Below are 128,314 nucleotides of genomic sequence, written 5' to 3'. Positions count from 1 at the left end.
TTCTTAAAAAGCACAACCTCGATCCAGAGGTTTTAGCCAACTATAGACCTATTTCTAATCTTCCGTTTCCTCTCAAAAATTCTTGAGAAAGCGGCCGCAAAACAGTTGTGTGATTACTTAAAAAACAATGATTTATTTGAATGATTTTCAGTCTGGCTTTAGAACACATCATAGCACAGAGACAAGCTCTGGTTGAAGTCACAAATGACATTCTAATAGCCTCAGACAAGGGACTTGTCTCTATTCTTGTTTTGCTCGATCTCAGTGCTGCATTTGATACTATCGACCATGATATCCTTATTGCAAAGACTAGAGCACTTAGTTGGCATACAGGGAACTGCTTTAGGCTGGTTTAGGTCCTATCTATCTGAACGCTCTCCAGTTTGTACGTGTCAACGATGAATCTTCCACGCAAACCAACGTTAGCCTTGGAGTGCCACAGGGCTCAGTGCTCGGACCTATTTTGTTCACATTATATATGCTTCCGTTAGGCAATATTATAAGGAATCATTCTGTAAATGTTCATTGTTATGCGGATGATACTCAACTATAATTATCAATCAAGCCTGATGAAATTAATCATCTAAATAAAATTCAAGACTGCCTCAAGGACTTAAAAACGTGGATGACCTTAAACTTTTTGATGTTAAACACGACCAAAACTGAAGTTATTGTACCCGAATAATCTACGAAACAAATTATCTAAAGATATACAAACTATGGATGGCATTAATTTGGCCTCCAGTGAGACTGTAAGGAATCTTGGTGTTATATTTGATGAGGATTTATCATTTAACGCCCACATAAAATCAATTTCAAGGACCCGCCTACTTCCATCTACGTAACATTGCAAAAATCAGGCATATCTTGCCTCAAACGATGCAGAGACACTAGTCCATGCATTTGTTACTTCAAGTCTGGATTATTGTAACTCCTTATTATCAGGGTGTACCAAGAAGTCAGTCAAGTCGCTTCAGCTGATTCAAAATGCTGCAGCTCGTGTACTAACCAGAGTTAGGAAAAGGGACCACATTACTCCTGTTCTGGCTGCCTTACACTGGCTCCCTATAGAACACAGGATAGAATTTAAAATTCTTCTTCTCGCCTACAAAGCCCTTAATGGGCAGGCGCCATCTTACCTTAAATAACTCATTATACCCTACTGTCCTACTAGGGAATTGCGTTCCAAGAATGCAGTGTTGTTGGTTGTTCATAGAGTCTCTAAAAGTACAATGGGAGGCAGAGCCTTTTCTTATCAAGCTCCACATTTGTGGAATCAGCTTCCAGTTTGTGTTCGGGCGGCAGACACCCTATCCGTTTTTAAGAGTGCGCTTAAGACCTTCCTTTTTGATAAAGCTTATAGTTAGGGCTGATTAGATTCAGCCCCTAGTTTTGCTGATATAGGCTTAGTTTGTCGGGGGACATCTTACTTCTTCCTTCTCTCTGTCTATACCTGTGTACTCTCATGTTCCGATTAACCCAGCTTCCCCTAATTTCTTTATTTGTGGTGTCTATATACGCCGGGATCCAGAGTCATGAATGATCCCGTTGCTGCGATCCTGTGTCCTGGATCGTGAGCTCTGGATCTTGAATCGTGGCTGTGGTCCTGGATCATAAGTCCTGGATGGATATCCTCGTGGATTCATCTGCCTGAGAAGTGTAGTGACCTTGCCTTCTTACAGTGCAGACGCTTTTCTGCTTGCTCTTGCCTCTGCTTACTTTTTATGCTCTTTTTCTATTTTTCTTTTCTGAAAACTTCGAGCGGCGGCTCCTGGACATTAACCTATCACTGGGACAGTTATTCTTCGTAAATAGACGGAGGGTTTCAGCCATATTTCAATATTTTTACGACGACCTCAGTCTTACAGTAGTGTGGCCTAGCAACAGCTAAAGCCTGGTACTGCATGCTATTTAGCTTAAGCTAGTTAGCAGCAAAATGCCTCCGTTCTCTACAGATGACTTCCACAAACTTCTACAGAAGATGGCCGTGTTGGAAATGAAAATGCAACGGTTGGAAGTTAATGTGGAAGTGAATGGACTAGGTTGGAATGACACCACTTTACCAGTGTTGCAAAAGAATGGACAAAGGCATGCTAACTCAAAGCTAGTTAGCAGCTACAAGGATTCCAAGGAAAAGGAGGGCTGTGTACCGGTGGTAGTCCTCCCTCGAACTCTCTGGGTGCAAGGCCGAAGAGTAAATCATTTCCATGAGATTTGGGAGGACGAACAACAGGCAGAGCCCAGCCCTCTGAAATCTGTGATGCGACCGGCTGGCCTGCATTGTTATCACCCAGGAAGAGCGCCTCTTCAACCCCTGTTCCTACTAGGAAACAGCCGTGGACAGCTGCTAAAGGGAGAACTACAAAAAAATCCTCCTAAACCACAGAGTGTGCCAATCCAGAACAGATACGCTCCGCTGACCGAGAACCGGAGATCTCTTTCTGATTACCCTGGATAACCCATCCTCTTCACATAGCAGGTGGTAAGACCAATAGCTACTCCAAAAGTAAAAGGCTAGAGGGAAAGCTAACGACTGGGCCTGAAACTCTGATGTGGGTGACTCTGCTGTAAGAGATGTAAAAAGTCTGTGTAGTAAGAACAACACCAAAGTACTCTGTTTTCCCAAGGATAACAGACTTGGCTGAGAAGATCCTGCATATTGGGGGCTTGACACATCCGACTGTGAGGAATGTGGTTACTGCACATTGGAACAATGATGTGTGAAACAACAGTCAGAAGTGCTGAATATAGACTTTAAAATGTCTGTTGGAAACTGTCAGCTCTCTAAATGCAGAGGTATTCATCAGTGGCCCTCTACCGCCCAGTCAGAAGAGGAGTGGAGAGATTTCAGCAGATTGTTTGCACTGAACACCTGGCTTTCAACTGTCTGTACTGACCATTCTGTCAATTTATTGACAACTTTAACTTTTCTGGGGCCGCAGACATTTTTTAAGGCAAATGGAGTTTGTCTGAACAAATCAGGAGTGAAATTGTGTATCTCTAACGTATTCAACTGCCTCCGTCATCAATCTGTTCCCCTTTGCCAAGGACAAGCAACAAGAGGAATCAAACAAGAGAAAGACACAACACATCACTCAGAAAACCTTGAAAATCTATCACTGCACCGCCTGAGGAATGTCTTGATTATGGGAGACAAATGGAAGAGTCTCCACCGCCCTTCACCCCCCCTATCACCTCTGAGGATACTCTTCCTTCACTCCACAGCTCTCTCTACTCTCCGTTCACCCTTTCACCCTCACCCACCCTCCTGGAGATCACTGAACACACAAAGGAGATACAGAGGGTTGGCACCGATTCCTTCCTGGAGTTCAAAGACCAAACTAAGGCGATACGCAGGGTTGGCAGCATGTCCTTTACCCCCGCTCCTCAACGACGCCCACCAAAATCACTGCAGAGACGCCGCACCATCTCCCCCGTCTTCATCACCGTGCCTACGTCAACCACCTCCCCCACCTGGCAGCATGTCCTTTACCCCCGCACCATCTCCCCCGTCTCCATCACCGTGCCTACGTCAACCACCTCCCCTCCCTTCAAGAAAGCATCTGCAGTCTCCGAAGCCTAATAAGGATGGTGTGTGTGTACGAAACGCAACAAACTCTTACTGATATGTGTGGGGTCCAGGCTCAATGGCGTATGGCACTCTCAACTCTCTCCAGGACATGCCGGGGGCCCTGCCTGCCTGTAGCTTTGCCGATATCTGTGTTGATAGGTAATAGATTAAGAGCGGTGAATCAGCTTAGAAACAGAAAGTGCTCAAACGTTCGTGTGAGTTTATCAAATTTAGCAGTGATTCCATGTCAGCCACAGCTTGTCACAAAACATCTTACTGATAGTGTATCTAACAAACTTAAACTAGCTTTATTAAATGTCAGGTCTTTGGCAGGAAAAACATTTTTAATCAATGATTTTATCACTGAGCACAATCTTGATTTGATGTTTTAACGGAAACATTGGATTGAACAAAAATAACAGTGCAGCTGTTCTTATCGAATCAACCCCTCCCAACTTTAGTTTTATGAGTCAGGAAAGAATGCATAAGAAAGGGGGTGGAGATGCTATTTTGTTCAATGATTCCATTCAATGCAGGAAGACATCTTATGGGAACTTTGCTTCTTTTGAATATGTGGCCCTTCAGCTGAAACGCTCCTCTCGAGCTCTGTTCCTAAATATCTATAGACCACCCAAATACTGTGCAAGCTTTTTTGATGATTTACTGAACTGCTGTCTATAGTGTGTATTGACTTTGACCGTCTAGTCATTGTTGGTGATTTTAACATCCATGTTGACAACCCCCAGGACAGAGGGGCTAAAGTACTGTTTTGTGTTCTTGATAACTATGGACTGACTCAGCATGTGACGGAGCCCACGCACAATAAGGGGCACACTCTGGACTTAATTATCTCAAAGGGTCTGAATATCTCTAAGGTTGTGGTGACTGATGTTGCACTCTCTGATCATTCCTGTGTTTTCTTTGAGAGCTCTATTTCTGTTCAAAAAAATGTTCAAAAAGAGGTAACCACAAAGCGATATTTAACTGAAAATACTCGGGAAATGTTTACTGAGAATTTTTCTTCCACACTTGCCCCTGCTAACATCTCAGTAAATGAGCTAGTAGATCATTTTAATTCAAAAATGAAAAATGTTATAGATGCCATTGCTCCAACTAAGGTAAAGGAAGTGACTGGGAAGAAAATATCTCAATGGAGAAAGGCCATGACCGTGAGAGCAGAAAAAAGAGAGTGTCGAAAAGCTGAACATAGGTGGCGAAAAACAAATCTCCAGGTTCACTTTGAAATCTATAAAGAGAGACTTGGCCTTTATAATTTGGAATTGAAAAACGCACGACAGTCTTTCTTCTCTGACATCATTACCAAAAACAAAAACAATGCACATGCCTTGTTTGCTACCGTCGACAGACTAGCTAACCCCCCAGTGTCAGTAGCCTCTGAATTTCTATCCACCAGGGCATGCAATGATTTTGCCTCCTTCTTCACTGACAAAATTCAGAAAATCAGACAAGCAGTCAGTGCCTCTGCATCAGGTACAGCAAATGTGTTGTCCCTATGTCCACCTAATATCAATTCAAACACCATGACACAATTCCATCAGATTAATGATAAAAACCTAGAGGACATTATTCAACTTCTGAAATCCTCCTCCTGCTGCCTTGATATTATTCCAACAGGATTTTTTCAAAGATGTTCTTCGTTGCATGGCCTCAGATCTACTTCATATAGTAAACAAATCTCTTCACTCAGGTATTTTTCCACAGGCCCTGAAAACTGCAGTCATTAAACCGCTATTCAAAAAGAATAATCTAGATGCTTCAGTAATGAACAATTACAGGCCCATATCAAACCTGCCATTTCTAGGTAAAATCATTGAAAAAGTTGTTTTTCAACAGTTGAGTAATTTCTTGCATTTAAATAGTTGTTTCGATGTGTTCCAGTCAGGCTTACGTCCAAACCACAGCACTGAGACTGCTCTTGTAAAGGTCTTCAATGACATCCACTTAAACACATACAGTGGCAGAACTTGTATTATTAGTATTATTAGATCTCAGTGCTGCGTTTGACACTGTTGACCACAACATATTACTCGACCGTCTAGAAAACTGGGTGGGACTTTCGAAAACAGTTCTAAATTGGTTTGAATCCTACTTAAAGGACAGAAACCACTTTGTTTCTATTGGTAAATACTAGGGCTGTCAGTCGATTAAAATATTTAATCGCGATTAATCGCATGATTGTCCATAGTTAATCGCGATTAATCGCAAATTTTTGATCTGTTCTAAATGTACCTTAGATAATACAAAGTGTGTGTTTGTGTGTGTGTGTGTGTGTGTGTGTGTGTGGTGTGTGTGTGTGTGTGTGTGTGTGTGTGTGTGTGTGTGTGTGTGTGTGTGTGTGTGTGTGTGTGTGTGTGTGTGTGTGTGTGTGTGTGTGTGTGTGTGTGTGTGTGTGTGAGTGATGGATCGTTCATTGGAGCTATGTGCAACTCAAGACATATGCTCGAACGGGAGCTGCCTGGACGCTGCAATCATGTTGCGCGCACTATCCGTGCTGAGTGTGCTGACTTTCGTACAATGTCCCACTGTCTGGCTTCCTGCATAAAGTCAAGTGCTCGGCGCAGTTGTGGCGTATAAAAGTTAGCTCTGAGCTTCAGTGTGCAATGTTCAAAACAACAGATAAAGCCAGAAATCTAGGTGTAGTCATGGACTCTGACCTGAGTTTCAACAGTCACATTAAAACAGTTACTAAATCAGCCTACTATCACCTAAAGAACATATCTAGGATTAAAAGACTAATGTCACAGCAGGATTTGGAAAAACTTGTCCATGCCTTTATCTTCAGTAGACTGGACTACTGCAATGGTGTCTTCACAGGTCTCGCTAAAAAATCTATTAGAAAGCTGCAGCTAATTCAGAATGTTGCTGCTCGAGTCCTCACTAACACTAAGAAAGTGGATCACATCACTCCTGTTCTGAAGTCTTTACACTGGCTTCCTGTGTGTCAAAGAATAGATATCAAAATACTGCTGCTGGTTTATAAAGCTTTGAATGGTTTAGGCCCAAAATACATTTCTGACCTACTGCTAATGTATGAACCATCCAGATTTCTCAGGTCTTCAGGGACTGGTCAGCTTTCTGTCCCCAGAGTCAGAACTAAACATGGAGAAGCAGGGTTCAGTTATTATGCTCCAAACATCTGGAACAAACTCCCAGAAACCTGCAGGTCCGCTGCAACTCTGACTACTTTTAAATCCAGACTAAAGACTTTTCTTTTTGTCGCTGCTTTTAATTGAACTATTCACATCTTAAACTGCACTGTAACTTTTATCCATGTATTTTTTCTTTTAATGTTTATTTTTATTATCTTTTCTTTTTAATGACTGATTTTAAATGCCATTTTCTTAATGTCTTTCGTTTTTTGTAAAGCACTTGTGTTGAAAGGTGCTATATAAATAAACTTGCATTGCCTTGCCTTGCCTCGCCTCGCCTCGCCTTCCTATTATACACACATGCATTTCCAAACATTTGGACTACCTATGTTGCAAATGTATTATCTCTTCGATTTACACACGGCATCTATTGCACGTCTGTCCGTCCTGGGAGAGGGATCCCTCCTCTGTTGCTCTCCCTGAGGTTTCTCCCATTTTCCCCTTTAAACTGTGGGTTTTCTCCGGAAGTTTTTCTTTGTACGATGTGAGGGTCAAAGGGCAGAGGGTGTCGTATTGTCATACTGATATTCTGTACAAACTGTGAAGACCACTGAGACAAATGTAACATTTGTGATATTGGGCTATATAAATAAACATTGATTGATAATGGATTTATCTGTAAATGGTCATTATCATTAAAATTCATTTCCGGGTCACTACCGGAGGACAGAGGAGTCGAGGAGTCGAGGAGGGGGATTTGATGAAATGAGAAAGGGCCCTAGTATTACAAAGTTGACCCAGCAACTTTACACCAGTGGGAGAGGCAGAACTGCTCTTTCTTTTCAACACAACTTAAGTTACACATGATTTATTCCAAGTGGTTTGGCTTGTTAAAAACATCTTGCATTATGATACAGGAATTTGCTGGCTTTGTGTTTACAGAAGTACCTGACTATGCCGGACTTTTGTGCAGCCTACGGATGCTCTAATCACCGCAGTCTGTCTGTCTGCAGTCTATATGAAGATCTCATGTCAAAAATAATTGTGATAAATTAGACAGAACTGGCCTGTCTGTGAGCACATTTTATGTTTGTTTGGTTCTTCTGATAAAGGTGTGAATATCTAAATAATATACCAACATATGCTATTGTCATTAGTTGTGTCCCTGTTCTTAAAGCTAAGGCATTGCTAAATTAACAACTATTGGCTTACAGAGTGGTAACATGAGACCGATTTTTATATATAAAATATAAATGTATTTTAATTTTATAATTTATTTTAAATATTAACAATATAATAAAATAAATGGAAATATATACACCGGCAAATATTTAATATAAATACCTTGTGTGTGTGTATAGCTATTGCTTTATCTGATTAATGTTATTTTCATATGAAAGTCCATGATTATAAGTATGCAGTATCATAACTACATCTTTGATGTTTATAAAAAACCAAACCGTTTGAAAATCGGTTGAAAATTGAGCAAGCTATGGTTATTTAAATAGTAAACCATAATGTTATGAATGAGAGAACTCCCTGTAGCAAGATGGCGGCCAAGTGGCAACGTCGGTCTCCATTGGCCAGCAGCGCGGGTGAGTCATCTAGTGTTTATATATATCTATGGCCGCCCCCCCCCTCTGTCGACTTTCCTGAAGTACTCCCCCGTTGATAGAAATCAACACGTACAGTAATGAATTAAGACCCCACGGTTTGATGATTGATAGGTGTGTGTGTGGGTTGTCTTTCATTTTGACACGCAGACAAATGTTATGATAAACATAGATAGGCCTACTGTATGTTAAATGGATATATCCGCCTTCTTTCATTTATCTTTCCATTCCCACAACAATATACATAAATAAATGACATATTTTGGACATAGTTCGAATGGTGATTAATCACGATTAATTAATTATTAAGCTGTGATTAATCTGATTAAAATTTGTAATCGTTTGACAGCCCTAACTTATAGGTAATGCATTCTAATACGCAGGCCTTTCAATTATTCAATGCAGTGTATCTGAATAACTGTTATTATGAACATATTAAAGCTGGAAACGCTCTACTTTATTGTCATTTTAAAGGCTGTAGTTTGTGGTAAAGTTGAATTGTGTCATACCAAGGGGGGGGTCTAATATTTAGTCAACTTTCTTATATAAATAGAATGGACACATTCAATCAAAGAATTCTCAATGTCATGATGCACTGTTTCTTATTATAATAAAAAATACAATTATCCAGTTTATTATTTGTAAAGATATGGCCAATAATTAAATAATTCAAGGATAATTTGTTGTCATTGCGTAAAAAGGTGGCATGGCTTTGACATAGATGTTTCAACATATTATACTACATATTTTTCTCTGATATTTTGGAATTACTATACCATGTTGACTTTTCATCAAAGCTACAGTCATTTTTTCTCATATTTTAAACATATTAAACTTTCCTGTGCTGTCCCACCACGCTAAACAAAAAAGAAACATTACCAATAAAAAAAATACAGTTGTTGTAAAGTTGCCACACTTTGTCCACACTTTGCATTGAATACAAAAATATCCACCAACACAGGTGAATATAATATTTTCCCAGCTCTCTGTTGTGAATACTAATAAAATACCATGACCTGTGCAGACAGGTAAACACAAGGCCACTGACACGTTCACTTTATTAGATGGGGTTACAGACTAACCTTGGCAGCAATGAATGTAATCAATGTGGTAAATTGAATTGAGCACAGTTTCTCGGTCTCCAGTCGGCCTCAGTTGCCACAGGCAGGACCTCCTTGTGTTCCAATCAGAGGCACTTATTGAAATCCCAGACCACTGATTTCGAGATAACCGGTCAAATCCATCGGGCAAAAGGACATAATCCAGCAGGGGAAATATGAAATGAAAGCTAAAATAAGAATAGACTTTCCGAAAGAAAATGTGTCGCTAACGTAATCTGATTTTGAGTTATAACTCCGACCCGAATCCAGCAGAAAAGCACACAGAGCCTTAACCAAACATTATTACTTGGAAATATGTATCCGCCTGACTTCTTTTAGGGCTGCAGGGGCATTTTGTCTAGACTCAAGGCAGGTTTTAATAGGTAATCATTTCACTGCTGTCCATCACTTTACACTGGAGGGAGCTGCAACCCCATTTAACTTTAAACTGGTGCTTGAAAGGCCAGTAGGCAGTAACAGGGATGGATTTGTTGACAGCACAAGTCAACATCCTGCATGCTTTCAACTTGAAAGGCAGTGATTTAGGCGCTCAGTGTTGTGTGGATTACAATGTGGTCTTGTTTGTCTGCCTGGGGTTTTCTTATCTGGGGCTTTGATGGTGGCAGCTCACAATTCAGAGGAAACTAAATTAACTTAGGTGGCGACACAAGATGGAAAACGTAATGTTTGTGTGCTGAGGTGAGGAAGGAATTTCAGACGATCAGCAAAAGCATAAAACATCAAGAAGTCGTACTTATGTGTAAGTACGACTGGCAGAGTTGAGCAAAGAAATGTGTACCATGGCATATGTTGCAGCTAATAAGGAAATTACAATGTGTATCAGCATCTGAGCTGCGTCCATTTGTGAAGCCTAGTGTTTTATCAGCTTAACGTTCTTTTTATGGCTGATCAATTTCCCCAGGGTCCACTCGGGCGCTCATTCCTCTCCCAGTAGTAAAGGGATCAATGGTGGGATTTGTTAACCCAGATTAAATGACTGGGGAAGGTAATCAGAGAGGCAGTAAACCTATACTTGCGACCAAGAACGCTCGGATAACATATACATTACATACGTAGGAGGACCCATGAGACACAACCAATGCAATAACAAAGAACACAACATTGCAGTCTAAAGCAGTCATTGTACACATGGTGTGTGCTTTTAAAAGCATTGATCCAAACTCACTTGTCTGTATGAACTGTATATAAAGCTCAACTCCTGACAGACAATTATGAAGAAACCAGCCTGTCCTCCTACAAAAAACGACCATATAGGCCGATTGTTCATGCCCTTATTACGACCCAGAGACACGTTTTAAAGTGTATGTTGTTTATTACACTACCACTAGAGGTGCTCTAGGTGTAAGACACAACATGTTCCCGGTCCGTTCATTGCAAACGCTCCGGAGGGACGTTTAGTCACAAATAACCCTCTCTGCAAAATCCTAAATTGTGGAATAGTTTGGCCATTAAAATGCTTTTTTATTCGATTTCTGGAGAGAAGTGTATATTATACTCTTAGACTCCACGTCCAGTCGATGTGTAGGATCTATAGTTTGATAGATATTACGAAGATGATTCCAGTTTTGGAAAGTCTGCCGTGGTTCCATTCCATTTCATAGATCTGTTTGATGCTCAGCATAACCTTGTCAACTTAGTTTGGCCATTAAAATGTTTTTTGATTCGATTTCTGGCGAGAAGTGTATATTGTACTCTTAGAATCCACGTCCAGTCGATGTGTAGGATCTATAGTTTGATAGATATTACGAAGATGATTTGAGGTCTCGCCAGGATAACGTGTATGCAGCTTCCATGTAAAGTTAGCGTGGGTGAAAACAGTTTTTCCGGTCTCGAAGTTTTCATAATAAAACCGGATATATTCCCCTCACTGTCAAATGATTACACAGTGATATCTGCATTACTCATCCACTAAAAAACATCAGTTTATCCTTGTTAATTACACAATATTGATTGGTTTAAATTGTGTACAATGCTTTTGTGTTTTTAACCTTCGATTCAGAGAAACAAATCGTTTTTTCGGAGTTTAGACACTACACTACCCAGAATCCCCAGCTATCGTTTGGGACTACAACATCCGCCTTGCTTTACAAACCCCGTGATTAGTCATCAAGCCCTGTGATTGGATGTTGGAGTGGCAGTGCGACAAGGTTGACCAACTCTGGTAATTAACCACCAACAAGTGTACCTAATTTGTAAACAGCCAGTGTAAAACACATTTTTTTGGTTAGCATCATAGAGAACCGCAGTGGCGCGTCCTAAAACCCGGAAGTAAACTTCTTCCGGTTCCTTCGTAAAAAACTAATGCAATTTCTCCATAGGATTTTGGAAAATTACTCATAAGGTCTGTGGTTGAGACACATTTAAGAGAGGGATCACGTTTTGTTCAGCCGGATAATCTCCACATGTCACCCCTACTTTTATAATTTTTGAATCATAAATCTAGTCACCAAAAGCAAAATGCTAACGTTATGCTATAAACGAACTACAAGCCAGTCCAGCAGCAGGGTCGCACGACTTCAACGTCACGCCAACTTAAGATCGTTTCAACTGACTTGCACTGAAACTGCACTTTGAACACTTTAAATATATTATTAACATTTTAAACTGTATACCCCGGTTATCTAGGCCCTTTTTTTGTTTGTTTAATGTATACCACGTTTATCTAGGCCCTTTTTGTTTTGTTTTATGTATACATGTCACACTGTGAGAAACGATATTTCTGGATGTATAACACATGTAGAATTTTTGACAATAAAGCTGATTTTGACTTTCGCACGCTTGTATATTTTAACAAAGCTTTTCATTTTAGCCACACTGAATTTAACTAGAAGTCATGGCTGTCAATGACCAGTCTGATATCGTTTTACAAAGATGACAAGAAGAGTGTAGATAGAGGAGAGAACCACTACAAGTCAGGATACGTAAACAGTGCAGCCTAGATGAAGGTGTGCTTACCGGTGTTGTCAGGGCTAGCATGAGGGACAAGGTTTATAGTGTCGGTGAGTAGTGATAGCAAGAGTACCGTTAACCTAGAGTTAATGTATTCACATTAGTGACATTAATTCCCATCAACAAATCCATTTTATGTGTCACATGAAATCTTTATTACAAATATTACACACCAGAAAACATATACATATCCATGAAATAAACATACAGTAGGCTATAAACAATTAAAGGGATAATTGGGAAGGCATTACAAATGTAAATATATTTTAAATAATAAAACAATCCCACCACCACAGGTATCTACAGGAGAAGAGGGAATTCTCTCCACAAAATGTGAATGCCCATGTGGAGAATGGAAATGCAGTCATGCGGCTGCATTAGCCATCTTTGCCATCCACACTTTCAGCTGCACTGACATCCCCTGTCAGTGGAAGAAGCCAAAGGCAGCTAAACGTACGCATTCAGTGGAGGAGCTATTTCCTCCAACCAATAACTCATTCAACCCGCTGACAAGAGAGCCCACCTCCGAAGATCGTGACTGGCTGAGGGACAGACTCGGGGGCAGGTTCTCAGGAATGTCTTGGCTTCTCTCCCCCGAGCCAGAAGAGGAACACTACAGCTTGGAAACACTTACTGTTCCTGAAATTATCAAATCTGTTGGGCATCAGGGACCTGAGGCAATTGTGGCAAGCATGGCATAGTCTGAGGAGCAACAGAGGGCAATTCAGGTGGCTACCACTGGTCAGCGAACCAACCCAAACTGGCATTTGTTCAGGAAAGGAAGGTTGACTGCCAGCAACTTTGGAGCTGTCCTGAGGTCAAAGCGTGTGACTGCTTCCCTTAGTGCCAGGGTGCTAGGGCAACAACAAGCCCTTAATGGTGTTTTGTCTGTACAGTGGGGGACTATGAATGAATGTGAGAGGGCGTCAGGGCCTTCACCACTGCAACCCAGATGCAGGTCCATGAGTCAGGTTTGTGGCTCTCCCAATCAGGAGTGTTGGGGGCATCTCCAGATGGTCTGGTAGGGTCTCCCGCTGTGCTGGAGGTAAAGTGTCCCTACGGAGCCAGGGAAATGACAATTAGTGAAGCATTGCAAGGTCAGCTTCACCTCACTGCAAGAAAGAAGAAGAAATTAAGAAATTGTGAATCGTTTTTAATTTACATTTACTCGCCTTTGCAATGTTGTGGTTGTTAGAGTGTTAGGTTTCCTGTCAGCTCGTCTGTTGGGAAGATATAAAATATTAGTTTCATGGAAACACCGTCACATATAAGAGCATTAAGACTTTCAGTACATAGAATAAAACAAAAACATCTAAAGATATAACCTTGCACTTTGATAAGTCTCGTGAACATTTTCACTATTTTGCCATTTTTATAGATCAAAATTGAACTAAAGAAATACATGGTAGATTAATCCATATTGAAAATAGGTGTCAGATGCTACACTAATTATAATAGTTATATTTCTTAATTAATTAAGATAAGATATTATTGTATTGATCCCAATTTGGGAAATGTTTGTGTTGCAGCAGCATAACAAGAAAAACGAAATATAAGTTATTATATTAGTAAGGGCATTTTATCAGATATTTGACCGATCTGCAAACTAAATCCTTACCAATCAATTTCTTCACTAATGTCTTTGTAAAGGTGTGTAGTAAGATCTATTAAAAAGTTGAAGTTCAAATCCTTTATGTTTTTTCGTAACAACTGCTCAAAGTTGAGGTACCGAATACCGATTTTCGAAAAATCTAAAATGTTTAGTTTGGCCTTGGGTAACTTGTGAGGGGTCAAACTATGGGTTTTTTATGATTCTGAGTTGATTGCAATCATTTATTTTTCACTAAAATCATTCCTTTGTGGAAAAACGGCCACGCTCACCTTTCCCGCTCGCTTGTATCGAGGCAACTACCATGATGTATTACACACCTCAAACTGAATCTTATGATCATTTTATTTTCTTGAATGCTAGCTGTCTGGCCCATTAGGTTACAGTGGTGTATTGTCTCTGACAGGATCTTTTGTGTTTAACGTTACTGTGAAGCAGATCTTCTATTTTCCTTTGCAATAATATCTATTACAATGTTAATCATCTACTGTACATGAGATTGTCTTTAATGTCACAAAATAATGATATTATGACTGAATAATACAATGTTTATTCTACTTTGTAGGACATATTAGTCTAGCAGTATGGATGAAGACTCGACTCCACCTTTGCTAAATTGTTTCATCTGTGAAAGCCCGGAGACACCAGCTCAGAGGCTGATACAGCCAACTCCTAAAGGCTACCCTACTTTTTTGGAACAAGCACAAGTAGTTGAAAATGCTAAGATTTTGGAGCGTTTGAAGGAGGCTCAGAACATAGGTACCACAAAAAGTGTAAAGATGATTTATACAACAGGTTTCTTGAAGTCACCAAGAACTCAGGCCAAACATTAAAGGCAGAGAAAGAGGCAGCTAAGAAGAAGAGAAGACGCACTTGCTCTGACTTCAGTGCAGTTTCTGCATGCAGTTCTACAAGTTCACGGTCCGTTCAGCTTCTGTACAATAATGTATGCATTCTTTGCAACCAACCTGCACAGATCTACAAAACTCGTCCAGAGGAAGCTAGAAAGAGATACAGAGTGCCAGATCATTTGACTGCAGATAGACTGAAGGCAAGCTTGCGGAAGACAGCACAGAGTCGCGGGGATGACTGGGGCACTGAAGTTGTTGGACGTCTGGAAGGGATCAATGACCTTGCGGCAGAAGAAACCCTGTACCATTTGCGCTGCAAAACTCTTTTTGAGACAGGTGGCCATTACTCCAAGACTGAAGATAGAGGACAAAGGAAGAGAGGACAAAAGAAAATTGATGAGGAACGAGAGGCTGTTTTTGTTGAATTCTGTGATTGGTTAGACTCAGAACTCGAGCATGGGGTGATGACTCTTGACCAAGTCCACAAAAAGCTACAGCAGTTTGATCCGTCACCAGATAAGAGCCTCTCTTATTCAAAGTATTGGCTAAAGAAGAAACTCCAAGATAAATTCCATGACACATTGTATTTCACATCACAGGAGAGAAGGGCAGATGTGCTCTGCCTCAAAGATGACACAGACAACATTCTGCGAGAGCATCATGCTAATCTTGAGCATGGAGATGAGAAGACTCAGATCATAAAGACTGCACTAAAGTTCGTATGCAACGACATCGCCATAGTCGATCTAGACCCAAAGTCATACCCCACAGCACACAGTATGACTGACATCCAGAGTCAGCTGGCTCTTGTTCCTGAGAGTCTTCAGATGTTCCTGAGGCCAATAGTGAAGACCGACGAAAGAGTAGCCATTTGGGGGCAGAACTTCATAAAGGCCTCGATCAGCCATACCAGATGGGGCTTGCCATACAGCTTGATCATAGATTTGGGTCAAAATGGATGCTGAACAAGTTACACCAGCTTGGATACACAGTCATATTCCGAGACACAAAACTACAAATACTGCTTCCTTAATGACAGGAATGGAGATGGCATCCAAGATACTTCTGATACTCTTTATACCATTGTGGAAGAAACTGATGAGCAGATCGATGATGAGGTTGCGGTTGACTCTGCACTTGAGGATCTATCATTTATGACAGCCAGTGGAAGTGAAACTAGCCATGACAATCGGGTGGTCATGGAGGCCATGGAGGTCGGGGAAACAACCAATGTATTCACTCAGTTTGTCGGAGACAATATAGATTTAAACATGTTCTCTATTCAGGGAAACACTCCTTTCCATTCAATGGGTTGGATCAAAGTCACCTCTCCGGCACCATCTTTGCCAGATCCCCAGACGACAGTAGCTGTCCACAGAGTGAAGTTGAAGGCACTTGACAAAGCTAAGATCCTCAGAGGAGCTGAAGTGAAGATTCTTCCATTCACCAACAGAACAAGGACAGGGATAAACACCATCACATTTCTTCCCATTACTGAGCTTGCCTCTTCTGTGACACAAGACCAGCTACTCCTCACTCCGGGCAATACACTCTGGGCAGCAGGGTGTGTGATCAACGCCCAGGATCCTGAGTTCCCACACTCCAACTGGAATGGCTGGATGAAGAGTATCCATGCAGATGATGTCAAGCAGTGCACACAGATCGACTTCCTCCCAATCATTGAAGGTGACCCTAATGACCTCAACACCATCTTAACCACTCTCAAAGAGTGCACGCGGCTCTCTGCAGACAGAGTCACTATAGTGACATTCGATCTTCCGATCTGGCTGAAGGCTGTGGACATCATAAAACAGACAAATCTACCTATCATTCCGAGGTTGGGTGGATTTCACCTGCTGAAGTCCTACCTTGGATCCATTGGAAACATCATGGAGGATTCTGGACTACTGGAGCTGATCCAGCTGATCTATCCAGGGAGTACGACAGCCAACCACATCCTGGATGGAGGATGTTTTGACAAGGCAATCCGTGCTCACCTCCTCATCGATGCAGCCATCTATCAGCACATCATGAAACATGCCTTCACCGAGGAAGAACTCGGTGAAATGAGGACTTTCATGGAGAAGGTAGCTGATGGGAAGATGGGAGCCAGACACACAGATCCAGTAGTGGCACTGTTTGAACAGCGGTTTGAAGAAACCTTCAAAAGACTTGCTGAAGGAGGAAGAACGCCTGCTCTCTGGGTGCAGTACCACTACATGGTAGATGTGATCAAGGTCTTCATCAGACCTGAGCGGCTTGCAGATCACAACGGCCACCTGTGCTGAATTGTTAGCAGGATGCTGGACATCTTTGCGGCTGCAGGGCATCATCAATATGCCAAGGGTGCACGGCTGTACTGCCAACTCATGAAGCAACTTGAAACTTTGCCTGCTTACAAGGAGACATTCGAAAGTTTCACTGCCCATGGAAACCATGTCGTCCGTTACTCCAGCCATGATTGGTCCGGCACCTGGTGTGACATCTGTATCGAGCAGACATTGATGAAGTCAGCCAAGTCAGAAGGTGGACTGAGCAGAGGGAGGATGAGACACAGTGATTCTGGTCACAAGTGCTGGGTGCTCACCCTTAATCACTTCTCCAATGTCAACCAGCGCATGGAGGAAAGTGTCAAGAAACATTCTCCGCTCCACAGAGACCTTGGCAAAACACAGATGAAGAGAGATGCTGAAGCAATTGACCTTGCCCTCCAATGGTTTGAGGAGAACAACCCATTCGACCCCGATCGAGACAAGGAGTTGCTTGTGTCTTTCTCAACAGGATTCAGGAGCACAGGAGATGACCCAGTCAATGCTGAGAGAGCAGCAGAAATAGGGAGAGAGATGCAGATCAAGCTGGATGGACAGTCAGTGACATCGACCATGGAAGTGAAGTCAAAGGTACAAGCCCTGTCGTCACTCAGAAAGATTCCCAAGATCAACGAGAAGAAGATACACCTTGACTCACTCAAGTTGTTCAACCGACTGATAATTTTTGCCCAACGGGATATGACAGTTGAGACAAGCTTGGTGTATGAGCTGACTCCCTTCCCATTGTCCCTCTTCAGCAATAAAGATCAGAAAATGAACAAGGCGAACAAGGCAGGCTTTTCCAAGACTAGCCGGAAGGAGTTAACTGATCCGCTTGACCTCACTAACCAATCCTGCTCCACTCTTGTAGTTGATGGTGAATGGCTTCTCTACATGGTAAAGTGGGAACAAGGTCAGACTTGGCAGGAGATTGTCAACAGTTACTTGAGCTATGTACAGTGTATTGGCCACCGCTCTCAGAAGACCATTGTGGTCTTTGATGGCTACAGCCGATCACCAAAAGATCATGACCACATCCGGCGCACTAAGAAGTCATGCTGTGATCTCCAGATTCGACCGGATATGATACACTGGACACCAAGAGCAAAGTTCCTGGACAACACCAATAACAAGAGTGAGCTAATCCACCTCCTCTCTTCAACATTCAGAAAACATAACATCACAGTGGGCGGTACAGTACAGGGTGCGTCAGAGAGGAATGGGAGACATCCCTCAAATAAAATTGAATAAATGAACAGGGGGAAGACCAAGATGCAGCAGTGCAAATATCTTCCACTGACATTCCTCCATGCAACGCCGTGGAGGAGGAAATTCCTCTGGTGGAGTGCGCCTTGATATTCTCCGGGGGCTCCACCCGAGAGGAGACATATGCCTGTGATACAGCCTCACACAGCCAGTGTGACAGCCGTTGTGCAGACAGAGGCTGCCCGATCGAGCGCTCTCTATAGTGCACAAACAGGCGCTGAGAACGGCGCAAGGCAGCCGTGCGCGCCACATAGCAGGACAGCGCACGCACAGGACAGAGGAGATGAGACGTGGCTTCTTCCTCCGACCTGTGAGGAGGGGGAAAGAAGCCAGCCAGGGTGATCACTCTTGACCTAAAAGAGCTTGTGATGACTTTTGGCAAAAAAGCCGGGTTAGGGCGTAAAACAGCTGAACTGCCATCTCCTTGGATCCGGAGACATGACGGAGCCACAGAGAGAGCAGACACATCACTCACCCTTTCCTCTGATAGAGCCAAAAGCAGTACTACTTTGGCTGATAACAGTTTAAGGGGAACCTGATCAGGTTCAAATGGGGCTTTGCTTAGTGCGCGTAACACCAAAGCCAAATCCCACTGAGGCGCCAGTGCGCGTGACACAGGTCTGAGTCTCCGTACTCCTCGCATAACACGGCTGCTGCGTTCTGCGAGCCCCTCGGTTCAATTCGCCGGGAATATACATTGCTCTGATGGAGAGCAACGTGTGTGCGCGCCCAGAACAGCAGCCGCCTGGCTGCATTCAGAAGCTGCGCAGATCGTACTCCTCCCTTTCCTGTGCTTCAGTACTGTGCTGGTTGCTGAAGGAAAGAGGGAGCAGATTGCCGGGCCCCCTTCCTATTTATACCGGAAGGAGGCCCGAGGGTGGGGCCCACCTAGCGGACTACAGTGTTTCAGTGCTGCGAGGGGGTGCAGGGGGATAACCCAATAGCGATAGCCTTAGAGGGCGAAGCCATATACGAAATAGAACACAACGCAGACAGAAAACCAAAGACAGATCTAAACAAGACAAGACAAAACACAACACAGACAGATCGCGACACATTCGTTCCTCTCAGTAGAAAACTGTAAAAAAAAAAACTTGATTTTTTTTTTTTAATTATATACTAACTTCAAAACACCCTACCGTGACAATTAGCATATGGTGCATTGTGTTTACAGTTCGTATATATCAAAGAATTGGAACGCACTATCATCCTAGTAGGCTTAAAACAATAGGAAAAACCCTCTGAGATGCATTTCAAAGAGTGATCCCTCCCTTGGAGAGTTGGTGCACAATACATTAAAATAAACAGAGAGTTGTAACAGAAGAAAATGAGGAAATTATGTGAGACTTTAGTCAATAATACTTCACTATATGCATGCAATAAAAAGCTTGGAAACATATTGTGTTGTCCACAATGGACAGTGGATTATCCATCATTGAGGCCACTATACTGCCCTATTAGGACTCCAGCTACATTAATGCTACTTTAGTGGAAAAAGCATGGATGTCCATCAAAATATGGTTTCTCTCCAGCACCAGCAAGAGTGCACAAACTACATATTTAATGAGTGTCCTTGGAAGGAAGCCCTAACCACAACACAAGTGTAGTGTTATACTAAGCTCTGTTGGCCTTCGTTTTAATAGATAAAGTATTCATTCACGATAAAAATGTTTACATAATTTTCTTTTATTAACCTTATTGAGGTATAGAAACAATTAATTTTGGTATAATATAAAATAAACAGGCTTTGTGGGTAACGGATTACCTGTAGCTGGATAACGTAATTAGGATTAAAAAAAACTGTATTCCCTTATCACATACAAAATCTTAATCAGATTATATATATATATATATATTGATACTATGATTAGGTAACTGATTATAATGTTTTTTTGTGAAACCCGTTTTGGAATACATTATTCCAGTAACCTTCCTGCTAACTACATATATAATATGAGTCTTCAGAAGGAAGCCCTCACCTGAAAACAAGTGTAATGTTATACTTTGTTGGCCTTCATTTAAATAGATAAATATAAGTATTTATTCAAACTAACAGACATTTATTATACTTAAGTACATCATTTCTTTAGTCTATCAAGATATACAGTAGAGCCTATTTTAAACCATGTTTTCCACGTTTCTGATCAAATATCCTTGTGCTTTCCAGTGAGTTACAGGCACAAGTGTTTGTCGACATCCTCATTTGTCTGTTGCTGCCTTTGTACACTTGGCTTGCACTCACCCAACTGCTGCAGCCTCCAACAATTCAACGCCCACCTCGGAGACACTTGTCACTTCTTTGTGGTTGTTATCTCTCAGTAATCCTCCAAACAAGTGCATGATTTGTGCGTGTGAGTGGATGAAGGATTGTGTTGTGTGAATTTAATGCGCAGAATTGACTTTTTCGTTTAACTGCTGCTCTGAGGGTTCAAACAGTACCGAATTCTGCCTTGAGTTACATAACTTCAGCTGAAATGACACGATTTTAGGAGCTTAACTCAGGATAATGAACATTTAAAGTCATTACAAACACTGTTGCAATAGGGAAGCAATTCTTAACAAGGGTTCTATTTTATTTTATGTTAGTATCTTGTTGTTCTATAAACACATTTCCACTGAGCAAGCAAAGCATTAAAAGCGTTACATTTGACACTTATCTTCAAAATGATAACAACACGCTGCATATTTTATTCACATTAGGCTCAGCCTGTTCTCATGTCATTCCAATTATGACCTGTTTATAGCTGTGTGGTCTTGAATCCTCATCCTCTGATCACTGCCTGCGTGTTCTCATTTACCAGATACTGGTGGTACAATGAATTCATTACACGTCTTGATCACCCAGCGGCTTGTTATTACAGGCAGACACCGGGTTTTGCTGCTCTCTCCTGACCAATTTCGCCTCCCACAACACAGGAAAAGATTGCAATATTCCTTGCAGGTGTGGTTAGGTCACGGGCGCTGAACCAATGATAAAGTGTTTAATACCATGCATCTCTTTCCCTATGGGCCAAGTATTAAATTGTGCAGTTGGTCTAAAATAATACAAAGAGCTAAACAGAAATACTTAATGGTTGAGTTATTGCAAATTCTCCTATTAATAAAAAAGTTTAATGTTTGCGCTTTTGTATTGTGGAGGTTGAGAAGATTCTGAAAATAAGTCCCTATGGTATTTTGTACAAAGACACACATACATATGTTGTATCCATATATATATATATATATATATATATATATCAGGTGGTTAGCTTAGCATAAATCAAGAAGAATCAGCTAGCCTGGCTCTGTCCAACCTGAGTATATCTCTTCCTATCTAATGAGGACCAGTGACAACCCGGAGTCACGGCTGGTTGCCTAGCAATCTCACGGTCTAACCTTACCTGCTGGCTCCTGCATCATATTTATTGTTCAGACATCAGAGTGCTGTCCGTGTTCGAAATCCATTGCTCTGCAAGAAAATTATCAAACTATTCTCTTAATAACACCTTAACCCCAATTGATTCCAGAAAGCATTTATCATTTTTTCATCAGTTATAAGATAATAAATTACATATGACAAAAAAAAGGGTGATTAGAAGGAGAAGTCACAACCTTGTGTATTTACCAAATGTGAGTACTTCTTTGGTCATATTGGTTACCCAATTCGTATACCCCTTAACCATTTTCATGTATATAGAGTGGTGCAGTGATGACATTTTGTTGTAGACCCTCCCTCAATAAAAAGCAATGGTATTTTTCCAGCTGGATGTTGCGATATTGCAGCAAACGAGCTCTGTGGCCAACACACGTTTTTGATAGTTAACATAGTTTGTTTAGCATGATTATCTCCACATAGTAATACACCTCTCTGATTTTGGAAGCGTTAATGCATTGCCCATAGTAAAAAGCTAACATTTAGCTAAAGGTGGACTTGTGTTAGGGGTGTCACGATTCTCATGTTATGTCACGTTTTTAGGTTTGGGTTTATTTCGCTGTTCGGTTCTGGTCAGTGTATGTTTTGGTCATTGGATTTTCTTTTCACAAATGGATATTCAAAAACAAAAAACGACTGGATATTTGATTTTCGTTTTCAAATTGAAAAACCAAAATTGAAATAAAAGGTGTTTTCTTTATCATGGTCAAAACGGGATTTACTAAACTTAAAAAACGGGATGATTTTTATTTTCTACTTCTCAAAAAAAAAAAAATCACTAGAAAACAGAAACAAAAAAAAAACCCGTTTTTTCATATTCTGCTACCGGAAGTTGTCTTTCAAAATAAGAGCGCATATGAGGACGGTCAATCCGTGTATCTACGGTCCATTTGTTTTCACAACGAAAACAGCCAAGACACATATTGAGCCCAGGAAATGAATGTTATTGAGGGCTGGTACTATAATAGGCCTGTGTCTAAAATGGACAACATTGTTAGGAGATTTCAACTATACAGCCATTCTGCACTGCGGTCACTCAGCCGTCTCTCGAGTTTGTTATTATTTTTTCTGCCAATAGTTATTCGTGAGATCGATCCTGTTGGACTCAGTAGCCTACTAGTGAAACTACTCCCACAACAAGTACTATGAAGTACTTACTGTGTACTTTTTGAGTAATCCTCTGTCAATGTCCCCTCCTGAGAACTGTTATGCTGTGTTCGTTATTCTCGCGTCCAGTTAAGAAGCTTAAAAAAGCAGACTAAATGGAGTCTCTGAGAAGGTTCAAAATCGGTACTTTAATTAATAAAAAGTGCGGTAATGTTACAAACAGGATATTGTTCAGTCTGGAGAGAAAGTCTGCAGCTTCCTCTCCCCGGTGCTGGCCGTGCAGAAGATAGTTTACAAGAGAGGCTTCTCAATTCTTAAATGTCCCCTCCTCGACTCCCCTCCTCGAGACTTAGTCCCGCCCACAGGAGATGCGAGCGGAGGACCGAGGAGGGGAACCGAGGAGAGAGGAGGGGAAGCAGCAGACGTTTAAAGAAATGAGAACTCCTCTCCTCTGAGCGGTCATTTTAAATCCGTTCATTATTATGTGGCAACAGCTGCATCAGCTGGCGAGTGTTTTGTCATATTTTATAATCTCTGTTAGATCAGCTGAACATTGTTCCCCCACATATCTACTTTGAATTCATTGAGAGTGCGGTATAATGAGACAATACCAGGCTACAGATGCGGACACACACACACAAATATATTTATATAAATATATGCAATTTAAAGTATGAGAGCACTCTCATAATAACGTAACACAATCAGAGACTGGATATATCCCCCCCTCTCTCTGTTCGCTGAAATGGGGAATTGAAATTACGGGCCAAACGTTGTATTTGCAAGTATTAAAAGTAAGCAGAGGACACCAAACCAACTGAGACCTGTCTGTCCGCCGCATCTGCGCACTGCACAACACACACCTACACACTGTACCACACACACACCTACGCACCGTACCACACACACACCTACACACTGTACTACACACACACCTAGACACTGTACCACACTCACACCTACACACTGTACAACACACACCTACACACTGTACAACACGCACCGACACTGTACCACACACACCTACAGCTCCTAAAGCATAATCAGGCTACAGCCGTTGTGTATTTTATTATGTGAAGCACTAAATGGTTTTAGAAAAATATCGACTCTTTGTTTGTAGATATCTACTAAACTAAAGCAAATAAAGAGAGTATGCCTGTTATACTGAGTGATATATATTGTACACACTGCTCTGCTTTCTGCAGGACCTCACAGCTGTTCTCACTGTAAACATCGCGTTGCGATGAGAGCAGGTTCTAAAATAATATCCAGGGGATGCATGCAGAGCTGTCATTGGCTGAGATAAGTCCGGCCGTGCGTCACGCCTCCACCGTTCCCGGAAATGCATCCGCGGAGGAGCCATGGAGGAACCATCAGTGCATCCTTGGTTATAGCTCCTCCTGAGAGCCTCCTCGACGCCCGATCCTCGGTCCTCGGTGTGCATTTAGAGAAATGAGACGTCCTTCAAAATGGCGCGCTGAAATTCATTTCCGGGTCACTACCGGAGGACCGAGGAGTCGAGGAGTTGAGGAGGGGAAATTTGAGTATTGAGAAGCCTCTAAGCATTCGTCCTTCCCGCTTGCTGGCTGTTCGCTCCTCCTCTCTGGGAGCTGTGGTGACGTAGGGGACTTCCCCCCTCGTTCTCCTGTGTCCGATATCGCGTTAAACAGAGGATTTCGACATTTTACATTCATTGCTTACTTCCACATGCCTTTTCTCCTCCTTATCTCTTTCATAACTTTATATGTAATACATGTTAACGGCGTCAATAGCCACTTTAATGATACTAATGGGCGGTAGTCCCGGATGTCGTAATGAAGGATTTTCAGAATAAAAGCTTGGTATTGAGAACTTCCGGTTTTTTCCAGAATAAAATAGCATTTAAACTGACGGTATGTTTAAGGTACATTATGCCATAAAACATTGATTTTAATTTCTAACAGAACAAGAATGTATGTTTCTCTGCTATTTTGAATCAGCGTTAAAACAACTTTCTTCCTGAGACTGATATTGCTGGACAGAGTATATTAAGAGGATGGACATGATAACAGCAATACCTCCAGTCAGTAGTCCGGCAGCAGCATTTTTACTCCTTGGACAGTCTTGCCCGCTATTTAAATTGACTTTGATTGAAGTTAATAACAATATTGATATTATATAGATATATCGATAGCATATTTGATGCAGTCTTTCTGAACACTTTTAAAATAAAATACTGCAAATTAAGAATATTTGTTATAGTGCCTTATCCCTCGATGGCATGACTTTTTATTTTGGGAGGAAAAACAATGTTTCACCATGTGTTTTAGGAGCTTAGGGGTCAATGATATTATATCAATTATAAAATGTGACCCCCCCCCCACACCCCTCAACCAGGGGTTGGTTTGTTGCCTCAGGGCAACAATGATATAATACGAGGGTATTGAAACACCAAGGATTTCTACAATTCAGAAGAAATAGAAAAAACAACTCTATATGAATTCAAAAGGTTTTCTTTGTGTGCGTGTGTGTGTGTGTGTGTGTGTGTGTGTGTGTGTGTGCGTGCGTGCGTGCGTGTGTGTGTGTGTGTGTGTGTGTGTGTTTGTGTGTGTGTGTGTGTGTGTGTGTGTGTGTGTGTGTGTGTGTGTGTGTGTGTGTGTGTGTGTGTGTGTGTGTGTGTGTGTGTGTGTGTGTGTGTGTTTGTGTCTGTGTCTGTGTCTGTGTTTCTGTACTTCCTCTAAGAAGAAAGGACAGTAACGGAAGATCTCTGAGGCTTGATCGCCGTTCAAATGACAGCGTTGGTTTCCCCAAAAGTGGGCGGGGCTGTAAAGTGACGTAGATTTTACTCTCATCTCTTATTCAAAACCATTCTATTTATTCTAACGTAAATTACATGCCAGTGTTTTATCTTTTTATTTATTTGTTTGTATTTTAAATCGTATAATGTCGGACTTTTTTTGCCGTCTGTGAGGAAAAGAAATGGGGCTTAGAGCCTCAAAATACTGAAATCTGTATTTTTGAAAATCTTTTTTTCCTTCTAATTTGTTATTCTTTTCTAAATAACACACTGTTATTTACTCAACAATAACACACAATTATCCTTGTTTTTATTTATTAGTTTAATTCTATAATCTTGGGCTTTTTAGCATGCGTTTTAGCCGTAAATAAAGTCACCGGAAACAGACGTATGGCCTATAAGGGACATTTCGAGCGATACACACCACAAACCCACTAAGCAGATTAAGATCCTCAGCTTGAAGCTCATTGATTGGATGTTTTAGCCACAATGCATGTTGGGATATGATGTTAATGCGATATGATATCCGAAAACATTTAAAAATAAAAATAAATACTTTATTCCGAGTGTTCTTGCTTTTCTCTTTGAAAGTCATCACATAACGGCATTGTAATACACGGTTCGGCTGCATTACATATTACACATCTGCTGTAGTTCTTTATTTATAGAGCCCTGACGAGAAGACTTCTAGACAAACTGGAAGAACTGCTGCTGAAACTGAATATGTGACTTCGATCATAAATATATCAACAATTAAACAACATCTTGCATTTCTTTTCACACAATACGTCTCCTTGCAGTATCAATAGTAATTCGGCTGACTTTTATATTTGATCCAATCGGTAGATGGGTTATATTTACACCATAACGGTGCACAGCTGATAGAAAATGACTTGTAATTTTTAAAGATATTACTGAAATTTCTTTGAATATAAGAATGTAAATACTGAGTTGAGCGAATAGTCAGGGGTTTTGGGTGATGGGAGACACATCTATGGAATCAGAATTTCAATAACTTACCATTAAATGACGGATATACCTTTCTGTCTGTGATGTTTTACAAATCAGATATTAATGTGTAGAAGTAAAACATGAGAAATAGTATAGCAATATCCTGTAAAATGATGTAAAAACATGAATAAAACTACACATCTTCAGATGTTATACATACATAAGTGTCCTACACTAATAATACAAAGTTATTATTATGGCTGTGTGTACCTTGCGTGCACCGCCTAGTGGTTAAAGCACGTTATTTAATTATTTTTGTTGAATAATGTTATTTTTGTTGAATAATGTTATTTGATGAAAACAATATTAAGAGTACATACTTTCATAGGGGGAAAGTAGAAGGTCAATGATAGAAATATAGAATATAAAAAGAAAGAAGATACTGTAAGTGATCTCTACAATAAAATAGTGTAGTGCTGGATGTACAAAGATATTAATAGGAGGATGTGTAAAACAGACAAACTAATTAACCTTTATTAACACATTAAAGAATACTTTAGGTTAAGGTCTTCTTTCAAATAAGAAAAAAGCTACAGATAAATATTAAGCCTGACAAAGTGCTTAACGTCTAATATATTGCTTTCCTGCAATGTTAACTATGTTGAAGCACTTATTTTAACTGATATTATACGCATTAATTATACTCTAATGTGTGTAGATAGTATAAGAAATGTGCAGAATATGACAGTTTAATGGTGGAGGTATACACACATATTGATAGATGTCTTGTAATGCACTGTTGAGGAACCTGCGACCCAAGTTTTTCATTCATTGCATAACTACACCGTAGTTGTGTTTATGATATGTCAATAAACCTTAGAAAATCTTGAAATCTTGAAAGGGATGTGCAAAATAGTCATTATATACAGTCTTTAATTAACTATTAGTAGAGAATAACGAGTAATTAATATACTTTATAGAGATCTGCAGAAAAATGTTTAGTCTTCTCAAGCACCAACTATCAAATATCTCTCCTGATTGTTGGCACTTGATAATCACCTTACCTGAATTTTACTCAGGTGTAACTCAAGTCTGATTTAAGGGTTGTTTATATTTCACATCATTAATCAGAATCTGCAAAGTAACTAAAATAAATGTAGTGGAGTAAAAATACCAGGTTAACCTCTGAATTGTAGTAGAATTACAAAGTAACAATGAGCTGTCATGTGGGTATATATTAATGCTGCCCATTATGGACACAAGCGATTTTTACCCATTTAGTAATTATATGTTTTAAATGTGTACACACCAATGTGTTTCCTATCGCCTAAACCTCCAGGGATGTACACAGTTTAATACTGTCAGTGTCAACTTCAAATGTTGGGAAAAAAGAAAACGTTTAAAACCACAATTCCCAGTAGAGACGTGCCATAGAGAACATGTTGCGAAACACAATGGCCAGTATGTCTAGTTCTGGGCCGCTCTGGTAGAGGCGCACCGGCTGGCTATGGAGAAACCAGGCTTGGTGAAATTCTTACCTGGCTGGATTTTGAACTTCCTACAAACGTCTCGGTGTGTTCCGTCCGGAGCAGAGGTTGCGCAAGACTTTTTCGCTGCCCGTCATTTTGACGGACAGGATCGTAAAACTTCTGTCAAAATCCAGAATTACCCGTCGGCCTTTACACAACTCTGACTGGGGGGGGGGCATGTTAGTGAACTGTCAACGGGGGGGGGGGGGGGGGGCTGACAGTTCACATGCGCCGTGTTATGCATGGTTGCTGCACCTCGTGGGAGCGTGCACAGCATAAAGCCAAAACTCACAGACATTTCAATGATTTGTACGGCACAGTTAGGTTTGGAAAGGTATGATTTCCTTTTTGGATGGCATGCATAACACGGCATAACACCGGAGCCTCGCTGCGGGGAAACTTTGGCGCTGTTCCAAGTTTGTTCTAATCTGTCAAAATGACGGACTGCTTTCAGATTTGTCCGTCATTGTTAAAAAAAATCCGTCATAGACGGAAAATATTCGGTTAACGCGACCTCTGGTCCGGAGTCAAGCCCTGTTTCTTCTCATCTGGCTTTCGGAGGTCCACTTAGCCTCCAAAAGGCTCCTAAGAGAAGGAGTCGCAAGTCCAGGCGAGCAGCCCGAGCCCCAAGAGCCATGGTTCCAGCCCCAGCGGCCATGGTTCCGGCCCCAGCACCCATGGTTCCATGCTCCAGTGCCGGCCCACACAGCCATGGTACCGTGCTCCAGTACCATCCCACAAAGCCATGGATCCATATTCCGGTTCCTTGCCCAGCAGCCATGGTTCCGGCTCCAGTGCCGGCCCCAGCAGCCATGGTCCCTGCTCCAGAACCGGACCTTACAGCCATGTTTCCGGCTCCAAAACCGGCCCACACAGCCATGATCCAGGCTTCAGTTCCGGTTCCCACAGCCATGGTTCCGGCTCCACTTCCAGCCATGGTTCCGGCTCAAGTACCTGGCCCAGCAGCCATGGTCCCGACCCCGGATCCTCGTCGCCTGTTGGCTCTGCGACCGACGCCAGCTCCCCGTGTCCTGTCGGCGTACCGGCCGACTCAAGCACCTCGTCTCCTGTCGGCGTACCGGCCAACGCCAGCTCCCCGAGGCCTGTCGGCGTACCGGCTCTTCTTCTCTCTTCTCGAGTCTCTTCTCGAGTCTCTTCTCGAGTCCCCTCTCGAGTTCCCTCTCGAGTCCCCTCTCGAGTCCCCTCTCGAGTTGCCTCTCGAGCCCTCTCTCTCTCGAGTCCCCTCTCAAGTCCCCTCTCGAGTCCCCTCTCAAGTCCCCTCTCGAGTCACCTTTTGTTCCGTTGGAGGTCCCGCCACCACCTGCCTCACCGGGGGTTCTGCCAACTCCTGGTCCTCTTCCGTGGGGGATCCTGCCGAAGCCTGTCCCACCGGCTCCGGTTCCTGCCCGTCCTCCGGAGTTGTTCCGTCGCCGCCTGCTTCACCCTCGAGCCCGGCCCCCTGAGAGCCGTGGTCTTCGCCTTCGAGCCCGGCCCCCTGAGTGCTGCGGTCTTCGGCCTCAAGCCCAGCCCCCTGAGAGCCGCGGTCTTCGCCCTCGAGCCCGGCCCCCTGAGTGCTGCGGTCTTCGCCCTCATGCTCGGCCCCCTGAGAGCCGCGGTCTTCGACCTCGAGCCCGGCCCCCTGACTCTTCCTGCCGCTGCCTTCGCCCTCATGCTCGGCCCCCTGAGTTTTCCCGCTGTGGTCTTCGCCCCTCCATGGACTCTGCCTTGCCCCCGGGTCGTCCGCCCGAGACCCCCACCATGGACTCTGCTTTGCCCCCGGGCCGTCCGCCCGAGTCCCCCTTCTCGGCTTCTGCCTTGCCCCCGGGCCGTCCGCCCGAGATCCCTTCCGGGCCCTCCGCTGTGCTCCTGGGCCGTCAGCCCAAAACCCGTCCTCCAGACCCCCTCCACCCACCCTGGTGGCCCTAGTTTTGACTTTTTGCCAAGGAGTAAGCCAGACGTTTCTGTGTTGTGTATTTGCTGTGCAGCGTGACCTTTAAGCAGATTTCTGACTGCTCGCAGTGTGGATGAACAACCTGATTTAACCCCTCATATATAAGCACAGCATGTCACAAACGAGCTGAGGACCAAAATGCAGAACACGGGAAACCAGGGATAGTCGGTAACCAGCTTTATTGAAGGCAATAGGCTGGTAGGAGACAACACGGCAGATAGTAGGCAAAGGGCTGGTCGGGGACAGGCGAGGGTTCCAGGAGAAAGCAGGACGGGAGTCGCAGGTACAGAACGGGTCAGGGAGCAGGCGAGGCAGGCTGGTCAGGGACAGGCAGGGTCGAAACCGGGAGAGCAATCTGAAGGGTAATGCGGGAAAGACTGGCATGCTGCAAAGTACGATCTGGCACTGAGGTGAAAGTGAAGTGGGCCTAAATACTAATGGAGCCGATGGGTGTAACAGAGTGAGAGAGAGACAGGGTGTGACTACCAGGTGACTAAGGAATGTTAATGCAGAAAATAAGTGAGTGAGAAAGCAGACTGTGGCAGACCCTTAATGGACGGTTCCTGACTTCTAAGAAAATTCTAGGAGAGAGAGAAAAAGAAAAAAAAAAGAATTAAAGAAGAATCAACAAAAACCCTACAGACACAGGGTGGAAGGTGGAGGTATGGGGAAAGGTTAGTACTCATCTGAGAATGCTCTCTCGGCCTCTCCCTCCTGGAAATCCTCGTCCTCCTCGACTGATGACGCTTCCCCCTCCCCCTCGACGAAGCCTCTGGTCTGTAGCGGACGAGTGCCCCCTGGCTTAACGCCTGGTTGAGCGTGGGTCCTAGAAGGCTGCTCCGGGTAACGCAGGTGGAAGTCTCGGATGAGTTGAGGGTTGAGGATATGACCAGCAGGAATCCACTGCCTTTCCTCAGGACCATAGCCCTCCCAGTCCACCAAATATTGAACCCCTCTTCCTCTGCGACAGGAACGGAGTAGACGACGAAGGGTGTAGGTAGGACCCCCATCAATCATCCTAGGGGGTGGTGGTGGAGGGGCGGCGGGAATCATAGGACTCTCCCGGACAGGTTTAATCCTAGAAATGTGGAAGGTGAGATGGATCTTCATGTTCCGGGGCAAACTCAGTCGAACTGCTGCGGGGTTAATGACCTTGACAATCTTGAAGGGTCCAATAAACCTGGGCGCTAACTTCTTAGACTCCACCCGAAAGGGAATGTTCTGAGTGGAAAGCCACACCCTCTGGCCTACCTGGTACACAGGTGCCTTGGTGCGTCGGCGGTTCGCTGATGTGGCGTACCGGTTAGCAGACTGAAGCAGAGTTGTTCGAGCCTGCCTCCAAGTCCTCCGACAACGTCTGATGAAAGCCTGGACAGACGGACAGGTAACCTCCTTCTCCAATGCAGAGAACAATGGGGGTTGAAAACCGTATGCACACTGAAAAGGGGAAAGACCAGTAGCGGAACTGATGAGGGTGTTGTGGGCATACTCCACCCACAGGAGTTGTTTTGACCAGGTCGTGGGATGATCGGAAGCCATGCAGCGGAGAGTGGTCTCCATCTCCTGATTCTTCCGTTCGGTCTGGCCATTGGCCTGTGGGTGGAAACCGGAGGTGAGACTGACCGTCGCCAGGTTAGCTAAGGTAGCTATCGTGACCTCCTGTCTTTGGATGGCATCCTCAACCCTCTCAAAGCGGTCTCTAGGAGACTCGGTGTTTGCTTGGTCCATTACTGTGGCCAGATCGTTCTGTCACAAACGAGCTGAGGACCAAAATGCAGAACACGGGAAACCAGGGATAGTCGGTAACCAGCTTTATTGAAGGCAATAGGCTGGTAGGAGACAAAACAGCAGATAGTAGGCAAAGGGCTGGTCGGGGACAGGAGAGCGTTCCAGGAGAAAGCAGGACGGGAGTCGCAGGTACAGAACGGGTCAGGGAGCAGGCGAGGCAGGTTGGTCAGGGACAGGCAGGGTCGAAACCGGGAGAGCAATCTGAAGGGTAATGCGGGAAAGACTGGCATGCTGCAAAGTACGATCTGGCACTGAGGTGAAAGTGAAGTGGGCCTAAATACTAATGGAGCCGATGGGTGTAACAGAGTGAGAGAGAGACAGGGTGTGACTACCAGGTGACTAAGGAATGTTAATGCAGAAAATAGGTCAGTGAGAAAGCAGACTGTGACACAGCAAGAGGAATTCATTTATAAAATGGTGGCAAATTAACCATTAAAAAAACTATTATAACATTAAACATTTAAAATAGTTATTTTTTTGTTTTCCAATGTCGTTTAGAATTATCTTGAATACTTAATAAATCATTTACATATTACTTTGATTAAAATGTCTTGATCATTTAAATCAAATGTGATCTTTATTTAAGTAAATTACTAGTTGAATTGCCTTTCAAGTTATTTTTCATACAACTTGATAGGAACTTTCTTATTTCAATCCCTTACTTTTTTCCAAAAGGGCTATATACAAACAGGAATGTATAATTATTGATATATACACTGTAAAATAAATGAGTTTGTAAAATAGTGGCTAATATAAAACTATTTTTTTTTTAAATTACTTTTTCCACCAGGACTACATAGAGATAGGAAATACAATAGCAATATAACAACAAATATGTGCAGTACATCAGAATCTAAAAGTGGAAAAGCTGTGCAGTTTAGAAAGAGTTAGCATTGAGCAGAAATGTGCAGCGTATACAGGGAGGCTCACATTCTGTATGCATGTAGGCCTACTGAGTACACCATCATGACACAAACACTGTACATCCAGCGGCGTCCCAGGGCTCACTCCAGTCACAGAAGACCTTTGGGAACATGAACGCAGGATGACATGATTGTTTTCTCAGAGGCCTTGGAGGTGAAACCAAATGTTGAGCCTTCTGTCTCTGTTGCTTCTGCTGCCGGTCTGCACAACCTCTGCGTGAGTACAGGCGACATTTACGATGTAAGCCAGATGCCTATGATCCTGAGGCTCCACGCCACCAGGCTCTGGGACAGTGGTAGGGAGTTTCGTTGAGAGGAGGGACATACCTGCTGCCTGTCACTTTGTCCCTTTGGATATTTTTTTTTAATTAGGTTTATTTTACGTTTAGGTTACACAAAAAGAAGTTCAAACACTTATTACACAAGAATAAGTTCAACACTCATTCGATTTATTGTAAATATGATAATAAATCTTAGTTTATTTTTTCGTTTTACATTCTTCCCTTTATTTGTTCTCACTGAAGAGCGCCGGGTGTTGAAGCAAATGTTCATAGTGGCCAAACGGTTGTACTACACGTTTTAGTCCGTGTCGTCATTTTACACCCAAAAATACTTTCCTAGAGACATTTCCTTACATTAGGAAGGAGATAGCTGTATACCACGATTATATTTTTGGAGCTATATCAACTACCCACTACAATCACTTGAATAGCCTTTATTTAAATCATTAGGGTCTAAAAGTTGTCAAATGTTCCTTCTCTTTTCATTTGACTATAGCAAACAGCAGAAAATTGGAGGCAGGGTCAAATCCAGTTCTCTTAAAACATCCATGTTCCTGTTCCTATTTTTTAATAGTTTCCTGTTTTATTTTCAAAGTTTTCTCCTCCTGTTTCACGTCTATTTCCTGTCTTTGTGTGTTTCCCGCCTTTATTGATTGTCCTGGCTTTATTAACTTCACTTGTTCCCAATTAGCCCTGCAACCACCTGCACCTTATCCCCTCATTTGTTCTGCTTGTATTTAACTCCCCATTTTTCAGTCAGAAATCCTCTACAACTTGTACAGCTTTAAAACAGCTAACAGACAGTTAAGATAAAGAAAAAAGGGGGAGACTTACATTAAATAAAAAGGCAAAAACACGTTAATAAAGCAAAACGTGAAGTTACGTTAAGTTTGGTCCAGTTCTCTTTGCCTTGCATTTATCAGGCTATATGTCTTTATTTGAGACAAATCAGTTTTTTTTAATATCCGGCAAACCCCAGCTCCGCTTTCCGTGACACCCTTACTAATTTCCCGGATAACCCGTCTTGGAAATAGTGAATAAAACAAACTGATATTAAATATCACTCATAATAATTCAAGACAAATTTGATGATTTCTAAAGTGACTTTCACTTCATAAGACATAATTACTCTCATCCAGACCTGGCAGTGAGCACTCATTTTTTACGAGAGCACAGTCAGTATCAAATTAGGTTTACCGTCTCCTCATCCGACCTTTTGAGTTAGATTATAAAAAATTAAATTGAAATGTCATGTACCCTATGTTTTAATCACTCGGGATATTAACACAGTGAAATAATATGTCCTACTTATCAGTCTGAAATGTCAAAATGAAAGTTGCTTATATTTATAGCTTTGCCTCCATCATTATTTGCTGTCAGTCAATACATGATTATCTCACATTTGGCAGGAGTCTCAAACTGTGCAGACATGAGGAGAATACTAAGTATAATATTTGATTATTTATTGACTTACATTCTTTGTTTCACTACTGTATTCATCTCGATAGTTATCAGGTTCCTGCTGTATCTTTATTCAGGGTTTGATTTCCATTTTGTACAGCAGGTAATTACAGAGTAGACAATGTTAACTCTTACCTTCCACTAAATCCGATTTGTTTTAATAAGGTGAAGAAAGATTGACATGGCTATTAACATCGAAAAACACTTGTGTTATCTGGTGGCTGGCTATTGGTTGCGCAATCCTTATGAAAAGTAGTACTTTCATTTGCATTTGCAAAGGACGGGCATTTTAAAATGAAGTACAAGTACATATCATGTTGTATTATTGCTTTTCATTTGTTGTTTATGTGTTGCTATCCGTCTAAGATTTTCATCGTCATAACTACAATGTAGCTATGTACACATGACCAATAAAAAGCCTTGAACTTACCTGCAAACTTGAGGGCGTAGGTTTTAACGAATATAATACCATAAGGTTATAAGCTGTGAGTGGGTTATTTAAACATATTGACATTGAAAAATATTACTGAGATCATATGTTCTCCTTAGAATGTGATATTAAAGGGGTATTAAGCTAGGGGATGTAGATACCCTATCAACCAAGCTAGCAGCTCGGACAGGCATTACTTAAAGACTAACATCAACTTGCTAACGTGCTCACAATGAGAATGTTAATCAATCAGTCAAAAATACATTTTGACTGAAAAGAAACCATGGATAAGTGACAGTTTCACCATATTAGAATACAAATAAATAACACACTATTATTAGCAGGTATAATAGTTATCATGTTAACTCACCTTCGTTTAGCGTGTTAGAATTCCGTCATTTGCTAATTAACACTTAAAAACAGGCAGAACAGATTGGAATGCCCTTTGTTTTGTTAGCTTTCGGGGTAGCTATGGCTCAGGAGGTAAAGTGGCCATCTTGATATACTGTATATATTGGATTGATATGTAACCAAGGTGGTTCACCGATCAATGGACAGCGGCTGTGACCGAGTAAACATCCTGCCAAAAAACGAAAATGTCACTGCAGGTAGTAGGACGTGTTGGGAGGGAAAAAGCTTAACCGTGAAATATTACTGCCTTACAAGATTCAAACTAAGTATTTTGCAAAGTTGGCAGTAAAAAATACAAGAGCCACTCTTGAATGTCAGTTTTATGAATGCAGATATGTTTCAATACATAAGAAAAATGTTGCTACCAAAACCAAAACAATTGAGAAAAAACATCCTGTGATTTAAATTCCTGGACTCGGAAGTATTGCCTCAAGCAACAAATAAGCCAAATGAAGGGATAAATTCCTCTCATTTAACCTGATAGTTTTGTTTTTCCTTTTTTCTAGTGAGCTGTTTCATGTTCAATCCATCAAATGTTATATTTTACAGAGCCTCAATTTGGTGTAATTAAAATGGCTTTACAGCGTAAAAGCTGAGATGAGGACATACATCAAACCGGAGAGAAAATATTTGATGTTAACATTATGAGTAATTGGGAGTGTAATGAATTATGAAGCAATAACATGTGTGAACACATTTGAGGCTTTATATCTTCCTCTGCATGGTTGCCATAGATGCCAGAGCTGTGTTCCTCTTTGGTCTCTGGTTCTGTCTTTACTGCTTCTATTTTGGTCTCTCTCTCAGTCCAAAGTGTCAAGGGGTGCAGTTGGGGAGTGGCGAGCCAGTCTCTCACCACAGGGACAGCAGCGGTGGAAGGTTGTCTAGCCAGAACCCCATAGAGACATTAGCCCCATAGGTACATGCTAATGAAGAGAGTGGAATCAATATTCCTGCCATCCTCCCCCCAGACACACACACGTTTGTATTTATGCACCTGTGAGGACCACCAAGGACTAATTGTAGTTCTCAGTCCCAAAACTAAAATGCAAAGCACAACCGTGACTCTTAAATAATGAATTAATTGTATTTATTTATATTTTCAGGGAACTCACTTTGCTTTTAACTGCCTTTAACACTTCATATTATTACCCTTTTTTAGATGTTTGTTAACACGTATGTTAAGAGTGTAAGGGAAACTTCTGTTGCAATGGAAAGGACTCAGAGAGACACGGGAGGAGCAGGAGTTCTGAATGTCAAACACTGGGATTTATTGAGAGACCAAACAGCCGGAGGGTTCACAAGGCATATTCACATCTCTACAGATGACCTGCCCCGCGAACTCTGAAGACAAAAGGGCCCAGCGCAGAACTATACATTAAGAAAGGAGTGGCCTATATTCCCGCCGCTGGTAATCAATACCAGACCCTGGAACAAAAACTGTTTGTATGGCAACTTCTCATGTGCCCATACCCCTCCCCCCACAGGAAAGGCAAAGGACCTTTTGACCTGTGTCTTCCTGAGAAATTCCTTGCAGGAGACATGTGGAGCATATCTTGTAATCCAACAGTTTCTAAGAAAGACTGAGAATCTTAAAACACAAAGAGATATCCTTAAAATATTCTCTAAGAGGTTATTCATGTTTGGAATTTGTTCAACATTTTCTGAATACTCTCAGTTTATTTCTTGCCAATTGTTATGTCTTGTCTGTTAGCTTAGATTAAAGGAATGGTTTATATGATTTAGTGGCAACTAGTGGTAAGGTTGTAGATTCCAACACATCGAACACCCTTCCGCTCGCCCCTATCATCTATTGTGGCCTTCAGGTAACGTGAACATGTTAAATGCCCTCTTTTTGGTCATTGTTGCATTGGACAGTTGTAGGCTACTGTAAACACAGAGGCCGACTATGATTTGTTGTTCTGTTTGGTGGTGTTTTTCTTGTGTAGCATAAATGGAATAAGTTAACACCACATTTCTTTGTGCAGGCCTGTGTTGCATCATGAAAATAAATTATCCTTGAAAGAACACTTGCTCTTATTTGTAAATACAGCTCATTTTCAGTTTAAGAAAACAAGATGATTCATAATTGCAGGTGATTATACACTAATGAAAACACAATAAAAAAAACAAGTATTTGTTTTTAATTATTACTAATATTTCACCCAAATCCTACACACTGGTCTTTTTGAAGTCTTGAAGTAGAGGAAAAGGCCAGCTTGGCTCACTCCAAGGTAAAAAGAAAATCATCCAACTGGCATCTCTCAAGCTTGCCAATTAACACCATATCTTGTTAATCTCCCCACGAAGCCAGACATTTCAGCGATTTTTCGCGTTCACAGATTTCACAGGTATATTTCTTGTTAGTCTTTATGCCAAGCTCATATAACGTCTCCGGAAACCACATTTAAATCCTTTCCACAGAGCAGGACCTGTATAATGACCTATTGCCTCTATGGAGAAATGTCTTATTTGTTAATGTCTTTGTGAGGAAATGTGGTCCTCATTAGTATAGAAATGTAAGAAAACACGCTGACACACACCTCATATCATCATGCCACATGCGAGTCGGGGCTCCCCTGTGAGTCATAGTGTGAGGGAATGTCATAGAAGATTAAAATATGGGAAAGATGAATGGGTAGTGTGGTGTGTATGGAGAACAAGGATAGGGAAGGAGTGTGTTAAAGCTGATCTCAGAATAAAAGTTGCATAAAGCAGATTGAGAGAGAGAGAAGAAATAATAACAAGTGAAGTGAAAGTAGAAATAAAAGAGATCCCACATGCGCTCCTTTCTTTTCATGGCGTCATGCTGTGAGCTGCTGTTCACTGGTAATAGCAGACTGATTAACTCTGAAGACTGGATTCCAACCATCTCATTGGCAAGCTACCCAGGATATGTAGCAGGACTTCCTTTGAAAACCTTCAAAATAAAACACGAGGGATTTTTACAAAATCATTCCAGAGATTTAGAAATAAATCAATTTATTCACAGGTATATATACACATCTTGTTTTTAGATGTTTGTCTCGACACTATATATAGACACTCAATTAAATTGTGCACAGGAAACAGTGATTGAGTGAAATGTGAGCCAGGTATTGATCTGTTTTAAAATCCAGAGTTAATCTTGAAGTCAGCATTGTCCACCTCTGATGTAATGATTTATCTGTTTCAACACAACTTGATTGGAGAACTCATCACCGCTGAGTGTCTATGAGAAGCCTTTCAGGTGATGCTAATGTGACATTTGATCTAAATCCACTGTTCCCCTCTTTGTTGTCTTCTTGTGCTTTTCGTTTTTCTAAATTTGGGATTAACACGAGACATACCTGTCTTCCTAAAAACCTACGTAACCAGTCAAAAACAACTGCATTCTCTATTATGATTTGTAAAATGAAGAAGCAAATCTTTTTTAACACTTTTTTTTTTTTTGTTCGGTATGAACAAGGTAAGCTCATGTCTTAGGTCAAATCAGCACTTTGGCAAAAATGCAGTGAGCGTTACATTTAAGTAACAGGCTTATGTTTTAAATGTTATATTTCATTCCAAACACAAACAGCGGTCTCTGGGGTGAAGATCCCGTGTCCTTCCTTATGCAGGCGTCAGCAGACTGACCACGAACATGAATCTGTGAATCACGAAAAGTGTATTTATGAAACTGAAAATATGTTTGGTTTCAATGGAACGTAGTTCGTGGAACAGGCAGAACGTTCTAGTAAATTATATTTTTAAAGTGGCCATACAGTGTAAAGCTCTTTGGTCAAATGACCTGCTGGACAGAAGAACAATTATGACTTGAACACAAATAAATGAAAAGGTTAATGGTGATGTTGGCAGTAGGTAACTTGCCACCATAACAATAGAGTGTTAGGGCTGTACAAGGGCGTGGAACCAAATGCATGATGCAGAGAGAAACAAAGTATCAAAATAAAGTGTTTTAATGTAGACAGGTCATAACACACTGAATACATAAAGCAACAAAACAAAAACTACTAATACACTAATCTAACTCTATGGACGATAACTCTATGGACAATGACAAAAGGATCTTATGCTGGAAGGCTTGGAACACACAAGACAATCTGGCAACGAGACAGGGGAAGACGAGAACTATATGTACTAGACAGACAACACCAGGTGAAGACAATTAGACAATCACAACCGTGGGAAAACAGACAAGGCAGGAAACATACTTTAGACACATGAGGGCAGACGAGACTATCAAAATAAAACAGGAACCTATCTAAACACATAACATGAAACCTAAACTAGGGAACAATCTTAGCAGAGCTGTCTAGGCACAACAGTACCCTCCCCTCTAGGGACGACACCTGACGGCCCTGGGACCTCCGGATGACACCTGTAGTAGTCCTCGATTAAGTCTTTGCCCACGATAAAACTGGACGGGACCCAGGACCGTTCTTCAGGACCATAGCCCTCCCAATCAACCAGAAATTGACGACCTCGGCCTCGATTTCTCACTGACAGGAGACGTTTCACAGAGTACACCGGACCACCATCAACAACACGGGGGGGGGGGGGGGAGGTTTGGAGGGTGGAACCAGGGGACTGTCCAGAACCGGCTTGATTCGGCTGACGTGGAACGTTGGATGAACCCGTAGTGACCTGGGCAGACGGAGACGGACAGATACAGGATTGATTATTTTAGTGACAGAAAATGGACCCACAAACCTTGGAGCGAGCTTCTTTGACAAGACCCTGAGTGGCAGATCCTTTGTGGACAACCACACCCGCTGCCCCGGTCTGTATGTAGGTGCCGCCCGCCGCCGTTGATCCGCCACCGTCTTCATCCGAGCCGAATTCCTCAGGAGGACCCGACGAGCTGCAGCCCAGACACAGAGGCATCTTCTGACTAAGGCGTGAGCAGATGGCACCACCACCTCCTTCTCAGTTTCTGAGAATAGAGGAGGCTGATAGCCAAAGACACAGTGAAAGGGAGACAGACCGGTAGCAGAGGTGGGCAAAGAGTTGCGTGCATACTCCACCCATGTCAGATGCTCGCTCCAGGTTGCAGGGTTCTGAGAAACCAGGCAGCGCAGGCACATCTCCAGCTCCTGATTCAGCCGTTCCGTCTGTCCGTTGGACTGGGGATGATAACCTGAGGTGAGGCTGACGGACGCTCCCAGGAGGGTGCAAAACTCCTTCCAGAACCTGGAGGAAAACTGAGGACCTCGATCCGCCACAATGTCTCTGGGAATACCATGAATACGGACAACATGAGTCAATAACGCCTGAACAGTCTCTTTAGCTGACGGCAACTTTGGCATGGCAATAAAATGGACCATCTTAGAGAACCTGTCCACTACAGTGAGGACAGTGGTGTTACCCTTGGATGGAGGAAGACCCGTGACAAAATCCAACGAAATGTCAGACCAGGGCCTGCTGGGAACGGGGAGAGGCTGCAGCAGTCCCATCTGTGATTGTGATGACGTCTTGTTCCTGGCACAAACTACACAGGCAGCCACATATTCGGAGAGATCCTTAACCAAGGAAGGCCACCAAAACCTCTGTCGAACGACGAATACGGTCCGCTTGACCCCTGGATGAAAAGTGAGCAGTAATGTGTGAGACCAATGAATAACCTGTGACCGCATGGATTCAGGCACGAATAGCCTGTCCAATGGACAGCCACTAGGTTTCGGCCCCTCACCATTGACACGCTTCACCTGATCTACTATAGGCCATGTCACCACCCCAACCACACGGGAGAGTGGAAGGATTGGCTCTGGATCCTTGGCCATGGGCTCTGGGTCATGGAGGCGTGAGAGGACGTCAGGTTTGCCATTCTTGGACCCAGGTCTGAAAGACAATGTAAAGTCAAAACGGTTAAAAAAAAGTTGCCACCGGGCCTGGCGTGAGTTCAACCTCTTAGCTTTGCGGATGTATTGAAGGTTCTTGTGGTCGGTCCAAACCAAGAACAGCTGTGGCGCCCCCTCAAGCCAGTGCCTCCACTCCTCCAGAGCCATCTTGACTGCCAACAGCTCTCGGTTTCTGACGTCGTAGTTTCTCTCTCGTCGTAGTTTGCGAGACAAAAAGGCACAAGGATGCATCTTATGATCCCCAGCCGCTCTCTATGAGAGAATGGCACCCACCCCATCATTGGAGGCATCCACCTCCACAACAAACTGTCGTTGAGGATCAGGAACAGTCAGTATGGGAGCTGTGGTAAACCTTCTTTTTAACTCATTAAAAGCTTCCTCGGCCCTGAGGCCCCACACAAAGTTAACCCCTGGTGAGGTCAGTGCATGAAGGGGAGCAGCAACAGAGCTAAAGTTCCTAATAAATCGTCTGTAGAAGTTAGCAAACCCCAAAAACTGCTGTACCTTCTTCCTATTGGTGGGGGTGGCCCAGTCTGCCACGGCACTGACCTTTGCCGGGTCCATCAGGATTTGTCCAGGAGAAATGATGAACCCCCGGAATGAGACAGTTGATGCATGGAACTCACACTTCTCTGCTTTTACGAACAGGTGATTATCCAGTAGGCGCTGTAGTACTTGGTGGACATGTTGCACATGAGTCTCCTTACCAGGAGAGAAGATTAAAATGTCATCCAAATACACAAAGACAAACACGTTCAAAAACTCCCTGAGTACATCATTGACCAGCGCCTGAAAACTGCTGGGGCGTTAGTTAACCCGAAAGGCATTACGAGGTACTCGTAATGTCCTGTTGGGGTATTAAATCCAGTTTTCCGCTCATCCCCCTCCCTTATTCTTACCAGATGATAAGCGTTGCGTAAATCCAGTTTTGTGAACACTTTAGCATCCTGCAATAGGTCAAAAGCAGAGTCAATGAGAGGGAGGGGGTATCTGTTTTTTACCGTGATGTCATTCAGTGGTCTGTAATCGATGCAGGGACGGAGAGAACCATATTTTTTCTTCACAAAGAAGAAGCCCGCTCCGGCAGGAGAGGAAGCCGGTCGGACGAGTCCTGCCTTGAGTGAGGTGTCGATGTAATCCTTCATGGACCCCTTTTCTGGAGCTGACAGGGAGTACAGACAGCCCTTGGGAATCGTGGATCCTGGCAACAAGTCTATAGCACAAAGGCTGATGGGGTGGTAGTGCACTCGCCCTAGCTTTACTAAAGACTTCCTTTAGATCATGATAACATGTGGGGACCTTTGATAAATCAGGGTAATCAGAAAAATAGTCAGAAAGAGGTTCGTTGTGACAGTCCGGTTTAGAAGTGGAGATCTTCCTCAGTATCAACTTACTCTGATCGTGTAAACACTTCTGTTTACACAACATTCCCCACTCTTGTACTTTCCCTGACCGCCAATCAATGACAGGATTGTGCAAAAGTAACCAAGGGTAACCTAAAATGATCGGGTGTTGAGCTGATTTAAACACATGAAAAACTATGTTCTCAACATGAGTGTCATTGATTGTCTTTTTTACAGGTGTGGTGCAATGAGTCACTGTGAATAGTAGGCGCCCATCTAACGCGTTCGCTTTTAACGGCGAAGGTAATGGCGTCAACGTCAGGTTAAGCCTAAGAGCTAGCTCTTTATCCAAAAAACTCTCATCGGCTCCAGAATCTACAAGTGCCCCCTGTTCAATAACCTGATTACCTTCACATAGCATAACTTGAGTTAATGTGTGTGGAGGGAAGTAAAAAAAGTCAGATTGGCTCACCAGTGTCTTCTCTTTCACCGGCGAGCCTGTTCTTTTACTGGACACATGGCTTGTTGATGCCCCTGTTGACCGCAGTAGAAACATCTTGCCTCCACTAGGCGGCGACGTCGTTCCTCCGGTGAGATTCTGGCCCTGTCGAGCTGCATCGGCTCCTCCGAGTCAATGGGGGGCGCTGTGGCCTCTGAAGCAGGTGACGAGCCGAATGATGTCCTCCGGACAGGATGAACAGCTGTTGAGAACCCTCTGGTTCCGCTGGACGAAACGGCAGTCTTCTTTCTTTCTCTATCTCTCTCACAGATGCGATTGTCAATCTTAATAGCAGCCGCTACCATACTTTCTAAGTCTGTGGGAGGATCCATAAGCAATAAATTATCTTTAATTGTCTCTGATAGTCCGTTCCGAAATATGGCCCTTAACGCTGAATCATTCCAATCGCAATCAATAGCCATAGTGCGGAACTCAATTGCATAATCCGCCACTCGGCGTTGATTTTGCTGAATGTATGTCAAATTCTGTGTGCTCTCTACAGCTGGTGTGTGATGTGCAAACACTCTTAAAAACGAGTGGATTAACTGAGAGACAGATTTGCAAGTTGCAGAATTTTTCTCCCACTCCACCGTAGCCCATGCAGCCGCACGGCCGGACAGATGAGAAATGATAAATGCAATCTGAGCATAATCAGAGCTATATGTAGGGCATTAACTTAAAGTGTAGATGACACTGAGTGAGAAAGGATCTACAGTCATTGGAATCTCTGGAAAACTTATCTGGAGGGGCCAAGCGAGGCAACGGGACAGCATGAGATCCAGGAAGTGGCGCCGCTGTAGTAGGAGGGGCTGCCAGCTGTTGAGGATGAGCCGCAGCATCAGGTAATGCCGGAGCAGTGGCACCGACATCCAGGCGTGCCAGCACACGATGCACCGCCTCCGCCATGTCGCTGATTTGGGTGTTGACCGAGGCTTGGAGTCCATGTTGCTGCTCCGCCAGGTCCCTCACTGCCTGGTGTATGACAGAGAACTTCTCCTCATGATGGTGTAGACGTTCGGCCTGAAGGCGTATCGCTGTTTTAACTGGTTCTGCATCTGCTAATTCCATGTTTTGGCCAGATTGTACTGTTAGGGCTGTACAAGGGCGTGGAACCAAATGCACGATGCAGAGACAAACAAAGTATCAAAATAAAGTGTTTTAATGTAGACAGGTCATAACACACTGAATACATAAAGCAACAACACAAAAACTACTAATACACTAATCTAACTCTATGGACGATAACTCTATGGACAATGACAAAATGATCTTACGCTGGAAGGCTTGGAACACACAAGACAATCTGGCAAGGAGACAGGGGAAGACGAGAACTATATGTACTAGACAGACAACACCAGGTGAAGACAATTAGACAATCACAACCGTGGGAAAACAGACAAGGCAGGAAACGTACTTTAGACACATGAGGGTAGACAAGACTATCAAAATAAAACAGGAACCTATCTAAACACATAACATGAAACCTAAACTAGGGAACAATCTTAGCACAACAGTACCCTCCCCTCTAGGGACGACACCTGACGGCCCTGGGACCTCCGGATGACACCTGTAGTAGTCCTCGATTAAGTCTTTGCCCACGATAAAACTGGACGGGACCCAGGACCGTTCTTCAGGACCGTAGCCCTCCCAATCAACCAGAAATTGACGACCTCGGCCTCGATTTCTCACTGACAGGAGGGTAGACAAGACTATCAAAATAAAACAGGAACCTATCTAAACACATAACATGAAACCTAAACTAGGGAACAATCTTAGCAGAGCCGTCTACGCACAACATAGAGTGGTGCAGTAATCACGTATTTTTGTAGGCGAAACCAGAAGTCAGCATCACAAGGGCTCCCTACTCAAAATGTCCACATTGGATTTCAGTATATTGCAGAAACTAAACTTTGAGGCAAACACTTTTTTATGATACCTGACACATTTTGTTAAGCAGGATAATCTCCACATATAAAAACCACTTGCAAATGCAATTGGAAGAAATAAGAAAGCTACGGTTATGCTAAACTAACTGCATCACTGTGTCATGGCTGCGCGTTATCGCCGCTAAGATAGAGGCGGACTCTTGTCGGCGCGATGACGGATAGTTGTTTATTTAGTCAATGATAGCAACTGCCGTTTCTATGAAAAACAGAAGGTTTGGCCATTCACCAGTGGAGTGTTTACTGACATAGAAAAAAATGGGAAAATCGATTCAGCTTGTGTTAACCAAATACCTTATTTAATCTGGAAATGTATCTCCCAAAATGACTAGGAAAAAAATAAAAGTAAATAACAGTTGTCATACCTTGTTATTAAAGATGATAGGGATTTGACTTTGATGAGGAAACACATGACACATAGCAACTAAAAGAGACTGATTGGATTTGACCAAATATAGTTTGAACCCAGCTGGATTACTAAGAACTAATAAACACGAATGTTGTTGTCACTTAATTTCTTGCCATTCTTTCTTTTTTTTGTGTCACCTATTGCCAGCTGGTGTTCACTATTTACCAGCCATGACTCACCAGTAGCCTATTCCTCTTTCCCAGCACCTTCAACTGTGCAATAGAACCCCCTCTCTGGTGACCTTCATCTGTTCATCTCTGGTCTCTCCGCTAATTTACTATTAATGACTTCCTTAATCAATCCTCTGTTCTTCTTGTGTCTGCATTCTATAGAAATAGGCAGAACATTGTATAGTGACTGTGGTTGTCACTTTAAAATCTCACGTTTCAGAAGCCCACTTTAGCTTTTTTGAATTTTACCTTGAGATTCTTAATTCTTGATTTATAATTGACTGGATTCGAATTATCTAAGGAATTAGTGTTTCATCTAAAATAAGACACATGGAGTATTGAGTCTTTGAGTATTTGGTTCAACTTTGGTTTTCACAATGTCTCTAACCAATTCATTCATTTATTCAGTTGATCCATTCATTCCTCCACATGACAGCATCAGGAGCGAGCCTGACTTGCAGCCATAAAGGATCAGTGGATGAGCAGAGTCCTGCAGGCTTTTTTTTCTTTATGATCCCCTATGCTAACATTTGCAGTGCATACAAATGACGTCAACCCTGGTGTCTTTCGTTATTTAATGTTTTCATCTGTATTGAGGGGGCTTATCTTTTATTCTATTGCATGCTTTTACTCTGAAGGCAGATGCAGCCCAGTCTCACAGCTGTTGCCTTGACTACACCCCCCCCTGTTCTGTCTCTCCCTCTCTCTCCGTGCTGATGCCTCTTTAAACCTGGAGCTGCCACCAGGAAGGATGCTCTGCTTGCTTACTGGAGAGAAAACATAAATAGAAGAAGAATAGATATTTTTTCACAAGGAGGTAGTTTTCGTGGAAGCAAGAGACCAAGTCAGTGAGAGAAAGTGTGGGAGTGTGTGTCAGTTAGACCCTCGGACTCCCCACTCAGTGATGTAAAACGTGAAGGTGGATTTTGGCATGTGGAGGAGCAGGTAACAAGGTAAGCCTCATGACACTTCACTGATCACTCACAGCACTTACAAGCTGTTTCCTCGCACGACTCAATATTAACTGTTAAAAAAGAAAAGATATTGACACTTGGTTTCATCAGCAGACAGGCGTAATCGTGAGGTGTGAAGATTTGGGTATAAATAAATGAACAAATAAATAAAGTTCCCCATTTGTTTTATGATGAATGAGAACGGATTTGCTGTAGGTGTTGAAAATGTGATGCATTCACAGTGAGAGTTTGGGTGGATGACGACACTTCCCTCCCCCAACATTGTGGGATGAAAATGTAATCAATGAAGTGATTACAAAAGTGGCATTACGGGATGAACGGTTTGGTGAAGCCCGTGGATGTGACTCGTTTTTTTGAAGCCGTAACGAGATTGCATGTGTACCCGGGCCGAAAAGATGACAGCAACACACTTCACAAGGTGGATAAGACTCTCCCCGAGAAGCTCAGCGGGGGTGACACATGCACTGTGTGAAGTTGGCGGCTGGTGTGCGGCTGTGAGTGGCCCTGCAGCAGAGCACCACCGTCCTTTTACTGTACCCCCCAGAGTAGCCCTCTAAAAGCCTGTGGGTGGGGGGAATAGTGTAGATATACTCTTTCATGTGGATGAGTGCTTGCTAAAAAAAAACTTCTATCCTGGCCTTAACTATGAGAAACAGAACTGAATTATAAATGAGTTAAGCTCCAGAGAAAGGGACTCAGCTACTGACTTGGGCGGGCATTAATGGAGTATGGCATTGGCTCCGAAAATTGCGTGCAAATTAAATATCTTCGTTGTAATGGAGAGTAGAGTTCAGGGAAAAAAATTGTCAGGAATGCATTTGTAAGCCGGATCTAAAAATAAAAAAGGGGCGTTCAGGAATAACAGTTCGAGGTGCGTCAAATCTCGTGTCGGTGAATATCAAACTAAGTTTTCTTCGTGATAAATGCGCGTCGTTTTTCTTCTTCTCTTTTTGTGTGTCTGTAAGCAAGAGGGATGCTAATGGAGGAGAGATAGGATACAGGCGTCACCGCTGCAAGATAGAGAGAGCGTGTCTGCGAGAGAGTGTGTGAGGTGTTTCCATGGCAACCTGTCCGGGGTGTGTTTGGTCCCCGGAGACGGTGAGGAAAGGAGGGGAGAAGAGAGATGAGAAAACTATCCCTCGTTAAGGGTGAGAGGGGGATGGGAAAGGAGATAATAGAGGGAAGAGGGAAAGGTGGGATTGTCTCCCCTGCCCCCCCCCCCCCACCTTACATTACCCCTCCTATTGTTTTCTCCTTTCCCGGATTCCTTCCCTTCTCTCACGCCACCTCCTCTGTTCACTTGAAAGTAACTGTCGTCGGTGTCATACGCGAGGCGTTCACTGTGATCATCAAGTGCATCAAAGTGTTTGAACTCGTCGTAATTCGTGATCATTCTTTGTCGGCTTTGGTTGACACTTTTTTTTCATACTTCCTTGAGGTGTCTTTAGTGAGTCATACTGACCGTGACCAGAGTCTCTACATCCACAGTTCAGACCTCTTCATTTATCACTTGTCCTCAAGAGACTTAACATGCAACCATGTGGCTGGCTGCGCATCAGCCAGCTGGGCACTTTAATTTCCTTTTACATGGAGCCATTAATGTAGGGAAGCGATGCCAGTCTTTGGACTTAATCTGATTAGTTTTTTTAGTGCTGATTAGAGCTGATCTCTTATATTGGCGTTGTTTGGACCTCTATGATCTGTGGCTATTAGCTTCAACCCAACACATCCATACCACACCCATAGCCAAATATAAAGACCCCGATATTAATATACAAGGAAAACGCAATGTAAAAATGAAGGCAGGAACACTAAAGCTCTAATAAAAACGACGTTAACATTATTGTTAAAGGACAATTGCCATCTGTTTCAGCAACAAGTGTCCCTTTTTTTATATAAAATATAAAAGTCAGTATTCTGATACTTGGTTCTTTGCCAAAATGGCATAAAAGCTAAAGACAATCTCATCAATTCAAAAGGTTTTTAAATGATGCCTATATCTACTACTTGCACAGAAGTTAAGCAAATAATGCCTTGGTGAATTAAAATAATAATATGATAAAGAGCAGGGGCCTCATTTATAAAGCCTTGCGTAGGATTGACTTGAAGGTTGCTTACGTAGGACAAAGCAAACAAATACGCACAGACATTTTCCGATTCATAAAAGACTGCGTACCGGCGCAGGACTTGCGTACGGCACATCCTACGCCGGGTTCCCTTTATAAATCACAATCAACACGTAACGCCCATATTTGCCTATAAATAGTCAAATAAACGCCCATTCATTCATTTTGACTGACGGCATGAAGAAGATCGCAGGACATGACGACAGAACAGCTAAAAAATCTCACACCGTGTCAGATTTTGGTTATTTTGGGGAGGTGGGGATAAATCATATTGTTTGGTGGATGCAGTTTGAACCAGAGTAGCAGCATGGAGGTCGGATCGTCACCAAAATAAATAAATAAGTGGTCCGAAAAAGGTTAATGACAAAAAAAATACACATAGCCTTCCTCAGGCAGTAGGCTTGTTTGAGACGAGTTCTTCTTCTTCTTCTTCTTCTTCTTCTTCTTCTTCTTCTTCTTCTTCTTCTTCTTCTTCTTCTTCTTCTTCTTCTTCTTCTTCTCTCGTTTTTTTGGCGGATTGCAAACAACTTTAAGGTGCATACGGCCACCTCCGGAGTCGGCTTGACTCGGTTTGCATTTATAAAGTGAAAAGTAATGTACACAATAGACAGAATAAAATATAGAATGAATTGAATGATGAATGAACAGTGTGTATGAATACAGTAGATATCAGCCTGTGAGCAGTATGAACAGTGTGTATGAATATGCTAAGATATATAAAGTATGAAAACGGTAAGCAGTGCAAGTATAGTATAACATATATAGATACTAATTTCATGATGATAAACATTGTGGAACAATGATGAAAAATGGGAATGGATGTGGCGACGTAAAACTGACACAAAACAACAACAAACCTTTGCCGAGCCAATTGGAGAGTTTCATCAGCAGCACGGGGTAAAAACCACCAATGAGCGCTCAGCTCGAGATACCAGCGAGTAGTTTCCCATCAAGCATTTCGCTTCCGCAGCTCGTGGAGAGGAACTGCGCCGCCTCGCCGCGCCTCGCTCTCAAGGCTGCGGGCGTCTTTGTCCCGCGAGATTTCAACGTCATGTAGGCGAGCCTCCAGAGCAAGTCGGACAAAATGACTAACCATCATGCAACGCACTAGCAAGACGTTGATCGAAATTGCGCAGGTCTGCGCAGGTCTCGCTTGTCTCAAACAAGCCTCGTGTGTTTGTACCGGGGACAGGACACACCCCCTTGATGAGAAACTAAGAAATTATCGGGGAATCCCTCCGGAGTGGAGTCATGACGACTGGATCTGAATTATGTTTTTGTATTTGGTGGTTTGTGTTCCAGCTTTCGATCAGCAACTATATATCCATAATCCACCAGTTAAAGGAAATACAACTAATGTGTTGTGTTATATTAGCTGTACAATTGACCACATATGGTGTTCTTAGTTTCCATACCTCCTGTGCCGTGGCGGCTGGTGGAAAATATTTTTGGTGGGGCTGTTGATATAGTGAGTAAAAAAAATGTTTTGGGGAGAAATGACCCCTTAAATTAGGACTTCTGGTGATGTAATGGCGCGTTTCCAGTGCAGCGCGGAGCTCGCTATGCTGCGTTCAGACCGGACGCGATGCAAATATTCGCTTCGCTCTAAACGCTCCTATCGCATCGCTCCTATCGCATCGCTCCTATCGCATCGCTCTAGTCGCTCGAGTTTCACCGCAGCTGCCAGCTGTGTTTACTCGCATCATTCAAACAAGACGCGCTGGCTCGGGAGCTACAACTACAACAAAATGAACATATTTTACCGTGATTAAATTGTAATACACGTTTCTAAATTATGCCGAAGTAACAACATACTGATACCGGTTAGTAAAAACCATGAATTAATGCTTTGACAAGTCTGCAGACAGACGGCAGGAGAAAAACTTTTTAGAATGCTTGTTTTCTGAATGGAGCTTGGCTAAGCTAACGTTATATATGCTCCGACCGTCCACACTCACAACAACGGCCTATACAGACATAAATAAACCAGCGACTGTATTCTCCATGACACAGACAGTCTGTGGTTTGTATTTGTGTAACTTTTGTCTAGTTTCTGAACAGATCATATCTGTCACTGGCTGTTTGAAGAGCAAGCATGGGAAACAAAAGATAGCATTTACCTGTTTGCATCCAGCTAGCCATGTGAGAAGCCTTGTTGATACGTTTTGTCTTTTTCACGAGCTTGCTGTGATATATACAAATCGGGTTGGTCCGGTCCAAGGTCTTTAAGTATCAATTTATCTCCCAAACCTCTCCTTTCGAAAGGATTGGAGAGTAGCTCTTGCACGGAATTGGGTGCGGACCGAGGTCCGGCGACTCCACCTGCACACCATTCTCATCCAAATACTGCATCACCTTGGTCACTCACGAGTCTAAAAAACAACTCACGTCAACGCACGTAAGCAACATGGGCGCCAACATGGGCGCCAACATGGGCGCCAACATGGGCGCCAACATGGGCGCCAACGTAAGCGCCCTCGTGACCAAAATATTTGACGGCGCTGATTAGCTGAAATTATGTTTCGGCGGCACAGTTTACTATTGAGACTTATGCAACGTGCTGGTTGCTGCTGTTTGGCTCGGGGGCTCCGCCCGATAATGATAAACTAATGCCATGGGCAAGGCCAGGCAGGAAACATGTGACTTATCAGTAACTTTAGACATCGTAACACAATTTTAAACGAGATTGTATTGTAGATTATACATTTTTGTGATACCAATTGTATGATATTTACCTTGTTCATTAAAAATTTAAATATAAAATATATATTTTTTTTAAATATATTTTTTTTTTATTTAATTTTTTTTTTTTTTATGTGGCAAGAGGTGGGGCGGCGCCCCTAGCGCCCATATGGGCCGGAAGACACTGCTCCTGTGTTTTACGAGCGACTTATCAAGTCTTGGCAAACGGCATAAAACACGATTAAACATGATAGTATATAAAACCATGCTCGTATCAACAACCTATAGAAATGCAAAACGGCGTCAGTTTAGACGTAATTCTGTCCTCCTGCTTACCGCATCATTTATGAGAAAACATTTCATAACATTAACACAACATATTCGAGGTGGTTTTAAATAACATATCCGTATTTATTTATTTCTCCAAGTTATGTTTTTGTGTGCACTGAGGAGTCACAAACAGGCGTTTGTTTAATCATTTTAAGATTGGCTTTAATCAATGTTTGAAAATGAATTATTCATATATGATAAATGAGAGGTAACATTTTATTTATGGTATTATTTCCACATATTTCTCTCCATTCTTCCTTCTGCCAACGGTGTCGCAGTTTCCCGTCTCTCCCGTTTTTGAGCTTAGTGCGTACGCATGGGTCAGAGTTTGCGTGGAGAACCGCACGTTTTCCCGTCAAGTTAGTATTTTATAAACAAACATTGCGTAGAAACTGGCGTACGCCACTTTTTGAGCGTATATCCCTTTATGAATGAGGCCCCAGGACATTACTGTCTTATAATCCAAAGAGAGTCCACTTAAACCAGATGTATGCATTTTGGGAAGAGCATAAAAAGCTCTAACATGTATTTTCAGCATCTTTTTTATATTCATCATTATTGTAAAATGACAGTTGCCACATGCTGAAGCAACAAGTGTGTTGTTTTTAATGATGTATATGCCTACTATTCACACAAACTTGATAACGAAAGCCCTAGGCATACCACTATCTTGCGGCTTACTCCTAAGTGTGCAGTGCGATCTCCATCTCCGGTTTATCCGAGAGATCCAATATCTATGGTAACCGTTCACCTAAGAACACCAGAGTCTTTACCTTCAACTCCCTCCGGAAATCCAACAACCCTCGGATTTGTCCTTCTTTGGCGATTCTCCTGGTCTTCAAGTTGCGGGTGCTAGTGGAGCCTCGTAGATCGGGGGTGCTGCAGCCCCCTAAGCACCCCCCCTTCCCGTGTCCATTCGCGATGTCTCGCTGTCTCGCAGACCCCACGCAGCAAGCAGGAAATGAACCCAGCTCACACTGTACGCTCCTCGCAGCAGCGAGCCGTGCAACGTCCCGCCAACACGGCACCCAGACCCCACGCAGCATTCTCATCTGTTTGTCATTACTGGTGTCATTTTCTGGTTGCTAACGCCATTGTAACACATAAACACTGATGTTCCGCTGTAACGGTGGTGGACTCATCAGAACAGAGTGGGCGAGCTGACCAATCAGAGCACAGTGGGCTCACAGGGAGGGGGCTCCAACAAGCCGTTTAGGACAGAGTGAATACACATACGATACAGAGATGCTGTATGAGAAACCAATGTGATTTTGGAAAATTGCACAATATAAATATATTTCAGTAGACCTCAACAATGGAATTATGATCAGTAGAAATGGCCATGACATGTGCCCTTTAAAGAAATGCAAGGTGTTGCACTGACGTATCACTGAGGCCTGCTAAGCAGTCCACTGTGTTTAAGAGCAGCGGCTGCACGGTCGTACTAGAAATAATGAATGAGCTGTCCTTCTACCAGTGCCTGTTTTATTGTGCTTGCTAAAGTAAGAATGACAGAAAGTAGTTAATTAGAGGGTAAAATGATTTGTATTCAGACATATTAAAGTAGAAATTGTGGGTGTTTTTAACACGTGCAAAATAAAGAACAGCTGGCCGCCTGAGCAGCGCCATAACTGATGAAAAGACTAAAGTAGCTTTAACAATTATCAAATAAGTGTTTCTTAAGTATTATTTTTTTTCCAGATGTTGGAGATTTCTGCGAACATATATGAACATGCTTCTATTTGTCTGACCGAAATAGTATCATGCTGTTTTTGCATTATTATGTAGTGATACAGTATGGTCAATAATATGGATTACCAATGCAAAGCAAGTTTAAGGTCTCTTCAAGTTTAAGAAACCTTTTTTCCTTGAACGGCCAATACTGAAAATGGTGGGCCACTGGCCAAAAGCAAACACCTATTGTATTTTAATTTGTTGTGTAAATGCAAAATGGTTCTAGCATAATCAATAATAAAGGATCCTTACTTACTTACTTAAAGAGCATGTGCACCTAACAACACAACTGAAGAAACAACTATAATTTGTAGTTATTATTAAGATAGTAATATATATTGTGGTTTTTGGTGGGAGATATCTGGTGGACCAAATAGGACCTTATAGAAAATTCATCCAAACACGGAATTATCAACGATAAGGTTCTTTAAATGAAGTGATGCAAATGGCAATGCTTTTGCGATGGCATTAAGAACTCCCTGACCTCCCAACAAAAGGCTCCATTGGTTGTCTATGCAAGCCGAGCCCCCAATGTGCGCCAGTCTTTTAAGCAAATGTTCAAAGTGGCCAAACAGTGGTACTACAAGTAGAGACTATTCCCATTGACTTACATTGGGAAAGAGACATCTGTAAATCATCGAGGTCTAAAAATGGTTAAATGCTATGAAAACCGAATCCAGAGTTATTTCTCTCTCGTTATTAATTTGACCGAGAGTGGTAGATCGGGGGCGGGCTTAAGGATAACTCAAGTGTCCATGCTCTATGGGCCAGGATGATCCTGGACATTTTTAGAATCTACTGTTAGAGCTTTTTTGGCCACATGCGCCAATGAGCAACTGTCCTAAGAATGAACGTTGCCCCTCCTCTGATGCTGAATCCAGTTCTCTTTAAACATCCATGATGCGAGCAGCTTATTACGTCCCATATCTACGTTTATTGTTGGGCCGAGATTTCAAGTGGCAGCAGTAATTATGACCCAAGAAAGTAAGGTGATATACAGAACTAAAAAGTATGCCTACGAAGGAGGAACAGGTCAAACAAACACAAGACCTTTTCCAAGGATTAAAAGTTAACATTGATGCCAACATTAAACATTAAATTATGCCACGTGCATATTGCCCCATACACAACACAACATACCTAAGTTACGTAAAAGCAGTTATTTTGACCTAATTGTGATCTTTTTCTTTTCTCTTTTCAGGAATCCTGAAGTCAAATGTAAGACCTTTTAAGACCTTTTTTAAGACCCTTTCCATACATTTTAAGACCTTTGAGTTTTAACCGGTTACATTGGCGACACTTTACCTCACATTGACTATATACAGTATTGATTGTCCTTCCTCCTTATCTTCCAACCATTTGGACGCAGACTTGCATTTCCCCATAACGATGTTGCTTAACAACCGGCGTAAACGGACCTTCGCGCGCTATCAAGCAGTGAGCGTGCGATGTCCTGTTCAGATGACGTCAAATCCAACGGGATGCCCTAAATAAACTACACAGAATCACACTACACACCTACGCCATGATTACATTCAGGCAGACTGTAGAACACAACCTCTTTGGACAGTTTATATACTTATTGAAAACAAGCTACAAAATGTAATGCCTTGGAAAATGCCGTTTAATACTTTTTAATAGCCTTCATTTTCGCTAAATTGATCAATTGATCAACTTTTAATACTTTTTAAGACCCCGCGGACACCCTGTAACATAACCAGGTAGTTTTGTTAACTAAACCTTGAGCATGTTAACCATATGTTTGAATCTGCAATTGTTCACACCGTTCACCTGTCGCTGTTACTCTCCTATGATCAAGTGTTTAGTTATTTGAGCCTTTGACAAATAATCTCTTCTTTTGATTGTGTATGAGGAGGTTTTTCTTCAAGAGCCTGCTCAAAAGATAGTAAACCATCTTAAAAAAGTAAATAATCTGATGTGTTAATCTAAAGAGGTTTGCTAAAATGGCTTAAAAACTAAAGACTGTACTAAAAGATGAAATTCCAAATTCAAAGGATATTTGTGTTGTGCAAAATAGCTACAGTGAAGATTAGTTTTAAGGAACTGTTGTGTAAAGGAGGTGGCAGAGAAAGTGATTCACACATATGAATTAAGCCAATAGAACATATATACATTCTCAACTAACACTTACGGAGAAGCAAAAATAGAAACACATCATGGGGAAAAAACCGAGAACAACCATTTAGTGTAGCAGACCGTATGCTAATTTTTTAATCCCCCTGCTCTTGTCCTGAATGCAGATGTTGGCGAACAGGACAGTGAAGGCAACACGCATTACTGGATACACTTTTTTCAGTTTGACAGGGAAGACAAGGCGAGTCTGTGGGGCCTTTACTCGACTGTGATTAGCATTGCAGATGTGGTTTTCTGTAGGCGTCAGATTCAACAAACTCAAGGTTCCCCCCTATCTCCAGTGCATGATTAAAATGTAACAGTTATGCGTGGGAAATTCACAAGAGCAGAATTATGCTCCAACACTCACAAAGCCTATTTTTTGCTCAGGTATGTTGGACCTCCTCCTGCACATGCTCTTTTTTCCCCCCACTTGAACATAAATACACACAAGGGCACGACCCATATGGGAGGTTTGTTTTTTACACCATAGCCAAAAGCCAAAATCGTCTCATAACACCTTTTTATTTTCTATATTTGAATTTTGTAGAGACACGAAGAATAAAGACAATAATGGAAACTATTTCAAAACATAACCTTTCAAACAGTCATATTTCTTCACTCAAAGCATGGTCACAAACATCTGCATCGGCATTATAAACATAACAATAGTCGTATAACCGACAAACCCGTCATCATAATAATGATCATAACAATAAAACGCCTTCACGGTTATGCAATCCTGTTGAAATGTCACGATCCAATCAATTCAGGTCACGATCCTCACGCCAGCGTAGTATTGATCTGCTTTTAAATATGGGATCAATCAAACATATATTGCTCTAGACAACCGAATGAAGCTGATTCTTAACGAAAGCCTGTAGCAGCTGGGTCATTTATCAGAAAACACACTACACACTACGCACACAAAAACACTCGTGTGAACACGAACATGGACAATGGCTATAGTTTCATGGTGCACAGATTGTATGATATCTAGCCTCTAGAGGAAGATGCACACAGACGTATATAGGATTGTAAAATATCTTTATTATTTATTAAATAGGCTGTGATAACTGCAATATTTAGATTGATACATTGTAACCACTTCTCTCACACATTTCTGCTTTAATAATACATGTATTCCCATTTAAATGCCACATGGGACATGAGCACTGAGTCCATATTGCTCTGTACTGTCTTGACCCACTGCAATTACACATTGCATTAATAAATAATAAGGTTATTTACTGCCTTAATGTAGGCAAATCTATATTCTGTGTTGTAACACAGCACATACTAGATGAAAGTGCTTCTTTGTGTAAAATAAAAACCTTAGAGTTGCTAAAAGTCCAAATGTTTCAAAGGGCCTGCCACTCTGCTGCCACATATAAAGATGCGGCCTCTGTGATGTCAACAGCACATAATGGCACACTTCGTTCCCATTGAGGGGCGGAAAGCAACAGGCAGGTCTCTGGAGGACACACTCCTGCAAGAGACGCCAGTTCAATGGGGAAAGGCTTTCAGCACTATCGAGTTCTCCTGTTAGCTTGGGCTTCCCTTCCTCTGGTATGATCACGTACACAGAGGAAGGTTGACATTCTTCATAAGCCTATTTTTACATTATTTAAGAGCACGGTCTGTAAAAGGAGCTGCGCACCCTTTTTTAAGCAGTACATTTATTAACACAGAAGTGGAGTCACATTCTGAGCTTCTTATGCAAGATTTAAAATCCTAACCCTATCCCTTTTCACATCTTCAAAGTGAACTGAGGCCAGGGGTATTATGTTTTCCGGTTGTCTGTCCGTAAATGCGTACGTTCAATTGTTGTGAACGCTAGGAGGGAATTTCTTCAAATTTCGTTAGACCACAATAATTTTTAACTTATCCAATGTCTTCAAAAATGTAGCATTAGCTGCAAAGCTACTTGCTATGGCTAACAATGGCTTTCTTTGGTGGTTGCATATAGAATAGAATAGAATAGAATATATCTTTATTGTCATCACACATCAGTGCAATGAAATTCAGGTGGCATCTCTCAATGCAATACATAACATAAATAAGAACACATCCATAAAAACAGTGATAAAGCAGAGATAGTAGCAATAATAATCAGGGTCATCATATGCACTTCACCAGAATGTTAAAATATATAAAGCTACAATGTTTAAATATAAATAGTTACTAAAAAATATCAGTTGATACTTAATAAATATACAAATAAATAACATGGTATTTTAGGCTGCAGTCTTTGATGGGAAGTAGTGTGTTTGTATGTGTGCATGTTATAGTGCGTTTTGTGGTTGGACAGGGATGGGAGTGATGGAGGCCACAGCTCTGGGAAAGAAGCTGTTCTTCAGTCTGTTGGTGCGTGCTTTTATTGACCTGAACCGTCTGCCGGATGGCAGCGGTTCCAACAGTGAGTGGCCGGGGTGTGTGATGTCTCTGATGATACTGCTGGCTTTCTTTCAGCTGGTGTACCACACAGTTATGCAGCTGGACAGGGTGCTTTCAATGGTCGACCGATAGAAGTTTACCAGCAGTTTTTGTGGAAGCCTGGCCTGTCTTAGTTTCCTCAGGAAAAACAGTCTCTGCTGTGCCTTTTTCACCAGGTTTGAGGTGTTTGAGGTCCATGTTAATTTATTGGAGATGTTGACTCCAAGGAACCGTAGGTCTTCCACGCTCTCCACTGCTTCTCCATGGATGTGGAGGGGGAGATGGACTTCCTTTTTTGTCCTCCTGAAATCAACAATGAGCTCCTTAGTTTTGGAGGTGTTAAGGACAAGGTTGTGTTCCTTACACCAGTCAGTCAGATGTTCCACCTCGAGCCTGTAGGCTGTCTCCTTATTGTCTGTAATAAGACCGACTACTGTGGTGTCGTCTGCACATTTTACTATGGAGTTGGAGGTGTGGATGGGGGTGCAGTCGCTGGCAAAGAGTGTGAAGAGCATGGGACTAAGCACACAACCTTGTGGGGTTCCTGTGTTTAGTATAAGGGGGGATGATAGGTGCTTACCGACTCTGACTTGCTGTGGTCTGTCAGTCAGGAAGTCCATGACCCACGAGCAAAGTGAAGAGCCAAAGCCAAGAATATTCAGTTTTCTGACCAGTTTGTGGGGCATGACGGTGTTGAATGCAGAGCTAAAATCCAAAATAGCATCCTCACATAACTGCCGGGTAATTCCAGATGTGTCAGAGAGGTGTGGAGGGCTGAGTTGATGGCGTCTTCTGTGGAGCGGTTTGGCCTGTAGGCAAACTGATGCTTGTCAAGGTCAGGTGGGATGATTGTTCTGATATGGGCAAGCACCAGTTTCTCAAAACACTTCATGACTATTGGTGTAAGCGCAACTGGGCGATAGTCATTTAGGCACTTCACAGATGTCTTTTTAGGCACTGGAATGATGGTTGAGGATTTGAGGCATGTTGGAACAGTAGCTTGTTGTAATGAGAGGTTGAATATATCAGTAAACACCTCTGTCAGCTGGTCCGCACATGCCTTCAGTACCCGGCCGGGCACTCCGTCTGGGCCTGCAGCTTTGCTAGGTCTGATTTTCCTCAGAGAGGTCCACACCTGATGGTGCTGTAGAACCAGCGTTGTCTCCTCAGCAGGTGGGTGGATGAGTGGAGCAGATTCCTCTCCCGGGGTGTCAAAGCGGGCGAAAAACTGGTTTAGGACATCAGGGAGTTCTGCATCATTGCTGGGCAGCAGATTGGTGCTGTATTTTGGGGGCGGTGGTGGCGAAGTCGATTGGGACTTGGCTTGGCAACTGGAAGGTCACCAGTTCAAGTCCCGGCAAGACACTGCTCCTAACACTAGGATGGGTCAAATGCAGAGAAACAATTTCCCCACGGGGATTAATAAAGTATATCAAATCAAAAATCAAATATTGTTAGCTAATCATACAATTAGCTAGATGCTAATTGGCAGCAGCATAATGATTTGCAATTTATAGAAACTCAAAAAATAGTTTTACTCTTGCATACAATTGAACACCATTTCCTTTTAAAGTCAGTTCAACCAAATGACACGTTTTGCCCTCACTCTTTTAATTAAAGGTGGGGTAGGTAATTTTGGAGAAACCAGATGACCGACTTGAGTGCGCAAGATTTTTAAAATACACAGCCGGAAAAAATCTGACACTTCCTTCAGACTTCCTTACAGAGCCCCTCCTCCAACACACACAAACGTGCACATGACCAATGAGGGCACGAGATAAGTTTGTGCACAGATGGAAGGCTGACAGGCTGGTAGGCCATCCAGTTATTTTAGCCGGGCCGGCTCAGATGATTGGTCGTGCTTTTTACAGTACTACGGCTTCCACAGGTGACATTTTTTTATGGATTTTTTGTCAAAGCACTTAAGATATTCATTGCTATCGGGATGTTAAAAGCATTCCATGGAATATAACAAAAAGTGTATCTCGAGCCGGTTTCTGAAACTTACCTACCCCACCTTTAAGATATCCATCTCTGATAAAAAAAACAATCTTGTTTTTCTTACCAACTGAATTTGTTAGTTTCGGTAATCCAATTGCCTATTAAATCTACATTCTAATGAAAACAATACAGACTAATGAAAGAACCATGTTTTTTAACATCTAACAGATGTCACAAATGACCCTGGTTGCATTAAAGTTAATAGTTGCCATAGTGTATGGCAAAAAGACAAACCTTGTATAAAGCCAAAATAGGATTATATTCTGCATGATATTTGTGTTCCACTGGACCAGACAGATTATTGTGGAAACAGACAGCAGAGGTGAGGAATTAAATGTGACATTAGCCAGGATGCAGATTTGATATTAGAATGTCAGAGTACCTGCCTGTCCTCCTATCTGTTTCCACTTTGGTATTTTATTCATTTCAACAGCGATGCCCGTAATCCTGCACCTCCAGGAGTTCTGCCTGTATCTGGCCTGTAGTCTATCATTAGCTCCCTCTGATCTCTCCCTCGCTGCCTCCCTCCCCCTCTGCTACGGCAAATTGACTTTAGTCCCAAATACAGTCAAATAATAGAAAGGCATAAGAGGGAAATATATTACACATTGTTCAGGGGATAGCAATGTCAGCCCTGAGGGGTTTAGGAAAGTAAAACATAAGGAGACCAAAATGAGCAATGGAAGGTTATAAAGACATTTCTGAATTGGATAATAGAGCGGAAATGATGCCAAGAGTCAACAGGGAGACATTTCAAAATGTCATTTAAAGTGCACGAACGGCAGAGCATGAAATAAAAATAAATCTGATACAGAAATTGAAAGTGAGAGCAGTGGTAGGTTAGCATGGAACATGATATAAAGGAAATGCTTTGACCTCAAAGTATAATGTAAAGACACATTAAATCTTTTTCCTTTTCAATTTTGAATCCGCAGCTTTCGTGAAAATGAATACAGATTACTGCAAGGCTAATATTAGCTGTTTATGTATAAATGTGTTGGATTCCAATGTGTTGCAGCAGCAATTAAGTACAATTATCACCCCTCCCCATATAAGCATGCAATTGCCCTGTGAAGTAAAGATAAAGCATATCAAGCTGTAGAAATGTAATCGCAACACCAGGTGATAGACAAATACAAATCACCCCTATTTCCTGACATTGTATCTGGGGTAATAAAAACATCTGCTGATTGCCTGTCATGTATGATAGAAGGGAAGATATGGCCTGCTGTTGCACATCTCAGAACAAATATTGTTCCAATCTTAGATGATCCTGTATTCACCTCTGTGACAGCATACAGGATGGCTTAGCTTGCGAGCTCAAATAAAGGCGGCGAGTGCCGATACAAACAGGTTGTTTGCTCATGCAGGGAACATAACAGGAGATAACACCTGCTGTACTTTTACTTACTTTCCTGTCAATGCCATTAGTCCAGCTAGCTTTAATCTGAATGCAATAACCCTGTTAGGCCAACAGTGTAGCAACAGACCTGCATGTTTCCAGTTGTGGAGCCTCTGGCCTCTCAGCTGTGCTGTTGTTTGGACGCCAGTGCTCTGTCATTCTCTGTCTGAAAGCACACTCCTTGCCGTGGGGCCGTGTGGCTGGTTGACAGCCAAAGCCACAGCTTTAGTGGCTTTTTTTAGATTGAAAACATCATCCAGATAATAGCTGTGTCCTTCCTCGCTGGTACACTGAACATCTGAACCAGAGGTAGTTTGCATTGCTGCCTATCAATCAGGGTTTTTTAAAAGTTCTGTTTTATTTTAGGCTTCAATAGTATTATAACCTATATAGTTTAGCATTATACATTGTATTTAGTGTATTTCAGTCTGGTCTCAAGGGTCTCACTAGCATGGCATTTAATACTAACACTTGGGCAGTTGTTATCATGTGCTCCAACCAGTGTTGGGTGTAACGCGTTACAAAAGTAACAGAGTTACAGTGATGTATTACTTTTTGCTGTAACGCAGTAATGTAACGCATTACTAATTACATTTGGGTGATATAATACCCGTTACATTTCTCAGTACAGTACGTTACAACACATTTTAACCCGAAATTAAGTGGTATTTCGTTTTATAAGAATTCACCAACATCGCGAGACATTCCGACACCAGAGAAAAATTGTTTGGGTAGATTAGTAAGCCTGGTGTTTACGTAAGGGTTGACGGTCATTATGGGGAAAAGAAGACCCGACAGGCTGATCAGGGAGCCCGGACCCGAAGCGGAGGGATCTTCATGAGCCTGAAGGGTGTTCTTTTCCCCATAATGATCACCTTGCTGCACATTATCCCGCTTAATACACGGCCATATACTAAACAAACTAAGGAATCGACCCCCAATATCAATTGAAATGATTTTATTGACTTAAAAATTATCGTATTTCTTCCACTAAGAAAAAAAAAACTCCGTTCCACGGCGCACCAACGGCTGGAACTGCGACAACAACAACTTTACGGCAGCACTGTCTAACTATGTTTACAGTTTCTGATCCACTAACAAGTCCTTAAACACTGCAGAGCCCATACCGTGTTCCAGTGGCGTAACAAGGTTGTGATTGGCCCCGGTGCAAATATTGTTTTGGGGCCCCCCCCCCATCGCCCCAAACATAAGCGCATGGGCACACACAACCACTTATAAGTGCCACATGTAGGCTATCAACAACAGCCTGCCCTGGCCTCAGACCACCACAGCCTTACAATGGCACAGCGAACTAATCACACAATCACTTTACAGAATTAATCGAGATTTCGAGGATGCTGTATGACAAAAAAAACTGTATCCTTTCTCTTTTGAGCGCCGCTCTTGTGCTTTGGTTTGCTGTACATTATAAATGCAAGCTATTACATTTTTTATAATGCTGCCGAACTTGCTGCTGCTAGCTACAGTACCTATAACTTTTGAGGTTGATTAAACGGTTCGCTCGTCACGCAAGGTATCACATGACATAAAAGGGAGCAAGGTCATTGCACAGACAAATTACAAATGAATTTAGGTTGCTTGGTTACTTTGAAGACTGCGTGAAGCGGTCAATGCCATTGGGGCCCCCCCCCCCAAAAAAACGCCACTGCCGTGTTCCTGTTAGTGTTTACTTACTTACTGAGACTGCTCTTGTAAAGGTCTTTAACGACATCCACTTAAACACAGACAGTGGCAGAACTTCAGTGTTAGTATTATTAGATCTCAGTGCTGCGTTTGACACTGTTGACCACAGCATATTACTGGACCGACTGGAAAACTGGGTGGGACTTTCGGAAACAGCTCTAAATTGGTTTAAATCCTACTTAAAGGACAGAAACAACTTTGTTTCTATCGGTAAATACACATCTGAGTTGACAAATATGACATGTGGGGTTCCTCAAGGCTCCATCTTGGGGCCTCTTCTCTTTAACATCTACATGCTACCACTGGCTCAGATAATGAAGAACAACAAAATAAGTTACCATAGCTATGCAGATGACACACAAATTTACGTAACAATTTCACCAGGAGACTATGCTCCAATTCAAACACTGAGTAAGTGCATTGAACAAATCAATGACTGGATGTGTCAGAATTTTCTCCAATTAAACAAAGATAAAACTGAGGTAATGGTTTTTGGAGCCAAGGCAGAACGTTTAAAAGTTAGCGCTGAGCTTCAGTGTGCAATGTTCAAACCAACAGATAAAGCCAGAAATCTAGGTGTAGTCATGGACTCTGACCTGAGTTTCAACAGTCACATTAAAACAGTTACTAAATCAGCCTACTATCACCTAAAGAACATATCTAGGATTAAAAGACTAATGTCACAGCAGGATTTGGAAAAACTTGTCCATGCCTTTATCTTCAGTAGACTCGACTACTGCAATGGTGTCTTCACAGGTCTCACTAAAAAAAATCTATTAGAAAGCTGCAGCTGATTCAGAACGCCGCTGCTCGAGTCCTCACTAACACTAAGAAAGTGGATCACATCACTCCAGTTCTGAAGTCTTTACACTGGCTTCCTGTGTGTCAAAGAATAGATTTCAAAATACTGCTGCTGGTTTATAAAGCACTGAATGGTTTAGGCCCAAAATACATTTCTGACCTCCTGCTAAACTATGAACCATCCAGATCTCTCAGGTCTTCAGGGACTGGTCAGCTTTCTGTCCCCAGAGTCAGAACTAAACATGGTAAAGCAGCGTTCAGTTATTATGCTCCAAATATCTGGAACAAACTCCCAGAAACCTGCAGGTCCGCTGCAACTCTGACTACTTTTAAATCCAGGCTGAAGACTTTTCTTTTTGTCGCTGCTTTTATTTGAACTATTCATATCTTAAACTGCACTGTAACTTTTATCCATGTACTTTTTCTTGTAATGTTTAATTGAACTATTTATATTTTAGACTGCACTGTAACTTTTATCCATGTATTTTTTTCTTAATGTTTATTTGATTAGCTTTTCTTTTTTAATGCTTAATGTCTTTCATTTTTTTTTTTTTTTGTAAAGCACTTTGAATTGCCTTGCGTTGAAAAGTGCTCTATAAATAAACTTGCCTTGCCTTGCCTTACTTCCTGTCTGCCTTCTTCGTGCTATAGAGCAGTGGTTCTCAAACGGTGTGCCGCGGCACACCGGGTGTGCCGTGGGATTTTGTGACAACCATACGTTATTATTGCAATATACAACTACATAAAAATAATTATTTTTTTATTTACTATATCAGTACTTTGTAGGTTTATATGTACGTAATCTGCGCGACTACATCTCCACCTGCAGTGCTGCATAAACATGGCTGAGTCAGCGATAACTCTCGAGGGGTGGAGGACGTATGCCCATTATTTTGAGTTCATCCGAAGAATAGACAGGAATGTGACGGTGAGGTGCAAACTGTGTCCAGGCCAGAAGCTGTTATCCACTGCTGTAAACACCACGTCAAACCTCAACAAGCACCTGCAAATAACACATGCTAAGGTGGAGCTACCGCACACGCTATGTGTTTGTTTATATCACAGTCTGTTCTTCTTCTCTGTCTTCCGGTTGTTGCCTGTTTTGAATGACGAATACACACTACCGCCGCCTGCTGGTAAGGAGAGTTATTGCCACTCACGCATGCGCAGTTCGTACGTGCTCGGCTGAAGTCTTTGCGGTGTCTGGTTCCAGTGCAACACATGGCCAACACGCAGGAGAACACGCCGACGCAACAGAGTGAGCAGAGATAGACTGCGAAAAATATACAGATAGCAGGAGACAGAGAACAGCCATGGTCAGATAGGAAAACATTCAGGATGGAAACTGAACTAAAGAGAACATTTGAAACTTTAGCAGTCTGCGTGATCTGCCTGCAGGGAGGGGCGGGCCGGCCCTGCGAGTAAAGTAACGAGTTACTTTATGTAAAGAGTAACGAAGTAGTGTAATACTTAAGTAATATGTAATATGTAATATATTACTTTTTTTTAGTAACGACTCTGCTGAAATGTTACATTTATAATTTGTAGTTCAGGACCATGGACAATGCAGCTTCCTTGCATTGACAGTTATCTGTGCTGAATTTCCTTTGTCTCATTTTTAATGTTGTGACCTGTCTGGTTTAAATGAGTGTGTTGCTGCTTTGATGAAGCCTAATTTGATAACGTTTCAAATTCATTTCTGAAATATTTCGTTACTAAATATTTCATGAGTAATATAGTTGTCTTTGTTACATTTTATTTGGCATTTGTAAATAATTATGCACATTTACAGATATTTTACATATGAGTGATAACACGTGTTATCAGGGCTATTTTGCACAATAGGTGTGCCTTGAGATTTTGACTTGTCCTTTGGTGTGCCTTGGGCACAAAAAGTTTGGGAACCACTGCTATAGAGAACCGCAGTGACGCATCCTAAAACCCAGAAGTAAGTTAGCATTTTTACCACGTCCGGTTCCTTCGATAAAAAGCAATGCAATTTCTCCATAGGATTTTGGAAAATAGCTGGAAATAAGGTCTGTGTTTGACACAAATTGAAGAGACAGATCACGTTTTGTTCTACGACATTAAATACATCAGCAGTGACCCCGCTGGTGATTTTTGAAGAGTTTACGTGTCTGAAAAACGATGGTTGTTAACAAGTGGCTGAATAGGACTACAGAAGTTGTCCAGGCCGTTTTACGGCATTACACCGAACACGTAAACACTCCCGCTAAGTTTGTTTGCCCTGTTCTGCTTGAAAGCAGGTCCCTGCCTCCTGTAAACTGTTCAAACAAACACTTCAACTTGTACCATTTACAATCTGTATGTTTGAATATGGATCTTAAGTTGGCGTGACGTTGAAGCAGCGCTGTAGTTCCTTTATAGCATAACGTTAGCATTTTGCTTCTTGCGACTAGATCTATGCTTCGAAAATTATAAAAGTAGGATAGACATGTTGGATATTATCCGGCTGAACAAAACGTGATCCGTCTCTTAAATGTGTTTCAATCACAGACCTTATTTCGAGCTATTTTCCAAAATCCTATGGAGAAATTGCATTGCGTTTTTGACGAAGGAACCGGAAGGAGTTTACATCCGGGTTTTAGGACGCGTCACTGTGGTTCTCTATATTGTTGTGTTTGCCCCAGCCGGCGGGGGAAATCGGGCTTAAGAGGTTAACAACGTGTTACATGTTTTTCATTTCATTTCAATTCAAACCTTTATTTATCCAGATTGGTCCCATTGAGATCATAGATCTCTTTTTCAAGGGAGACCTGCAGCATATAGGTTCCACATGAAACATAAAACAATAAAGGACATCATACATTATATTTACAGGATACATTTATATAGTTATAGACATTTACAAGTGCCCATAGTATCAACGAGCATTTCATTTAGCCTAGCTTTAAAAACATGCAGAGGAATGAGATCGCTCAGTTTAAATTCTTGCTGAAGATTGTTCCAAGCAAGTGGAGCTGCGCACATAAAAGCTGTCTTACCTAAGACAGTCCTTGCTCTTGGCACATCTAACAAGACTACATCATGCGATCTCAGACAATAGCTGCTTGCAACTCTCTGTGTTATCAGAGAGCAGATATAATACGGGAGTTTACCCAACATGGCTTTATAAATAAACGTGTACCAATGACTGAGCCTCTTTACAGTAAGCGATGGCAAACCTGCCTTGGCATACAGGGTACAGTGATGTGTAAGTGCTTTACAATTTGTGACAAATCTCAGTGCGCTGTGATAGGCGGCATCTAACTTGTTCAGGCAATGGGCAGGTGCAATAGTCCAGCACAGGTAAAAAGGTCACAGTGACTAGCCTTTTCCTGGCCTCAAGCGAGAAACAGGACTTGTTTCTGAAAAAGAAACCTAGCCTAACCCTCAGCTTTTTAAGCAGGTTATTGACGTGAAGTTTAAAAGTAAGACCATCATCAAGCCAGATACCTAGGTATTTATAACAGGCAACCACTTCTAGTACTTGTCCTTGCATAGTAACAATATCTAAAACAGGCTCTGGTGTCTCTTTGGCTTTTGAAAAGAGCATTACCTTGGTTTTGAATTGACCAATCAGAATCGAGTATTCAACTAAGCAGTGGCTGTGCCAAAGATTTTCTTTTGGGGGTGCTGTGGGGTAGCTTGACGTTTCATAGAGGGTGCTCAAACATTTAGGGTTTCCAATGAATGTACCGGTCGCAACACTCCCCACGCAAATACACAGTATATCAGTGACTGTTACAATGAAGTCTCGATAATCAGCTCACGGCATATAGGTGTAAGCAATCAATCAATAAGCAGGGGTGAAGTGCTATTTTTTACAAGTGGTGGGTGGACCTAACATCCTCTAGGAGGGAGGATTTCTTTTTTATATATTGAAGTTAAAAGCATCAATCTGGTGCACTTTGAGAGCAAAATGAAGAGATCAATGGATACATCTCTCAACACCCATATGAAACAGAACTGTAAACAGATGTACTTTTTCTTTATGGATATTTTCCAAATCACTCTAAAAAACTCTATTCTTGTTTTACTGTCATATAATATTTCATACCTGTTTTTCATTTATTCTCTTATTTTTGTATACCTATAATCAATCGGGGTCGTTACTCCAAAAAGTAATATATTAAATATTACTCATTACTTTAAAAAAAGTAATGTATTACTTTACTTCGTTACTCTCTACATAAACTCGTTACATTACTTTAGCGTTACTCAGCAACAGCCTATAGCAAAAACTTAAAACTTAGGCCTACATGTGCACACATATCACAATCACTATTGCAATAAGGAAGACATAACACAAGTTAAAGTTATAGTTGTTAATGACTCAGTCATGTCTCTGCACTGCAGCACAACCCCTATGACAGTTGCATGTGGACAAGTCACACAAATGTTACGCAAATATAAACCTGCGGCGGAAATCCGTAGTGACTAGAAATATTTAAAATTGTTAAAAGTTAGACCTATCACATTTACCAATCTTATCTACCCCTGGAACTAGCTAAACTAGTAATATGTTTATTATTTACTGTCGTGTCGGGTCACTCATTACTGGATCAGCGAGCTGCATGAGACTGATACAGACGGGCTGTCAGGAGAGGGAGAGAGGAAAAGAGAGGCTCCGTTTATTATTCCCGTGTTATTATCCAAAGTTACTGTAAACTTCTGAATAATGTAATTACTACTAGAGTCTGTCAAAGGGATAATCTAGTAATTTTTTCGCGCAATGTTATTAACTGTAGTGTGATTACTGAATGTATAACAGTAACGCGTTTCGTGCAATGTTAGTAACTGTAGTGTGATTACTGAATTTATAACAGTAATGCGTTACATTACTCCATTACGGAAAAATGTAATGTGATTACAGTAACGCGTTACACCCAACACTGCCTATCAGTGACGTGCGGCGAGGTTCATGGCTGGTGAGGCACTGACTCTTTCAGAGTCAGATTACAAATATTATATTGTGACCTTAATTGAAATATTCTGTTATTTTCAAACGCTTTTTTAGTCTCATGCTTCGATTAATTTTAAACAGACCGTTTAACAAAAGGATACCCAAAATCTAAATATTGGATTGTTCTCTCTTAGTAAGATCCCATTTTCATTACAATTGTGGTCTTACCTTGACTTGAAGATGAAGTCCATGCTATCCTTCTGGACAACAATCTCTATTACTTTTTTGTAAAAGTCCTCCTTATCTTCCTCTAGTTTCAAAAGTCTAGTTTGTTGTTTGCGTCTACCGTCTCTGCGTAGAATAACAGTAGCAACAAGAACCTGTGGGCTCACGTATGCCCCCTTCAGTGAGGCAGAGGTTTGGCTGCCTCCCCTGGTGCGTTCTCATTGCCGTTGTATGATGAGACCAGCGGGCCTAAATATCATATACGTGAAATAAGTTATTTAGAGACTATGGATGGCGAGGACACATGTAATAAAGGGATCTACAAACATTACAATTGTGACCTACAGTGAAATGGTAACAGGCATGCGCTTAGTGCCTGCGCTCCAGCCAGTTTCTGTGGGGCAGTGGCGGTGCCAGGGTATGGCTGGGCCTGGGTTAGGCTACAGCCATACCAAGAAATGGCTTAGCCCCACCTTAGCCCCACCATGAAAAATGATGTTAAAGTAAGCAAATTAAATAAAAAAATAAGCAACAAAAATTTGGAGAACACGGCTTGCGAAAATATACGGGTCATGTCCACAACACACAAACTGCTCCTGCTGTAACAACAAGTGCATGTTACTGATGCAATATGGTTGAGACCATTCGGGCTTATGCTAGAAGAGGGGTGCATGGAATAGTCCAAGTAGTGGGGAGTTTTATAAACTAAAGGTGTGAAAATTCTCTGGCATTATAATATCAGCGCGGCCGCGGTCAGATCAAAATGCCTCCGAATGCAATTTGAATAGACCTACAGCCAATCAGAGCAACGAAACGTTGGGTCTGCGTCATGCATTACTGATCGAGATCAATCGGAACCGCCATTCAGTATCCCTATTGGATCTTCAACGTGTACTATCATACGTCACGTTCACAGTGATCCCTTTTTATTTACTTCAAGACAAATGTACCGTTTTATTTCATACAGTTCCATTCTGATTGACACAGGGAAATAATCTAAACCTCACACGTGGCGTTTCACTGTCAAGGGGGGCGATATAGCGTGTATGTAATTACATTGCAAATACTGACTTGAGCCCCACCACTGTATGCGTTAGCCCTACCATAGATTACCCAACAAAAATACTCTGGCGCCGCCACTGCTGTGGGGTGACGCATATGAGGTGAGGCAGAGCTCATCTGTGCCTCACCCATGGCCTCACCACAGTAACTGGCTGGATCGCGGGCACAAAAGAAGTGCCTGCGCTCCAGCCAGTTACTGTGGGATTACGGTAGACAGAGCTCGTCCCGGCCTCACTTCTCATCGCTCCCATGTAGTTGTAGTGGAGCTCGGCAAATTTGGCGATTTTGACCATAAAAAGTGATTGGAATCATACAGAAATCACATTTACAACACAGATCAGTGGAGACATTTTATTATTATTTAGTTTTTCTTTAGTTTTTCCACGTTACATTGGAGTATGCCTCCCCTGCCTCCACTGACTGCACGTCGCTGCTGCCTATAATGATCATAAATGTGTGCCTCGGAAATAATTGTTTACATTAATCGTGACCAAACCGCTTGAGACCCACTGAGATAACTTAAACTACAGTTAACTATCTAAACACTGAAATAGTCTTTTACTTCACCTGAGATTTACAGTCTGACAGGAGAGAGTTCTCCCTCCACCTTGTTGTTGAAAAATATCCGTTAGCGTAGCACCAGATGCTAATAACAAAGATCTCCGTTACTGGTGCTCTCTCTCTCTCTCTCTCTCTCTCTCTCTCTCTCTCTCTCTCTCTCTCTCTCTCTCTCTCTCTCTCTCTCTCTCTCTCTCTCTCTCTCTCTCTCTCTCTCTCTCTCTCTCTCTCTCTCTCTCGAGATTGAATGAAACACAGAGACCCAGAAGTATGTGTACTGTACTGTAGCATATTATTTTCCAATCAATCCTTTTTCAAATTATGAATTTCACACACATAAAAAAAGAAAATACATACATGTATTGGGGGTGCTTAGGGGGTGCTATGGCTATCCTGGGGGAGCTGCAGCACCCCCTAGCGCCCCCCTGGCGCTGCCTATGCAACTAAGCCGTGTAATAAAAGTTGTTAGTAGCCTTGATGGGACATAATCATGCTCTCACAGAAACAGAGAGCTCCTGCTTCAGGACACTGAGAAATAGAGCGAATGAGCTGCAAGGTGTTATGTCTCACAGGCAAATATTACTCAGTATTGCATAGAAACCTCTATGCAGAGACGCACACGGTAGGGAACTAACACAGAAAAGGTTTTGAGTTTTTTGCCAGGTGTTTATATGTCTGTCTGTGGACAAATGGATAGTCGTGATTAAAGAAAAAGGTTGATTTTAAATATGCGCATTGTCAGATTATGGGGGATTAAGTGACTATTGACAAAATGGTCTCTTTTCTCATTTATTTAGTTAGTAGTTTATTGATTATTATATATCTTTCTTCTAGTTATCTCTACTCTTGCTGTCTTTGTGCTGCTGTAAGAACTGGATTTCCCCTCTTGCTATGCATAAATGTCTTACTTAGCTTTTGCTATGTTGCTGCTCAGAGGGTTTTATTGAGTGGTACATTACCCTTATTGCTTTTTATTCCTTTGATATATATCTTGGCTTGGTTCTCAAAGAAGATACAAGCTTCCTGTCTCCCCGACAGGAAGGACCTTCTGTCACAGCTCAAGGGTCAGATTTGGCATCCCGACCCTCACCGCCTTCAGCTCTGGGTTTGGCCTCTGCAGGGCCCAACCCACTGTTGAGCGGTGTCACGGCATCTGTCAGGGAAACTATCCTGAATGCCAGAGCTCCATCCACTCGGGCACAGTATGAGTGCAAATGGAGGCTCTTCTCCCACTGGTGTGTGAGTAAGGCTGAGAATCCGGGACATTGCTCCGTGGCCACCATTTTAGAGTTTCTGCAGTCCCTTCTGGATAGTGGACGTTCTCACTCCACTTTGAAGGTGTATATGGCTGCTATCTCTGCCCGACATGTCGGAGTCGATGGCGCCACAGTGGGGCGCCACAGGTTGGTGTCCCTCTTTCTAAGAGGGGCTCTACGGCAGCGTCCCCCTAGCACCCCAAGGGCCCCGACTTGGGACCTGCCCCTAGTGCTGGATGCCCTATCATCTCCTCCCTTCAAGCCCCTGGCCCAGGTCGGGCTTAAGTGGCTGTCCCTGAAGGCAGCATTTCTGCTTGCCATAACCTCAGGGAAGTGAGTCGGAGAGCTTCATGCCCTCTCCGTAAGCAGTACATGCCTGAGGTGGATTGGCTCTATGAAACCTGATGTACTTATATGATTCTGTTTTCCTCAAGGTTGTGTCTTCCTGGTCGAATGTACTTATTGTAAGTCGCTTTGGATAAAAGCGTCAGCTAAATGCAATGTAATGTAATGTAAAACTCCGATGGCTCGGGTGTCCCCCTCTGGCCGAATGTGGCGTTCCTGCCCAAGGTGCTTCCACTAGCCCACTCCAATCGACCTATCCAGCTGGCACGCTTTAACATTCCACAGGAGAGCGGCACACCTGAGTTGCTGTGCCCTGTGCGTGCCCTGAGGGCGTATATTGATGCTACAGCCTGTATACGGCAGTCAGAGCAGCTCTTCGTTTGCCATGGCGGCACTAGGAAGGGTCGTGCTCTCTCGAAACAGCGGCTGTCCCACTGGGTGGTGGATACCATCACATATGCCTATGGGGCCAGTGGCCGCCCCCCGCCATCAGGGGCCAGATGCCACTCTACAAGAAGCATCTCAACATCGTGGGCTGCCCTAAGAGGGGTGCCCCTGGAGACCATCTGCGCCGCGGCGTCATGGGCGTCTTCTGGCACATTCTCCAGATTCTACCGGGTCAATGTCTCCACTCCTCACCCTCTGGGTGTGGTCTTGTGGCCAAGCTCCGCTGCTTCCAGCTAGGTGAGTAAGTGCTTGGATTCTTCATGACATGGTTGGTATAGGTCATCCAGTGCTAAAGCACCGCCTCTGGCGGTCAGTAGGGACGAAATAGAACGATAGTTACGGCTGTAACTACGGTTCTATGAGTCCCGGATGACCGCCAGAGTTTCCTGTCACTCAGAAGTCTTGTGTGCTCGCGAGAAGATTCTGGGAACAGATCCTCTGTCGACACCGGCTGATATAGCCGGTGTCACGTGGGTCACAGGTGACTTTGTTGTTATTGGTACTCGAGCTGCGCATGCGCGCGATGGACATATCCAGTGCTAAAGCACCGCCTCTGGCGGTCATCCGGGACTCATAGAACCGTAGTTACAGCCGTAACTATCGTTTTTCTCTTACTTAAAAAAACTCCTTTGGCTTAGAGCAGAGGTTCCCAAAGTGTGAAGCGCGCCTCACACTTTGGGAACCCCTCGCTTAGAGGAAGCACGAAATGATGCAGATTACACCACAGTCATGTAGCCGGTACATCATTTGATCATACACAACCTAGTTTTTGCAGTTCTTTGTACGACATTCGTCAGCCCTTCCTGACACATGTTTGCCATTGTCCTTGTCTCTCCAGTTAGAAATATTTGTGTAAATTACCGTACTCCTTCATCCTCAGTTGTGTTTTTTTCCAATTTCGCGCCAGCAGCTCATCAAACATTAGACATTAGAAGATGTTGGACAAGGAAGCTGGCAGGGAAAAGTCCAGTTAATGTCCTTTACAAATAATTTGGAGATTGACATTTGCCTTCTTACAGTTTCTTCAAGTAATGTCCAGATTTCAGACTTGTCTAAGGTTTGAAAGCATGTGTTCATTTCACAGAATGGGACATGATCATAGAAATACTATGGATGGACAGAAATAGTATAATTTATTGTGTTCAAATTATAGTGTGACTTCATTGCATTGAGGTACTGTATACAGAGTCATGGCTTGTTGAGCTACAAAAGCTCAATAAGTCGGTTTGTTGCAGATTGCTCTCTCTAAAGAAAGAATACTATTTCGGCGAGCAACTAAGTGGTTGTAATGTTTCCGGCCATGTATCAGTTTTAATGGGTCATTAAAGGAGAGGGAGCTCGCAGGATGCACTCAGGTTGCCAAGACATGTGCTAAGTGCACTCAGCATTCCCACATGGACCCCCAGTCACTGGGCTCTGCCATATTTGGACAATAATTTGTAAAGCCGCTCATGTCTACAAAATCAATATTTCTTCATGTGTTATTTACATGCATTTTATATTGTCTTATGAGTTGCTTGAATTTCTTATTTTCCAAAAATATTTTTTCAGGCACTTAGGATGTTGGACCCAATTGCAGACAGAGGTAAAGTATTGGTAAGATACTTTATTTTTCCAAAAAACACGATGAACAAAAAAAGGTCACTAACTAATCTCAGGATGAGATGACAAAAAATGAGACCAAAAGGAAAATCGCTCACGTAGTGAGGAACAAAACTATTCTTGAGCACAAAAAAGCATAGACCTGACCATGACAAGAGACAATACGAACTGACACTGGGAGACAGGGGAATTTAAACACAGGGTAACTAGACACAGGTGGGAACAATCAGGGGCGGGGCTGACACTGATGAGCACAGCAGACACACAAGGAGTGACAGGTGAAAACAATCAGGAAATTAGACACCAGGGAAACTAACGACAGACATGAAAACACAGGGAAAAGAGACCAGACAATATACAGGGAGGAAACATGACAAGGAGAACGGAAAAACACCCACACATAGAAACGTGACATGACAAAATAATCCTGACAGAACCCCCCCCTCAAGGGACGGATACTAGACGTACCTAAACAAAAAATCCAAAACGTCCAGCAGGGTGGGTGGAGGGGGTCCGGAGGACGGTCCTTGACTGACAGCCCAGGGCACGGCAGAGGACCAGGAAGGGGTCTCGGGCGGACGGCCCGGGGGTAACGCAGAGACCATGGATGGGGTCTCGGGCGGACGGCCCGGGGGTAACGCAGAGACCATGGATGGGGTCTCGGGCGGACGGCCCGGGGGCAAGGCAGAGTTCAAAAAGGGGAACTCGGGCGGACGGCCCGGGGGCAAGGCAGAGTTCGAGGAGGGGGTCTCGGGCGGACGGCCCGGGGGCAAGGCAGAGTTCGAGGAGGGGCGAAGACCACAGCTCTCAGGGGACCGGGCAGGAGCCGGTGTTGACCGGACAGTAACCAGAGCCGGTGGAACAGGTGTCGGCACGATTCCCCACGGAAGAGGACAAGGAGTTGGCAGGACCCCCGGCAGGAGAGTAGTCGGTGGGGCCTCCAACGGCACAGGACATAGGATTGGCAGGACCCCCGGCAGAAGAGTAGTCGTCAGAGCCTCCAACGGCACAGGACATAGGGTTGGCAGGACCCCCGGCAGAAGAGTAGTCGGCGGGGCCTCCAACGGCACAGGACACAGGGTTGGCAGGACCCCCGGCAGAAGAGTAGTCGGCGGAGCCTCCAACAGGACAGGACATAGGGTTGGCAGGACCCCCGGCAGGAGAGTAGTTGGCCGGACCCCCAACGGGACAAGACAAGGTGCTGGCAGGATCCCCAGCGGAACCTCCAACGGGACTTGAGTAGGGTCTTGAGTGGGAAGTCGAGAGAGGGCTTGAGAGGGACCTCGAGAGGTGACTTGAGAGTTGACTTGAGACGGATCTCGAGAGGGAACTTGAACGGGAACTCGAGAGGAGACTCGAGAGGAGACTTGAGAGGGAACTCGAGAAGAGACTCGAGAGGGGACCAGAGAGGGAACTCGAGAGGATACTTGTGAGGTGACTAGAGATGGAACTCGAGAGGGAACTAGAGAGGAAACCCGAGAGGGAACTGGAGAGGGGACTCGAGAGGGGACTCGAGAGGGGACTGGAGAGGGGACTGGAGGGGTGACTTGCAAGGGGACTCGAGAGGGAACTGGAGGGGTGACTTGAAAGGGGACTCGAGAGAGGGCTTGAGAGGGAACTCGAGAGAGGGCTCGAGAGGGAACTCGAGAGGTGACTCGAGAGTTGACTCGAGAGGGAACTGGAGAGGGGACTGGAGAGGGGACTGGAGAGGGGACTTGAGAGGGAACTCGGGTAGGAACTCGAGAGGGGACCTGAGAGGGAACTCGAGAGGGGACCGGAGAGGGAACTGGAGAGGGAACTGGAGAGGGAACTGGAGAGGAGACTTGAGAGGAGACTCGAGAAGGGACTTGAGAGGAGACTGGAGAGGGGACTTGTGTCGGTCGGTACGCCGACAGGACACGGGGAGCTGGCGTCGGCTGGAGAGCCAACCGGAGACGAGGTGCTGGAGTCGGCCGGTACGCCGACAGGACACGGGGAGCTGGCATCGGCTGGAGAGCCAGCAGGAGACGAGGTGCTGGAGTTGGCCGGTATGCCGACAGAACTCGGAGAGCTGGCATCGGCCGATGAGTCAACAGGTGACGAGGAGCTGGAGTCGGGACCATGACTGCTGGGGCCGGTACTTGAGCCGGAACCATGGCTGGAACTGGGGCCGGAACCATGCATGTATGGGCCAGTTCTGGAGCCGGAAACATGGCTGTAAGATCCAGTTCTGGAGCCGGAAACATGGCTGTAAGGTCCAGTTCTGGAGCAGGGACCATGGCTGCTGGGGCCGGCACTGGAGCCGGAATCATGGCTGCTGGGCAAGGAACCGGAACACGGATCCATGGCTGTGTGGGATGGTACTGGAGCACGGTACCATGGCTACAGTGGGGCAAAACAGTATTTAGTCAGCCACCAATTGTGCAAGTTCTCCCACTTAAAAAGAGGAGAGGCCTGTAATTTTCATCCTAGGCACACTTCAACTATGAGAGACAGAATGGGGGGAAAGAATCCAGGAAATCACATTGTAGGATTTGTAATGAATTAATTGGTAAATTCCTCGGTAAAATAAGTATTTGGTCACCTACAAACAAACAAGATTTCTGGCTCTCACAGACCTGTAACTTCTTCTTTAAGAGCCTCCTCTGTCCTCCACTTGTTAACTGTATTAATGGCACCTGTTTGAACTCGTTATCAGTATAAAATACACCTGTCCACAACCTCAAACAGTCACACTCCAAACTCCACTATGGCCAAGACCAAAGAGCTGTCAAAGGACACCAGAAACAAAATTGTAGACCTGCACCAGGCTGGTGCGAAGAAATCAACTTTGGGAGCAATTATTAGAAAATGGAAGACAGATAAGACCACTGATAATCTCCCTCGATCTGGAGCTCCACGCAAGATCTCACCCCGTGGGGTCAAAATGATCACAAGAACGGTGAGCAAAAATCCCAGAACCACACGGGGGGACCTAGTCAATGACCTGCAGAGAGCTGGGACCAAAGTAACAAAGGCTACCATCAGTAACACACTACGCCACCAGGGACTCGAATCTTGCAGTGCCAGACGTGCCCCCCTGCTTAAGCCAGTACATGTCCAGGCCCGTCTGAAGTTTGCTCGAGAGCATTTAGATGATCCAGAAGAGGATTGGGAGAATGTCATATGGTCAGATAAAACCAAAATAGAACTTTTTGGTAAAAACTCAACTCGACGTGTTTGGAGGAGAAAGAATGCTGAGTTGCATCCAAAGAACACCATACCTACTGTGAAACATGGGGGTGGAAACATCATGCTGTGGGGCTGTTTTTCTGCAAAGGGACCAGGACGACTGATCCGTGTAAAGGAAAGAATGAATGGGGCCATGTATCGTGAGATTTTGAGTGACAACCTCCTTCCATCAGCAAGGGCATTGAAGATGAAACGTGGCTGGGTCTTTCAGCATGACAATGATCCCAAACACAACGCCCGGGCAATGAAGGAGTGGCTTCGTAAGAAGCATTTCAAGGTCCTGGAGTGTCCTAGCCAGTCTCCAGATCTCAACCCCATAGAAAATCTTTGGAGGGAGTTGAAAGTCCGTGTTACCCAGCGACAGCCCCAAAACATCACTGCTCTAGAGGAGATCTGCATGGAGGAATGGGCCAAAATACCAGCAACAGTGTGTGAAAACCTTGTGAAGACTTACAGAAAACGTTTGACCTCTGTCATTGCCAACAACTGGTATATAACAAAGTATTGAGATGAACTTTGTTATTGACCAAATACTTATTTTCCACCATAATTTGCAAATAAATTCTTTAAAAATCAGACACTGATTTTCTGGATTTTTTTTTCTCCTTCTGTCTCTCATAGTTGAGGTATACCTAGGATGAAAATTACAGGCCTCATCTTTTTAAGTGGGAGAACTTGCACAATTGGTGGCTGACTAAATACTTTTTTGCCCCACTGTATGTGGGATGGTACTGGAGCAGGGAACCATGGCTGCTGGGTCCGGCACTGGAGCCTGAACCATGGCTGTTGGGGGCGGAGCCGAAGCCTGGACCCTGGCTGTGTAAGCCAGATAATGGAGTATGGACGCAAAGCTGCGTGGGCCGGTACTGGAGCCATGGCTGCTGGGGCCTGTACTGGGGCTGGAACCATGGCTGCTGGGGCCTGGGCTGCTAGTCTGGCCTTGCGACGACTCCTCTTAGCAGCCGCCTGAATACTCCATGGACCTCCATAAGCCAGACGAGTTCCAGCATACGACTCCTGAACAGGAGCAGGACCTGGGGCAGAAGCATGGGTTAACTTCAGACGGATCCCACCGAGGCATATGGTGCCAGGTTGGGAATTGGGAGACAGGGAGCTAGCATGCCTGGGGCTAGCAGACCGGGAATCCCATACCGGGATCATGGCTGTTGGAGCACGGGCTGGAATCCTGGCCCTGCGTCTCCTAGAGGCTCTTTGGAGACTCCGTGGACCTCCAACAGGACCATAGCCGGATCCGAGGAAAAGGTTAGATGCGTCGGACCAGTCCTCAGGACAACTTGTGAAAAGCTGTAACCACTCCGGCAACGAACTCCTCAACCAAGGCATTTTGGCCACCTCCATTCGTGCCCTCTCGAGAATAGCCTCTTTGTCCTTTCTAGAAGAATTTCCCTTCCACTTGGCATGATAACATTGAAGGGAAAAGTCTAGATCGAACAGATCTAACTCAAAATCTTCCATATCCGCTGGGTCCATATTCTGGTCAGTTCGTTCTGTTACGATCTCAGGCACTTAGGATGTTGGACCCAATTGCAGACAGGGAGACAGAGGTAAAGTATTGGTAAGATACTTTATTTTCCCAAAAAACACAGTATTTAAACACAGGGTAACTAGACACAGGTGGGAACAATCAGGGGCGGGGCTGACACTGATGAGCACAGGAGACACACAAGGAGTGACCGGTGAAAACAATCAAAAATTAGACACACCAGGGAAACTAACGACAGACATGAAAACACAGGGAAAAGAGACCAGACAATATATACAGGGAGGAAACATGACAAGGAGAACGGAAAAACACCCAAACCTAGACATAGAAACCTGACATGACAAAATAATCCTGACAAAAATGGTCTCAATAATTCAAGTGCTACTAACTTTGGGTGCTTCCCAAAAGCAAAAATAAGTAAGTAAGTATTGCGCCTGTGTGTCATGAAGATATTGCATGATGACAGAAATGATGGAAATGCCCTCAAAATACCCTTTTCTTGATGTGAATATAGTTGTCAGATATTATTTATACATAATACATTTTGGGTTGGTCAAACAACAGATGGTTAAAACTGGATAACAGTTTCATGATATTAATGCATGCCACAGCAACAAAACTAAAGAAAATAATGGTGCCAAAAGTTCAACGCCAAATTTTTTAAGGTTTTGTAAGGAAAGGCACACCCAGAATTCCACTGCACAGTAAACACCTTAATCTTGCCTGTGACCTTTGAGGTGATCTGACATGGGCCCTATGAAAAATAAAAAGACAGGACTAAAAACGTATTAAGGTCCAGATGTGAAATATTACTAGAGAAAGGTGGTATCAATTTGTTAGAAATGTCTCTGGTAGCCGGAGCAGCTGCCACCATTTACTATGCTGCTCTGTGCTCAGCTGATAGAAAATAGATGATGTGCTAATGGATGCGTTCCACCAGTAGTTCTCCATCCTGTGTAAAAACCCAGGCATGGATACAGAGGCCACTTTGTCCTCAGTTTCTCTGTATTGATTTCCTGGCATTTTATTTATTTTCTTGAATGGTACAATTTGTAAGATTCTGAATGTTGGGACAGCTTGGTTGCTGAAAAAAAAGGAGTCGGGCTGAAATATTTAATGTGCTACTTTTTCAAATGGATGGGTTTTTTAAACTTGCTTCTCCAGGAGGTTTTACTTTAGGATACCAGTGGTTCTATTTTGTCCCTAATGACCGCCAGAGGCGGTGCTTTTAGCACTGGATATGTCCATCGCACGCATGCGCAGTTCGAGTACCAAATAACAACAAAGTCACCTGTGACCCACGTGACTACGGCTACATAGGCCGGCGTCATTAGTGGATCGGTTCCTTTTCATCTTCTCGCTTCACGAGAGTACCGTGGTTGCATTTTTGTAACCTACAAACATTTGTTGGAACGTTGGATCTAAGGATTTCCCCGCTTACAGCCGGCTGAGTGTAGTTTTGCGACTATTCCAGTCGGGGCTACGGGCTACCCGTCCCCCAGGAGCTGTGGCCGGCTACGCGGAAAACTTCGACGGACAGGTTGGTGTCGGCTTGGTCGGTGATGGCAGTGTTTCCGCTCCCTCTCCCAGCCAAGCTGTCCTGATTTCTGTCTTGCTTACTACTTGGCTTTAACTTTTTCGGTGACGGCAGCGTTTCCCCTCCCTCTCCCAGGAGTTGCCTTGCTGTGCTATTTTGTATCTCTGCTGACCGTGGCATTGTACCAAGCTATTATTAGCATTTGAGTTTCCAGCGTTAGCTGTGTTTCTTTGTTAATTAGTTAGCAGTAGCATCGCTCAGTCTAACTGTGTCCTGGCGCACAGCGCTGGCTGACGCCGGGATTACCCGTGCTATCTTGTTTACTATTTTGCTTAACTTTTTTTCTTGGTGACGGCAGCGGTTCCGCTCCCTCTCCCAGGAGTTGCACTTGTTGTGCTATTTTGTACTGCCGAGCTATTATTGATTCAGCTAGGTGAAGGCAGTGCTCTCGCTCCCGCTCCCTTTGCTGGTGACTTGGGTGTAGGAAAGTTACATCCCTTGTCGTGTTCCGCGAGTAGGAGCATTGCTCTACTCTCCCGTTCAGCAGGTAGCTGGTGAAGGCTGTGTCCTCGCACCCACTCCCGGTTACCTTGCATCTGGCCACCTACATAATGGCTCCATCATGTAGTGCCTGTTTAGCTCCTCTTGAGCCCGAGGACGGCCATGACCGCTGCCCCTCTTGCCTTGGTCTCGAGCATTTGAGGGAGGGTCTCACGCAGAACGCCTGCATGAACTGTAGCTGTATGCCTCGGTCGCTCAGAGTAGCTAGAGTTGCAGAGGTGGAGCATTTGACGGCAGCCAACGAACACCTCTCCTCGTCACATTTTCCCCCAGAGCAGTTTAGCATTTCCCGGCAAGGCGGGGGAATGGCGGCTATGGGGTCACCCCCCAATAGGAGGTCTAGAAATAGGCTGTCCGCTAAAGTGGATCAATTAGCTGCCGACATGGGTACGATGAAGACGCTCCTCTTGGCCCTTCAGCCAGGGGCCGATATAGGGGCTGCTAGCCTGCCGCCCAGCCCTCCTTCGGTTGTCGCACCTTCACATGACGACGTCATCTCTCTAGCGGCTTCGGCTAACCTCTTCAACAAAGAGGTGGAGGACGAGGCCCTGCTCACTCCCGAGGAGGCTTCTCACTCCTCTGCTCAGGGTTCTCTGCAGGAGGAGGACGCCTCTATGGCGGCCATTATTCGTGCGGCCCTGACACGCTTACAGCTTCCGGTTCCGCAGGCCGATCCGGCTCAGGCTAGAGCCTTTTTCAGGCGTAGCCCTGCCACTGTCCCCCTCACTGTTTCTCCTTCAGAGGAGTACCTGAGGGAGCTCCATGCATGCTGGAGGGACACAAAGGCCCTCTCACACTCCGGCTCTGATGCCCGGACCTTGGCTGCCATGCAGGATTCGGCGAGAGTGGGGCTGGGTCGCATGCCACCCATTGAGCCCACCATCGCCTCCCTGATTATGGCTCCTGATGAGGCCCTAAGGCCTGATGCCAGGTGCCCTCGGCCTCAGTGCAGGGTCACAGACAAACGGCTCTGTAGGGCCTACGACGCAGCGGCACGCATGGGTCGTATCGGGAACTCCCTCTCCCATTTAATGCTGGCCGTCTCCACCTCTCTGCAGCAGGCTCCGGCTGAGCCTCCTTTGCTGGGCCTCAGTGATGCATCACTACTGGCCTTTGCGTTAATGACTAGGGAACTGGGGCGAGTTATGTCCTTTCTGGTGCAGACTCGCCGCCAGGTGTGGCTGGCGCAGTCTCCTCTAACGGAGACATGTAGGAGAGTCCTCCGTAGCGTGCCAGTCGAGCCAGGGGAGCTGTTTGGAGCAGCTGCCCTGGAGGCACTGGAGCGGGCTGCCCAAGCTAGGCAGACCAGGCAGCAGCTCTCGGGTCTTCATAGGCCTGTGCCCGCTCCCAGCAGGCCCAGCGGCCCCTCTAGCAGGCACACTCAGCCACCAGCGTATGGTGGTGGTTCGCGGCGGCCCACTCAACTGCCTCCCAGTGGCTTTCGGGCCCCGATCGCCGGCCTTCTAGGCAGCCTCTTACCCCAGCGCCTTACCGGCGCCCCCCAAGGGGCTCCAGAGGCCGGGGGGCGAGGCCCTGAAGCACCGGGGCCGGTCGTCAGCTGCTTCTCCCAGCAGCAGCTCAGTTACTGGGCTGCCTGTACTTCCGACCCCTGGGTAGTTTCCATCCTAACCCGGGGATACGAATTGCAGTTCCGACGCCGGCCCCTAGCCTTCAACCGGGTCAGAATGACAGTTGTCAGCGACCCGGCGAAGGCCTTAGCTCTGGCCCAAGAGTTATCCGACCTCTTGGCCAAGGGCGCAATCGAGCCGGTAGACCCTCTGTTTCAGACCGAGGAGTTCTACTCGGCGTACTTTCTTGTAACCAAGAAAGTCGGCAGATTCCGTCCAGTGCTGGACCTCAGGGGACTCAACAGATTCCTCAAGGTGCTGCCCTTTCATATGCTGACCACAACAGACACCCTTCGTGTTGTCACACAGGGGAAGTGGTTCGCAACCGTGGACTTGAGGGACGCCTACTTCCACGTGCCGATTGCACCCCATCACCGGAAGTTCCTGAGGTTCGCCTTTCAGGGCCAACACTATCAGTTCCGGGTGCTTCCCTTCGGTCTCTCCCTCTCTCCAAGGGTGTGCACCAGGGTAGTGGCGGCAGCTCTCGCACCCCTGCAAAAGCAGGGCATAAAGGTCCTGCCGTATCTAGACGACTGGCTGGTCTGCGCGCCATCCCGGTCTCAAGTGGCCCAGGATACGGCGCACCTCTTGTCTCACGTAGCCCGGTTGGGCCTGAGAGTGAACATCGAGAAGAGTTGTCTGGACCCTGCCCAACAGGTTATTTACCTTGGGATGGTCCTAGACTCGGTCGCCATGAGGGCCTATCTGACACCTCGTCGTGTGGATGACATTTCCCACCTTCTTCCCACCTTCAGGCTGGGCAAGATGGTGCCTTACAGCCAGTTCCTCCGGCTCCTGGGCACACTGTCGGCTGCCTCAGCCCTTAGGCCTGCTGTCTTTGCGCCCCATACAGATGTGGCTGAACAGCCTCCACTTGGATGCCAAGTGGCACAGGCACAGGAGAGTCAGGGTGTCACAGCTGTGCCTCTGCTCTCTGTCATGCTGGGGGGACAGGGCCTATCTTCTGATGGGTGCGCCCATGGGCGTCGTCCCATCCCGCCGGGAGACTGTCACTGTGGATGCATGTCTCTCTGGGTGGGGTGCAGTGTGGCTGGGCAGAACTGCTCAGGGTCAGTGGTCCACCCAGGAGGGGGCGCACCATATCAATGTGCTAGAGCTTCGGGCTGTGCTGCTCGCACTCAAGCACTTTCTACCCCAACTGGTGGGCAGGCATATGCTTGTTCGTTCGGACAACATGTCCGCCGTTGCCCATATCAACCACCAAGGGGGCACCAGGTCTGTGCAGCTGTTCCGGCTTTCACAGAACCTCTTGTCTTGGGCGTCTCCCCGCTTGACCAGTCTGCGGGCAGCCTTTTTACCAGGAGACCGAAATCAGGTTGCAAATTTCCTCTCTCGGCACAAACCCCCATCAGGGGAGTGGAGGCTTCATCCAGAGGTGGTGGAGACAATTTGGAGCCATTTTGGCAAGGCCAAGGTGGACCTTTTCGCCTCGGAAGAATCGAGGCACTGCCCCCTCTGGTTCTCCTGGTTGGAGGTGACCAGCCCGATGGGGCAGGATGCTCTGGCGCACGACTGGCCAGACAGTCTCCTGTATGCCTTCCCGCCACTGCCTCTGATATTGCAGACGCTTTACAGGGTTCTTACTCAGGGGCACAGGCTCCTTCTAGTCGCCCCCTGCTGGCGACTAGAAGGAGCAGTCTCTGCTACAGCCCACCATGGCGTCTACCCGACAGGAAGGACCTTCCGTCACAGCTCGGGGGTCGGATCTGGCATCCCGACCCTCACCGCTTTCAGCTCTGGGCCTGGCCTCTGAGGGGCCAAACCCACTGTTGAGCGTTTTCACGGTACATGAAGGTACATATCTCTGTACCAAAGAACTTAAGAGGGTTAACTTGGACACCAAATGGGTATATCAAATCAATTACCACTCCAACTTCATCATCAGCTGATTTGGCTTGTGACTGTCTTGGGAACAATGATATTCAGCTTGTAAGAGAGAAAGAGAAGAGCCATTGCCCGATTATTCTGGGTCAGCTCCAAAGCAGCACAAAACTCTTTGTTTCCCCCAATGTCAGTTTGCTAAATCAATATTGTCATGATTTAGATTTTTGGTGTTCTATTTAGAAACGTTTTCTGCGGTGCAGTGTTGCGTAGTTTCAGGTTCATATTTTGTTTATATTCGTCCCATTACCTAACCCTTACCCCAACCCCCTGAGGCTCTTGGGAGATCTGACCGGCCGACACCGGGTCCTGCCCGGTCCTGCCCGGCCTCCGGAGCTGTCTGGTCTTCGCCCTCGAGCCCGGCCCCCTGAGAGCCGGGGTCTTCGTCCTCGGGCCCGGCCCCCTGACTCTTCCTGCCTCTGCTTTCGCCCTCATGCTCGGCCCCCTGAGTTTGCCCGCTCTGGCCTTCGCCCCTTTTTGAACTTTGCCTTGCCCCCAGGCCATCCACCCGAGACCCCCTCCTTGGTCTCTGCCTTGCCCCCGGGCCTTCCGCCCGAGACCCCGTCCTTGGTCTCTGCCTTGCCCCCGGGCCTTCCGCCCGAGACCCCCTCCTTGGTCTCTGCCTTTCCCCCGGGCCGTCCGCCCGAGACCCGTCCTCCAGACCCCCTCCACCCACCCTTTCTTGGCCCTAGTTATGTGTTCTCCCTCCGGTCCCCCTCCACCCACCCTGCTGGACCTTTTTTTTTTTTTGGGACGTCTGGGATCCGTCCCTTGAGGGGGGGGTTCTGTCACGATTCTCATGTTATGTCACGTTTGTAGTTTTGTCTGTGTTGGTGTTTTTCTTGTCTTTGGGTTTCCTGTTTTATTGTGTAAAGTGTTCACCCCCGTTTCCTGCCTGTCTGCTTTCTGTCTGTTTCCCTCCCTGATTACCCGATTGTGTTCACCTGTTGTCCTTGTGTTTCTCCTCCCCTGCCCAGCTGTGTCTTGTTCTGTGATTACCCTTCTGTGTATTTAGTCTAGTCTTCCCCTCTGTTCCATGTCGGTTCATTGTTTCCCCTCCATGTTATTCCACGGTCTGTGTTCCTTGTGCTGCTCATTGGTTTTGGATATTTTGGATACTGCCTTTTTTGCCACAGCTTTATATTATTTAATAAAGCTCGCATTTCGTTTAAATTCTGCATTAACCCAATCGTAACACTGAGGCTCATTGGTATTCTTACCAATATAAATCCTATATGTCCAAAAGAGTTCCCTCACTGGGTTTTCTAACTCATTATCATCCCAAGGCCTAACCTTAACCCAGAATCAGCAGAAATGGAGCTGTCTTTTGCTGTATACCTTTCCAGATGGTTGTACGCGGACATTTTGACAAGCCTGACAATTGTAGCATTTGTGTGCACATGCTACACACCAAGTTCGGATTTTATTTCTACTTGCCCAACACCCTTAACACTAACTATACGTATGATAACTATAAGCATCTCTGTTGAATGTTGTTTTACTGATTGTATTTACCTGTTATTTGAAGTGAATTTTTGTTTTTAGGACGACTTTCAACATCTGTCCAGGGACTACAGATGAAAAATAGCCTGTTGTCTAACTCTGGCGCATTTACAGAAATGTCAATCAATGTGCACTGTCCCTGTCAAATAAATATATAAATAAAATAAAAATGAGTCAATGACAATCATATCAAGGGAAGAAGCTAGAGGTACTACATACTGGTTTTCTACCCAATTATAAATGAATAAAACACTTTGTTATACATCTTGCAGCTGACTAAAGTGTCAGTGTCATGTTAACCCACCTGATTTCCTACTGTCTCTTGAAAACTCCTACGTAATGTCCGTCATGCTAACACTGTGCATGCTGAGGGAGACTCTGTCAGAAAGGGTTGATGAGAATGACTCTTTCCTTTCCACTCCAATGTCACCTTGGCTGTCACAGCGACTTGAATTTGCTTCGAAGCCCGAGCGATTTGTAGGGAGTGACGGTGGAGATTGCTAATCCGTCAGAATGATTTGGTGAGAGGCGAAAGTGCTAATCCCCCTCAGTTATTCAGTGCCAGCGAGGACAGCCTAATCCCTCGCTGTGGGCCGAATGTAAAAAAATATATGACGCCAACTAAACGACTCTCTAGGAAAATGATAGGAGAAAGTTCCAGATATTAACAGCGCCAATATTTACTGCTCCCCAGTGTATATGGTAGTAAATACATTTTGGTTCTAAAATAAATTCATGGGATTACTGACAGATGAGTAGTAAGACAGTCTGTTCCTCAGGCTAATGGAACGGAATGTGAAAACCTAAAAAGTTTCTTTAACCTGTTTAAGGGCTATATTTCTATTTTGTTTGTGGAAAAACCGACTTAGTTTTCACATATTATATCATGTTTTAAAACGTTTCCGGAGGAACCCATGAATGCAAGTGATGCTGCTTATTTCTCTTACCCTTTCCCAAACTCAAACTCATCTGAAGCCAGTGAGAACATTTCCTGGCACAAAACGTCCACTTGAGTTCAAACATCCATCTGAAAAAGAGCTACTTCAGAGAACCACCTCGCAATATGGCTTTCGTCAAAATTCTTGTTATTAATAATTGCTAGCGGGCAGAATTAGTTCCTAGAAATGTGGATCTGAACACAGAAAATAAGTAAGTGGAAGAGACTTTCCCGGAAAGAAGTGTAAGTTCTTAGAATGAAAATAATTGGGAATGAGAGCATATAATGTGTGAATCCCTTGGCAGATAATAGGAAATGACTGATTTTAAAAGCTTGCATTAATTATAAAGCTGTCAGAGGCATCCTGCTTTAGTTCCGAATGTTTACTTTATGGAAATGAGGTGTGCAGTGACCCAGAGGGAGTGTGAGGAGAATAGCAGCAAGATGTCCTCAAGCACTGCAAATGAATTGGAAACTTCTATTCAAACTGGACGAGTTAATCACGTAATTATTAGCGCTCGGATGCAACTACACTTTTGTTCTGCGTGACCGCTCATTCACAGCGGTGAATCACCATTGCTGACTGAATTGGTCTGAATGAGTGATTTGACAAAAAGGTCTAAAAATATGTTTTCATTCTGGAGCACGCATGTAGAAACGGCAAAAATAAAGAATGAATTTGATATTTGGGAAATAAGCCTCTGCACTAGCTTACCAATATGAATTAATACAATGTAATATTACGTATATTTGATGTTTATATGAGATAAGAATAGATTATACTTTTATTATAAAGTAAGTCTCAATTGGGTTTTAATTAAAAAATATATATATCAATATATCATTTTGACATATATCATGTATTATCAGATATCCTTTATTCCTCCCACAGCAAGGGAATATACATTCGATGTTATTCCGATATATTAGATACATTCATATACATTATACAAAACATTTATACAGTAACATTATAAATATTGAACAATGCATATTTATAATTGTATTTATCAATCATTATTTAATTATAGCATATTTAAATGCATTAAATTGTATTGTGCTATTATCACTCTCTTACTTGGCAAGGTATATCCATTTCAAGGTATATCCATTTCACTTAAATGTATTATTACCTATAGGCCTACACATTAAAAAACACATGTACACTGACTAAGTGCATCCAATTATTCATTTGTTTGCCCACTTATGGATCACTATTAATGTTATTAATCCCATTGGAATAAATACACACATATATCTGTATTTGGTTAATTGAATTGATGAATTGATTGATTGATGTTTGATCCACACATGAAATAATAACAAATTAAAGACTACAAAAAAGACATGCCCCCTCAATCGCATAAATGTTCATCTAAAGTATTGGTTGAAAAAAACAAATACACCTTTCTCAATATTAGTAAAATAGCTAGCTTGATAGGTCACATGAGTCATAACAAAACAAGAATATTATTGTCTTGAATTTGGTAAATATAGCCCTCTACTTCCTGCATTACATTGCTAGAGGGCAGTACCCTGGCCCTTTCTAATTTCTCTAATTCCCCTCCTCGACTCCTATCCTCGTGTCTTAGTCCTGCCCAGAGGAGATGCGAGCGGAGGAGTCAAGGAGGGGAACCGAGGAGAGAGGAGGGGAAGCAGCAGGCGGTTAGAGAAATGAGAAATCCTCTCCTCTGAGCGGTCATTTTAAAGCAGGGGTGGGGAACCTCTCAAGGGCAATTTTAATTTTTTCAACATCCTCCGAGGGCCGCACAAATGATTTACCTCTGCTTAAAAATACAAAATCACAGCCCATTCATTTCGCCTTTCTTTCATGCTGTGCAAAGAAAAACAACCTCTAAATCTTACCATGACTCGTGCATGTGCATGCATGCGCGAGTCATGGTAAGATTTAGAGGTTGTTTTTCTTTGTTGTGGCATGACCGCCTAAACAGAAATATATGGACACAAGATGTGTGCAATTTAGTTTCCTAACCTGCTCTAGGGGGGTCCGGCGGCATGCTCCCCCGGGAAGAAGTTGAAAGCATAAATCTGGTGCATTTTGAGAGCATAATTAGGAGCTCTATGGATACATCTCTCAACACCCATATGAAACAGAACTGTAAGCAGATTTTATTTTTCTTTATGGATATTTTACAAATCACTCCCCTTTCAAACTGTATTCTTGTTTATTAATAACAACTTTTTTTTACTGTCATATAGTATTGTATACCTGTTTACTTTATTCTCTTATTTTTTTATAACTATAATGATCATATAAAGATGTGCCTCTACCTCACTGGTTGTAGAAAAAGCTTCTTATATTCGTTAGCATAGCTAGCTAACCAGATGCTAATAACAACAAAGTTATTGACTGTATGATCAGTATGACAGATGAACAGATCGCCACTAGACTTACAACTAAGACACAGCCACGCAAAAATTGCGGGATGTATACAGCTCCTTATCTGAATTGCCGGAGCCGTGTTCTGGTGCTCTCTGTCAGAACTGCACCCCTGCCAGAGGAGACATATACCACACGACACGTTAGGCTCGTGTTGTGTTCAACGACCCTGATCTTGGCCAGGAAAAACAGGCACTCACTTGTTTAATTATTTTGCGGTCTAGATTTCTTTTTTGCGTGTGTTTATAAATTACCTCGAGGGTCCTATCAAATTGTCTCGCGGGCCGTATACGGCCCGGGGGCCGGAGGTTCCCCACCCCTGTTTTAAAGAGACGTCCATCAATGATGACAGGAGGCACAACACTCTGTCTGATGGACAGATGTGTTCATGATGACTTGTATATTTACTTTTAATTCATTCACAGTGCGGTATAATTTGACAAACAGGCTACAGATGCAGACACACACACACACACACACACACACACACACACACACACACACACACACACACACACACACACACACACACACACACACACACACACACACACACACACACACACACACACAGGTATATATTTATATAAATATATACAATTTCAGAATTAAACAAGTATGAGAGCACTCTCATAATAACGTAACACTATCAGAGACTGGATATATCCCCCCCCCGTCTGGTCGCTACAATGAGGAAATGAAATTACGGGCCAAAAGTTTTATTTACAAGTATTAAAAGTAAGCATAGGATACCAAACCAATTGAGACCTGTCTGTCCGCCGTATCTACAGTACGCACGCACACACACACACGCACGCACACGCACACACACACACACACACACACACACACACACACACACACACACACACGCACCTACACACTTTACAACACACATTTACAGCTCCTAAAGCATATAATATATATCAAGATACAGCGGTTGTGTATTTTATTATGTGAAGCACTAAATGGTTTTAGACAAATATCGACTCTTTGTTTGTAGATATCTATTAAACTAAAGCATACAAATAAAGAGAGTAGGCCTGTTATACTGAGTGATATATAGTATACACACTACTCTGCTTTCTGCACGGACCTCACCAACACACTCTCACTCCCTAAGCGTCCAATAGCGACGTTTGGTCAGTGTCCGTGGCGTCCAATTGTGACGCTCCTAGTCTCCTTCAGCGTCATAAAGGGACGCAAATAGCTTTCAACTGATTGCAATGTATTCCCATCTGCGTCGGGATTTGACGCTCATGGAAGCACGGCATTCGTTTATGTCGGCTGCCCTTAAAGGTAATGTGAGCGTCCATTCCCAGGAGTAAAGGATGGCAGAAGACACTACACTACCCAGAATCCCCAGCTATCGTTTGGACTACACCATGTGCTCTGTTTGACAAACCCCGTGATAGTCCTCAAGCTCTGTGATTGGAGAGTGTGCTCCGAGGGTTAAGCCGATTCTCGAACAGCACTTGAAATGGGATGGAACCACGGCAGACTGTCCAAAACTGGATTTGAACGGGTCCACCGCGTCCCCCCCTCCCCTACCCCGTCCCCAGAACTACACATGCTGGCTATTCTGTTTCGCAACATGTTCTCTATGGCACGTCTCTACTGGGAGTTGTAGTTTTAAAAGACTTTTTCGTATTTCCCATAATAAGAAGTTGCCAGTATTAAACTGTGTACATCCCTGGAGGTTTAGGGGACAGGAAACACTCACATTTAAAACATATAATTAATAAATGGGTGAAAATTGCTTGTGCCCATTATGGGCAGTATTAATATATATACCCACATGCCAGCTAAGGTCAGAAGAGCTTTATTTAACAGCTGGTCTTATGTGTGTGACCCCTGTGATAACATTACATTACATTAATTGATAAGCCTGAAACATGCACTTGTCAAGGTTCAGAGGCACATTTTGCAAATATGGCAGTAGCCATCGATCAGCTTAAGATAAGATATACTTTATTGATCCCAAGTTGGAACATTTGCGTTACATCAGCATGTGTAACGCAAATGTTGCAGTTGTGTTTATTTGAAAATCATTTAGTATAATCACACAAATTCTGTGTTTTATATTCAACAATTCTGTGTTCTTTATTTATTGATTGTTCAATACCTGACGAGGCCGGAGATGAAATATCTACATACATCTTATAAGAATATAATACATTATGCATAATATCAGTTAAAATAAGTGCTTCAACATAGTTAACATTGCTGGAGGTATGCACAAATATTGATAGATGTCTTGTAATGCACTATTGAGGAACCTGCAACCCAAGTTTTTCATTCAGTGCAGAACTACACCACAGTTGTGTAGGCCTATATGATATGTCAATAAACCTTAGAAAATCATGAAATCTTGAAAGGGATGTGCAAAATAGTCATTACATACAGTCTTTAATTAACTATTAGTAGAGAATAACGAGTAATGAATATACTTTATAGGGATCGTATTAATATCTAATAATAAAAATAATTAAATTCAATAACATGCTTTAACCACCAGATGTCCCTTTATATCAGCTGTGCACCTTTATGGTGTAAATACAGCCTATCTACCAATTGGATCAAATATAAAAGTGAGCCGAATTAGTGTTGATACTGCAAGGAGACGTATTGTGTGAAAAGAAATGTAAGATGTTGTTTAATGGCTGATATAGTTATGATCCACGTCACGTTTTCAGTTCCTCATGTTTGTCTTCTCATCAGGGCTCTATAAATACAGAACTACGGCAGATATGTAATATGTAATGCAGCCGAACCGTGTATTACAATGCCGTTATGTGATGACTTTCAAAGAGAAAAGCAAGCACACTCGGAATAAAGTATTATTATTTTTTTTTTTTAAATGTTTTCGGTCTGTTTCCGGTATTTGTTAATGACGATGTGCTGTGAGATGTGAGACTGGAATTGCACAGGGGGGAAATAACGTAGGCTATCTTTACATGCGGATTTTGTTAAACTAATATGTTTAGGCTGTGGACCAACACTATACATTGACGGGGAAGGGGGTAGCAATAAAGATAACACCATTAAACAGTTACACAACATAACAGAAATAATATCGATAGCAGCGTCCCTAGCAACCACCTTGGTAACAATGAAAACGTCGCGATTTCCTGAAGTAATCTTCGTAATAACTAGCAAACTAAAGATCATGTACATCCACATAATCTGAAATAACAACTCATATTTCTCGCATCAAATGACATCAAAACGCATTTTAATGGCCAAACTAACTTTAAAATAGGCATTTTCTACCGAGAATAAAACGAATTTCGGCCATGTTTTATTTTTCTGCAGGGAGAAATTTGAAGATCATGTGACAGACGCCAGCCATCGGAATGAATGGTGAAAAAAACGGGGTTTGTCAAACAGAGCACATGGTGTAGTCCAAACGATAGCTGGGGATTCTGGGTAGTGTAGTGTCTTCTGCCATCCTTTACTCAGAAAAAATATTTGTTTCTCCGAATCGAAGGGGAAAAATACAAAAGCATTGCACACAATTTAAACCAATCAATGTTGTGTAATTAACAAGGATAATCTGGTGTTTTTTAGTCGATGAGTAGTGCAGATATCACTGTAAAATCAATCGACAGTAAGAGGAATACTTACTTCCGGGTGTACAATTCTCCGTTATCCAATGGGAATGGACGCTCACATTGCCTTTAAGGGCAGCCGGCATAAACGAATGCCGTGCTTCCATGAGCGTCAAATCCCGAGGCAGATGGGAATACATTGCAATCAGTTGAAAGCTATTTGCGTCCCTTTATGACGCTGAAGGAGCCTAGGAGCGTCACAATTGGACGCCACGGACACTGACCAAACGTCGCTATTGGACGCTTAGGGAGTGAGAGTGTGTTGACCTCACAGCTGTTCTCATTGTAAACATCGCGTCTGATTCAAGCAGTTAATAAAATAATATCCAGGGGATGCATGCAGAGCTGACATTGGCTGAGATAAGTCCGGCCGTGCTCGACTCGACTCTTTTAAACATCTCTGTTGCCGAAAATACATCCGTGGAGGAGCTGCGGAGGAACCATCAGTGTATCCTCGATTATAGCTCCTCCAGAGAGCCTCCTCAATGCTCGATCCTCGGTCCTCTAAGTGCATTTAGAGAAATCTGTTAAGGTTCGGCAAAAGGTAGGACCCAAATGCAGATTAAAAGGGAAGCGGGTTTCTAAACAAAAAGCGAGCTTTAATAAAAAAAAGCTGATGAACATAAATAGCATGGCATGAAACACATAGGTAACACGAGGAAGATACAATACCAAAAACGATCGTGACCAATATGGAGGGAGACAGGAAAAACAATGAACCAACAAAACCCGACATACCAGACAGACAAAACTAAAACCGTGACATAACACCAAGATCATGACAGAACCCCATAGTCAGTGAGCCGGGTACAAGGACGGACCGGGTTCGTGACCGACTGGACCACCGGCGGAATAGGAACCAGTGTTGTCCGGACAGGAACCCCGGACGGAGCAAGGGCTGGTGTCGACGGGACCTCCAACATGACAAGTCATGGTGTTGGCAGGGAATCTGGCAGCGCTGTTGTCTGCGGAGCAGGTGTCGGCGGGACCCCCAACAGAACAGGACACGGTCTTGGCAGGAAACCCGGCGGAGCAGGTGTTGGTGGTACCCCCAACAGGACAGGATATGGTGTTGGCAGGAAAGCCGGCGGAGCAGGTGTTGGCGGGACCCCCAACGAAACAGGACACGGGCCGTTTCTCAATCTCGAGGATACTGGCTTGGTAGTCGCGTACTTCCAAGTCATTTCCTTCAGAAACGAAGCAAGTATGCTTCCAAGCCACGGCTTCGGAAAACGAAGAAGAATGGTACAGGCTAACAAGTGTGCCACTCTCTCTAACGGTTTCAACATAAACTGTACCGAAAATAAATACCTCACGATGTCTATCTAATTATAATAATAATACATTATATTTCTATAGCGCTTTTCTTGAACCCAAAGACGCTTTAATTATGAACTTGCTTTACTTTCACGGAACACATTTTTGGTGATAACAAATATAACAAAGTAACATATTTACCAACACATGTTCTACGCCACTACATACTTACATTTAAATGTGTGTTGCGTCGGTTCAGCCATTCTTCGCAAGGGTTTTTGAAATTGGTCCGTGCGCAAAGCATTGTGGGGATTTTAAGGACGCAAAGTCTACCCATGTGCAGCCTCGAAATTTCCCCCAAACCAAGGACGCAGCCTCGGTGGAATTCCAACTTTGCTGGAGATTGGAACAGTACTTCGGCGGCACTCGATGACGTAGCATCCTTGAAATATTGGCTTGGAAGTCAGTATCCTCGAGATTGAGAAACGGCCATGGAGTTGGCAGGAGCTTCAGCAGAACCCTCAACGACACAGGGCGTGGAATTGGCAGGACCCCCGACGAAACAGGTGTCGGCTGGACCCCCAACGACACAGGACATGGAGTTGGCAGGACCCCAGACGAAACAGGTGTCAGCTGGACCCCCAACGGCACAGGACATGGAGTTGGCACATGAGTTGGGACTTGAGAAGGGACTAACGAAGGGAAATGAGAAGGGACTTGAGATGAGACCGGAGAGGGAACTCGAAAGGGGACTTGAGAGGGGACTCAAGAGGGGACTCGAGAAGAGACTCGAAAAGGAACTTCAGAAGGGACTTGGAAAGGGACTCGAGAGGGGACTTGAGAGGGGACTCGAGAAAGGACTTGAGAGGGGACTTGAGAGAGGACTTGAGAGGGAAATCGAGAGGGGACTCGAGAGAGGACTTGGGAAGGGACTTGAGAGGGGACTTGAGAGGGGACTCAAGAGGGGACTCGAGAAGAGACTTGAGAGGGAACTTGAGAGGAGACTTGAGAGGTGACTCAAGAAGGGACTTGAGAGGGGACTTGAGATGGGACTTGAGATGGGAATTTATAAGGGACTTGAGAGGGAACTCGAGAAGAGACTCGAGAGGGGACTCGAGAAGGGACTTGAGAGGGGACTTGAGAAGAGACTCGAGATGGGACTTGAGGAGGGACTTGGAAAGGAACTCGAGAGGGGACTCGAGAAGGGACTTGAGAAGAGACTCGAGAGGGAACTTGAGAAGGGACTTGAGAGGAGACTCGAGAAGAGACTCGAGAGGGGACTTGAGGAGGGACTTGAAAAGGAACTCGAGAGGGGACTAGAGAAGGGACTTGAGAGGGGACTTGAGAGGGGACTTGAGAGGGGACTTGAGAAAGGACTTGAGTCGGTCGGTACGCCGACAGGACATGGGTGGTTGGCGTCGGCCGGATAGCCAACTGGAGACGGGGAGCTGGAGTCGGCCGGTACGCCGGCAGGACACGGGGAGCTGGGGTCGGCCGGATAGTCGACCAGACACGGGGGGCTGGAGTCTGCCGGTACGCCGACAGGACACGGGGGGCTGGCGTCGGCCGGTATGCCGACAGGACACGGGGAGCTGGCGTCGGCCGAAGTGCCAACAGGAGACGAGATGCTGGAGTCGGCCGGTACGCCTACAGGACACGGGGAGCTGGCGTCGGCCGGAGAGCCAGTACTGGAGCCGAAACTGAAGTCGGAACCATGGCTGCTGGGGCCGGTACTGGAGCCGGAACCATAGCTGCTGGGACCAGAACAGAATCAAAGCAAATCAAGTTGTATTTATATAGCACATTTATAAACGATTTTTGGTCGAGCCAAAGTGCTGTACATAAAATAAAAATAGCCTACAGTAGAGACACTTTACAGCAAATACAACAGCACAGATTGTTCAGAATATCAGTATGAGAAAAACGACACCCTCTAGCCTTAGACCCTCACATCGTACAAGGAAACACTTCCAGAGAAAACCCACAGTTTAAGGGGAATAAATGGGAGAAACCTCAGGGAGAGCAACAGAGGAGGGATCCCTCTCCCAGGACGGACAGACGTGCAATAGATTCCGTGTGTAAATCGAAGAGATAATACATTTTACAGCATATAGACCGAATGTTAGGAAATGCATGTGTCTGTAATAAGAAGATGAATCCACGAGGATGTCAGCAATCCTGTGGGAGCCATCAGGGAAGCAGCATGGCGAGACCCAAGGCAGGACCGCAGAGACAGGTTCAGCCACGATCCGAAGTCCACGACTTAATCCAGAACTCAGGATAGAGGATCCAAGACACAGGACTACAGCAAGAGGATCAGCCTCGACTCCGGTTCCCGGCGTAGATATAGATACAAAACAAGAAAAAAGAATTGGCTGGGTTAATCGGAACAAGAGAATACACAGACACAGACAGAGAGGGAAAAGGTCATTGGATAAAAGTTATTCTTGATAACCCTCTAGAAAGATCTCATGAACTTCCCCACTCAATCTATCAAGACCCGAGCAGTTCTATTAGATATAGGATAAGAAACAGAGATAGGGAGCACAACAACCTGAAGCCAGAACCATGGCTGTGTGGGCCGGTACTGGAGCCGGAAACATGGCTGTTGGGGCTGGAACTGGAGCTGGGACCATGGCAGCTGGGACCGGAACTGAAGCCGCGACCATGGCAGTGTGGACCGGCACTGGAACCGGAACCATGGCTGTGTGGGCCGGTACTGGAACACAGAACCATGGCTGTGTGGGATGGTACTGGAGCACGGAACCATGGCTGTGTGGACCGGTACTGGAAACGTAACCATGGCTGTGTAGCCGGTACTGGAGCACGGATCCATGGCTGTGTGGGCCGGTACTGGAGCACGGGCTGGCCTCCTGGCCTTGCGTCTATTAGAGGTCTTTTGGAGGCTCCGTGGACCTCCAAACGCCAGGCGGGATCCCAAGAAAGGGTCAGAGAATGGAGACTGGCTCTCAGGGCTAGGTGAAAAAACTCTGAGAAACTCAGGCAACGAGCTCCTCAACCATGGCACGTTGTCCACCTCCATTTGTGCTTTTTTGAGGACAGCCTCTTTGTCCCTTCTAGCCGAGGTTCTACTCCACTCAGCATGAAGACACAGAAGAGTGTACTCTAGATCGAACAGATCTATGTCAAGAAAAAAATCCGCTGGGACCATAGCTGGTCGGTTCATTCTGTTAAGGTTCGGCAAAAGTTCGGCAAAAAGCCCAAATGCAGATTAAAAGGGAAGCGGGTTTCAAAACAAAAGCGAGCTTTAATAAAAAAAATCTGATGAACATAAATAACATGGCATGAAACACATAGGTAACACGATGAAGATACAATACCAAAAACGATCGTGACCAACATGTAAGTAAGTAAGTAAAGTTTATTTATAAAGCGCTTTTCACAGACAAAGTCACAAAGTGCTTGACAAAACAATAAGACATCCATATAGGAGGCGTACAATGATCAATGAACCCACATGTTAAGAAGTCATAAAAGCACCAGAGCATAATTTGAGACACAATAAAAACACAATAAAACAAAACTTACAAATGAAATTTAAAACAAATAAAAATAAAAACATAGTATTAAATGGAATAAGATCAAGCACACTGGTTACCCAAACGCCTGACCACACAGGAATGTCTTGAAAATAATTTTAAAAGAGTCACCAGACTCCACAGACCGTAGATGAGCAGGCAGAGCATTCCATAATTTAGGAGCCACTGCTACGAACGCTCGATCACCGCGGGTCTTAAGGTGGGTACGTGGGACAGACGTACCCACCATTTTGCCTGTGAGACCTGAGTGGGTGGGCTGATGTATAAGGGTGAATTAAGTCGGCCACATAAGCAGGAGTGTGACCGTGCAAAGCTCTGTAGGTGAGAGTGAGGATTTTGAACTTAATCCTATAAGCTACAGGGAGCCAGTGAAGGGATCTGAGTATCGGGGTAATGTGGGACCATTTGTTTGACCGGGAGAGAAGTCTTGCAGCTGCATTCTGGACTGACTGCAGACGACCAAGGGCAGACAAGCTGAGAGAGGAGAACAACGCGTTGCAGTATCAATGTGAGATTAAATACATGCATGGATAATCATTTCTAGGTCGGGTGTTGAAACTACAGATCTCAGTTTGCTAATATTTCGTAGGTGGAAGAAACATGATCTCGTCAGTTGCTGACGATGCGGATTGGTCAAATATTACCCCTAAGTTGCGTAGTTTGGAGTTGGCAGCAGAGGAATACGGTCCAAGACTTTTCAGAATCAAGGGCCTAATCATTTCTGGTGCAACAACCAGAACCTCCGTCTTATCAGCATTGAGTTGTAAGAAGTTATCTCCCGTCCAGTCCTTAATGGCGCTAAGACATTCTAAGAGTCTTGATATCCTAAAAGCCTCACTAGGTTTGAATGAAATGTGGAGCTGGATATCGTCCGCGTATAAGTGATATGTAATGTTAAAGCTATTTATGATCTGTCCTAAGGGTAGCAAATATAGGGAGAATAACAGAGGCTCCAAGACCGAGCACTGCGGGACACCACAGGACAGTGGAGAGGAGTCTGACACAAAGTCTCCAATCGAGACGGTGAAACTTCTATCAGCAAGATATGATGCAAACCAGTCTAATGCTATGCCAGATATGCCCACCCAGTCACGTAACCTCTTGATCAGGATATGGTGGTCTACAGTGTCAAACGCTGAACTTAGGTCAAAAAGTACTAACACAGAGCAATCACCCACATCAGAAGCCATCAGGATGTCGTTAGAAACCCTCAGGTGAGCCGTTTCAGTGGAGTGCTTTTTCCGAAAACCTGACTGGAACTTATCGTAAATATTGTGCCTCTCCAGTACAGCAGTGAGTTGGTTGGCCACGACCTTCTCTAGAACTTTTGAGAGAAAGAGTAGTTTAGATGTAGGCCTGTAGTTCATGGTCAAGGCTGGATCTAAGTTATTTTTCTTTAATATGGGCTGAATAGTGGCATGCTTAAAATAGGAAGAGACACATCCTGTAGACAAGGAAGTATTAATAATAGTTGATACAGCACTGCAAATGGTTGGTAAAACTTTTTAAAATAGGGAAGTCGGTATTACATCCAGGGGGCACGAAGATGGCTTCATTTTTCTAATTAAATCCATCAGGTCTTGTGAGTTGATAGGTTCAAAGGAGCCAAGCATAGGATGGGATGGAGAGGGGCTAGAGTTGGGCAGTGAAATCCCATGATTTAGATAGCAAAGTAAGCAGTCCGGGCTTCTTTTACTAATGCATTAAAAGACAATCTTAGATATTTGAGATAAAGGCGAAGCACTTCCAGCCCAGTGGTTTTCCATAGTCGTTCTGTCCTGCGACACTTCCGCCTCAGGCAGCAGACAGCGTCCATTATCGATGGAGAAGTATTGCAGATAGCTCGAGTCCTATCCTTTAGTGGTGCAACTATGTCCAGCAATGTGGAGCAATGCTGATTAAAAGACCGTATTAAAAGCTCTACATCGTTCATATTAGTACTACTAATAACACGTTGTCCAGCTTGATAATAGAAGTAAGAAAGTCAGTTAACTCAATTAAAAACTGACCTGCTTGACCAGGAGGTCGATAAATTAAAACACAATAAAATGGCTTTTGCCCACCAATTGTAGTCACCTGTAGTTCAAATGTAATGAAAGGTTCTGAGCAAACCAATTGGCAAGAGAACTGCTTCTTCCAGACAACTACGAGACCACCACCGTGGCCCGACAGACGTGGAGTACCAATGTATGAGCAGTCCGCTGGGCACAGTTAATTTAGATGGATAAATTCCATATTCCGTTGCCACGTTTCAGTCAGAAATAAGAAGGACAAATTCTCCCTGACAAACAAGTCATTTAAAGTGTGAGCCTTGTTTACAACAGAGCATGCATTAATCAGACAGATTTTAGCTGAGGAAGCCACTGTATCAACATCAGCATAGGGAGCTTTGATTACAACTGGACTGATCACTCTCGCACCACGGCAATTGTGATCATAACAAGGGCGTGACCGCCGGTCCATAATTCTGACCGGGTTCCCCATCGGCATTGAAGTGGAAGCTGAAATATGCACAGGTTGGGGTATAGTTGTAGGGGACCCACCAAGCCACAAGTGGGTGCTAGTGTGGTTTGTAGGGGAAACAGTGGCCTGCGATGACACCGCCGGAAAGGGGGGTGTGTGAATGTGGAGTAGGGATGCCAGCGATTATTCGATTATTCGAATATTCGCTACAGTCTCCATAATTGAATATTATTTTTAAAAATCGATTTTATTTATATATATATTTTTTTATTATTTATGTTTTGGTTTTTTCTGGCTTAGTTTCAACCAAAATATATATAAATATATATATGCTAATAATAGTAATAGTATTAATAATTGTAAATGGTCATTGGTCACACCACCAGTTTGTTTTACTGTAAACTTGGAGGAAGCCTGCGTGCAGAGCAGACTGCTGCTGCAGCACGCTACACACCGACCCCACCCCCCCCTCTCCCTCACACGTGTGACTAAAGATGAACAAAGCGGCAGGTAAAAAGAGTTCCTCGTGGAAGTACTTCGAACTTACAAGTCCAAAGGAAGTTAAATGCAAGCTCTGCGAAAAGACGTTGGTCTATCACAGCTCAACCTCAACAATGCGTTCGCATTTGAGTGCGAAGCACGCCAAAGAGGTTACAGAGAAAGACGCAGCACAGCCGGCCATTACCAACTTCACTTCAAGGCCACGTCGTTGTGATGACAACGACGGAATTCCTATTTGTTTCCCTCTCCCGCGGAGGGGGGGGGGGGGGGTCGGTCGAATAATCGATTATTATTCGCCAGGGCTGCCGAATAATCGATTTTGATCATGGTCAGTTTCTGGCAACCCTAATGTGGAGCGGCAAAAGGCAGAAACACAAGGGCAACAGGTGAACACAATGAGACAATCAGACACAGGAGGAAAAACACAGGAAGGAAAACAAGAGACAGGGAGAACAGAATAGCAAAACAAAACCCATTACCAGACAGACAAAACTAAAACCGTGACATAACACCAAGATCGTGACAAAATGAGATGTCTTTCAACATGTTGTGTGCTGAGTTACCAGGCCCGAAGCCGTCAATTCACAGTGACGAAGTTACCTTCGTCACAGGAGGAGAAAGAATGCTGAGTTGCATCCAAAGAACACCATACCTACTGTGAAACATGGGGGTGGAAACATCATGCTTTGGGGCTGTTTTTCTGCAAAGGGACCAGGACGACTGATCCGTGTAAAGGAAAGAATGAATGGGGCCATGTATCGTGAGATTTTGAGTGACAACCTCCTTCCATCAGCAAGGGCATTGAAGATGAAACGTGGCTGGGTCTTTCAGCATGACAATGATCCCAAACACACCGCCCGGGCAACGAAGGAGTGGCTTCGTAAGAAGCATTTTAAGGTCCTGGAGTGGCCTAGCCAGTCTCCAGATCTCAACCCCATAGAAAATCTTTGGAGGGAGTTGAAAGTCCGTGTTACCCAGCGACAGCCCCAAAACATCACTGCTCTAGAGGAGATCTGCATGGAGGAATGGGCCAAAATACCAGCAACAGTGTGTGAAAACCTTGTGAAGACTTACAGAAAACGTTTGACCTCTGTCATTGCCAACAAAGGGTATATAACAAAGTATTGAGATGAACTTTTGTTATTGACCAAATAGTTATTTTCCACCATAATTTGCAAATAAATTCTTTAAAAATCAGACAATGTGATTTTCTGGATTTTTTTTCTCATTTTGTCTCTCATAGTTGAGGTATACCTAGGATGCAAATTTCAGGCCTCTCTCATCTTTTTAAGTGGGAGAACTTGCACGATTGGTGGCTGACTAAATACTTTTTTGCCCCACTGTATCTGCCGTAGTTCTCTATTTATAGAGCCCTGATGAGAAGACTTCTAGACAAACTGGAAGAACTGCCGCCACAACTGAATACGTGACGTGGATCATAAATATTTCAGCAATTAAACAACAGAGATGGGGTCGTTACTAAAAAAAAGTAATATATTACATATTACTTTTAAAAAAAAGTAATATATTACACTACTTCGTTACTCTCTACATAAAGTAACTCGTTACTTTACTCGTTACTTTACTCATTACTTTACTCGCAGGGCCGGCCCGCCCCTCCCTGTAGGCAGATCACGCAGACTGCTAAAGTTTCAAATGTTCTCTTTAGTTCAGTTTCCATTGTCGCATAAGACTGATCCAGATCCTGAATGTTTTCCTATCTGACCGTGGCTGTCCTCTGTCTCCTGCTATCTGTATATTTTGCGCAGTCTATCTCTGCTCACGCTGTTGCGTTGGCGTGTTCTCCTGCGTGTTGGCCATCTGTTGCACTGGAACCAGACACCGCAAAGACTTCAGCCGAGCACGTACGAACTGTGCATACGTGAGTGGCAATAACTCTCCTTACCAGCAGGCGGCGGTAGTGTGTATTCGTCATTCAAAACAGGCAACAACCGGAACACAGAGAAGAAGAACAGACTACGTGATATAAACAAACAACAAATAGCTGTGCGTTAGCTTCACCTTAGCATGTGTTCTTTGCAGGTGTTTGTTGAGGTTTGATTATGACTGATTTTAGTAAGTAACGAAGTAACGCGTGTCGGGGCAATGTCAGTAACTGTAGTGTGATTACTGAATTATAAAAGTAGCGCGTTCCACTACTCCGTTACCAACAAAAGTAATATTATTACACCCAACTCTGTTAAACAACATCTTACATTTCTTTTCACACAATACGTCTCCTTGCAGTATCAACACTAATTCGGCTGACTTTTATATATGATCAATATGTGTGTATATCTCCACCATTAAACCATAAATTCTGCACATTTCTTATACTATCTACATACATCTTATAAGAGTATAATACATGTGTATTTGTAAAGCGCTTTGAGAGTCATTGATAAAGCGCTATAATAAATATAAGGATTATTATTATTATTATTATTATGTATAATATCAGTTAAAATAAGTGCTTCAACATAGTTAACATTGCTGGAGGTATACACACATATTGATAGATGTCTTGTAATGCACTGTTGAGGAACCTGCGACCCAAGTTTTTCATTCATTGCATAACTACACCGTAGTTGTGTATAATATGATATGTCAATAAACCTTAGAAAATCTTGAAATCTTGAAAGGGATGTGCAAAATAGCCATTATATACAGTCTTTAATTAACTATTAGTAGAGAATAACGAGTAATGAATATACTTTATAGGGATCCTATTAATATCTAATAATAAAAATAATAAAATTCAATAACGTGCTTTAACCACCAGGTGTCCCTTTATATCAGCTGTGCAGCATTATTGTGTAAATACAGCCTATCCTACCAATTGGATCAAATATAAAAGTCAGCCGAAGTAGTGTTGATACTGCAAGGAGACGTATTGTGTGAAAAGAAATGTAAGATGTTGTTTAATTGCTTATATATTTATGATCCACGTCACGTATTCAGTTTTGGCGGCAGTTCTTCCAGTTTGTCTAGAAGTCTTCTCATCAGGGCTCTATAAATAGAGAACTACGGCAGATATGTAATATTCAATGCAGCCGAACCGTGTATTACAATGCCGTTATGTGATGACTTTCAAAGAGAAATGCAAGCACACTCGGAATAAAGTATTATTTTTAAAAAATCTTTTCGGATTTCACATCGCATAAACACCATTTCCCAACGTGCATTGCGGCTAAACCATCCAATCACCGAGCTGAGGATGTTGCCTATGTCTGTTTCCGGTATTTGTTTATGACGATGTGATGTGAGATGTGAGACTGGGTTGGAGAATTGCACAGGGGAAAATAACGTATCTATGCCACAATTTTAGATGCGGATTTTGTTAAACTAATACGTTTGCGCTGTGGACCAAAACTATAAATTGACGGGGCAGGGGGTAGCAATAAAGATAACACCATTAAACAGTTACACAACATAACAGAAATAATATCGATAGCAGCGTCCCTAGCAACAATGAAAACGTTGTATGGACACAATTTCCTGAAGTAATCTTCGTAATAACTAGCAAACTAAAGATCATGTACATCCACTGCACACATAATCTGAAATAACAACTAATATTTCTCGCATCAAATGACATCAAAACGCATTTTTATGGTCAAACTATACTTAAAATAGGCATTTTCCACCCAGAATAAAACGAAGGTCGGCCATGTTTTTTTTTTCTGCAGGGAGAAATTTGAAGATCACGTGACATAGCCATTGGAAATGAATGGTGAAAAAAAACGTAGGGATCCTACGATTTCAGAGGCGCTTTTGTAGAAATACTACGTCCCAGGTTGTGGACCAACGTAGTTATTACACGTTTAGATGTGAGACTGGGTTGGTTGATCAGCTGACCTGAGAGGGTGGTTGGGCGTGTAGGGGTGTAGCAGCTCAGAAATATATGGTGGGGCCATGCCATTAAGGGATTATTCTGAAAGAGACGCCGGTAAATCAGCAGATACTTTTTTTGGGGAACTACCCAATACAATTACTTGGATACACCTTAGTTAAATCATTAGGGCCTTAACGTTTTTTAAATGCGCTTAAAGCCGAATCCAGAGTTAGTATCCCTCTCCATTTCTCTGACTGAGCCGATAGCGGCCATGACGCTGCAGATTGGAGGCGGGTCTTAAGAAAAGCTAATGGACATGCTCTATGTGCCAACACACGTGCATTCTTTCTCTCGTGAATCAGGCCAATTTAGTTTCATGTGCCATTGAGCAAATTTCATAGTAATTAACGGCCCGATCTCCGATGCTGTATCCAATTCTGTTTATACATCCATGCAGCTTGTATAAGATATGTTTGGCAGCTAATTATTGATCTTGTTCATGATGTTGGGTTATCAGAAACTTGTATATCAAGTATGGTATAAATGGTAGTATAGGCTTGAATATTAAGCCAGAGCCTGCGGCTGGTTAGCTTATCTTAAACCCTGACAGCACAGTATAAACCGTGAGCTTGATACTTGCCAATGTGCCTAAGAACACGACTACAGCTCACTAATTAACACATTGTATCTTGTTTGATACATCCGTACAAAATTGATGTGGAAAAACAGGAATTGTGTAATTATAGGGGACTATAATAGACTATTTCTTGGCCGGAGGCAGTGATTTGCTACAAACAAGATATGATTTCGTTTTTGTGTGAGCTTTAGAGTTACTGGTAGGTTATATACAGTATTTATTATTTATATTTGAACCTTTGGATACAGCCAGGAGAGCTTTTTCCAACTTCCAATAGGAGCATTCACACCGCAGTACTTTTCCCACAAAGGTTCATGAGAACTTAGTTCATGAGAACTCTTTAGTTCTCATGAACTAAGTACAGATCGCGTTCACACCGGAATAAGTCCCCGGGGGCAGGGCTGCCTTAATGCACGGGCTGACCTGGGCTGAAGCCCAGGGGCCTACGGAGATCAGGGGCCTATCATGAGCCAAAAAAAAATTTGAATTACAAAAAAAAAAGTTTTTTATTTCGGATGTTTTTAAAAAACATTTAAATAAACAAAGTCTTGGCTTTCAGAATATGAAACTTTTATTTCCAAAATCACACGATAAATACATGTTTGAAGCTTGTAAAGGGAAGATGAAAGCTCTCACTCGCCACTCACTCCTCCTCCCTCCAGCTGACATTATGAATGTAAGGCGTATAGTAATCATAGATAACACGGCAGGGTCCGTTACAGTTTGTTTTCATCTGGTTTCAAATAAACAAAGTCTTGGCTTTCAGAATATTAAAATTGTTTCGGCAAATTCAGATGATAAATACAACGTTGAAGCTTGTAACGGCATAATTACAAGCGGAGAACGGAGTAACTTGACGTCACAGCAGGCATAACAACAGCCTGTGTTTCTCGTGAGTGTTTCCCCGGGAAACAAACACAATACACACAAACGCAAAAATACACAAACACACACACTCGTGAGCTTCCCCCAGACCAGTAATCCAAACGAAAATATCTTCCCTCCGTAGTATTTTGATCATTTGCTCCGCTAATCCATCAGATCGATGGATTCCAGAGATTTTTCTCAAACATGATGACTCCGAAACAGTCAGTGGGCACCACTTAACAGCCAATCAGAAAGAGAATATGTTTCACATGTGACTTATTCAAATTGCGAGTGATTGAGTGACAGATGAAGGTTGTTTAGGAGAAAAAGTTTGAGAAGAAAAAGTTTGAGTGGCGCTCGGGAAAGGAAATTGTTGAGGGAAAAGGAGTTTCAAGACAAGCAGCTATTACAAAAAATGCCGAAGTTTACAGGTTATTTTAAACCTGTAGGCCAGGATGAGGAGGAAGGACAGATGAGTTCTGTACCGAGCAGTAGCGGTGCCGGCCGCGGGGCCTCGGAGCCAAGTAGGCCGTCTGGTTCTGATAGCGATGGAGTAGCGGGAGAGGAAAAACAGACAGGAGGGAGAGGACGACGAGGACTTGCTACGTAGAGGGGAGCCCAGTGTTGGGAAAGTTCACTTTCTACATGAACTAGTTCAGTTCACAGTTCACACATTTTAAAATGAACTAGTTCAGTTCATAGTTCATAATTCAAAATGTTGAACTAAAGTTTTTTTTTAGTTTTTTTTTTCAATACGTTGCTGCAAGCTATTATTTGTCTCCTGTACGATGTTAATGGGCCATTTAAATGTTTACAATATCCTCAGAGGGCCGTACAAGTTATTGACCTCTGCTTAAAAAAACTAAAATCACAGCCCATTCATTTCATTCTGTGCAAAGAAAAAGCAACCTCTTAATCCAGATATCTCACCATGACTCGCGTATGCATGCACGTGCAGGGTGTGGCGTGACCACCAAAACAGAAAGATATGGACACAAGATGTGTGCAAATGTATTTAGTTTCCTATCCATGTGAACATGATTTAAGTGGGGGGGACCTAACCTCCTCTAGGGGGGTCCGGGGGGCATGCTCCCCTGGCAAGATTGTTTGCACTATGAGAGCAACATTAGGAGATCTATGGACACATCTCTCAACACCCAAACACAACTGTCAGCAGATTTTCTTTTAATTTATGGATATTTGACAAATCACTCCCCTTTGAAACTGTATTATTCTTTATTAATAACTGTCATATAGTATTTTATACCTGTTTACTTTATTCTCTTGTTTTTTTTATAACTATAATGATCATATAAAGATGTGCCTTTACCTCACTGGTTGTAGACAACGCTTCTTATATTCGTTAGCATAGCTAGCTAACCAGATGCTAATGATAACAACACAGTTATTGACTGTATGACAGATGAACAGATCGCCACTGGGCTTTCAACTAAAGACACAGACACGCAGAAACTGCGGCATGTGTATGGACTTATCGGTACTGCAATTTCTGAAGTTCTGGAGTGGCGTTCTGGTGCTCTCCGTCAGAACTGCACCCCTGTCAGTCGAGACATATACCACGTGATGACACGTTAGGCTCGTGTTGTGTTCAAGGACCCTGACCTTGGCCAGGAAAAACAGGCACTAGCTTGTTTAATTTTTTTGCGGTCTAGATTTCTTTCATTTTTTTATTCTTTGCGTGTGTTTATAAATTACCTCGAGGGCCGTACCAAATTGTCTCGCGGGCCGTATACGGACAGAGGCCGGAGGTTCCCCACCCCTGCCGTAGAGTCTCACTCTGAGTGAGTGCTGCTGCAGCTGCTCTCGGCTTCGTCCATACTAATTCATTCATTCATTCATTCAATGCTCGCCGGTTCCGCGGTTCCACATTGTTTGTTGTGAGGAGTCTGATATATTTAGTATATTTATATTTTAGTGCGACAGCCAGGGGTGACAGGCGCGTACGCGTCACAGGCATTTTGAAGCCTGTTTACTGTGTGTTTTAACTGGGTTTTCGGCTGAAAGGCATATGAAATCTGGCACACTTTTGAACGCCGTTATAATACAGTGCTGAGAATGAACGCACTTTTGAACGCCGTTATACAGCGCTGAGAATGAACGCGTTCTCAATTACGTTCATCTAGCGGAAATACAGTACGTTCAGTTCACGTTCGCCCAAAATATGAACGCGTTCATGAACGATCGTTCATTGAACGCGTTCAGGTACATCACTGGGGGAGCCAACGGCAACCGGACAAATACATGAGGGAGGCCCGATACGTCACTCATCTGGAGGAGAGGACCAGGCGCGCGTAGAGCAGAGTGGAGAAGTGCGATCACAGAGCCTGCCGAGGCTATAAATGACTTTCATTTGTTGTTTAAATAGGGGGCCTACAAAAGGCCCCAGGGCCTGATGGCAGGTTAAGGTGGGCCTACCCGGGGGTGGATTAGGCAAATGAAGCCAATAGAGTCCTGATGCAGACTGCAGCAAGGAGGCGGATCCTAAAGGGGGTGGATCCTATAAGGGGTGGATCCTATAGGGGGCGTTTCCTAAAGGGTTATGAACCCCACCCCCCACGTATTTCTTAAAGGTATATGACGCTCTGTTTCTCATTTATTTTAATGCTTTGAATGAATCATAAACGAACTTTGAAAAATAATAATTATAATTAATTTGCATAAAGAATGAATGAAGAGTATACAACCCACAGAGAAGACAAATTCATAAATTGTAGGCATATCATTTGTTACTGTTTGTGCAGTGGTAGTAATTATTATTCAAATCAATCAACTACGTTTTATGGAAGATATTGCTGTATAACATTTAACAACATGAGTAGAGGTTTCTGTACACCTAAAATACTGAAGTTGAAGTTACTTAACGTATTTATTATTTTTGAAACATTACAATACACATCAAATACTAAACATGAAATGTATAGTACATACCAATACATTGTACAAAGGAAAATATACAGTACATACAAAGAGGAAAGTCTTCATTAAACATAAACATTTTATTGGGTGTTCTAATTCAGCAACCACAAAATATGTGCCCATATTTAATTATCTCTGACTTCATCAACCAAAAGATCAATTTTGATATTTAACATGACATACTCAGAAAGAAAAACACATTGTCTGCCTTATACAACTTTTGTTGGTCATCTTTGAATATCATCCAAGTTTTGTAGATGGACAATTTTGCTATTATTAGTATAAGGTTTACACTAGGCTATATATTTCACTATGGGGTGTGTTAAGACCCAGAATGATATTTGGCTATTTCTGTGTAAATTTCACTTTGAACAGAGACAAGATAAGGGCAGCAACTTGAGTTGACTGCTAAAGTTTCAAATGTCGCATAAGACTGATCCAGATCCTGAATGTTTTCCTATTTGACCATGGCTGTCCTCTGTCTCCTGCTATCTGTATATTTTGCGCAGTCTATCTCTGCTCACACTGTTGCGTCGGCGTGTTGGCCATGTGTTGCACTGGAACCAGACACCGCAAAGACTTCAGCGTACGAACTGCGCATGCGTGAGTGGCAATAACTCTCCTTACCAGCAGGCGGCGGTAGTGTGTATTCATCATTCAAAACAGGCAACAACCGGAAAACAGAGAAGAAGAACAGACTACGTTGATATTGTCACTACCCGATCCGTCCCCCTGCCCGATCGGTACTGCGCATGTGCGAGATGGTCCGCCATATTGGACAACTCCGGACGGCAACCCAAGATGGACACTTGACACTGTGGCTTTTAGCAAAACTCAAAAACTTGAGAGAGATGAGTTATTGTTATTACAACGTGACTTCACTATTATTTAACAACTCTTTTTATTGGGTTATTTTATTTGGGGTTAAGTACATTGTCAGAATAAGTGAGAAATGGATTTAACTTCTGTTAGACAGCTATCATACTGAATACATATTTACTGTGAATGTATGCAAACATTATGGCATATGGCTGTCCAACAGAAGTTAAATTCATTTCTCACTTATTCTGACAATGTACTTAACCCCAAATAAAAGAATAAAAAGAACAGACTGAGTTCATCTATCGGGAAATGATCGTATAGAGGCGATTACACGGAGCCGTTTGACCCCCCAGAGCGTTTCGTTTGAGCTGGAGCCATGAACACCCCCCTCTCCCGAAATAAAAAACTATTCAAATTTTAAAAAGTGCGCCAGTGCCATAGTTTCCATTATAAACGGCGAATGTTGTCGTAGTCGACAACTTTAAAGCTTCAAATAAGCCTTTAAAAAATATATATTACATCTGATGTGTGCAACTTGCATGAAACCGGGCTAAGTTTGCTAGCACGATAACGAGCTAGTTAGCCAGCTACTCTGTCGGCTAATGTTAGCTAACTTAGCCTTACATTTTTAATAACCAAATACTGACTTCAGCTCACAAGCTAATAGGAATGTAACAAGTTAACCAAGCACATAAACATACTCACATTAGGGCTGTAATGGTATCCGTATTCGTCCCGTACCGTCACGGTTCGGACGTCACGGTTCGGACGTCACGGTTCGGCACATGCAGTCACACGGCGAATACGCCTTTTTTTTTACGAGTGGGAAAAAAGTAATTCAGGGCAGTATCCACTACACTATATATAATCCAGGGGGCGGTATTGCGCCTAAAAGCTGTTTGCCAGCCGCCCTTAAACAACAAATGAAGAACAAGAAGAAACACAACAACAAAACGAACTAAATACAAGAAGAAGAAAAGTTAGTATGGTGAGTTCAGATAACACACAGGAGCTAGAACCCACCTGCTTCTTTTAAATCAGCTGTGTGGGAACATTTCGGGTTCCCTGTGGACTACAATAACGATGAAGTGCGCGAGTGGTGGATCGGACGAGGACGGTGTGTCGGCGTTGTTCTACAGCGGTGCGGTATGATAATGGCAACACACGCCAAACATGCTAAATCATATCAGAAGGCATCACCCAGATTTGCCAATCACCGGAGCCCGGCAAAAGACAACAGCAGTTCAACAGCTGATCCCCGCTGTTTTTAAGAAGCCAATAGACATGAGAGCCGTGAAACCAAAATAAATAACGGAAGCTTTTGGCATATGTTTTTAAACGACTTTGCGCTCTTGAAACACTTTCTTATTATTTATGATGTAATATTTTCAAGACATTCTTTTTAGTTTTACAGCTTGATGAAACCTTTTTGTTTGACATCAGCCATTATAGATAATATGGCCATCTGAGTGTGTGGTACTGTTTGTGGTTTGTTTTTAACTGTTTAATACAGTTAATTATTCAAAATGTCAGAGTTCTTTATTTTTAAACTGAAACTTGCACTACTGTTCAAACATAAATAACAACAAACCTGGAATTATGCATTTGGGGCTTTTTTTTGCTTTTTTGTTGTTGTACCGAACCGTGACCTCCAAACCGAGGTACGAACCGAACCGTGACTTCTGTGAACCGTTACACCCCTAACTCACATTGATGAATATTCAAATGAAATGGTCGACCAAGCAGTCTTCAAGTTCCACTCAAATGTCAACCTTCTGAGTGGACTGTCCGTGCTTGTCTGTGGGGGCAATGTGCGCGGGAAATACTCTCCCCTGACGTCACCCACAGTTAACTCGCATTTCCCATGTACATTTTAATAGCTTTAACAGGTTGTACAGTCAATACAATAATTTAGGTAATATTTACTTAGTGCTATTGTTAAAATTCACTTCTCAAAATGAAGATTCAAAATTACATAGAAACACAAGTAACACATTAAATAAAAGGAGACATTTTGAGTAAAATTACTGAAATAGTAATGTATTGTAGAATTTAAAAATATAATCAAAGTAATATTGACAAAGCCAAAAAGTCCTTTTTTTCAGTGCAGCAGCTTCTACTGAAGCCTTCCGAGTAAATCGCCAGAACTCCGACACCTCCTCATCTCCACCGCTATCCCATGTTTTATTTTGTGTTGCCATAAGTTAGTCTCTCTGCGTTTCTGCGCTGGGCTAATGCTAATGCTAATAATGCTAATGCGAGGATAATAAAATGGCGGCTTCACAAAACGTTTTGGGAGTTTTACGAGGCGTGGTTTGCAATTCGCCCAGCCAATCAGAAATAGGAACCTTTTCTCCCACGAAAGTCCCTGCTCTCTAGCAGGGACGGAAAAGGGGGTGAAAAGGTTCTCATTAACAAATTTTTGTACCGGCTCTTTTTGGTGTGAACGCGACAAAAGAGTTCTCATGAACTAAGTTCTCATGAACCTTTGTGGGAAAAGTACTGCAGTGTGAATGCGCCTAATAATATTAATTCAAATCAAATTTAGACAGAAGAAACAGACAGTGTACCAATAACTGATGTGTTGCACTCTTAAACGTGTATTTTGCAATGGTAGGTTGAACTTAATTATTTTCAAAATACCATATGTTCTATATAAGAGTCCAATAAAAAAAGGATATTGTATCATATCTGTTCATCTCCCCAATAATTGAATCCAGCTTGTTGTATTGACTTTTATCAAAGCTTCAATGAACAGAACACAGACACAAGAGGACAACATATCTCTTCTTAAAGTAAATACAAATGCCTTAGGTTCCTTGCTGTTTCCAAATGAGAGCACTTTCCATTTTTCTTATTTCCTCCGAGAAACGTCTGTTGAATCTTAAAATCAAGGACGAACTTTAATCAATACTTGGGATCAATGTGGGCACCATATAATTGCAACAGGGCCCTACTAGGACAGTACAAATGCCTCCCTTGAGTTTTGCTTCGAACATAAAAATGTTGACAACAAGAGACCGTCTAACATCAGTGGGCTCCTTTTCCCCTTTAGATGTAAGTTAACACTTGACCTTTTCAGGCGACGCCTCTTCGCCTTTGTGGTTTGGCCTCATCTGAAATTGAAAGGGACATAGTTAAGAATGAAGCCAAGGGAGTTCTTTCACCTTCTGAAGAAAAAATGAATCATATGTTACATTGTGTGAAGATCTTCTCTGGTTAAGTAAAACCTTGTATTTGGGCTATTTTGGTGTTTTTTTAATATGATTGTGAGGATTTCACACAACTGAAGATAATCCCGACCCCTACCCCAGTTTGCAGTAAACATTGGAAGGCACTACAAACTTTGCAAATAAACGATAATGCAGTTTTGAAAGAAATGACATGGAACTTGTCTGCACAAGATAACATTATAGGACTGGGTGCAGGAAAAGAAAACGCTGTTATATGCTATGACAAATCTTATTTTGGTGAATGGGAAAGAGGCCTATGAATCAGTGTGGTCGGTAGTACACATATACCATGAAAAATGGATGAGTTCTACCTCCCGAGACTAAAATTAGACAGGAACCTAATATGGCAAGTGTCCTTCAAGTAACACTGTGATTTATAAGCAACAACAAGACACACAGGGTGGGAAAAATCTGCTATTAAAATGGAAACCTAAGCAGCCATTGAGATGAAGCATTGGCATCTTTTCAAGCAATCATTTCACAAATATGATTATTCTGTGACTGTTGTTCAATGACAACAGTGACGTAGAATACACAATGGCAGAAAGGGATAAACGTACAATGTACTATGAATATGACATTTTCCGTTTTGCAAGCTTTAAATGTGAGTGTGTGCATGTTAATGTTTTTGGAAATATACTTAAACAAGTTAACTAATTAATTAATACGGAAAGACCTTAACGGACTTTTTTTTCATTCCTTTAAAAGCACCTGTGGGCAAAAGCCAATAATGAGTTGCTTACATTGAAAAGTGCGGGCTAAATGGCTTGTGAATAAATCAAATTGTTTAGGTAATGTGTGCATTGATGCAAATTAGAAGCTCACAAAGTGACCTGAAACGTCTTTTTTTTTTGGCTGACCATAAAGTGCTTGTTATTAGTCATCTAGAATTAGGTGTCCAGGTTAGGGTTAGGGTTGAGAAAAGAGCCACAATGCTTATAAGACCATTCACGCTAAGTGCATTTGGTCAGTTCTCTAAAAGGCTGCATCAGCTCTAGATTTTTAAACCTATTTTTCTGGTAAAGTCTTAAATACTCGAAAGTATGAGATAACATGACAATTAAATGACCAGACGTCAATACTGCTTGATTTCTAATGGCCATTTGTTGGCATTCTGACATTAACTTTAATTGGTCTGGATTGCATTACTTAATAGCTCTCCTTTTAGCTCTGTTTTTGACTCCACCAAGTTCTGATGGATATATTCAACCTAATATTGCAGTGCGCTTACATTGAATGTAGTGGAATGCCTGGTGCGTTTCATGCAGGGGCTGATAGGGATGTGGTTAACCTGTTGCGAACGTCTTCCTTTTTTTTGTCCTGGTAAGTGTTTTCACCAAGGCCAACGCATTCACATCTTCCTAGAATGGTCCCATTGCCGGGGCTTGGAAAGTCTTTCTTTCATTTGTAGTGTGTTCATGAGCTTTAAGTCATAATGTGATAGGGAGGCCTATATTATTGCTTTCACTGCTCAGATTAAATGTAATGTTTGCGTGTCAACTCATAGCAAAGGAAGTAAATAAGTTAAAATATGCAAACCAAATGTTGCAAAAATTGCACAAATCTAGCAAATGTTTATGTAATAGAAATTTGGGATCCGCTCCCATTTTTTATTGGGTTCTTTCTTGGCCCATTCTACACCCTTCCATTATGTTTCATGAAAATTGTGCCAGTAGTTTTTCTGCGTACAGACAAACAGGCAAACCAAGCAAAAATATAACCATCTTTGCTGGGATAAAAATAACGTATATGCTTCAGAGAGCTAAGAACTGCATAGCACATAAGTCTCTGTGGGGTTGTTACTACAAGTGACACCTTTCACATCATACATGACATGGTCATTTGATCTATTATAAATCTGAAAGCATTTGATTCCGACTTGCTATGTTGAAAGTGTCACAGAAAAGTCATACATTCTAAAGCAGTGAGATTGCCTCCACATAAAAGTGACCTCGGTGCTTATTCAGATTTGAGCACATGAAGATTCACCATATGTAACGAAAACCACATTCAAAAGGAGCTTACATTTGAATTGAAACAGACAATAAATGAAAATATGGCACATGCTGCTGTGATATAATTCCTCTGGTGGAGCAGCGTTATGTTCACATTATTCATGTCTTAACAGCATGGAGGCTCGGTTACAGAATGTTTGTGCTTTTTATTTCAGTTCTGGTGGCTCGAGTTTAGAAGCACTATGCAGTCCCTCCCTGCGTCTATCACTATGAGCAAACACTGACTAAGTATTAACAGGACTAAATCCAGAGACTGCAGGGTAAAGCAACCTCCCTGGTGAGCCCGCAGCACAGCAGACGAACAACAAGCCACATGGTGGAAGACAGGATACGCTGCTGATGGCTCAACAAGGCAGCGCTTCAGAGGAAACATGGCCAGTGGTGCAGAAAGGAGCTGCTTAATTGGCAGAGTTTGAATGCACAAGCACTAATTAGCCGCGAGGAACAAGATTCTACTTCCGATTCCCAACAGCATTCTGAAAAAGACATTTCGCAGGGTGGTCAGTAAGCAGAGTTCTATTATTCCCAGAATATAAATTTGGTTGGCATTTGTTATGCATACACAGTGAATTGTCATTAACCAGAGCACAAGCACAGAACTAAATATTAGGGATGCTTGTGCTTTTGCACAATCCACATCTCAATAGTCTCACATCTTGAAAGACATGCAGTTCTCATTCTCTACATCCTCTGTGTAATGGTATGGACATAATTAAAAAGGGCAATCAACAGGGATTTGCTTTGTTCCATCAGACGACTGTATGAATATAATATGTAACTGTTATGTTTCGTTAATGCAGCGTATCACAACCAACAAGGTTCCCTTTTGAATAAGCATCAAATCACGTGTAAGACACCGCTAGTGAATCGTAAACACAGTTTGCACGCATGTTCCTTTGCACAACAACACGCAGACGCAAAATTGATGATTAGTTTTAACGATGTTTCCTTTCAGGTAAATTATCATGCAGAGTATGTCATGTTATATGCTCAAACTGCAGCAAGTATTGCCTACATGTGAACCCTCTCATGTGAAATAATTCCATTATTCATGTCAGTATTATATCTGGAAATGAGCAAAGGCCCATGATAAATATTTCAAGAGAAAAAAGCAGGAAGAATGAATACTGTGCACTTAATACCAATATAGTGACAAATTAAATTTAAAATAAATACATGGTTCTTTTGTCCTATAACTGAATAAACAATTGTGGTAATGAGTAAGATTTATGTTGAGAAAAATAACAATGGCTTTTTCCAAAGAGGCGGAGTGTAAATTATTTGCATCCATGTAAGTGAACTCAAAGCCTGATATTGGGGAGACTGTGCAAAGACAAAGGAGGATTTATAATAGAGATTGTTATGCACAGTCAGCACACAAAAGCCTTTAATGTTGCATACCCTGACCACATATATTTTTTGCTAAAACATTAGCTTAAACCACACATATTTGGCTATGATAATAACGTTAGCTTAAACCACACATATTGTGTTAACTATGCTAATAACGTTATCTTAAACCACACATATTATGTTAACTTTGCTAATAACATTAGCTTAAACCACACATATTTGGCTATGATAATAACGTTAGCTTAAACCACACATGTGTGTTGACTTTGCTAATAACGTTATCTTAAACCCCACATATTGGGGTAACTTTGAAAAAAAGTTAGCTTTGACAATGCGGCACTGGCTCAGTCTGTAGGGAAATGGCCTTGGAACCAAAGGGTCGCCGGTTTTTGTTGAGTGTGAACTGATAGCTGGAGGGATGCCAGTTCACCTCCTGGGCACTGCCGAGGTGCTCTTCAGCAAGGCCGAACCCCTAACTGCTCCCTGGTGCCAGACTGGCAGCCTCTTTGCTCTGGCACCACAAATATTAGGCTTAATTTGCTAATAACATTAGCTTAAACCACACATTTTAGGCTAACTTTGCTTATAACGTTAGCTTAAACCACACATATTGGGGCTTGCTAATAACGTTAGCTTAAAGTTGTGGTATTGCAGATGCTGCTTCTCACAAAGATACAACACAAAGCATTGATTTAATGGACATCGGAGAGAAACATAAAAGTGTCAGGCCCAAATTCTGTCAATAAAAGTCATTATTAATTCATACATAATTATATGGCGATCAATGCTGTAATTTGGCGTAATTTAAAATATTAATTGTAACAGTTCAATTAAGTCCTCCTCAGTTTCAAATACATTTGTTCTGCTCCTGTCACAGGCAGCAGATGTTAAAAGTGGGGTGATAATGAACAGGGTTTTAATAGTGCTCATCTTCACAGATTAAAACCAACAATTGCACCGCAGCGTTGCTTGAGATCTCCTTGGAAGAGTTGGAATCACTCTCTCAAGCTTTACTCGGTTAAATTCACATTCGAAATCAGAGTCAAGTCGTGCAAACAAGGGTTTTATCTAATCTCGTCGGCATGGCTTTCCTCATTGCTTCGTGTATTTCTGCTCTATCTCATACGCCGCTCTCTTTATTCTTCCCTCTCCCTGACTCTAACAGTGACTCATGCATGCATCAGCCTATACAGCTCCGTTTTCAGCTGTCAGATATTCTACAGTTTCACTGACTCTAATCCAATTCAGAACCAAATCCCAAAACGCTCAATCCTGTAGGCTGCCCTTCTCAATGACCCTCTCTCACCATTACCATTTACCCAGAGTTCTGCTGGATCTTGAATGTTTTCAATCTTGGCCATGACACGGTTGGAGTGTTTCTAAAAATATGCCTGGGGTCCAAGGTAGTCGAGAAATTATATTTATATGGCCCAATATAACAAATTTGCCTCAGGGTGTTTTACATTCTGTGAGCACCCTGTGTCCATTACAGAATGTATACATTTCGTTTTTTCAAGCAAATTGATTAGAGGGGTGCCTTTTTAGAATGTTTAAAACCCAGAAATTATTCAATTAGTTAGCATTTTACAACTTCCGGTTCCCTCTTCTTCAAGCTGGCCTTTTGGTTTGTGTTTTTCGTAAAACTCTCTATGGGAGGATTATTGTGTAATTTAATCCAGCAGACACTCAACAATTGAGCCAAGATAGGCTGATATTGCTTTTTGACATTACTTAAAAATACACCAAATACATTATAAAGGTATTTTCAAACCCATATGAGTGTCTGTATGAGTAGAATTCTCAAAAAAAACATAATCTCAACTGATATTCTTTTGAAAATGTATGTAATAATAGCTAATGTAAATTTGTTTTACTGCAGTTCACTGAGCTTCCCCTGAAACTGCTTGAAGCCCTCCTGGGGATGCCTGCCTCACACATTGAAAACATCTGTCACATCTATAAATAATTCATACAAAGTTGAAAGTTCCATCAATATATGTTGCCAACATAAAATATAACAAGAACTGTCTCACCTTTACCCCTATAAAGTTGATATTGCACGCATCCTTTAATATTATCTCATCTTACACAAAGTGAGTGACATTAGCTCATAGGTATTTCTGTCCATCGAGAGAATATAAGACTGGGAGGAGAGGGAAATATATAGTTTGCTCATAGTGTAGTGCATTGATGACATCCTGTATTTTTGTCAGCCGATCAAAAAGATAAATAAAAAATAAGCTCTGTGGCAAACACACATTTATGATACCTACACATTTGGTTCAGCAGGATATTCTCCACTTATTAACATCACTTTGGGATTTTTAAAGTGGTTATGCAAAAGGCAGAAGTAGAAAGCTAGTTAAGCTATTAAACTACATCACGTTGCATGGCTGCGTGTCACCACCGCTAAGCTAAAGGCGGCTAATAGGTTTAGTAGTGTTAGTAGTTTAGTAGGTTTAATAGGTTTAGCGTGATGAGGTTTAGTAGTTTTATGTAGTCACTTTTCAGCAACTGTTGTTTTCATGACAAATAGAATATTCAGACATTTGCAAGTGGGGTAATTACTGACATATTTTAAGTGGTTGAACAAAACATGAAAAGGAGTCATTCCTGCACCACTCCAAAGCAACATTCTACACTTTGTTCACCGGCTACATTCTAAGTGAATATGCTAGCTTGCACCGTGTAGTGCCAGACAGGTAGCACACAGTGGGTTAGTGAGCACTGACATGTCCTTTTATACAGGAAGTTAGATAATATGAATTACTATGAGCAAAACCTTTCATATTACACACAGTATTTGCCTTTATTGTCCAAAATAATATTGGTTCAGCTCTCAAAAGTCATTGTTAATACCTGCAAATGTGCCATTAAATGTAATTTCCTGGTTTAATGACCACAAACCAATGAGATCACAGAGTACAAATTGGTCTTTCTTGGTCCCTTATTGTTTATTACATTTGGAACAACCTTTCCATTAAAGCTGAACGCACTGCTTTATTTCTCCCTACTCCCTAACAATTGAATTAGATGTTTACATTGCATTTAGCTGACGCTTTTATCCATAGCGACTTACAATAAGTCCGTTCGACCAACAAGATACAAACTTGAAGAAAACAGAATCATATAAGTACATCAGGCTTCATAGAGCAAAAACATTTCAAGTGCTACTCAACTGGCTTTAGGTAAGCCAGCCCTTTATTAGTATATAAGTGCTTTGTTAGCAATTCTATCGCTCGAAGTGGAGTCGAAAGAGATGAGCTTTCAGTCTGCGCCGGAAGATGTGCAAGATTTCCACCTGCTTTTCACCCCTCCTTAATCTGCCATTCCCAGAGAGATTGTTTTAGCTCTGTTTAGCTGGAAAAACCGAAACCTCGTTAAACAAATCTCTAGCAAACTCTGAACAGGTGCTACACAAAAGAAAATATAATCTGCAGAAGCCACCGTTCTTTGCCAGCTAGCTATGTTTATGGATTTTCTTTTCACTTACACACATTGTCAAACCTTTTCTTCTTGGATGTTTTCTTTCATTATGGATTCTTTGAAACACCATTCTGCCATAAAGGATCACATACTATCATATCATAAAACAGTCTGTCAACCCCTATCAGCTGTGCATTCAGGCATTCTGTGGTGGGAGAAAATGTCTTATAGGCAAATAATGAAAACCTGAAAAAAAGAAAAGGGTTCTGTATGCCAGGATGGATTGGGACATCAAACAGACTGCTGGTCTCAAGCAGAATCAAAGCTACACCATTGTTCAAGGCGGTGCTGAAATAATATTTTAATCCATCACCATGATTTATAGTCTTGGGGAATCATCTTTATTTGATCAGTTTCTGCACTGACACCTGTTGATCATGAAATGCTGAACATGTTTTAAGAGGAGCTCTACATCTCTGTAAAAACAAATCCATTTGTGTCTGTAAGAGAACTCTTGGTCTTTTAGGATTTCCCACCAGAAAAAGCAAAAGAAACAAGGATAGGTTTTTTTCCTGGGTTTTTTCTGATATGAGCATAAATATGTTACAGAGAGGTTACACCAACTCTCTTGAGCAGAGCCGTGGTGAGAATTCATGTTTCCTGACACACAACTCTCCGACAGATCACCAAGACCAGTTCCCCCACCAGACAACTGGACTGTAATTATTGAACAGGGAGGCAGCGAGGCAGCGAGGCACAGAGGCTGACGGGTAAATACAAAAAGACAGAATGGGGCTTGTGGACGGATAACAAGGTAGACAGACAGAGATAGTTACCAGAGGCACAGATGGATGGGCAACAAGACAGCTCGACAAATAACGAGGCGTCCAGAATGACAGATTGGAAACACCTTAAACTAGCCTGCTATACACTGAATTTCCAAGGATGTATTCAATTTGTTAGTTTCTCAATGCGCAGACTAATAATATGAACACATGTCACGCTCCTGGCTATCTCTTCCCATTTCCCATTAATGTGATTGGCAGACTACAGAGCGGATGGGAGTAAGGGTTTGTAGTTGCTGTGGCAACGGCCTGCTCTTTGTTAAAGGCTACATTCCTGGCATCTGATGTTTCTGCGCTGCGATCGATAGAAAAGCCAGCCTGCAGGGACTGATGAGCGGACTGCAGCTTTCGCCAGGCCAGACAGGACCGGGGAGGGAAAAGGAGTTAGGTGGAAGATGTATGAACAGGAGGACGGAGAGATGAAACAGCGATAGGAAGAAAGAGGGGAGATATGGAGATGCGTGCTGTGCTGCCGCGGAGGGGTGTGTGTGCTCTCCTTCTGCCTCATCTCAGCTATGTTACGAATGCCACTCACCTCACTATCAAAGTAAGGTATGTGTCTGTCTGTGCGCTCATCATCGGCTTACCTTGGCTGCATTTTGCTTTGCAGTGATTGACAGAGCTCTGAAGGCAGTCAAAAGCTTTTTCGCCTTTATGATGTGCATTCAGATATCCAATCAAAGAGAGCCGTGAGCTGAATGCAGACACTACTGGTGATGAGGCAATTATGATCAGTCTAACTGTCTACACAGCCATCTGTCAATTCAACAACCTGTGGCTGTTAGAGGTGTTTTTCTGTCAAGGTCTGTGTCTTTTCAAGCTGTTAGGAGACATGAGTCTCGGAGAACATAAGGCTTTACAGTTGAACCATGCCTCCCTCCTGTAATTAACCCTGTCGTTATCTTCTCTTCCCGTAACACCCCTGTGTATTGAGACTGGCATTGGAGAACATGAACGAAATGTAATGGAGAAAGAAAACCCTCACAAATCAATCAAACAAACAACCCACCATTTCTTTCCTACAATCCTAGCAAACTTTTTTCTAAAATACCGTACAACTTATAAAGACAAAACAATAGGTGTCAAAAAAAAAAAAAAAAGCTGAGACATTTCAGGTATAAAGGTAACACTTCAAAATGCAACGACTGAGATATTCAAAAAAGCAGTCATTTGCAATTCCAAACAGAAACAGATCATTAAAGCAATGAAGCAAATAGAAAACAGCTGTGGGGATTATGTAGATGTGTTATTTCCCATGATCCTTGTGCTCATTGCTTGGTGTTATATGGATCTTTAAAACGTAGATATTATGCATTCTCTACATAGAAATGATGTACATTTAAATGGCAGAATTTAGTAGCTATAGAAATCAGTGTACTCAATGTATCAATGAGGCTATAAAATGACTTGTTGAAGATAGTACATATTGTAAAAGAGATCGTTGATCTCAATGGGATTTGTACCTGGATAAATAAAGGCTACAAACAAACAAACTAACATATTGTTGCCATTCTGGGGTTATGTGAGCAATTACTGCTTGAAACTCATGGAGACGAACAAGCTGCCACATCATTATGTTGATTTTATTTTTTGGTTAAAACAATTGCAATCCAGTCCATTCAACACAACACCCCCCAGACACACACACTGTGTACAGTATACTCACCATTACCATTGACGCAAGTAATTCACATGCAGCAACACCTAATCCACATGGACATTTAGCCTCACTGCACTCTAACAAGGGGCATTTCTCGCCATCACGCTGAAGCATCGACCATCCGCGTGAAACATCCCCAGTTAGCCTGCAACCTTTTCTGTTAACACAGTGTTGTACGTTCACATTTCTCCGCAGATGAAATGTCTCTTGCTGTGTCTTACTGGGCTGCTGGTTTCATTGTATTATATCCACCTTGCCAGGAAAAGGGACAGTTCATCAAGGGAGAAAGTACATGGCAGTTTAAAGAGACCTAAAGGTTGAGCTTGTAAAAAGGCGGGGGGCAAAGAGCTGAAGTCCATGTGAGTGGGAGTAGTCTAACACATGTTCTTGTCTTCTGTCTTGCAGAGCTTGTCCGTGATGGTGCCTTGTATGGACAAAAAGCTGTGCCATGACAGAGGGCAACGCGGGTAAAAGAGACATGCGACACCCAGCCCTGAACCACTGCCACCTCTTCCTGGGCGGGGCCTTGCTGCTTCTGCTGGCCAGCCCGGCTCTGAGCTGCCCCGCCCGATGTGAGTGCTCTGCCCAAAGCAAGTCGGTTAGTTGCCACCGAAAGCGTCTGCCCACCATCCCTGAAGGCATCCCCATTGAGACGCGCGTCCTAGACCTCAGTAAGAACAAGCTACGTATCATCACGCCGGACAATTTCTCCTCATTCCAGCAGCTGGAGGACCTGGACCTAAGCGACAATCTTATCAGCGTGGTCGAGCCCGGCTCGTTTCGTTCACAGCTTGCTCTCCGCTCGCTCAACTTTCGCAGTAATTTAATTCAGCTGGTTCCTGCGGGCGTGTTGTCAGGCCTGACCAACCTCACCCGCCTTGACCTCAGCCACAACCGCCTGGTGGTTCTTCTGGATCATGCCTTTCAAGATCTGCGCACGATGGCGTCCCTAGAGGTGGGTGACAACGAACTGGTTTTCATCTCTCAGCGGGCCTTTACGGGCTTACTTGGACTCCAAAGTCTGACCCTGGAACGTTCCAATCTGACAGTGGTTCCTACTGATGCTCTGGCACATCTGCACAGCCTGGTTGAACTGCGCTTGCGCTACTTGAGCATTAGTTTTCTAAAGCCTTTTTCTTTTAAGAGGTTATCACGGCTCCGCCGACTAGAGATTGATTACTGGCCCTGGCTGGAAACACTGCCTCCCCTTTCACTGCATGGCCTCAACCTCACAATGTTGTGCATAACCAACACTAACCTGTCTGCCTTCCCCGGCGCGGCACTGCGCAACCTGCCCTACCTCACACATCTTAACCTGTCCTACAGCCGCATCCAGCACATCCATCATGGAGAGCTGGGCCCACTACCACACCTGGTGGAGCTCCACCTCCAAGGGGCTCAGCTGATTTCTATTGAGCCCTTTGCATTTGTCGGCCTTAAATCTTTGCAACTTCTGGATGTGTCACAGAACCGCCTGGACTCTCTGGAGAGTGGAGTGTTTGCCTCACCAGACAGCCTCCAGAGGCTCTGTCTGGGAGGAAACCCATTAATGTGCGACTGCAGATTGCTTTGGCTCCTCAATAGCCATAAGCCCCCCTCTCTGCAGATTCTGGACGTGCAGCCAGAGTGCAGCGGCCCTGAGCATCTCCTGGGGAAACCTCTCCGTGACCTCAAGGAGCCTCTGGTCTCCAGATACATGACCTGCACCAAACCACGGATTGGACCCAACACGACCCAGCTGCTGATGGCTGATGAGGGTCAGCCTGCCCGCCTGAACTGCAGGGCAGAGGGAGCACCTCGGCCCTCGGTGGTATGGATTTCACCTCACAGACGCTACATCACAACCAAGAGCATTGGCAGGGTGGAAGTCCAACCAGATGGTACCCTGGAGATCAAGGCAGCGGAACTGCATGACAGCGGGGTGTACTTGTGTATTGCCAGTAACCCTGCTGGCAATGCTAGCCTGTCTGCCTCTTTAGCTGTGAAGAGCCTGGGACTTGCGGACAGATCTCACTATACTAACAGGAGCTCAAACTATCTGTCAGACTCTAATAGCACATGGGGGAATGGGACAGTACTGTACAACATGACAGTCCCTATAGACCTTAAGACTATCATTATATCTACCGCGATGGGCTGCCTGTCTTTCTTAGGTGTGGTCATCTTCTGCTTCCTGATTCTGTTTATCTGGAGTCGAGGAAAAGGACGACATAAGAGCAACTTTGATATAGAGTATGTCCCTCGCAAGTCAAACGGGGCGGCAGCAGAAGTGACAGAAACAAGTGGCCCACGACGGGTAAACATGAAAATGATTTGAAAAAGATGCCGACTGATGCATATGATGGCATAGTCAACTGCAAAGTGCACACACATCAACTGACAAACACAAGTGGTGTACTGATATAGTGGGTGTCAATATGACAGTGATCTAGTGATAAAGTGGGCATGTGAATATAAAAGTGATATATGAAACCGTGGACGTGTTTATTTGAAATAATGTTCTCATACAGTACATTGAATATATACTATAACCAACATATCAATATGAGAGTGATATAGTGCTGCAATAGGCATGTGTTTCAGTGGTGATGTAATGAGTAATGATGTTGTCGACTCACCGTGACATCAAGGTGAAGAGGGGAGCCGCTGGGACTGACGGGACATCTTGTCGTGGCAATCATCGCTGCAACATGTCAGGACTAAATTGTGTAATACCCATCTTAGCTGCAGTATGAAAGGTGTGTTCATGTATGAGTGTGTGCGTGTATGTGCGAGTCCATCAGTGTGCGCATGTTGCATTTGTGCGTTTCTTTGTGCATGTGCACGCATTGCCTTTCTCGTTGGACGGAACAATGAAAAAGAATGATTGGGTCCAATGCATTTTCCCAGGCCTTTGTTCTTGTTCGGTCATTGTAACAACAGTATCGTCACTGTTGAGTTAAACAGAGGTCTATCTATGTTTGTATGCAAAATCACAGTTATTATATTGAAGAGAAATGATGCATCCATTTTGAAATAGGTCATTGTCCCCCTTGGAATGACTCAGATTTTTATAAACTCAAGGAAATCTTAAACACACTCACAGTAGTTACAATGTCGAGTCTGAGCTTTTTGTCTTTATCATAGTGCTCACTTACCAGCAACACTCGACTCTTTTCCTGAGAAATGGTAGTGGTCAGTGTTGTTATTACTCTGGAAAAGCTTCCAGCTACAGAAATGGGATGTTAAACCCATTTTATAACATTATAAATCATGGGCAGATTTTCCTGCCAGGAAAATCCCTTGATATGATATAAAAGAGTCGCTCGTCAGACACAATGGTGAAGATTTACTGGCCAGTGCCCTCTTTTGGTCAAGGTAAAGTTGAGCTTCGTAGATTTATGGGTTGAGTTTCCCCCCCTCTCACATTTTTCTTTAATCGCACCACTTCAAGCTAGTGTGGCCGGATTCTTCCCTAGGGCACCATGGGGTAGTGGGTATTTAATAGATGGCAATTTGAAAGTTGTAGTGGAATCTTGTATTGTTTAGTTCTTCTGTTGAAAATGTTTTAAATGTAAAAAAAAACACAAAAAAACAGTAAAACCAATTAAGGGCAATTATTTGTAATGCGGGGGCGTGGGTGTTAACTTGTGTGATCCTGTTGTGATAAAATGTTCAAGGTTGTATAATTGTTTTCATATGACAAATTTATGGGTATATTTTCAAAAGGAAATAAATCTTAATCATACCCCTAAAATTGGACTTCCAATGTTCTGACTTTACAAACATTTTTCCTTTTAAAATCCTTTTCTAGTCCAAATTCCTTTTCCCGAAGTTGATTTTCTTTTTAACCATTTTTTTAAATCATGTTAACAATTACATTTTGTGTCACAAGTTTCCCAAGCTTATTTTTGCTATGTTCATCATGTCATATAGTAAATATTCTGTTGTAACTACCAACACGTCTGTCCTTTTTACTCTACTTTAATATAACAGGGACAATTTGATTTGTATATTGCTTATTTCTTCTTGCTTTGTAGCAGCCTTACTTGACAGCCCAGCCTGCCTTCCGCCTTGTCTTCAAGATGAATGACAACCACTTTAGGAATTTGAATTTGTAAAATCTTATCTCAAATCTTATCATGCTTACATGCTCAACTAAGTTTATGGACATGCCCAACATTAGTCCTGCTGACATCAGCAAGTTAATATTGTCACCATGAGTATGTTAGTATGCTGACGTAAGCATGAAGTACTGCTGTGCATTATTAGTCCCTCAGAGAAGTGCTAGCTGCATGTGGTTCTCTGAAGGGTCAAAAGTGTACTGAACACTGTTAGCCATTAGCTTGGCTGTAGACTGTGGAAACAAAAGACTTCCTGTCTCAAAGAAAACCTCTCTGTTCACTTACAGTGTGGGCTATGTCTCTTGCTTTTGGCTTAAGTGGAGCATCTTCTCACACAGTAACAAAGTCATGACAGTTCTGACACATTCTTTATCGTGTTTTTTATATCAAAGTTGCTTATTAGCAAGTCCTGATTTGAGTGTGTATCACACTTCCATGTGGTCCAGATGGAAGTGGACTCCAAAGAGCTTTTTTGCTGTTCACACTGATCAGAAAACATAAAAACTGGGACACATTGAGGGAAATGTCACAATTGGGACTTTTGATTTAGCATCAAATGTATGTAGCCTAAATAGCCTATAAGAAAGTGAAACATAGGCCTACCACATAACAGGACCTGACACTTACAGTAGGCTGCAGCCACACGGAGACGATACGGGTCGTATCCGCTACAGTTCTCTATCATACAGATGGTTCGGCCACACGAGGCCGACAGGGAAACGCAGAAACGATAACGATAACGGGTCCCAAGGTGGTTAGATCTGCGGACACAACGCTCTTATTACGCCCTATACGATCATTTCCTGATAACGAAAATACTGACGGGCTGTCAGGAGAGGGGGAGGAAAAGAGAGACTCCGTATATTTTTCTTATATTATTATATAGAGTCGTTATTTGTTTTAAAGCTCAATAAATAACAAAGAAGACCTTTGACTGGTACTTTTATAATTTTGACCGGAAGATTTCAACTTTAACGGACATGTTGACCGGCGGAACAAAATTATAACGGAAACTCTGCCGCACGGTCCCCTCGTCCTTTGGAAGAGGCGGAGAGGTGGGTGTTTTTCATCTGCTGGTGGACTACCAGGGAGATTTACAGCAGGAGCACACGCTTGCCTCGGGGAGGGAGAAAAAGAGCCAGAGCCCTGGCCCCTGCCTCTCCCCACCTCTGCTGCTAAATCCACGAGAGGGGTCTGCCTGCAGACCTCCACTCTCAGGACAGTTCCGGTGCAGACCTCCACTCTTAGGACACCTCCACTGTCAGTACAGGAAGTGACAATTCTGGCGTGTGCTAGCTAATAGTGATGCTAATGATAGCTAATTCCTAATAGTAGTATGTGTGTCGTTTGTACAGTGCTACTTATATGTTATGTAAAGCATGCATACTTATATGTGTTTTATTTCTGTATTGTTACAGTTTTACAAAGTAAAAGAAGAACAGTAAAGTCAAGAAAGAAAACCTTGCATCTTTATTGGAGGACTTTTACATGTTAGCTAACTGTCTAGCTACGCATAGTTCAATCAATCTAAGTGATGACAAGTGATACTGTACTGATATTAACTACAATACAAGGTGTTCCTACACTCTAAACACAAATTCAGGCGACCTTTGGTTGCAAGATAAAAATGTGAGTAAATTGATTTAGATACACATTTGAAGT

General features: G+C 43.2%; 1 protein-coding gene across 2 annotated transcripts; it reads left to right on the top strand.

Moving 5' to 3' along the window:
- Positions 1–46,364: 46,364 nt before the first annotated feature.
- Positions 46,365–127,380, top strand: lingo2b (leucine rich repeat and Ig domain containing 2b). 2 transcript variants are annotated; one of them, XM_071201632.1, is made up of 3 exons: positions 46,365–46,573; positions 54,668–54,684; positions 122,955–127,380. In XM_071201632.1, the coding sequence occupies exon 3, from the start codon at positions 122,998–123,000 to the stop codon at positions 124,864–124,866; it is 1,869 nt and encodes a 622-aa protein (XP_071057733.1). In that variant the 5' UTR covers positions 46,365–46,573; positions 54,668–54,684; positions 122,955–122,997; the 3' UTR covers positions 124,867–127,380. The 2 variants fall into 2 exon arrangements, with proteins under 2 accessions (XP_071057733.1, XP_033966792.1); XM_034110901.2 differs by lacking the exon at positions 54,668–54,684.
- Positions 127,381–128,314: the final 934 nt, after the last annotated feature.

This window comes from Pseudochaenichthys georgianus, chromosome 22 (assembly GCF_902827115.2).
Source record: "Pseudochaenichthys georgianus chromosome 22, fPseGeo1.2, whole genome shotgun sequence".
In the NCBI taxonomy this organism is placed as follows: domain Eukaryota; kingdom Metazoa; phylum Chordata; class Actinopteri; order Perciformes; family Channichthyidae; genus Pseudochaenichthys; species Pseudochaenichthys georgianus.
This window is presented reverse-complemented; position numbering and strand designations above follow the sequence as displayed.

Bases quoted from the DNA above. Each gene is read 5' to 3' on its own strand.
- lingo2b (XM_034110901.2), top strand. From the start codon at position 122,998: ATGACAGAGGGCAACGCGGGTAAAAGAGACATGCGACACCCAGCCCTG.